This window comes from Schistocerca nitens, chromosome 4 (assembly GCF_023898315.1).
Source record: "Schistocerca nitens isolate TAMUIC-IGC-003100 chromosome 4, iqSchNite1.1, whole genome shotgun sequence".
In the NCBI taxonomy this organism is placed as follows: Eukaryota; Metazoa; Arthropoda; class Insecta; order Orthoptera; family Acrididae; genus Schistocerca; species Schistocerca nitens.
Genome location: NC_064617.1, coordinates 551,696,030 through 551,840,208, shown reverse-complemented (window position 1 = coordinate 551,840,208; position 144,179 = coordinate 551,696,030). Strand labels below are relative to the sequence as shown.

The 144,179-nt window shown below is 41.1% G+C and overlaps 1 protein-coding gene across 1 annotated transcript; it reads left to right on the top strand.

The window, feature by feature from the left end:
• The first annotated feature begins 33,741 nt into the window (after positions 1–33,741).
• LOC126252074 (cholinesterase-like) lies at positions 33,742–126,619 on the top strand. The gene is made up of 11 exons (XM_049952926.1): positions 33,742–33,879; positions 37,870–38,004; positions 43,394–43,670; positions 49,512–49,697; positions 76,497–76,699; positions 90,026–90,176; positions 91,699–91,880; positions 99,977–100,106; positions 119,755–119,887; positions 124,738–124,916; positions 126,306–126,619. The coding sequence occupies exons 1-10, from the start codon at positions 33,817–33,819 to the stop codon at positions 124,901–124,903; spliced, it is 1,626 nt and encodes a 541-aa protein (XP_049808883.1). The 5' UTR covers positions 33,742–33,816; the 3' UTR covers positions 124,904–124,916; positions 126,306–126,619.
• The last annotated feature ends 17,560 nt before the right edge of the window (positions 126,620–144,179 follow it).

Genomic DNA, 144,179 nt, shown 5'->3' with positions numbered 1-144,179 from the left:
TCGCCTTGCGGAAGTCAAGAAACACGGCATCTACCTGTGAACCCGTGTCTATGGCCCTCTGAGTCTCGTGGACGAATAGCGCGAGCTGGGTTTCGCACGACCGTCTTTTTCGAAACCCATTCTGATTCCTACAGAGTAGATTTCTAGTCTCCAGAAAAGTCATTATACTCGAACATAATACGTGTTCCAAAATTCTACAACTGATCGACGTTAGAGATATAGGTCTGTAGTTCTGCACATCTGTTCGACGTCCCGTCTTGAAAACGGGGGTGACCTGTGCCCTTTTCCAATCCTTTGGAACGCTACGCTCTTCTAGAGACCTACGGTACACCGCTGCAAGAAGGGGGGCAAGTTCCTTCGCGTACTCTGTGTAAAATCGAACTGGTATCCCATCAGGTCCAGCGGTCTTTCCTCTTTTGAGCGATTTTAATTGTTTCTCTATCCCTCTGTCGTCTATTTCGATATCTACCATTTTGTCATCTGTGCGACAATCTAGAGAAGGAACTACAGTGCAGTCTTCCTCTGTGAAACAGCTTTGGAAAAAGACATTTAGTATTTCGGCCTTTAGTCTGTCATCCTCTGTTTGAGTACCATTTTGGTCACAGAGTGTCTGGACATTTTGTTTTGATCCGCCTACCGCTTTGACATAATACCAAAATGTCTTAGGATTTTCTGCCAAGTCAGTACATAGAACTTTACTTTCGAATTCATTGAACGCCTCTCGCATAGCTCTCCTCACACTACATTTATGAAGGAACAGCACAGGAACTCTATCTTGTGACTGATAAGATGTGGGATGTGGTCCTCCCATGGTACGGGTGACAAAACTTCGTGCAGGTTGGTGCAAGTAACCTCGATCACAGATCACCTGCTCCAGTGGACCAATATTTGCGTGTTTAATACTATCATCACACATGGTCGATCTCAACATGCAGACGATATTTGTTTTCCACGTATCAGAAGAGAGGGATGTGGTAATATCGAATTCTCTTCCATTTGACTTTAGTCAATTGTTGATAGTTCAAAGTTTTACTCCATTGGATGCTATAAAAATAAAGAGGAGAGGCAGGCAGACAGAGAGAGAGAGAGAGAGAGAGAGAGAGAACTGTGCAGTCATATGAGTCTCAGATACCATTACACTATCGTATTTCTAATGTGTTAATCATAGGAATGTGATAAAGGAGAGCCGGACATGTACAGTGTGATATTTATAGACCGTCATTCAATATCATTCAGTTGTAGGTCTTATGCTTCTGAATATCTTTGTGCAACCTGCTTGAACTCTGCATCATTGTGAATATCCTTATGTACGTCAGAGTGCTATTTTGTCGTTGCGATAGCTCTCTAACTAGTCAGTGACGGGTGGAAGTCTGTACAGCCTTCTGACTACTTGGTCAGTGCTGTCAGAAAATGATGGGATTTCGAGAGAATTAGCTGGTGTCTGTGACTTTGCATGGGATATGTCTTACTGATGGAAAACATGTGGATTCAAATGCTATATATCGAAGAATGAGAGATTTGTGAGAATACAGCAGGTAAGTGATGCTGTGACGACAGGTGAGTGGATAGGTGAGCACTCTACCGGTTCTTCTATGTATTGTGGGCAGACATATTACAACCTCTCACATACATCTCGTGAAGTCAATGCATTAGGAAAATTAGGGCCCAGTACGAATATTTTGACCGCAAGACAATCTGCAGTAGAAGTTCTGTCTAGTCGATAAATAAGAGACAACCTTCTTCCATGAGGTTTGTGTGCCTATAAATTGATGAAGTGACATCTTAATAGGTAGACTAAATTCACATTTATATCTAATGCTCACTCCGCAATCCATCATATGGCGTATAGCGTAGGGTCCGCTGTACCACTACTAGTCATTCCTTTTCCTATTCCAGTTGGAAATAGAGCGAGGGAAAATGAGTTCATATAAGCCCCCTTATTATCACTAGTAGAATCCTTCTGTGGTGAGCTTCAAATGTTGGTTATAAACAGTATTCCTCGTAAACAACATCGTCTTCCCTCCATTTGAACTACTTGGCAAATGTAACCTGACAGATGGAAGAAAATTACTCACCATACAATGTGACTCTCATGAACAGTTTAATTAATTAGCCTATCAGTTTGATATCAGTGACGTGTCACTGGGTGAGTGGTAGCAAAGGCTACATTACCATGGATATGATTTGATTTTGAGTTTGAGTAGTAATCAATGTTGTTTTCGTTGTGGGCAGTTCTTTTACCGAAATTTCAAACTTCCCAACTACACAGGGAGAGATGAACATCATAATAAAATCAGCTATACTACCGAATTTATAATGTGATGTGTAGTATGGACCTAATCTTTACAACTTCTCTGTTTTTCTGTTGTAAGAGACTTCATATGTGATAAAGCATTGGGTTACTTTAAGTGAGTTTGATAGTGAGGAATCATCCTGTGACAGACGTAGAGCATGATCTTAACTTTTCGTCATGAACCAAAAATGAGTTTAATATTCTAGTCCTGTGATGCAGGATGTAGCAGATATTAAGCTGAAAGGGAAAACATATTTTTCTACCTGATGAGAAAGTACTTGGTGGAAATATACACTATGGCATAGTGTTGCAATGTTGCAAAGGATTTTCAGAATTTTCAAACACTTTAATGTATTTTAACGATGTGAAAACGTGTGTATAATCCAATTTCCGCCGTCTTAGAAAATAGCTCGTGTAAAAAAGAGGAATCTACATTTTGAATGAGAAATTCGTGGTGTATTGGAAAGAAAACTTTCTTGTTTCGCATTGGGTAAAGTGGATCTTTTAACTGAGGAGTCTATGTCAGGGGTTGAACTGCATTTAGTCCAAATCATGCCTGCCTGTCTTACATTTTGCCAAGGCCAGCGGGAGGGGTGATCACGAATGGTCGGTCACTGGATGTCATTGTTTAAGGCTCTCGTGAGTGGGGGGTACAAAGAAAAGATTACAGCTAATGGCTAGTCAGCTCTTGACCACATCCACAGAGACCAGTCCAGTGGCAGCCTCCTGGCGCCCTCGATATAGCCGAATAGTGAACTAGCTAGTATGCAGGTAGAGCAGCGACAGAAGCAGATGTGTGTGTTGCATTATGAGAAGGTTCAATATAGTGAGTGTTTGTGATGGACAATTATTACCCCTCACATCAATTGATTGGTTAAGACTGGGCACCTATGGTGTGTTCTCTGCAGCCCCTGAGCTTCTGGTATTTCAGGCGTGCGAATACTGGGAGATTGGTTCGTAACTGTCATTGCAGTGAATGTCTGTGGCAGAACTATTTCTCCGTGGTGAGGTGAGGTTGTGAGCCGGGCGGGGACAGCGTGTGGTGCAGTCCATGTGACACTCGATGGCAGATGCACATGCTTTACGATGTTGATCACAACATTTTTTCCTCCCGGTATGTTTAGTGAAACTGTTGCAGTGGAGGAGAGTGGTTGTGTTCTAAAATTTCAGTTCATGCAAGACTGCAGATATATTGTACGCTGCAATCTATTGGTTGTGGGTATTTTACTATTTGATTTGCAGAAAGTTTGCTGGGCGCTGACGACTGCGCAGTTGAGCGCCCAGCAAAACCAAACACCATCATCATAAAGTGTGTGTCTGATATTCAAACAATTAAAACACATTTTATTCCAAAGAACGATCATAGTAAGGTGGTGATGAGTATGTTAAACGATTCTGTTTGACCATTGTAAATGGTTAAACAATTAATTGTATGGGGTAGTGCAAATGGACTATAGCTCTCTATTTTTTGTATCGAAATTGCTTCAGTCCTCCCTTTGTCCCCACATTAGCCAATAAAAATACAATATTCTGAGGGGAGATGAAAACCTCTGTCTGTGCGTTTTGAGATGTTACTTCACACACAAAGGGGAAGTAACCACTTCATACAGAGAGAGCCTGATCAAGAGAATGCCGCAAGCTAATGCTTTGTTTGGGGCTGCGAGATCAAAGGAGGCTGTCATCTGTTGCAGTGGTATTTAGTATTGTGATTCGTAATTAGGGCAGTGGCTGGCTTTTGACCTCCGATGTGACGCCCAGACCACTGACACATGCGTGGGGCAAACGCAACTGTTGCTACTATAGCGCACTTAATTTCATTTCTCAATGTTTACACATATTACATCAAAGGAAGCGTGAGTGGGGATGCAGTGATGCAGTCGTGAGTCATTGTTTAAGGCTCTCGTGAGTGGCGGAGGTGGGGGGGGGGGGGGGGGTTGTGCATACAGCAAATGGCTAGTCAGGTCTTGAACACAGCCACAGAAGAGACCAGTCCCAGTGGCAGCCTCCTGGCGCCCTCTACATAGCCGAATAGTGAACTAGCCAGTATGCAGGGAGCCCTGTCTCCAGCAAACTGATTAAATAAATAATATCCAGCAACGTATTATTGACAATAAATTGAATTTCATGTCGTGAGATCCTTCCTCTCCAGCACAGATTGAGTCTTTTTCCTGCCAATTTTTCTGGGAGGAGTAGGGTGGGAGGAGGCGATGGGTGTGGGATATCTTGTGATGGTTGCACTGTGCGCTTGGTCAGGTGATACCTGCACATCATGGTGACCAGACACACAAAAGCTTTCCCACAAGACAAGAACCCCAATTTGCTCAGTGTAATTGTATAATTAGGACATGTAGTTACTGGATAAATTAATACATGCATCTTCCATACCAATAGCTCTGAACAGACTGAGTGATTTTTCCACCAGTTTTTCTGGCTTGGGAGGGGGGGAAGCTTGGGAGGGAATGGCAGGTATAAGGGATTTCACAAGAGGGGGAGGGGGTAATTCATTTATCCACTGAATTAATTATTCAAATAATTTGATATCAAAAGTGGGCCTGGATTAGCAAGGGGGAGAGATTGGAGATTTCCCATGCAGTTAGAAGGGGAGGAGGGGAAGGGGGAGGGGTATCGGGTTTCTCATAAAGACTGATTGTTCCCAGGGGGTCATAAATCAACCCTCACGGTGCCATAAGTCAATTAGCGTAACAACAGGTTTAGAGGAGGATGAGGGTATCATATAAATCAAGTTTGCCCCTGACGGTATGCTTGTCCCTCAGTGCATGCAACCCACAAAAACAAAATGCACTGACACTCCTTCATACTGTTTAAATAAAGAATATTCTTGCAAATTGTTTAAATAAATATCGGTATTATAAGTGCACAAAAACATTCTAGCAATACTCAGTAGTGAATGCGAAATCCATTTCTCAAATTGTTTAAATACATAGTGTGAAGTTGTTCCCAGTGTTCAAATAAATTAATAAACAGGATGAAGTTGTTTAAATAAGTACTGAATTTCTCTACTCAGTCTGGCAGCTCAGCACATACTACGTATCCTGCCATTTTTAACTGGAGGGGTGGTGAGAGAGAGGAGGCAGAGGAGTAATGTAAGGGTGAGGGTTTGGGATTTCCCAGAGAGGTGAGGAATGTGGCCCATATGCCAGCTGGGGAAAACCCATGACATCATCTGGGAGTAGAGGTAATTAATTGAACAATTTAATTAATTTACATAATTAAGTTGATATCAGTTTGACATAAATCTTATAATTAAATTTTCCATGAGTCATTTGAGTCTCATCTTTAGTTTCAATAATGACGGAAGCTGAAGAAATGAATTAAACTTTGCACCACGTCAGGGACTTGAACTCTGGTCTCCTTGTTTACTAGGAATGAATGCTGACCATTACACCACCACAGCACTATAACCAACACAGGCGCCGACTCCATAGGGCCTGACTGGTCCCGAGCCTCCTCAAAAATTCGTTTGAGGGGCGGAAAAATTATTAGTTATATTATGTTTTGTAAAATCAAAAAATTATGTTGCAATTTTTTTATTTTCCTTGTTTGATGCTAGAAACCTTTTAAAATAAATTCAGTAATTAGCTAAAACCAATAATTATTACGATACTAAGCATATCAACTGAAAACGAGTGGTGTGAGTCATGATAGTGTTACGGTACAGCGGGCACACTTAGAATTTGTCCCAGTACGCGAACCTTCGGGTAAAGTCTGGCGCCGACGGGCGAGCGCTGCGGCCGCGGCGACATCCAAAGGAGTGGAGCAGAAGCGCCTGGCACCATATGCCTCGTGTTACCTTGATGCTTCGAGACGTTACGACGCCGCGGCTATATGAAGCCCACCCAGATGTCGCAGTCATTCTGTGTGCATAGTTTCGTTCAGTGCATGCTGCAGACGTGTTCAGTGTTCCGACTTTTATGTGTAGAGGACTATTTTATATGGCTATATTTTGTTCGTTTACTTTAGTGTCTTACTGTATTGTGAATTAAGTTTGCAATGGATGAATTTGTTACCAAAAAGGGGTGCTTGAAAGTTAATGACACTGCAAGTCAACCTCCAACCATTATTGTGTTGTCAATTGCTTCGTCGTCTTCTGACAAGAAGCGTTCACAGCCGAAACATGGACAATCCGATAAGGGAAGATCCTTTCGGAAGTCTTGGTTGATCAGATATACATGGTTAGAATATGAAGCATCTACCGAAAACGTTTTTTATAAAACCTGCAAAGAAGCAGTTGCTAGAAGTCTATTACAATTTTCTTCAAAACAAGAAGATGCTTTTACCTCCGTGTAGTTTTATAACTGGAAAAAGGCTTTGGAAAAATTCCGTATTCGTTAAAATACGTTTACGCAAAAAGAAGGTGTTCGGAAACTAAATTCTATCACTAACCGAAGTGTGGCCTCCAAATTGAATGAACAGTTACATAGTGATACGAAGAAAGGCCTTTTAGCTCTTGAGACAATTTCTACTACCTTAAAATTTCAATGCCGACAAGGACCAGCAATTAGGGGGCTCGAAGATATAAACTCTAATTTCTTTCAATTGTTGAAACTCCGAAAGAATGATATATCTGAGTTTAAAGATTTGTTAGGGCGTTCGGGGTATAAGTGGACGTCCCACTATATCCCAAACGAGATAATTCATTTAATAGGAAAGTCTGTGTCGAGAAAGGTATTGGCTTCAATAAAGAAGACCGAACATTTTTCTATTATAGTTGACGAAACAAGTGATTCTTCTATTCACGAACAAGTGTCATTTTGTATTCGTACTGTAGATGATTCCTTAATCATCAACGAAGACTTTCTTGGATTATACGAGACCCCCAACACTGAATCACAATTTATTGTTAGTATTTTAAAATACGTTTTTGCTCGTCTTCATTTGTCAATGGATAACTTAAGAGGACAGTGCTATGATAGCACCTCGAATATGAGGGTTAAGTTCAAAGGGCTAAGAAAGTTAGTTTTGGATATGCAACCAAAAGCACGATGTGCACTGCACTGCTCACAGTTTAGACTTGGCAGGTGTAGACAGTCTCCGCCATCTTACGCCTGTGAGGGATATTATGTCTTTAGCCAAGGACTTAATAAACACCGTAAGGGAAGTCAACAAAAGCATGGGGCATTCCAGAAGCATACGCTGTGAGACCTCCAACGACCGATGCGATGGACTATACGAGCTTCCAGTATCTTGAGAATATTGAAAAACATTGAAGAACTTCTTGAGTGTTTTTAAACATTTTCTGCAGAGAACAAAACAGGGGTAGGATACAAATGTGCAGGCTACCTTGAGTCTATGTTACAATTCAAGACATTTCTTTTTACGTCCATATTGCTATGCAATGAACCCAGTAGAGGATGTCAATGAAAAAATTCTGTGTGCTCATCTAAGTGTTGCTGATCTGGAAAAAAATAAATGAGGGTTTGATTTATATATTGAATGGAAGGCGTGATAGTTTTGAACACTTTTGGGAGTTGTCTTTAAAAGACAAACCTTCACAAGTTGATGATTCTTCACTTCCTCGGAATCTAAACATACCAAAGAAGAATGAAAACAACGAAGTCATACCTCGAATCAAAAATGGGACAGAAGCGATTGGACAAATTGGGTGTTCTTCATGGCCACCGAGATGTTTTGGATCAATTGGATATCCGACCAGTTATCAACGACTTCATATTCCGTAATTAAGTCAGATGGTCTACATTTGTGCCTTTCTAAAGACACTCTAGACCTAATAATGGCATATATAACAATACTAAATATCTTCATAAAATAGAGAATTAAATACATACATAGTATTAAATTTTTTAAAAAAATGGCTCTGAGCGCTATGGGACTTAACTTCTAAGGTCATCAGTCCCTTAGAACTTAGAACTACTTAAACCTAACTAACCTAAGGGCAGCACACACATCCATGCCCCAGACAGGATTCGAGCCTGCGACCGTAGCATTAAATTTTCCGTTTCCAAATATTAATACTAGTTTAGTACTCTATTACTATATTACTGTAGTAATGTATTAGTTATTTTCAAATACTTAAATATTTTTAAGGTGTAAGACCCAATTAAAACCCGCTATTTACATACATTTTGACTGAAAGTATTAGGCATACTGTATTAACATTATTAACTGTATTAAAGCATTAACTTTGAGATATTGTTTTTATTTAATAAACCCTGAGCCATATTCAAGGTAAGCTTAAATTAGCTATTTCACTTATTGATCAAAGTGCTATTACTATTGTATGTTTCATTCTTTTAATGATAGTTTAGGATTTATTTAATCATAATTTCAGTGTTTTCAGAGATATATATTCACTGCTGCATAACGGATTATAAGCATGATTATTACTCTAAATTAAATTAGCTTTTTACGAAAATACCGTGCGAGTTTATGTTTTGTTTCTTCCTTCAAAGCCAAAAAATATGTCAGGCTTGCCTAGCTTCCCGGTGTGTCAAGTTATCGAGAGTCGGGTTTTCGGGGCTTTAATGTTAATCATATGACTCTAAAATGCTTAAAAAAACTTTGAAACTCACTATTTTTCAACTAAAATTTAGAAAATTTCCCGGGGAAAGACCTCCAGTGCGGGACCCCCAGTATTTTTTATAAGTCTACGCCCCTGATAGCCAACATTGCTGCACGGACAACCCAACTCCAGTACCCTGGCCAACACAAATTTCAATTCATATCTTCAGCTTATTTTCCCCCTAAATCGCCACTACTTAAGTATACGATCTATAACATTATATTAGGTACAGGGCTTCCCAATTACGTCCAATGCTTAGGTGCTCTTCCAATGCCGGAGATCTCCGGCAAGAGTGGCGATTTAGGGGGAAAATAAGCTGCAGATATCAACCGAAGTTTGTGTTGGGGAGAGCACTGGACTTGGCTAGTTCGTGCAGCAATGTTGGTTGTAGTGCTGTGGCGTTGAAATGGTCAGTATTCCTGCCTATTAAGCAAGGAGACCCAGATTCGAGTCCCAGCCCTGGCGCAAATAGTAAGACATTTCTTCATCTCCCATCATAATTTCACATTAGTTGTCGTCGCTCCCGCTTTGCCCTACTTGTGAATGGTGCAGCCTACATTGAAAGACTGGTTAAGCTGCGTCCTGCCTTTCATGACAAATGCCATAACATTTGTGCTGACAGTACCGATCTCTTTAATGACGATGCTCACTCCCATTTTCCTGCCTCTGTTCCTGAAAAGTCACCATATGTGGGTAGGAGTTACTCCATCATACAGTCCGGACGTTGCACCGTCGGATTTTCAACTGTTTGGTCCAATGAAGAAATTCCTGACTGGCCAACGCTTTGCGACAGATGCGGAAATGCAATCAGCAGTCCACAGATGGCTACACTACAACCACTTCTGCGAACAGGACATATTGAAAAAGGTACCACAGTAACACAGTAGGAGAAAGGTATTGAGAACGTTAGTGACTATGTGGAAAAGAGGTAAAAGATTTTTTTGTTGCCTATTGAACATTTTGATAATAATAGTGTTGTCCATTACTTTGCGATTTTCCCTCGTATTTATTACATATCCTGACTGGCGGAAAACGACGATAGCTAAATTGTATCTTCCTGTTACGGACATCGCACAATGTGTGAGCATTATGGGACGGGGACACAGTGTCATATGCAGGTCTGGATCGCTCCAGGGAGGGTGCACAGATACCCGAAGCTTTTAAGGCGACGGCTCGCGATGAGAGGGAAAACCGGGTTCCAGTCCGAGATTGGCACAAATTTTTATGCCACTAATAAGTAGTATAGCTGACATCAAATTCATTTCGCCATTTTCGAATGAATATCGGAATACTTAATACAGTTGTGGATCGCTGACAGGGTACAATAACATGCAGACACTGTAAAACACGGACATTACGTCTGATGGCGCCCAGAACATCTTTTTTCCGCATACAGAATCGACCACACGACCCTTGGAATACCGTCCGCTGTGCCAACCGCTGCTTGGAAAGTACGCTAGCAAAAATGACTCATGTCTCGCAAGATCAGCGCCAAAAATGCATTTTGTTTCTAAAAACTTGGCCAGTTACCTCTCGTTTCTGTCACTTTCAGTTCTTGTGAAGCCCTGTATATACCATTAATCTGGACCAAATTGATGAAGACGAGTAGGCGTGGTCCCATTGTTAAACTGATCTTCGCTTGCTTGAGTAAGCTATGACAGATCCTTCACAGGTTGCCAGCTGATGACTGTTACGCCTTCACAGCTATCCGTTTCAGGGGGCCGGAGTACACCTTGAGACTAACTGTTTTTAAGCTTTGTACCATCCACGCGATCAAGCCGGTTAATCCAAGATTCTCATTCCCTGTGACACACAACGTTCAACCAACGCACTTCACGATGGTTGCCAAAACATACTAAAACTTACCGTTGTAAAGACTGGCGGTGCTCACCAGATCTCAGCTCAAGAGAGAACGGTTCTCCAAACTCGAACACAGGCAGTGAATGCGGAAGTACCTGAGGAGCTAGTCATTTAACAGGAAGCGAGAGGCGCACCTGGGGCTTATCGCATACAGAGAACGCGGTGAACATTTCAACCATCACCGCTTGAGCGTTATATAGGACAAAACAGATGTGAATTTAGGGGAAATAAGCAAGTTTCAAAACGTTTATCTTAATGAACGTGTTATTTTCTTTCAAAAATTCCGTTTAGTTGACTCTCGCTGTTTTCAAGTATTTTGTGATTTGGTTGGTGATTACGAGTTTGAAGTATCCAGGTTTATCACAAGCAGACAAGTAAATGTGCGATTTGATCCTGAAATTTACACTTAAGTAGTATATAATTACGACAACCTACTTCTTTCAATTTGTATACTGCATATTGCCTTTTATATAAAGATAACCTGAAAGACACTTAGGAAACGCTAAGGTGTTGTTTTATTTTAAGCATCTTGCACAGATATTACTACAAAAGTAGATATAATTTTTTCACTCAATACCAGCTGCATACAGACTTCTTTGATCTTACTTAATCTGAAGAGAGTAAATACAATACCTTCGTATTCAAGGTACACTACTCACTTGTATTTACAAACACTTCTTAACAAATGGACGGGGAGCTGCGGATGGATGAGCGTTTCCTCATATTGGCCACTGAAGATATTTTTGTGATAATAATAGATTTAATTAACTAACTTAGGGCAAAGCATAATATGAAAAAAGCGATATATTAGAAAAGAGGTAAATATATAATCTGCATCTAAAGAGCCATCCAGAATTATTATAATCATTATTAAATTATTTTCATATTTCATCTGTACTTAGTAATTTGTCTCTTGAGACTATAAACGAATGAAAATGTTGAATACTTACAAAAAGTACGCAGTCAGTATACAACATGATGGGCTTTTTACACACATTTTATTGTTGGCCATGGTACTAAAACGCACGCCCCGAAACTGATAGGGCACGATATCCATTCCTGGTCGGATCACGGAAACTTTGGTCTGTTTTGTATGTAGCCTTCACCTCTCGCCGATGTGAAGAGTCGCCAGGAATGACAAGTGATTCGAATTCCACGTCAAACTGTAGGTCCCCTGTCACGGTTGCACGACTAGAGACACTAATGTGTCGTTGAATTGAAAGACGCACTCCGTCATTGATTCATACGGAACTATCATTACCCACACGCTTGTTGTGTTAGGAACTTTTGATGGTTGACTAAGGATACGTGTTTTACTTAAATTTTTATTTGGTGCAGTTTAACTAGAGCTGATATGGAACCTTTCACGTTTGCCTTTGTGATTAAATTACTGACCAAGAACCAACAGAGCACAGTTGTGTTTTCCTCCTAAAATGGACGTGACTGCATAAAGGTTGACTTCTACAGTCCAAGTAAATTGTCTAGCCGGCTGCCAAGATAAAGTATAATAAATTGCACACCTAAATTGAACAGAAACGTTCTAGGAGAATTTAGTAATTCTTCTTTTCGAGTTGGAAAAATAAGGAGAAATACTGTAAACATGTGTGCAGCTGCGATATAGCAGCTGTAGAAAAGAGCCAATGACAGTCATCTTGTTCCCTTTTCTGTAAAGTATCGCCTGTCACTCGGTTTGCTGTGTCAGCTCTACCACACGGCGAACTGTAATACAGACTAATTTCAGTTTAAATCTTTTCATAATTGTTGACAACACTCTCTGAAGCTGCATACAAAACACCAAACGGCATCTTCTTGATTTCTTTCTCAAAATAGTCAATTTAAGAATAACGCAGAGTCTCTGGATAGGAGTCAAAGAAGAAAGAATGCAGATTTCTTCCACCTATTGTTTACTGCTCATCCGTAATGTTGTCTGTTTGGTCTGAAAGTTCCAACCAGTGCTAGGTGGAAGTCCATCTTCTGGCGTGTGGTACTGGTCACGTCTCATCACAAATTCTTTTTCATCAGTCCCTTCATTAATTTCGCCTGCCCGCATTCGTCTCTGGGTCGTTTGACACATCCAGCTTATAACGTGTGGCTCAGAATCTGTTAACATTCTTATCAGAATCACATCTATCCTAGGTTATTATTTGATAAATAAAATAACTGTTTCACTGACACGCAAAAAAAAAAAATTCCAAAGCGGTAGTTTGAGGATCAGCAATAAAATACAGCACCTGTGATACCACACATCGGCATTCTATAGGCTCCACGAACCTTGAACTGGTGCTTTGATTCCATGAGCAGCATTAAGCCAACATTAACAAACCACTCATTTTCATCCGTTCCTTCCTTGTCTGTAAATGAGAGGCTTCCTCAATGAACTGAACTCTTAGGAGATTCATTTTCTGTAGAGTAACGACTAACTCTTCCGTTTCTCTGATAGCTTATATTTTTCACTTTTCGCGAAGCTTCATCTTCTGTGTTAGAAAGGGTGTAGGTAATTATGCAACATGTACACGACGACGTTTGTTGTACGTTTGCCACTATTTTCAGTATTTGATGTAGAAATGGCTGTCATTTCCGACTCTGTTTCAAAGTCAAAACACACTTCCTCTGTGTTATCTTCCATTTCACTGGTATCGAATTCTAATGCTTCAGGTTAATCTAAAACTTCATTAATTCTTCTTTCAAGGGAAATTTCACGAAGGTATGGTCTTCCTGTCATGGTTCATACCTTTTTGTGACAAAGTGTAGCACTCTCAACAACAGATTTCAATAATAAAATATAACTACCGTTTCTCAGCTTCCATGTCAATCTCATTTATGCACATGATTAGAAACAAAAGTAGTCATCCGGAAAATGACAGTTGACACAACCAATGTACTACCAAAGCGGTGACCTTAAAAGCTCTTGGCCATTTTGTGGGTGTATTTTGCTCTGCAGGATGAAATACTCTTCTTATTACTTACCATAGCCAAAGGGTAAGGCGACCGCTTGCCATAAGCGGGAAATCCTGGACAAATTTGCTTGCAGTCATTCCATTATAAAGCTGATGGTTGTCTATATTCGCAACTTCGAATACATTTCGTGTATTTCATGACGGCTGCAGTCGTCGCATGCGTGTGCGTAGCAACATAGCGTCTTAACTCCGCGTAACTCAGGCACTACAAAATCGTGCAGTGATTGAGGAGAATGGACCTTCAAATTAAATATTTCACGTGCTGCTCTACAATTTCTACTGGGACCTGTTTGATTGTCTATTTGATTCTCTGCTGCCTTCATTAGTTCATCTTTCAAAGTTACTAATTCTTCTTGTACTGTATTTTTCTACTGTATTTCTACTGTATTGTAGAAAAAGGAGACAGGATAGTAGTCACTCCCGGATAGTATTCAGTCTGTACATTGAGCATGCAGTAAAAGAAACGAAGAAAAAACTAGGAAATAGAATTGGAGATCAAGAAGTAGACATAAAAAGTCTGCGTTTTGTCGATGACGCTACAGTTCTCTCTGAGGCGGTAAAGAATTTAGAAGATCAGCTGAACGGAATGTATAATGTTTTGAAAAGATATTATAAGCTGAAAATCAACGATAGTGTAGCACGGCTAATGTTTGGTGATTGAATAATCAGATGATGCTGATAGAATTAGATTACCAAATGAGACACTGAAAGCGGCTGATGGGATTCATTTGGGCTGCAAAATAAACTGACAGTGACAGAAATAGAGAGAATGTAAAATGCAGACTGGCAATGGAAGAAGGACTCTTTTTAATATAGATTGTAAATTTAGGTGCTCGGAAGTCTTTTCCGAATGTCTTTGTGTGGAGCAAAGAGCTGTAACGAAGTGAAATACGGAAGATCAGATGTTCAGGAAGAAGAGCGTAGAAACTTTTGAAATGTGGTGTTACAAAAGAATATTAAAAATTCCATTACTAATAAAACAGCTATTGACGAGGCACTAAATCGAACTGTGGAAAACAGGAATTTGTGGAGCAAATTGACTAAAGGAAGCTATAGATTGATAGGAAATATCCTGAGGCATCAAGGAGTGGCTCTGAGCACTATGGGACTCAACTGCTGTGGTCATAAGTCCCCTAGAACTTAGAACTACTTACACCTAACTAACCTAAGGACTGCACACAACACCCAGCCATCACGAGGCAGAGAAAATCCCTGACCCCGCCGGGAATCGAACCCGGGAACCCGGGCGTGGGAAGCGAGAACGCTACCGCACGACCACGAAATGCGGGCAGGCATCAAGGAGTCTTTTAGTTAGCACTGTAAAGAAATATTAAGGGATGAATAGTGGAGGAACATCAAGATTCGAATAAACAAGTCGGTTCAAAGAGATGTAAGTTGGTGAATGGCAGTAGCTATGCAGAGATGAAGTGGCTTGCTCAGGACAGATTAGCAGGGAGAGCAGCATCAATTCAGCCTTTCACTGAAACCAACACCACAACAACACACCGAGCGAGGTGGCGCAGTGGTTAGACACTGGACTCGCATTCGGGAGGACGACGGTTCAATCCCGCGTCCGGCCATCCTGATTTAGGTTTTCCGTGATTTCCCTAAATCGCTCCAGGCAAATGCCGGGATGGTTCCTTTCAAAGGGCACGGCCGACTTCCTTCCCCATCCTTCCCTAATCCGATGAGACCGATGACCTCGCTGTCTGGTCTCCTTCCCCAAACCAACCAACCAACCACAGCAACACACAGCCTACCCGCCTGGTAAAGGGATGCAACATTTCATTTCCGATTCAAAGAAAATCAGTTTTGTTTTTCCACATGATGATACTCTTGAGTCATCCCTGCACGGATGTTGGAAAGGATGATTATTTTATCTCCAGGATATTTTATCCAAGAAAATGCCACCATCATTAAGTCATACAGTACGCAACATTACGTCGGAAAAACAATGGCTGTAATTTCGTCCTGGTTTCAAGCAGTCGCAGTTCCAACATTGTAAGGCTTTGTTGATTAAATGTTGTAAGGTCTGGTAAGTCGATCATCCAAATTGTTGCCCTGCAACCACCGAAAGGGCTGTTTCCGCTCTTCAGGAACCACACGTCTTTCTAGGCTCTCCACTGATATTCCACGGGTGCTATGGTTGCACCTACGGCTTGTCTGTATCGTTGAGGCAGGCAAGCCGCTCCATTTTGGCAAGATCTATGGTTCGAAAGTGGGTGGATACATAATAAAAACATATTAAAATTGCCGCTCGTAGTCCGCCATCCGTTTTGATGTAGTATTAACTGGCTACAGATTTACTGCTCATTTGTTTTTAGTCCCGTCTTCTACACTTGGTTTAGTTTTAATACACTGCAGGAGAAAAACGCAATACCTAAAAATTTTAATGTACACTAATGAAATTTCGGGATTACATTCGTCTAGGCAACACATTAAAATGATTAAGAATACAGGTTAATGTAAGAGCGAGACAAGCTATTGCAAATGTGAAATGCAGGTACATTAATAACCGGTGTAGCCGCCAAAGTGTTGAATGCAAGAAACCTAACCTCCGCACACTGTGTTGTACATATGGCGAATGTCAGTTTGCGGGATGGAGTTCCATCACTGCGACACTTGTTCGCTCAATATAAGACACTTCGAAATGCTAGCTGTTCTGTTTGCCATATCAATTTTCAGATAGTTTTGCCAGAAATTTGAATGAAGTTACGAATTTGATAAAAGTACTCATCCTCTGTAATATATTCTTTGGTCAGAGAGGTTAATTCGTTTGAAGAGAGTAATAGTGTGTGTTCGACAGTCTGGCTGTGTACCAGGTTTGAAAAGGATGAAAAGTGGCCCACCGTGTAATGGAGGCAGTATTATTTAAAAAGGATTATATCCTACTATGTTATGAGGACGGAAAATGAGATTATGTTCATGGAGTATGTTAAAAGACCAATTTTAAGATAATTCAGTTTTTTTGTATTTTGGTAACTGTATTACTTCTTATTGTTAGAACATTAACTATGGTTGAAGTTAACTATAGAAATCTCATAATGCAACACATTTTTTTGTCATATAGTTGACACAAATGTAAACGAAAGTAATTGTACATAGGAAAATTATTAAGAAATATTTTTCCTTACTTATTTAGTATTTTACTTATTTACTTATTTAGAATTTTGGTAATTTCCAAGAATGATTGCCTATCGAAGTCGCGGTGTTCATACGATACATATCGAACGTGCCATCGTCAATCGATCATGGAAACCCGGTGGCGGGCGTTATGAGTAAGTTTACATTGGTCGCTACAGCAACGACAAAAGAAGACCGTTACAAAAATATTTGTAATTGCAAAGGAGACGACTTACCTTACTCGTCGTCGGTGTTGTCATCATGTGAAAGTCTTTTACGGTGGTCTGGATGGATAATTTGGAAGCGTCGAACCATATATTTTTCCCGATACTCATTCGTTTTCCACACTGTCCGCAATGAAATTGTAAACGGTATTTCAGTATAGAAACTGTCCTCACGAAGTTTTACACACTTCGCACCACAACAGTGCACATAGTTGCTTCTTTCCTCATCCGGTGATAATCCATATTAGAGACAAAAAATCGGTTAATTTTCTACGCTGGATAAACATGGAATTAGATTTTTCCATGTGAGAGAATCCGCCCAAGAAACGTCAAGAACACCAGAAATCCCACTCACTAACGACATAAATCGTCTGGGATTCCGGAGCAACTCGCAAATAATTCGCAGAGGTATTTAATAGAGCAACTAAAGGAATGACGGAAAAAACATAAAAATGACGATCACAAATATTGGTCACAATGCCTGCCACCAGAGTCGCATGATCGATTTATGACCGCACGTTCGATATGTATCGTACGGACCCCGCAACTTCGATAGGCAATTATTCATGAAAAGGGGTATTATTGTCGTGGTTTAATTAAGCATATTTCAACGTGGAGTCTTATCCTCGTTTCATCAGTCGTTAAGATTAGTTCCCCGTTTTCATTTACTTTCGTGACTGTATTTGCATACTCGCATTGAACGTCGCAAGTACTTTAAAGCAAAGCTTTCTGTGGAAATTGGTAAGATACCGTCTTGCACTGCAAATCAGGAATACGGCAAAGGAAATTCCATTTTTGACACGTGCATCATTGTTCCTAACAGCAACAGATTTGCAGAACAGACGAGCGTTCCGTGCACACAAGTATGCCAATATGTTTAATTTAAATCAAAGCTCATATCCATTGTAAAACACAGGTATTGTCAAAGTGCATTTGTAATAGAAATATCTGTATCCGTGCTCAGAATTAATACCAGTAAAAGGTTCCAGTAAATTGCTATCTTCTGAATTCCCAAACAGCTTTAACATAATGTCAGATGCGTTAGTTATTATATTCATTTGCTCTGTAACTACAATGTAATTGGTTTACTGTTATTATTTACAAGACTAAGATAAAGATCAGCTATATCCAAGGCCGACAAATTTATCTCAATCATTTAATTTTGTAGTCAGTTTGTATATGTAAATTTCATTGAAACAGATTGCTTTCTCGTAGACGAATTTTTTGATGTACCAGCTAGTTTAGATTTCGCATCGTGTACATATTTTCGTTCAAAATTAAATCATCACATAATTCTGTTGCTCTGCACCGAAGTTTACACAGTTCGATATCAAAATAAGTTTTATACATTTCGCAAATACAAACCTGACACAAACAGAGGTCAGGACTATAACAATAAACTTTTACTCATCGACCTTTTCTGCCACGATACATATTGATATGCTAGTCTGCTGATTTTTGCTGTCAGATAAAAATTTGTTCTGCAACTGCAAATTAAAATTTCAATTATGGGCTCTGACTTAGCAGTTACTTTCAAGATTTGTGAAGCAACGATTGAAGTAATTGTATATTGTATTCCTTTACAGCATTACAGTTTGTCTTACTTATTTATTGCCAGTGAATAAGATAGACCAATTTTCTGGAGAACTGTTATTGTTTACTTGTGCAGGAATAGAACTTTTTTGTACTATTTGCAATTTTGAACACTTATTTGTCACAAGTACTTCGCAAACTAGTGCAAGTGAGATTCCTTCTTATGCGTCTGTAGTGTCACATTGTGCTTAGAACAAGTGATTTTTACTGTTGTTCTTTTGTATTGCTAATGATACACTCCCAGTGTTTTTAATAAATGTTGACGTGTTGTGTGGTTAGTCAGACAGTGAATTTTTATGGTTGGTACTATTTTGTGCCTTTTATTGAAGATTAGGTATTTCATTGTACAGTGATTTGCATTTGTTCAGTGAATTTTGTTAGCGGTACCATAAATATTTTTCTGATTACATTAAGATTTCTAAGAAGTGGTTTTAGTAGTTGTCTATGTACTAATCATCCCATGTAGGCTTTCACGGCCGGCGTCTTCATCAGTAAAAACTTCCGGGCTAAGTTGCCGTGGTCGATCTGTAGAACTTATTCTCCCTGACGTTTCGTTCTCAACTACGGAGAACATCTTCCGAGGTGAGTCGACTCACCCCAGAAGATATTCTCCGTAGTTGAGAACGAAACGTCAGGGAGAAGAAGTTCTACAGATCGACCATGACTCACCTCGGAAGATGTTCTCCGTACTTGCGAACGAAACGTCAGGGAGAAGAAGTTCTACAGATCGACCACGGCAACTTAGCCCGGAAGATTTTTATTGATGTCTATGTACAGTTGATGTTCCGTGTGTGAGCGCCTTGTATTTTTGTTTGCTGCTTTACTATAATTGCATTAAACTGACAAAATCTACTAGAGCTAGGTGAAATGCCAGAGCTGCAGCTGATGTAACTTTTGGTAATTCTGTAGACAGAGAAGAGAGAACTGAACAGGGAACCGCTCAAAACACTGATTTAACTGAGACACGTAGGACAGCGCCTGACAGGATTGATCAGAGTACTTTTTCACTATCAGACATTCAACAAAAAAGTACTATTGGGGATTCTGCTTTGTAAACTGAGAGTCTAGGATGTAATTTATCACAACAGTCATGTTCTGTAGTTAAAGATTCAGGCTTTGCATCCACAGCTATTGATCGAACTAAGCCAGTCTCTACTTCTTCCGTTGGTAGCGCTAAAGATAAACACAACTATCTTTTGCAAACATTATTATCGGTGTTCAAAAGCGTTAAGAAAGACAATAAAAGCCTTACAGAAGAGATTAAAGATTGTATTAGGAGCGATTCAAGGATGAGATGAAACTGATTAGACAAGGTGTATGTGAAGAGTTCAACCCTGTAATAAATAATCGAAAGTCAAGTCTGAACACAGTGAAACGGCCGATTTTTCACAGTTCAAACAGCAGGATAGTCAGATTGAAACCCAGATACCAAGTCTTTAGGAACAGTGTGCATCGCTTAAGGCTAAAGAGGCAGCGTTTGCTAATCAAGGATAGTTAAATACATTTACCAACCAAGTAGTCAAACTTTCTCTAACCATACCCCAACTGCCCAGCAATACTGATATCAATTAAGATGTTACACAGCCTGTTCTGCTTGGTAATTCGGAAGAATAGCTTTCTCTTCATCGTCTTAAACAGAGATAGATGAACATTAATTAACATCAGATGTCTGATCTGGAGAAAACGATCGATTATCTCCCATTGAACGAAAAATCTGTCCCGGGGATGATGATGCCAGTATTCATACTTTGTGTTTTAACACTTCTGACGAAATTTCTGATTCGTGGCATGTAGTTGAACTGATACACGAACGCAGCAATCGGAGTGGGTACCTAACATACCGCGAAAAATAATTTGTCCTTTCATCAGAATGGTTCGTTTTGTTATAAATATTTCCTCACTGTTCGAAAGTTTAAAGTTTTCTGAAATTCTCTCAGTGACATGCATGCCAGAGAGTGGCTCCAACAATTCCAGTGTTGTCTTCCACCTTCATGAACAATTGGTCATAAACTTGAATGTATGTCAGGTTACTTTCCATTAGGAAAGTGGGTGCACCAAGCGACTGTTATGTAATTTATAAATGATAGAGAGCAGCAACCAGTCGTGCTTTTTTATATTTTTTTCAGGTTTTATTACGCAAATCCAAATTTCGGCTAGTGCCTAGCCATTACCAATGCACTGTTTTTTTTTAAACTCCATGCATGTTAGTTCCCTGTTGTTCGGGCGTCAGGCACAGTTCTTTGAATACTACTTGAATGAATGTGTTTATATTCAGAATCTGAACCAGCCATATGAATGAGAGCTATCGCACAAGAACGCCAAATGGAAGACGAATTTCATCACTCATTCTTGTGGGCATATTGGTCTGAAGCAACACAATACAGACACAAGAACTGTATTATTACGCTAAAGAATGTTGAACAATTAGACTTTTACAGCTCTGCAGACTATTTTCTGCAGATGATACGCAAGAGTCGCTTGTTATCGAATCCATTCAGTCCCTATGAATTAATAACAACTTCTTTGACTAAAACCACTGACAAGCTTGCGACACATTATTCTGACAAGATACTGTAAAGATGACAATGAGGTATTTCGAAATTTACTTCAAGAACTTGAAATTGACAGTGAGGAATATTATTCGCGAAATAGCTACAGAGACAGTAACAGACAACATCTCCAATGTCAACGTAACAGATCAGATAAAGGATATTCTGCAAATCGCAACAACGGTTACGAACAGAATAAACAAATTTTTAATTGCCGTGATCACAAACGTTCAAACAACTCGCATTCGAGAGATCAGTCGAACAGTCGTGGTGATTTGAGAGGCAGGAACAGAGGTCGTGTCTTTAGGAAGCAAAGAAGGTACTGGAATAGTAGTGATTCCAACAGACTTTAGTATAATGAAGGAAATAACAGTAACTGCCGTGAAAGATGAAACTTTAATGAACTCGAGAAATTATGAACACTAATTTCACATCACGTGACTATCATTACAGCCAAACGCAAGATGGTTCGCGTGACCTTAACAGTTATTAAGAAAGAACTAATCAGGAGAGGCACGATCGTGGAAATTTTAGTCTTGAACGACGTGCTGAAGTAGTTTGCTACGAAAGTTTGAACGTTTGGTAATTTGTGAATAATATTCCAGAAATCTGCTGTATCGACCCCATTGATGCCGTTTTTCGATATCTGAAAATAGTTACATGAAGCTAACAATCCTCTTCTATTGACTACTTGTTGCACAGAGACATTAATTACCACTTTCAGCTGAATATGTGTATTATGAGAGACTGGACAGAGTGCAAAGAGTGACAGAGAAAGGATAAAAAATAGAGTCCAAAAGTACGAAATGAAGTGCTGATGAAATAAGACGTGGTTATCATGCATCAATATAAATGGTACTTATGCTGAACAGTAATGAAGGAATAATATTTACTGAATTGTAACGTGTATTTAGGTGAAGAGACGTTTTTAAGAATAAGTATTTCAGAAAGCCAATGAAAAGTAGAAGATATTGTTACGTCAAAAGCGATGATGTATGTGAATGTTTTTGTGAATTACAATTTCAAGCAGCTAACGAGGAGTAAAGGAAGTATTATGATTCACTAATGATTTGTATATGGTTTAATATTAACGTTACATGTACACTGTATGGCAGTGGAATCAAGAACTAAAATGCATTTAATATATTTGACATGAACATTTTCTTTCAGAACTGTTCTCTGTATGCATGTCTTTATGAAAATTAACTAACAGGATAATGGAGCTACTTTGTGGTTGACACATGATCTCTGAATTTTCAGGAATTTGACGCTTGTTAATGAAAATATAATTAACATGTTACCCTTTTGTCATCTAAAACGAAAAAAAAACTTTTGTAATCGGAATGATACCAGTGAATTTGACAAATGCTAAGATGATGTTACACCTAAGACTTTTGCTGCAAGAGTATAAGATGTTAACTGATATATGCCTGGCATTGGTTATGCTCTAATGAGGTTTCCTGTTCTAAGAGTGTGTATACAATAATTAGCAATTTTAGAGGTCACCATACTTGTTCCGGATGTTACAGTACATATGGTATGTGGTAGTTACCATTCTGGCCAGATAGATAAATGTTTTAAATTAAGAAGCTGGATCCAAGTCTTTTCACTTTGTGAAGTACTTTAAAAATGGAGGTATGTATTCAAAATTGACATTTAATGCCAGATTGATGATCATCTGTAGAGTTGTTTAAGTAATGAGGTTGAAATGACATCAGAATTTTACTGAGTGATCTTATATACGATTCATATGATACCCAGGTTATAAGATAATCAATTCTATTATATACTTTAGATAAGGATTTTCAGTAAGGCACATGAGCATGGAATTACATGTTTTTCTGACTAATTCATTTTGGCACTAAAATATATATAACTAATTACATAATTTCCTTTTAAATTTGTTTCATGTATTCTGGACACGCATAGGAGGTGATCTTGGCTAACACGCACACACAAAGCTTCATAAAGGATTATGCTGGATGGACTCATGCAATTTATTTTGGCACTAAGTTGAGTATCGAACCATATCTCACATTGTGAAAGATGGACCAATGGAAAAAATGTTGATTATGGCAATCCTACAACAATGATTATAGCTCTTCATATTCGGGGTTGTGTGTGGTGATTGTGAGATGACACTTCATCCTCTCTGAGTCTGTCTGGATAACATACTTGATTAGATTTCTATTGGTTGTCGGTTGAGAAACTAAAATCAAAATACTGTGCTCTATGAGTCTGTCACAGGAATATACTCATGCTACCCCAATTGTGCAGCTTTGATAAGTGTATGTGCAACAAAACAGTGATGCGCTTTACATTTTCTGTGACTTTTTTTCTCTCCCATTCCATGACATTGTCCTTATAGGTTTTATCAATAACTTTCAAAAAACAACTGTAAGCATTTTTGTATTATAAAATAAATGTGTGTATCTTGCTTAAGTTGAACTGACAAGAATTTTTAGTTGTTTCATAATATTTTCTTCAACATTTCATCACACATTAATAACTGCGTTGCATAGCTACGTACCCGGTCGCATGAAATGTGTAGTTTCATTTGAATTGACAGAAATTCTTACTTGCCCTTATTGGTTTCTTCTCAACATTTGCACAGCTAATTGAAATGACTTTGTAATTCTTCTTACGTTATTGTAAAACTGCACGTACTTATACCAATGTATTTCAGTTAACTGGATCACTAATTTACAATAGCGAGCATCTTATTATCCAATGTCTTCTGTATAATGACGAATATGTAAAATTACATTATGCTGACAGCTTTTTGCACTTGTGTGCATGTATGTACAGTTACTTGTATTTCAACTTACATACCGCATACACTATGTCATCAAAAGTATCCGGACACTTCCAAAAACATACATTTTTCATATTAGGTGCATTGTGCTGCCACCTATTTCCAAGTACTCCATATCAGCGATCTCAGTAGTATTTGACATCGTGAGAGAGCAGAATGGGGCGCTCCGCGGAACTCACGGACTTCGAACGTGGTCTGGTGACTGGGTGTCACTTGTGTCACACGTCTGAACCCGAGATTTCCACTGCTTCCGATGTAATAGTGAAGTGGAAGCGTGAAGGGACACGTACAGCACGAAAGTGTCCAAACCGACCTCGTCTGTTGACTGACAAAGGCTGCCGACAGTTGAAGAGGGTCGTTGTGTGTAATAGGCAGACGTCTATCCAGACGATCACACAGGATTTCCAAACTGCATCAGGATCCACTGCAAATACGATGACAATTAGGCGAGAGGTAAGAAAACTTGGATTTCATGCCCGAGCGGCTGCTCATAAGCCACGCATCACGCCGGTAAATGCCTTACGACGAATCGTTTGCTGTAAGGAAGGTAAACATTGGACGACTGAACAGTGGTTCAAATGGTTCAAATGGCTCTGAGCACTATGGGACTTAACAGCTATGGTCATCAGTCCCCTAGAACTTAGAACTACTTAAACCTAACTAACCTAAGGACATCACACAACACCCAGTCATCACGAGGCAGAGAAAATCCCTGACCCCGCCGGGAATTGAACCCGGGAACCCGGGCGCGGGAAGCGAGAACGCTACCAGACGACCACGAGGTGCGGACAAACTGAACAGTGAAAAAATGGTTTGTGGAGTGACAAATCACGCCACACAATGTGGCGATCCGATGGCAGGGTGTGTGTAAGGCGAATACCGATTGAACCTCATCTGCCAGCGTGTCTAGTGCCAACAGTAAAGCCGACCGGAGTGGCCGAGCGGTTCTAGGCGCTACAGTCTGAAACCGCGCGACCGCTACGGTCGCAGGTTCGAATCCTGCCTCGGGCATGGATGTGTGTGATGTCCTTCGGTTAGTTAGGTTTAAGTCCCACAGTGCTCAGAGCCTTTTGAACCATTTGAACCAACAGTAAAACTCGGAGGCGGTGGTGTTATGGTGCGTTCGTGTTTTTAGTGGAGGGGCTTGCACCCCTTGTTGTTTTGCGTGTTTCTTATCACAGATCAGGCCTTCTTGCTTCCCACTGTTGAAGAGCAATTCGGGGATGGCTATTGCATCATTCAACACGATCGAGCACCTGTTCATAATGCACGGCCTGTGGCAGAATAGTTACATACCAATAACATTCCTGTACTGGACTCGCCTGAATCCTGTAGAACACCTTTGGGATGTTTTGGAATGCCGACTTTGTGCCAGGCCTCATCGACCGACATCGACACGTCTCATCAGTGCAGCACTGCGTGAAGAATGGGCTACCATTTCCCAAGAAACCTTCCAGTACCTGATTGAGCGCTTATGAGGGTGGGCCCACACCGAATACCAGCATTACCGATGGAGGGCGCCACGAACTTGTAAGTCATTTCCGGCCAGGTGTCCAGATATTTCTGATCACATAGTGTAGGTATCACATTGTCACTGTTCACTAATATCTTGTATATATCGTCACCAACCCCAAGTGTTTATAACAACATATTTTGTACCATGCTCTTGTGATTGTTGTTGTGGGGACTCTTTTGAGGGACTCATACTATTGTATCAGCAGAAACCACTTTGCAAAATTCTTGTTTAATAGAAGAGAAGTAATGAAAGATAGCTATAATATTTGCCCTGTAGATCTGTAGGTAGTCGTAGCCAGAAATGTGACAAAATTGTGGATTTGATACATACACTCAACCTCTAAAATCTTATATTCTTTGGTCAGAGAGGATACGTCTTTCAAAGATAATACACTCCTGGAAATTGAAATAAGAACACCGTGAATTCATTGTCCCAGCAAGGGGAAACTTTATTGACACATTCCTGGGGCCAAATACATCACATGATCACACTGACAGAACCACAGGCACATAGACACAGGCAACAGAGCATGCACAATGTCGGCACTAGTACAGTGTATATCCACCTTTCGCAGCAATGCAGGCTGCTATTCTCCCATGGAGACGATCGTAGAGATGCTGGATGTAGTCCTGTGGAACGGCTTGCCATGCCATTTCCACCTGGCGCCTCAGTTGGACCAGCGTTCGTGCTGGACGTGCAGACCGCGTGAGACGACGCTTCATCCAGTCCCAAACATGCTCAATGGGGGACAGATCCGGAGATCTTGCTGGCCAGGGTAGTTGACTTACACCTTCTAGAGCACGTTGGGTGGCACGGGATACATGCGGACGTGCATTGTCCTGTTGGAACAGCAAGTTCCCTTGCCGGTCTAGGAATGGTAGAACGATGGGTTCGATGACGGTTTGGATGTACCGTGCACTATTCAGTGTCCCCTCGACGATCACCAGTGGTGTACGGCCAGTGTAGGAGATCGCTCCCCACACCATGATGCCGGGTGTTGGCCCTGTGTGCCTCGGTCGTATGCAGTCCTGATTGTGGCGCTCACCTGCACGGCGCCAAACACGCATACGACCATCATTGGCACCAAGGCAGAAGCGACTCTCATCGCTGAAGACGACACGTCTCCATTCGTCCCTCCATTCACGCCTGTCGCGACACCACTGGAGGCGGGCTGCACGATGTTGGGGCGTGAGCGGAAGACGGCCTAACTGTGTGCGGGACCGTAGCCCAGCTTCATGGAGACGGTTGCGAATGGTCCTCGCCGATACCCCAGGAGCAACAGTGTCCCTAATTTGCTGGGAAGTGGCGGTGCGGTCCCCTACGGCACTGCGTAGGATCCTACGGTCTTGGCGTGCATCCGTGCGTCGCTGCGGTCCGGTCCCAGGTCGACGGGCACGTGCACCTTCCGCCGACCACTGGCGACAACATCGATGTACTGTGGAGACCTCACGCCCCACGTGTTGAGCAATTCGGCGGTACGTCCACCCGGCCTCCCGCATGCCCACTATACGCCCTCGCTCAAAGTCCGTCAACTGCACATACGGTTCACGTCCACGCTGTCGCGGCATGCTACCAGTGTTAAAGACTGCGATGGAGCTCCGTATGCCACGGCAAACTGGCTGACACTGACGGCGGCGGTGCACAAATGCTGCGCAGCTAGCGCCATTCGACGGCCAACGCCGCGGTTCCTGGTGTGTCCGCTGTGCCGTGCGTGTGATTATTGCTTGTACAGCCCTCTCGCAGTGTCCGGAGCAAGTATGGTGGGTCTGACACACCGTGTCAATGTGTTCTTTTTTCCATTTCCAGGAGTGTAGTAGTGCATGCTAGTCAGTCAGGATCCGTACTTGGTATGAAAGGGATGGAAGTTGGCCTACCGTGTAGTAGAAGCAGCATTCTTTAAAAAGGATCTTATGCTACTATGTTTTGAGGAAACAAATCGAGATTAGTTAGACGGCCAATTTTAAGGTATTCCAGTATTTTTAAATTTTTATAACTATATAACTTCTTATTATTAGAACACTGCGTATGGCTGAAGTGTATTGCAAAAATCTTATAATTCAGCATACGGTTTTGTCTTACAGTTGAAACAAGCCTCAAGGAGAGTAATTGTACACAGGAAATTATTAAAGCATATTTTTGCTAACTTGTTTAAATCTTTTTGGAAAGGTGTAGTGTTGTCACGGCTTCATTAACAATATTTCAACTTGGATAATGTTCTCATTTTATCAGTCGTTAAGATTAGTTCTTCACTTTTATTTGGTTTCATGACCGTATATCCGTACTCGCATTACACTTCGCGAGTTCTTCACTGAAAAGAATTTTGGTGAAAATTGGTAAGATACCGTCTTGCATTGCACATCGGAAGTACGGCAAAGGAAACCTAATATTTAACAGTTACATCATTATTCCTAATAGCAACCGGTTGCAGAAGAGACGAGTGTTCCGTGCGGACAGGTATGATAATAAATTTAACAAAAAAAGATCATGTCCATTGTAAGGCACGGGGATTATCAGAGTGTATTTGTAAGAATAATTTCAGTCAGTTCAGATAATACCAGTACAAAGTTTCAGTAAAATGCTTTATTGTGAATGCTTTATTGTGAATTTTCAAACAGTTTTATCAGAAAGTCAGATGCGTTAGTTTTTATATTTACTTGCTCTGTAATTACAATAACAATTCTTTTACAGTAATTGTTTACAAGACTAAGATAAAGATTGGCTATATTCAGTGACGAAATTTTTACCTGAATCATGTTCCCCCTGGAATGCTCTTCATGAATGATAGCACAAGAGGTCGAATCATCAGACTGAGGTAAGAATCTGGAGTCTGGATGGATGGGATAACTACGAAAGTGCTTTTGCTGTATATGAAATTGCACCCCATGTATAGCTGCAGTGTGTCTAGCACGCAGATAGGTTGTGTGCAGGCCGTCAACTGGCCGCTTCCTTCTAACCAACACACGGCAATCACTGGCACCAAAGTAGACCTCCCCCTGGTCACCAGTTAGCTCTCGCTTGGCACCGCTGAAGTCGCAAACGGCGGTGGTTTGCGGTCAGTGGAATGCACGCTACAGGGTGTTTGACTCGGAGCTGTCCTTCAAATAAGCGATTTGTGAGAGGTTTTTGGATCAATGTGGTGACGACTGGTCCTCAAAATGCTGCTGCACATGCAGTATGATGCGTCAGAGTGATATGTCGAACATAATAGTCTGCGCTCTCAGTTGTGCGAAGTGGCCATATGGAGTCCGGTCTTCTAGCGACCGTACATTCTCGTGACCACAACTGCCAGCAGTAACGTACAGTGGCTTTATTCTGCCAAGTCTTTCTACAATACCGCAGAAAGAAAATACAGCTTCTCCGAACCCACTTACACGACCTCGTTCAGTCCCGGCGTGTTGTTGATGATGGCGTCTTTGTCGCCTTAAAGGCATTCTTGACTAACAACAGCTCACACGTCCTGACTCAAAGATAACTAACGCTCATGACCATTGGAACGTGTATTTAAGGGAAACCTGATTTCCATCCACACTGTGGTGTTACTAACGCCACTCTTGCACGACTGGCGAGAAATTTGAATAGACATTTTCTTTCAGATGTAGAAACACGACTACCAGCTTTCGTTAATGTTGCACAACTCCTTGGTGTTGCGATTTTTCTCCGTCAGTGAGTTTTGATACTTATCTATGAAATGTTATAATTTGATGGAGTTACAAAGTGCGCATAAAAAGAAGCGTTCTCCACTGAGGTAATCAGCCTCTACTCTCATGTGTGCTCCATAGATGCGCTTTCAGTGTCAAATCTTAGTTCGTGTTATCGAACCTGCTTGTGTACTGGTACTCTACTCAGGAATCTACGCAAAGAAAGCAGTTATCTCAGATATTGACACTGTCGTGGCTTCAATATAACTTAGCAAACCCGTGGCCTTCTATGGCAGTTACGTGAACGCAAGAAGGTCTTCCTCTCTCTGCCCGCACTCTCCCAGTGCCAATGAATAAGTTAGCGGCTGACAACCCCGCCATTGAGTGCCCCTAAACGACAAGCACCCCATATTAAAGCATTGTTGAGTCGGATGGACATCATGCACGCACTAGTTTTTATGAATGACGCTGTCCGTTATTAAGTGAAGTGACTGAAAATATTCGAATTGTAACAGGTCAATAACATGATGTGCCTTCTTTTCCTTAGACGTTACTGATGAGCAGCGGTTTGAGAATGACGAAACGTTCATGATCCGGGGCAAAATTGTGGATGCCGTTACTAAAAAGCATCATTTCCCAATCTGGTATTCGCCACCCCACGCAGCTGATGTTAGATGGGGTCGCAAAATAGCCTAAACAATAATGAAATCATTTTGTAAGAAACTTAATTTATTATAAACATTGTAATTAAAAGAAGGACACATATTATGAACCTAACTTAATGTGATGCTTGCAGTTGTTTCTCATTTAAAAGCTTTGCTGTAAGTGGATCTACGTTGAAAACATACAAAAGCAAATTGTTTTCGAATGGTAAAAGACGATTCCTGTAATTAGTTCATAGAGCACCCGTAGACAAAAAACCTTTTTTCACGGAGATAATACGTGGGGAAGGGTATTCATATTTTCAATAATCCTGTGACTAAATTTCCATGTTCTTTTCGACGAGCAGCATGTCGTATAGTGAAGGGCAGTTGAAAGAGCCCAACGCCAGTGGGAGACGACACAGTCGCATGCGTAGAATGGGTTTCCACCGCGTTACCCAGTGAAACCATTATCACAGAAGCCTACAAAGTTTCACATCTCTTGAAGTACATAGTGGAGGACATTTATCAAACGCTCAGTTTGAAGGATGTCATCCCAAACGAGGCTTTATCAAGTGTTAACAACGCATAGAGGCATTGCTCCAGACAAGAATCTGCCGAAAGACGTTCGACAAATTTACGAATGCCCTACCGTTGCGAGTTGTGGAAGATTTCACGAAATCATAGCACTAATACGGCAATAGTAAAAGGCCGTGGCTTCGTGATGTCTGTTAATTTGGAAACGAGACGGCTGTAAGTAGCGCCATTGAATAACGAATAAAGGTAGAAAGAAGTGGCACCCCTATTTGGATGAGTGGTTCACTGATCATCGGCACCAGTTTCTACAACGCAGATCGTATTCAAGAATGGAGCCCCGGACATGACGCTCAACACCCAGGCAACTTCGAAGAACCTGACATGAACGGAGGAGAACAGTGCATGGCATCCACTAGTCTTGGAAGACGAATTTCGCGGACAAAGAAGAGAGCTGCAGCAAACCTTATGGCCCAGGCAGAAGCATGAAGAACGCAAGGCCCGTTTGGAAAGAGTCGCTTGAGACAGTTCCTATACAAATACATTGATTTCAGTGCAGTATCAGTTTTCACGTGCTGTAATACCGCTACAGAATATCCAGGTACTTCATTTTACGCGTCCTTAGAATGAAACTTCAGTGAATTTTTGTGACAGTGTGTGCAAGAGTTATTAACAGAGTAACATCACAGCAAGATTTACCGTTTCCACAGGTCATAAAAACCTCAATTACAAACACATCTAGCTAAAGAGCCTTACAATGTCACATATTAAATATGATGACTATTAGTGACTAAACTTCCACGTCAGTAAAGCTTGTGTTTCTAAGACTTCAGTAAAAACAAGTGCTACCAATCGCAATATCTCATTACAGTACGTTTATACTTGATACGAGAAGTGCTCGTCGTAAACACAAAAGCCTACTTACAAAGTCCAAGAACAACTATTAAGTGAAAAATCTACATAGTACTCTAGCAGAAACCGCAAAAGTAAGATTAGATTAGTCAGGGAGGATTAAGCCAACTGTTTTTCACGCTATGCATACGCGGTAGGAACGGGGAGATATCTTAACATGTAGTTGTTACAAAGTACCATGCGCTTCACAGTGGTTTTCAGTATATTAATATAGATATAACTATTATTATTTTGTATGGCATAATTGATAGTGCTAACATACAGTTTGTGAACAGAAGTGAGTTGATTCAGATAGCAGTACTAACAATTATACGGCAGGTTATGAAATTGGTGGACGTCATAAAGAGCGATAGGAAACGTCAGAGTTACACATACTGTTTATATTAACATGGAAAAGTTTTGTGTATGTTTCGTGGGTCTTAATTATCTCCGAATAACTTGCCACCTACATTTTGGGTTAGTGATGAGCGTTGAAAGATGCGCATATTTATATCTGACGTCCCATCCTTTCACTTGGATATTTTATATTAACTTAATGATAAATTTGAATCTAAATTTGAATCATTGTTTATTTTTATAATTTAAGAAGTAGTCTAAAAATAGGCTTCAGTGCTCCGCTTCTACGCAGTGAACTATCGCTGGACAAGGAAAATTATCATTATTAAAACTGGTGTCAGCTCCTGGAGGAGGGGCGCAACTTATTGGGACAAGGGCGACAATGCGATTGTCATGCTGAGTTGGCGAAGCATTTCATTTATTTTTTAATCAGCTTTCACTTCTGCTTCTGCACAAGGATGGCGACACTGTGGAAATTACAATAATTTTAAATGTATAGTCCAACTTATCGAATGACTTCACTCCTGGAAATCAAGTCTCTGAGCAAGTGCCGAAATTAACTTTCTAGTAAAAGGAATCACGTCTTTAACAGACTTACAGGATTAATTGTACAGTTTTGTTTCCTGGTCATGTTCAACACAGTTTGTGAAACAGAAAACGTGATGTAATCCAACCAACCATCTAAATTCAAATTTTATAAGTGACACACGTTTATATCTCGATGGAAGACTGTTCTTGTTCTTGTCGTAACATTGAGCTTTGTGCTTACAGAAAATAGATCGCTGCTTGAACGGTGGGTAGGCCATCTCTCTGCAACATCAGTCCCTCAGAACTGATACAGCCCTGCAGCCTAGGGTTTGGACCGTTTTCTCTGTACAGAACAATGGGCACTGAATTTAGTGTATGGAAATGCCTAAGTTCTTGAGTAGTCACTGAAAATGGACGACTGAAATTGTTCCTGTCTAAATACAGCACAGCGTCCCTACGCAAAAGCGAAATCACTAGTAGACACTTTCTTCGTCTGTAGAGCAAAACGGAAATTTCCTCAAGGTATAGTTGACAGTGGTGTACAGTTTCGGTGAATACGCAAGTGTTTCCGAATATTTGTCAGTAGCACATTGTGGCTAAAGCTGTAGTCCCACATAAACATCGAAATGCCAAAGACAATGTCTATTAATGTGACAGAGAACGCAGAAAACACCTTCCGCCAGGAGAACATATGTGTGCGTTCTTCTACGGAACCCCTATTCCGCACACGTATACAACGGCGTAGGAAACATTCAACTTATTCGTTTTTTTCGGTGTTTAAGGGTATGATCTGTGTCTTGACAAAAATTTACAGCAGGTAGCCTGCGCCACAACTAGCATGTTGATCTGTACTTTTGCAGTAAGTAAGAAATGCCATTTCCGTTTTTAAAACAGTAAATTTTACATATTTCATGCAACATCAGGAGGCTAATATACTTGTAGCTCTGCAAAATGACTAGCGTCAATAATGTAGGCATATCTAAACACCCAAAGAGAGCCTCTCACAACTCAAAAGGTGTTATACCGTTGTTTTACTTAACGCGAAAATGCAGATAGGCCTTACCGTAATTGAGTGTACAAAACAGTCTCGATTTTCTTTCCGCGTCAAAGCTCGAGCATTTGTTCCCGACGTAAACGACGGAGAGTTTCGCCGAAAGCTAGCGGTTATACTCTGATCTGAAACGGCAAGGAACCTGTGAAGGATGAAGTCGTGATAGACTTGACTGTCAAACCTAGTTCCATTTCCCTTATGTGAACAGTTCTTCAAGCAACAGAACCACCTGAACGTGGAAAAAAAGCATTGTGAAATGAATGTTCTGTAAATTTTCTTTTCGAAGATGTTTTCTAATCGACAGGTGATATAGTATCATAGAAACAGGAAAAAATCACATGACACATATTTACTAAAAGAGAAAAAAATGGAAATTTTGCGCACCGTACAAAGAATGGGATAAAAATTTCTAAGAAAAGTTAAGATTCGCGCCTGTATGTGGTATCTTTTGAGTCTTCTGTCAGCATCTGGTGTTTATTAAAAGACATTACGTTTTCCTATTCGTACTGTCCTTTCTCAGCTCAGTAGCGTTTCACGTATCAGATAAATAACACAGACCGGAAAGGCTATCTAATCACGTTATAGCCACTTGAAGCCGATGTCCACATAAGAGGTGCTGTCACTGAGCGACTTCACTGATCGCCCCCTGACAATACCCAGTTTTGCAACGGCTGCTGTCCTCGTCCGTGTGGAGCTCATGCAGCCATGGAGCCGAGCCGTCTGTCGTGCATAACGTTAATGTTCCTTACTTCAGCAGTACTCGTCAAGGTAAAACACCAGTATCGCCATTTTTCAAGTCGCAACGACTATCAGTTCAAAAAGTGAACTATGGGATGTTTTCATTTTATATTGGCTTCTAGAAGTGTTTGTTTAGATGTTCGTGCTGAAGCTGAATAAAAAAAATAGTGAGAAGACGGGTTTTGTTTTAGGAATATATTGGTATATTCTTCGTACTGTTACAAACATAGAGCATGTCAATGAAACTGAAAACAGTTTTGTTTTAGGTGGTGAATGATTCAACCAGGCACAAATATTTTTGAGTGGTTTATTTTAGTGCCATAAGCGGTTTCAGGCTGTCATACCCATCTTCATATGTCTGTTATTTTCTGTTACATACGTGTTTCTATCAACAGCATGTCGTCTGCTCCCACACTACACAAGATTATTTGAGTATTCATTGCTACTTTATAACTTGGTTCATTAATGTAAATACTTTAAAATGATTGCATTTATTTAGATGTGATGTGAAACAGTTGTGTTCAGCTACATAAGTTTCAGTAGATGGCGATTTGTTTTGTTGTGGTCTGTGTCACTTATGTACGTGTACATAACTATATTGCATTATATTTAAATAAATGCAAGCACATCAGCGTATTCTTACTAATGATACAACTTATAAAGTGGCTCTAAATGCTCAGATATTCTTTTGCAGTGTGGGAGCAGATAACATGTTACTGATCAAAACGTATACGTAACAGAAAAATATCCATCTGAAGATGGGCATGGTAGTCCGAAACCGGTTATGGAACTAAAATAAAAATTTAAAAAACGTTTGCGGCTGGTTAGGTCATTCACCAACCTTCATTAATAAGGTTATGTTGTTCACAAGATCCAACATCGATAGTATGATACCTTTGTTTCGCAAGAGATCGGTTCACTTTCATTTTCGAGAATGCTTAACGCCGTTTTTCAAATTTTGCTACTTTCGCATATCGTCTCAACGATGTTAAACTGTTTCCGCGGGTTACACGTAACAGTACAAACAAACATTGTGTGAAGTCAAGCCTTAACTGTCATTAGTTGAGATAACTTTAATTTTCTTCTGTGGTTTAAAGGGAGCATTTCTAGAAGGAAAGACTAGGCAGGCGTACAGAGAGAGATGGACAAGGTCCTTGATATATCCAATAATAATATCGACCAGACTGCATTCCAGCTGTAATTATCGAGTATGCCAGGTAAAATCTGCCCACTGTTTAACGCAGTCATCATGGTCCTGCGAAGGTAATGTACTGGATGTGTCGACCAACAGTTTTCTTTAGAACTTGAGCCTAGTGTGATTGATAATCAACATAAAGCAAAAATCATTTGACGAAGCAAATCTTTAAATTGTTCAAAAATCGATGCAACGTGATCACTGCTACTTCACTGACCACCTCATTCATTCAACAATAGTACCAGTAGAGCTTGTCTGCTGCAGTAGTCTATGATTAATGACGTACATCAACTACTTGTACCTACTGTAGTTTTGCATCCCACTGCCAGTCGCACCACTGATCTGCGACGATACTGTCAAACCAATAACAACGCCGTTCTTAAAGGAATCATAAACGTCCCGCACCGTGTCTTGTACTACAGATTTCAAAATAACCTACATATTCCATCCGATACTATTGACGACAGTATCACATAACTGACTATCGATGCAAAGCCATTCGCGACAAAAAACAACAGTCTTATTGATCCTAACCATAAATTTACATCACTCGGATTCCATTTCTCTTTACATAAAACATGCATGAGACAATAATTCAGTATTACTCATCGCTTGGTGACTCCGTTGATGCAGTACTATCCTTCCGAAATTGTGTTATAGATTCGTCTAAGGCATCCGTTTTTCTCGAATGCTGAAACCACTTTAATGCGTTACCCCACACTATACTACCACGAATTGAGTCTTCATAGCACATAAAGACCATTGTAGTGTAATGAGTTTCATCGGGGGAGGCAATTAATTTCGCTAATTCCAAAACTATATCAAATATCAACCACAGAAGTCGTTGTGTAATATTCGTATTCAATGAAATAATAGTTAGAAGAAAGAAAAATATTCAGTAAATTATGGAGGCCAAAAAATCATGACTTAAATATGTAACTGTAATCCACACGCATAAAATGAATTAGTATTACTGAAATATAAATCATAATTTTAAATCCTCTATAACTTTTAAAATATTCTTTTAGATTTCAAGAAAGTCTTACTAACTCTGTTTGATAAGAAGGCAGACAGGCTCCAGGGTGCAATAGTGGACGCAACTCTGGTTACTACCACATTAAAACACATTCAAATTTCATATGCGACACAGAAATCCTTGTACGTTAACTTTAATATATAAAAAAAGAAAGAGCTATCTTTCAAGCAGTGTAATTCTATTGTCGTAAATATTTTTATACCTCGTTTTGTGACATCACTGGAAGTGCATTTCAGTACATTTAGTGTAAACGCGAAGTGTCACTTCAGACTGCGTTAATATCTGGGTATGTTCGCTTGGACCCATAATGCTTTGATTTCTGCGAAATGTAGAGTGATAGTGTTTGAACATATCAGATGACACTCTTGTGCGAATTCGATTAGTTGTTTCGAAAATAAATGGTGAGCTACGAAGAAATGTTTTATTTCTGTAATTTCCTTGCACATGGCTATAAAACCTATCAGCACAATTTAACTTCACTATCCGGAACTTGGAATCAGTTGCAGCCATTAATGTCATCTCATTTCATTCAAGTAACGTACCAGTTCGATCTGTACAGTGGTGCAGCTATGCTGACGGGTGTTCAAACATATTAATCGACCCTGAGATTACATAACTCTCAGCCTGAACATCTGACCAACTGACCGTTTCTGTGACAGTTGTTTGCAGTCAGCTGATCATCACAATTTGCGAGCCAGCAGCATGCTGTTGGTTGAAAATAGGTCCGCAACTTCTTTTATAATTAATATGAATGGTTGTAGTTCCGTCGTGAGTTGTATTGAGAACAATCATTATTTTTTCTTGACGGTAATTGGTTTCGGATACGGGTGTCCATTTAGAAATCATCCGTATCGTAAGTAGGACAATACAAGCGATAGCCTGTATACAAAAACTGTCCGTGGAGTGATGACCAAAGTGCGACTACAGCCGACTCAACAACAGTACTCAGACGACATAGGACGGATATTAGAAAAGCAGTTCTCTAACGTCCGTTTTATGAGTGTGTTGTTGAGTCGGCCATAATGCCGCTTTGATCAGCGCTGATGGGAGAGTTTTGTGCGTGGCCTATCGCCTGTATTGTTCTACTTACGATAAGGAGACACGTGTCCGAAACTATTTAGCATTAAGAAATAAAAAAGATACTTGTCAGTGCAGCTTATGACGGAGGTGCCACCATAAAAAAACAAAAAAAAAAGATAATTCTTATGGCAACCATTTATCCCATCACAGTTTTCTTTTGATTTAAGAAGCTTCCGTGAATGTTCTTAGCAAGCATAATTTATTAGAGCTGCTGTAAGAGTTCAGCTGAACGATCTGCTGTGAACAAAGAAACGATTACATCATCGTCTCCATACTCAGATTAGACTTAAACATTTTACTCTGGAACGTAAGGTATACGAAAGCGTCGTATCATTAAGAGATATTTGAATTTTATTTCAGTCCATCATCAAACTCTGAAAGAAGCGTTGTTTAACATAAAGAACCTCAAAACAGCAATAATTTCAAATCTCAGGCAGATTACTTTTAAAAATGCACATGGGATATGAAGGGAAATTCGTTGTACTACTGATGAGAATACTGAACTTATTTGTTCGCATTCAAGGAAGTGAAGCAAAAACTGCGGAGATAAAATGCTTCGGAAAAATAGTAGTTTGGGGAATGAGATTTCCTTATTTTATCTAACTCTTTGATGACGCAAAATTTTACAAGACGACCAAGTTGTAAAGAGGAATCATCTTCCCCTTATGGTCTCTCGCGTGGCTTCTACTAAATTCCACCTTTGTTTCAGGCACAGGAAGTGTTGGTGACAGTCGAGCAGGGCAGTCTACGAGGTACCACAGCCAAGAGCGTCTACAACACCTCCTACACTGCGTTTCTGGGCATCCCGTATGCCACTCCGCCGTTAGGGAAACTGCGGTTCCAGGTAAGTGTTCAGGTCGCTGGCAGTCAGATGGATATTTATCGAAACTACATCGGTCTCAATATATCACTGAATCTTAACGTAAATAGCGATAATCGAATAACAAAGGGAGACAAGTTGTGAAACTTCACTACGTCGCAGCGAATTAGTGAAAATGAAACTTCAAAAACACAGTTTCATACAAGGAATTCATGTTATACATTAGAAAACGTTTCAAACATATCAAATCGGGTTCGAGAATTTGGCACAGTACAAGTAATATCAGTACGAAGAGCGACTATCCTACACATCTCTGCACGTTCTGTGATGTATGATACTAGTAAAAGGCGGTGTGCAAAGTACTTTTTTCAAACAAGTTGTACATTGTTCCAGTTCGATGGTGATAAAAATGAAGTTATTAATATGACAGAGATATTTGTTAAGTTTGTTACATTTTGCTAATATTTTATCATAGACAGAGAAAAAATGATTAAAATGAATTCTTTTAAGCACTAAATTTAAAAGTAGCCCAAGATACAAAACACGGGAATTTATAAAATAAAAAAAATAAAATAAAACACAGCCATCATAGCCCCACTCACATTTCAAGTTACTGAGCACAGAAGAATGCATCCTACTAAACACCGATCGCCCAGCATACTCGCCTGTACTTGATTAAATTAAGCTGCCTATGAAACAAAACATAAATAAAAATGCATGTAGATGAGGTGGTTACATTATTAACTTCACTGGTAATAAAGAAAGGTGTTACAGCTGCTTTAGAAGTTGCAGAAACAGGAACATAGCTGCTTCCACATGGTCATTTGTTACAAGTAATGGTAAACCTGTTCACATCCACAACATAAGAATTTTCCTATTAAGTAAAGGCAAGTGCACAGAAAAACAACTCATATAAGCAAATATACGTACACTGAAGTTATCGGAATAACATGTTTCAACAGGAAGCCATTCTATGAAGCGCAGACAGTGACAACTTTCAGGACATGGCGTAGTAAACATATAATTTACATCAGTCTCGGTGCCACACACACCTTGTCATCGTTACCCATTTTAACAAATCCTGACCTTGAAATACTTCATAAACTCAATGACGAATTTAGAATAAATCTTTACGAAAGTCCTTACTCCTGGAACTTTAACAAATAGTTTTCTACATAAACCTTGTCTCTTAGTTAATAACTGACATTTGAGGTGGTGCCTATACACGTGAACACATTGTTGTATATTTTCGCAAGTTTACATGTTCCACAATTTTTAGTGTACTTAGTGCTTTCAAGGCTCTAAATCCTTTTTAATAAGTAATTATGTCATGCACAACATATTTCTGTTTTTCCTGTCAGTAGTGAAAAGTTGTGACGGCAGCTGTTACTTATTTTCTGAGAAAATTCATGGTTAATACGACTGTCCCTGATATATTCAGTCTACACATTGAGCAAGCACTGAAAACACAAAGCAAGTAGGAATACGAAGCGACATTGCATTGTATTTAATCACTGACCGTCAAGTTGTGTGATATTTCCCCATAAAAATATTATATGTAGTCATAACAATGGTAGACTTCATTCTGCCTCAGAATAATATTGCTGTCATGTGGGGAAAATCACAGCGGTTGCAATGGAAGTCTGTTCAGCTTGCATATAAATGTAATCTTAACAAGTTCCCGCTGTAACTCACTCTGGACGGTTTACTATTGTTCTTCCCGTTGTCATGAAACTAAGGGTTGAGATCGCTGTACGAGAGTGACAAGTTGAGTGATGGTTGATTGTGTTAAAATGTAGCACAATGGGATGACGTATGTCGCAGTGCACAGCAAGATTAATCGGACTCCGAGTAACAAACAATTTAGACTGAAGGTTCTGAGAAAAAGGATGCAAATATGCATATAGTACCAGGCTGATGGCGCGTAATCGTCACAGCGGAATAAAGCTGTGGAAAATATAACAACTTATACAGACAGTTAGTAATATTAAATGTACTTATTCAATAGATGGTAAGTCATTTTAGTTCGAAAATAAGATTATTATTCATAAATAGCTCAAAGACACAAATATCGCGTTCTAATGTATATCGAGACGTAAGAAGGGATGAGAAGTAAGTAATATTGTAAAGAAGTTCCTTTGTTTCGTATAAAAGAAGAAAGAAGGTAATCCATGGATTTAATACCGTGCATCGAGGTCAACTAAATACATGTGTGTACAGTACTTAGATAAACGGTAAAAGTTGTTTTAACACCATTGCCTAAACCCAGGGGCAGGAGCAAACTCATAGCTCCATGCCACAGCCATCTTCTAAGCCTTGCCCTGTTCCTAAACACCGCCCTTCCGCATCCTACTCCCCTCCCCATCCACCAATCCATCCCGCCCCCTCCCACCCCACTTCCTAAGCTACATCCTCTTCTTCGTAGACCATGCAATCCCAATTTTTGGAAGTAAGCCAGTCAGTGAGTGTTACCCAACACACTGATTTAGCTAACCCAGCAGCAGCTCAGTTACCTTATAAAAGCCCTTGTTTCTCCATTTATTGCACTTATGCCAATGGGAGAGCATCTAAGCTAATTATCTTATACATTTCGAACTGTGCTAACAGTTCAGTAATTTACTATTGATTCTCATTTCTCAGATGCGTATTAAGACCTCATAACCTTTTCTTGGATACAGGACAAGCAGAGGGTTTCCGACGGCAAGAATGAGGGGAATATAACATCATTTTCGTCTAGTGGAGTCGGCAATTGCATTATGTATTCATGCCACTTGACATGTCCACTCCATCGTCAATTGTTAGTTCGTTTCTCGTAGCAGGGGGAGGGTGCCCAAACACGGTGAGCATTATACTATGAAAAGCTGTAAATGATATTAGTGGCCAAAGATTTCCAAATCAATATGGGACTCTAGCCACGCCGTTCCATTTAAGGAATGTCATTGTTTACAGACCATTGCGTTGAACAATCATGTCACGCTGACACAGTCATCGTCTCTTAATTGTTTCTGAAATGTACGCAATAAACTGCTGTAAAATGCGTTCGTATGTATCCTCATTTAACGTTTTCTGAAGCACAACATGGGGTCCATATCCTAACAACGAAAACTACCCGAACACCGTAACACCACCTCTTCTGTGCGTTACTGCTGCCAGTACACGTAATGGCAAGTAGTGTTCTCCAGAAATTCACCAAGCCCAAAATCTTCTATCAGATTTCCACAGGGTGTAGCGTAAGTCATCACTCTAAGTCACTCGCCTCTAGTCATCATTCGTCCAGCGGTGTCGCTCCTTTCAGTACCTTAAGTAGCTCTCAGAGGTGACTGTACAAATGTGTGGTTTATGAGGAGAGGCACGAGCATTGCACTCCCTTCCTTTCAACTTCCTATGCACAGCACTGTGCTAGTTGGACTGTTGGTTGCACGTTGGAAAGCACAAGTGATCCCTTTCGCCGATGTCAAAAGGTTTTTGGCAACTACCCTCCGCAATGTTCGACAGTCCCTGTCCGTCAGTAAGTGAGGTCTACCTGGCCTTGATTTATCTGTATTTAATCCTTCGCGTTTCCGCTTTGGAAGGTCCCTGATGGATTTGTTAGGTGACACACGGTGACTAGTCCACGTATGTAGTTACTGATCCCTGCTGACTAACCAATTCTGCTGTTTCTCTACTGACAACACAACACTCCTCGCTTCCTTTTATATCAGTTGGTCCCCCTCTCTTCACAACTACTGCACAATTTCGCAGTAAAAAGGATGTGCCCGCCGCGGTGGCCGAGCGGTTCAAGGGACTTCAGTCCGGAACCGCGCGACTGCTACGGTCGCAGGTTCGAATCCTGCCTCGGGTATGGATGTGTGTTATGTCCTTCGGTTAGTTAGGATTAAGTAGCCCGCCCGGTTGGCCATGCGGTCTAACGCACGGCTTTCCGGGCGGGAAGGAGCGCCTGGTCCCCGGCACGAATCCGCCCGGCGGATTTGTGTCGAGGTCCGGTGAGCCGGCCAGTCTGTGGATGGTTTTTAGGCGGTTTTCCATCTGCCTCGGCAAATGCGGGCTGGTTCCCCTTATTCCGCCTCAGCTACACTATGTCGGCGAATGCTGTGCAAACAAGTTCTCCACGTACGCCTACACCACCATTACTCTACCACGAAAACATAAGGGTTTACACCCGTCTGGTGTGAGACGTTCCCTGGGAGGTCCACCGGGGACCGAACCGCACAATAATCCTGGGTTCGGTGTGGGGCTTCTGAGGGCGAAGTGGACTGCGGTAGTCGTCGTGGGGTTGCGGACCACTGTGGTTGCGGCGGGGACGGAGTCCCTCCGTCGTTTCTAGGTCCCCGGTTAACATAACATAACATAACATAGGTTTAAGTAACTCTAAGTTCTGCGGGACCGAGGACCTCAGATGTTAAGTCCCATAGTGTTCAGACCCATTTGAACAAAGGGTGCCAGCATACCTATAACCAGATAGTGTATTTGAGTTATTTCACAAATGAAATAAATCTAACAGAGCCTCAGCATTGTCTTTTATTCTAGTAGGACATAACAGTGAAAATGACGTGACAAGCTTAAACAATGAAAGGAAATAGAGGTCTATCGTCTTTTCAATATTTTTATGCCAGCCGTTCCAGTTCCGCTTCCCTGAAACGTTTCATTACGTAAAGCGTAAGTTTGTAAGTAGGCTGTTGAGGGTTTTATGTTGGTAACGCTATGTAGTGCTCTGTATGAAAATCGCTGACTGCGCTGTGTGCAGTCTGTGGCTGGTTGGACTCGTTGTTGAATTACTCGTTTGTGTAGTGTTGGGCAGTTGGAAGTGAACAGCGCGTAGCGTTGTGCAGTTGGAGGTGAGCCGCGAGCAGTGGTGGATGTAGAGAGAGAGATGACACAGTTTTGAGAGGTTAATATAAACGGACGATCTGGACGTGTGTCCGCCAGAAAAAGGAAATTTGTGAAGATGGATGTCAAGAATGTATACACACACACACTTTTAAACATTATTAAGGTAAATATATTGTTTGCTCGCTATCAAAATCTTTCATTTACTTACTATGCCTATCAGTAGTTAGTGCCTTTAGTAGTTAGAATCTTTTACTTAGCTGGCAGTATTGGCGCTCGTTGTATTGCAGTAGTTCGAGTAACGAAGGTTTTTGTGAGGTAAGTGATTCATGAAAGTAATAGGTTATTGTTAGTTAGGGCCATTCTTTTTTAGGGATTATTGAAAGTCAGATTGCGTTGAGCCAAAAATCTTGTTTTTCAGTTTAGTGATATTCAGAATAAGTAAAGACAGAACTATCTATGTTGTGTGTTACTCAGCTGTTTCTGTATCAAATAACGTAAGACTTTTTCCAGCACTGTCACTCAGTAATTTTTGAAAGGGGACGTTTCAAATTCCATTAACGAATGAAAAATAACTGTTCTGCAGGCTCCACAGCCGGCTGGAAACTGGGAAGGAGTGCGTAATGCCACCCAATATGGCAGTGACTGTATCCAACCGGACGGAAGCGGCTCCGAAGACTGCCTCTATCTGAACGTGTACGTGCCTGGCGTTCCGGAGGAGGGCGCGCAACTGCCCGTCATGTTCTGGGTGTACGGTGGTGGGTTCAGAGGTGGCAGTGGTTCTGACGAGGAATACGGCCCAGACTTCCTCGTCTCCTACGGTGTCATACTCGTCACTATTAATTATCGCCTGGGGCAACTTGGTAAGTATTGTTTCCTGATATTCTGCATTAGTTACTGCCAATGATCCCAGCTTTGAGTGCAACCACTGCTTACATATCGTATAAAGTCGTCAACAGTTGAGGCCGAGGGTAACTCCTTATAAGAGTTACCTTACCTCTCAACGGCCTTATCAAAGAGGGAAAAGCAACGGATGGAATTATTGGGCCTCAGCTGCTCTTGGGAGGCGGGGGAGGGGAGAAAAATTAACTCTGTTCATCGATAGGGCTGTTTCCACAGGAACAGCAACGAAACAGGAACGACAATTATGTCATGCATACGCACCGACGCTACAAGCAGACATGAAAGTTTTCGTAGTTACGAATATGGGCAACCATGAGCTGTATAATGGAACGACAATAATGATAATTTGTACCAAACCACGACTCGAAACTCCCTCGGTTATCGCGAGCAGTTACCCAATCATTAGAGTACCCAAGCGCGTCTCAGTATCAGATTCAAACTTTCACCTATCGGCAACCATGCGTCTACAGCGCTTAAACCTGGAGAGGTGGCGTAGTGGTTAGCACTCTGAACTCGCATCCGGGAGGCGACTGTTCAAACCCCCGTCCGCTCCTCTAGATGAAGGTTTTTCGTGATTTCCCAAAATCACTTCAGACAAATGCTGTAATGATTCCTCTGAAAGGGCATGATGACTTCCTTCCCTGTCCTTCCCTAATCCGATGGGACCAATGGCCTCGCTGTTTGCCCCCTCTCCGAAACCAACCAGTTGTACACGTACATCCATGACGAATACTCCTCGTACATCTGTTACTTATGATCCGGTGCATGGAAGAAATTTTAACTGAAAGTCGCTTGCCAAGTGTCAAGTAGAAGATAGAAAACGTAGAGCATGTTAGGGAAGTCAATGGGAAACTCATTTTGTAAAGGGGGATGAAACCTGATATATACAGTACAGTAAATAGATTTAAATGGACGTAGCTTGCAATAAGTTAAGCATTGATGAAAATTTCGATAGTGCCAGATGTTGAGTGGCTAGCCTATCATCCAGTACACGAAGACATCACGTCTGCGTTCACTGTAATGTCATTTGAGGTAAACTCTACCGTTATTATGACCTGATAGTCAAGGGAAGGCCGAATTCGGTTACTATTGGTTGCCTTCTGCAGCTACACACATTTATTTTTAAAACAATAATTCCAGACTCAACAATAAATAAAAAATACCACACGTTATTAATGAAGGAATAAAAACTGTATAATAATAGTGTTTTCAGTGCGCTACAATTTAGCAAATCACCATATAATAGGGATACAGATAATGTTAAAAAAAAAGAAACAAGCCACTGTGATCACGGCTGAAGGCCTTACACGCCAAGAATGGCCATATATTAAGAATGTTTCAGAACTCGCTGCAATTACTACTTACAGGTATTAAAATATTAAAAAGTAAGTGGCCACAAACATAGCAAAAGGTACTAGACGCTAGGCATTGCAGTAAATAATGCTTTAAGGCTTACTGCTAAAATACAAATATCGAATTATTTTTTTCAAGGCAAATGACCACAATCATGGCTGAAGGCCTTACATGCCAGGAACGGCAATTATAAAAAAAAATTAGAAGCCTGCTGTAAAACAGCAAATACAAGCAAAGGTTAATTAAAAGAAACAAGCAACCGACCACAAAACGCTGACATAATATGATATTAACCTTGTAACACAATCCTTACACTGCTAGATTTATTCCAGAAGGCGACTGAAACTATTAACTAGACATACATAACTTTTACTGTAGGCATTACAAGGCACGGCAATAAATAATACAATAATAAAGCACAAGGACCAGTCACAGACGGTGCTCTAGCAATCGACATCTGAGAAGGTCCGGCAACAAACACTTTTGCGACCTATGAGATAGGCAGTCAAGGGTGGCATTCACGTCACAAGATGGTAACTCATGCTAGTCGCAGTCTACCGAATAACTAATGACAATGTTGCTGAAGCTACCTGACGTCCAATAAAGCAAATGAAAGAATGGAACAATACCCCAAAGCCGGAACCGGCGGACTGCACTACACCCCCACAATACTGTGCTTAGAGCGCCCGGAACGAGAAAGGAAACACTAACATCAGAGTAGAAATGGTTCAAATGACTCTGAGCACTATGGGATTTAACTTCTAAGGTCATCAGTCCACTACTTAAACCTAACTAACCTAAGGACATCACACTCATCCATGCCCGAGACAGGTTTCGAACCTGCGACCGTAGCGGTTTCGCGGTTCCAGGTAGTAGCGCCTAGAACCACTCGGCCTCCCCGGCCGGCTCCAGCGCAGAAGAATCACAAACGGGCAACAATCAGGAAATCTGTCAAAACTACACGCCTTACCGGACAGCATTGGCAAGGCGAAGAAACGTACACTACCGTTACATACACTAACCCCCAGGGCAGGTAACTAGGGCGTTAGCGCCCAGTAGGCAGGAAAAAACACCGCTGGTTGAACTTAACAAACTGTAACAAGCTGAACTCAGAAAATAGTACTAACAAGTAGAGGAAGGATAATCAGACCTTGAAGGAAAATCAGATCCGCCTTCCCCAAGCACTCTACTCGCTGCTCTTCGCCTTGACGACACTACGAGCAGCAACACGAACCCAAGTCGCTGGAGAATCCCGAGATACCACAATGGTGGAGGTTTGTCTAGCTGAAATAAAATGCACTCACCTTAAAGCCCAATTTACGACGAGGTCGTGCACCCTACTAACCACAGCCGTTCCATCTGGCAGTCCATGCGCGCCGCTAGTGGTCCCGACGTGTTTTCGCACTGCGCGGACCTGGCTCCTCCTGAGTCCCCAACCGAACTGCCACATTCACACGACACGGAAAAACAACGACGTCGCCCCAAAGATAGGGCAACATTTATTAAATATCGTAACCGCCGCTGCTGCCACTATCGGACAGGCAACGCTTGCGAAACTAGTGGCGCCTGTCAAGACAAGAAGAAGACAAACAACCGCAATCATGCCAAGTAAAAGAAACGGTCTGGCCTCCAACTGAGGACGGAAACCTACAAACAGCACCAACGCGATCCGCAGCACGGCTCACTTATCAAAGAGTGACTCGACATATGTATATGATGATTTTAAAGGTAATAGGGTAGAAAAGCATTTCTTAACGTATGCTTCGGACAGCCAATAGAACTAATGAAAACAGTTTCACTGTTAGATCATCTTCAAGTATTTTAGGTGATCTGGAGATGAGAAGCATAATGCAGTTAATTCCGCCATCAGCAAGTGTAGGATTCCTGACAAACAGCCCAGTTTCTGTACAGATTGTGAATGACGAGTCCGCACTGATTAACGTATATTTGGTCTCAACCATATCCTTAATTCGTAATTTTTATGTAATACTTTCAAGTTTCATACGCGCCTAACGCTCCCAGAAACTGGTAAACGGTATTTTCTTCCCTTAGCAAGCCACCATATCACCACACTCAATACTCGGTAGTTATTTTCTTTCCTTTTGAAAGTCGCTGGAAACTCGGCAGTGTAAATGAACTGGGAAGTACACACATGGGAGTGACCAGAAAGACCGAAGCGTAGACCGTCCTTGTTCAGTATACTGCTGTCATGGAGACTTAAAAAAAAATAGCTCTCAGCACTATGGGACTTAACATCGGAGGTTATCAGTCCCCTAGAACTTAGAACTACTTAAACCTAACCAACCTAAGGACGTCACACACATCCAGGCCCAAGGCAGGATTCGAACCTGCGACCGTAGCGGTCGCGCGGTTCCAGACTGTAGCGCCTAGAACCGCTCAGCCACCCCGGCCGGCATGGAGACTTCAATGTTTTTCTCCAACAGCCTTCACTGTGTAAAGAAAGTAGCGCTTCGCTTCAAGAAATGTCACAAGAATGAGGAATTGCGAGGAGCGTTTAACAATAAATGCAACAAAATATTTTCTCGAGCAATTACGGTTGAGTAATACGGAATTGGTTGTGGAGTGTCATGGAATATTCTCACTTCAGCCCCTATAGTTTCATGAAATTCCGATAGGTTGCGGCTCTATACGTAGCCTTCACAATGTTATCTGTAGCGGAGATGCGTTCCAAGCCGAGAGCAGTCATTGACTTTCGTTTGGTGGAAAACCAGAACGTCGTAGATATTCGTATGCTCTTGCAGAACGTCTACGGGGACCTTGCAGTGAAGAAAAGCTTAGTGAGCCGTTGGGCGAGACACCTCGTATCATCCCAACAAGGTCGCGCAAACCTGTCCGATCACCCTCGTGCTTCCTGGCCCCACAGACCTACGACTCATGCAATGAAGGAACGTGCGGACATTCTCATTCAAGGTGATCGACGGATCCTAGTCAACCACCTCGCTGCACAACTGGACTTGTTTATCGATAGACACACTCGTCCACCAGTTGGGGTACCGAAGGGTGTTTGCCCACCTTCCGACTTCCATCTGTCTGGCCTAATTAAGGATACAGTCCGTGGGAAGTAGCACGTGAATGATCGGGAGATTACTCACGAGGCAAGACGTTGCCTCCGATATCGGCAAGTGGAGTGGTACCATGCAGTATACAGGCCATCCTGCGAGGTGGCGTCAGGCTGTCGCACTGAACGAAGATTTTGTTTAGAAATAGTGTTTTGTAGCCGAAAAAATGTGGACTGATATAATGTATTTGAATCCTAAATAAAACCAACCTGCTTCCAGAAAAATATTGTTGCATCATAACTGCGATTACACGTCATTTTTCGGCACTCCGTGTTACGTAGGAATATCTTGAGCAAAAATTTTACAATATTATTTGCACGAAGTTTCAAAACAAGATATTGATACCTGCGTTATAGAAATATACTTTTACATATAAAACACACCCGCATCATGGATATCTACATTTTATTTGTTAAGGTGGTTGGGTAACGAACCGCCTTCTAGTGGTTGTTGAGTTTTTTTTAGGGATCTCACAGCACTGCCAGCCGATCAGAACTTATTTTCCATGTTTCCATACATGTTTCTCCATTCCTGTCATTCGACTATCGTGTTGGATAAATCAGGCCTTTCATTTTATATTATGAAATATTGTTTTCTAATTATTTTTTTGGAATATTGCATTCTGCTATGATATTTCTTGCTTGATTTTGCTTTATATCTCGCGCTTGAATAATTCATGTACTTTTGCATTACATCACAGATCTTAGACTGTGACTATCGTGACATATATGGGAAAGTAGATATCCTTGCCTAAATTCCATTACTCTCTTTCTGGATTATTCAGACTACTCACAGATGCTGGTATTGTATAACTGAACCCACTGCAAACGTTCATAGATACCAAATGCAATAGGCTACTGCAGTATTTACAAGTGGAAACAACAGATTTTTATACAGTCCTGTTTTAACCTTTCTTTGTTTGGAATATCGATGAAAATACTCAAACTCGTGCAATAACAACTGCTGAAACCTGCATGTAGCAGTAAGAGCGACCTCTGGCACTCAGTAGAGTTTTCCCTAGCTATGTGGCCGAACTTTCGGTACACCTGGCTCACGCCTCTCCCCCCTCTCTCTGTGAAAGCCGATCACACGATCGCTCACATCCTGAACGCAGGTACCTCAGAAAAATCCTTCCTTTCTTCTCGGAACTGCCATCTGCTGTAAGCGATAACTATATTTGAACTACTTACTGGGGACAAGTCTTAGAGACTATGCTGTTATAAGATATTCTAGAAATCCCTTATGAATAAGCAACAAAAGAACTGAGATAAGGACATTTCTATGTGCCAGTAACTGTCAGTCTGCAATGTTCGCTTGTTTCTGTTGTGAATTACTTTCTTATGTCATTAATTTCATGGCTGATTCCAGGATTCCTGAGCACGGGAGACGCTGTCGCCCCTGGGAACGCGGGCCTCAAGGACCAGCAGCTGGCCCTGTCCTGGGTACAGAGAAACATCGCGCGCTTTGGCGGTGACCCGCAGCAAATCACGATATTCGGACACAGCGCCGGTGGGATGTCAATCTCTCTGCACTTCGTCTCACCGATGTCCGCAGGTCAGGAGAACTTTTAGCACCGTCTCTTTCTACCTTTACAGATTTGCGTCTGAAGATTTCACAACATCTGTTCTTTTGATGTGGTTATATATTCGGAAGACGACCTCCAGATAAAAGAGCATTATAGCATATTACGTATCGATCATAGCGTCTTGGCGACACCGGGTCAACAAAAAATGCGGGGATAGCATGTAGATATGCTGTATCTGCAGCCATCCTGTTGAACTATTTACTGGGTCGGGTTGTCGCTACGGCAGTTTTATGTGCACATAGCGCACAGTAGTCGTTTCGTGCAATAATATTATGCGAGATTACCGACTGTCATAGAATGAGTGCATGAGAGTAGCATGCAACCTGTAGCTTCGTCTCATGATTCTGAACAATATTCCAAGAAGTCAGAAACATTTAGTGGTCGGTCATCTACGGCCGACTCCATGTGACAATCCAATGGAAAGCTATACCCCTTGCCTTAAATGCCCGAAGACGCCCAACCAGCACAGCAAGTCCTACGACAATAGACCAAGCAGCCACCTGTGAATCCCACTTGCAACCGTACCACTGTCAAAGACGTGAGAGTTCTGTCAGCTTTATTCTTATGTAACAGTTCTCATGGGATGTTGCATGATGTAGCACTGATACACGTCAAAAGTACTTTCCCACTCATGTCGAATCTTGCAAATAAGTTTGTCCCTTCAGCAGAAGCAGAGAGTGATCCTAGATCCTTTTATGTGTCAGCATTGTATCTATGGAGATAATTGGCTCCCTTTGCCCTCAAATGTGGTACTGAATCTTACAATACCACTGACTTTAAGTGTAAGTCTTAATGCGAGTTTCCTACAGGTAGGACAATGACATCATAATCCAAGTTTGTGTAGCAATGACTTCACCATCATCAAATAACGAACCAAGATCTTACCTTCCCATCCCACTCCCTTCACCTCCCCCTTTCCATCTCATCTCCATCTCCCATAGGTTTAAAACAACACAACCAAACACCCAGTGGTATTTCACTGTACATGAAAATTAAATCAAATGTAGCCCCATAGCAGCCATCAAAAGCAGCTGCCAATCTACTTCTTTTTGTGTTCCAACTTCAAAACTATGTTTTTAAACTTACGTCTTAAATAAAAGTTGCATCTTGCAGTGTTTGCCCATCTAAAATACATTAGCCACACACACACACACACACACACACACACACACACACACACACACTCATACACATACACATATACAAATATGCATACCGTGTTTATTCCATGTATGTACTGGTTAAATAGCACTAGTGGATGTGCAAAGTTTGATTTACTTAATTCCACATATAAATGGTTGGTATGATTATTTTCAAGTGACATAATCTTCTTTCCAAGTTTAAAATGTTTCAAAAAATACGTCAGATACATAACAAAGGCAATGTTTGCATTAATTGCCACAGTATTATTTTCCACACACACACACACACACACACACACACACACACACACACACACATACACACCTGTCGACCTTAGCATATAACATGACTGTAGCTCTGAAATTATTTGCCCAATGCTGTTTTCATGCCTAAATAAAACACTAAAATACAGATAAATTTAATTGTTTGCGCTAACTCAAGCAATGTAATAAAACTAACTTGACCAACTTTTTACGTACAGATATAGACATTGCCTAAAGTCTGTGCTAATCAGGAAACTACAAAAGCAAATAATCAGTCTGAATCGCAGCCAATAATTGGAAGAATTTGAGTAATTCAACTTCTTAGGCTCACACATTATGTAAGACACAGTGCACCGTCAAATTATACAGGGTAGTCCATTGATCGTGACCGGGCCGTATATCTCATGAAATAAGCGTAAAACGAAAAAGCTGCAAAGAACGAAACTTGTCTAGCTTGAAGGGGGAAACCAGATGGCGCTATGGTTCGCCCGCTAGATGGCGCTGCCATAGGTCAAACAGAAAGCAACTGCGTTTTTTTAAAAATAGGAACCTCCGTTTTTATTACATATTCGTGTAATACGTAAAGAAATAAGAATGTTTTAGTTGGACCACTTTTTTCGCTTTGTGATAGATGATGCTGTGATAATCACAAACGTATAAGTACGTGGTATCACGTAACATTCCGCCAGTGCGGACGGTATCTGCTTCGTGATACATTACCCATGTTAAAATGGACCGTTTGCCAATTGCGGAAAAGGTCGATATCGTGTTGATGTATGGCTATTGTGATCAAAATGACCAACGGGCGTGTGCTACGTATGCTGCTCGGCATCCTGGACGACATCATCCTAGTGTCCGGACCGTTCGCTGGATAGTTAGGTTATTTAAGGAAACAGGAAGTGTTCAACCACATGTGAAACGTCAGCCACGACCTGCAAAAAATGATGATGCCCAAGTAGGTGTTTTAGCTGCTGTCGCTGCTAATCTGCACATCAGAAGCAGACAAATTGCGCGAGAATCGTGAATCTCAAAAACTTCGGTGTTGATAATGGCACATCAACATCGACTGCACCCGTACCGTATTTCTATGCACCAGGAATTGCATGGTGACGACTTTGAACGTCGTGCACAATTCTGCCACTGGGCACAAGAGAAATTACGGAACGATGACAGATTTTTTCCACGCGTTCTATTTAGCGACGAAGCGTCATTCACCAACAGCGGTAACTTAAACCGGCATAATATGTACTATTGGGCAACGGAAAATCCACGATGGCTGCGACAAGTGGAACATCAGCAACCTTGGCGGGTTAATGTATTGTGTGGCATTATGGAAGGAGGCATAATTGGCCCCCATTTTATCGATGGCAATCTAAATGGTGCAATGTATGCTGATTTCCTATGTAATGTTCTACCGATGTTACTACAAGATGTTTTACTGAATGACAGAATGACGATATACTTCCAACATGATGGATGTACGGCACATAGCTCGCGTGCGGTTGATGCGTTATTGAGTAGCAGGTGACAGGTGGATTGGTCTTCGTAGCACCATACCATGGCCCGAAGTTCACCGGATATGACGTCCCCGGATTTCTTTCTGTGGGGAAAGTTGAAGGATATTTGCTATGTGATCCACCGACAACGCCTGACAACATGCGTCAGCGCATTGTCAATGCATGTGCGAACATTACGGAAGGCGAACTACTAGCTGTTGAGAGGAATGCCGTTACACGTATTGCTCAATGCATTGAGGTTGACGGACATCATTTTGAGCATTCATTGCATTAATGTGGCATTTACAGGTAATCACGTTGTAACAGCATTCGTTCTCAGAAATGATAAGTTCATAAAGGTACATGTATCACATTGAAACAACCGAAATAAAATGTTGAAACGTACCTACGTCCTGTATTTTAGTTGAAAGAAATTACTTGTTACCAACTGTTCGTCTAAAATTGTTAGCCATATGTTCGTATTACAGCGCCGTCTATCACAAAGCGAAAAAAGTGCTCCAACTAAAACATTAATATTTCTTTACGTACTACACGAATATGTAATAAAAACTGGGGGTTCCTATTTTAAAAAACGCAGTTGATATCCGTTTGACCTATGACAGCGCCATCTAGCGGGCCAACCATAGCGCCATCTGTTTTCCCCCTTCATGCTAGACAAGTTTCGTTCTTTGTGGTTGTTTAGTTGGACGTTTATTTCGTGAGATATTTGGCCCGGTCACGATCACTGGACTACCCTGTATATTTGTACATCTAAGTGCTTCTATGATACTTTTCAAGTCTGACAGTGGTATCTGCACGCGAGTACAACAATAGAAAATATAAGCGATGTCATTAACACACTAATACTGTCGTTTACTTCCATTTGAACTAAATGGACTGGAGGCTATGTACAAATCAAACAATTGAAATATTCTGCAACATTTCCCAATCAGTAGAACAGTGCAAACGTCTCTAAATCGTTTATATACAGAATTTTCTATACGCTACTGCTAAATAACACCAAAATATAATTTAAGTATGCAATGCAAGGAAACGATACAAATAAAAATAAAAACTCATTCAGCGTAGCCAAAAGGGAAACGAAATAACTAACCAGTAATTTAGGAAGGAAGAGGAAGGTGTTTTGATGTGCTTTTTACTGCAATACAACATTTAAACTGCATAGATTCGTAATACGCTAGGAGAACTCCTTTAATAAGTATGTTCATCACAACTCGACGAAAGATAGTGATGGAACAAGACAGAGGTAAACATAGCCGAAGATGATGGTGCAACAAGACATAGATTGAAAGCTGATATGCTTGCCACGGAAATACGTAAAATTGTGAGCTCAAACCAAATGTGGCACTTTTGTCGTAAACTAATGATTCCATAAGGTTTTTGAGAAATGCACACGGCTTCTGTATTGTTTTACTGGCAAAAAATTATAGTTAAGCAGCATGTGTTGATGACAAAAGTTTCATTCCTGTACCAGATGTTGCAAGCGCAAAGGCCTCCCAAATTGAATATTTCAACATCTAAAATGGTTTGTAGTAGATGTGGCTGACTTCTCGACAGTACTGAAATATACTCAGGTGAAAAAGGCTTGGAGTGCCGCCTAAAATCATGTCGGATCTCCTTCTGCCTGGCATACTGCATCAGATCCATGAGTCATGGACTAGACAAGCTGCTCTGGAAGTCCACTGCTGAAGTATTGAGCCATGCTGTCTCTACAGCCGTCCATAATTGCGGAAGTGTTTCCGATGGACTCTCGAGGAGACATCGACTTAAAGTAGCACTCTACAAGCGGGCGAGAAGGTTCACATGTTTGAACGAAGCAGATGGCTATACTGGTGGTAGCGTAGCTGATGGTAGTGTCTCCTATGCCAGGCAGGCCTCTTGCAGAGGATCCAAGCAAAGAGAGTCACACAACGCCTCATATTTCTCTTCACCAAATCTTAACTTTTCCCTTCTTGAACTGGTAACATTGAGCAGGGAGAGAGGCGACTGAATGATCAAAAGCAGGCATAGCAGTTTTTATAAGATAAAAATGGAAACAAAGAATAATTAATTGGAAATAATTGAAGATAAGACAATCAGTCTACCAACAAAAATTAGTGGAATAAAACTGGAATTAATTTGGGGTGTATAGCCCTAACTGTAATATGTCTGATGAGAAGGAGAGGTATTTCTTAGGTGGTTTACAAGAAATAATTAATGAATGTCTAGAGGGACATGAATTGTACGTAAGGGGGGACTGAAATAGACAAATTGGGAAAAGATTAAATGATGACGATCTATCACCATTGGAAGAGGTTGCAGAAAACGATAGAAGTAGAATAAAGCCGATTCTGGTGCACTCTTACTATCAAATTGATATGCTAACTAATTGATATGATTAATCAATCCGCCCCTCCACCTCTCAGCCCTAGTAACCTATCGGCCTACTAAGTGGAGTTATGTTCCGTTAGGGATAATCAGTCCTGAGGTACCCTCAAACCTCCCTCTCCCACACCTCTCCCACTGTCACTGTGGGAAAAGACGCACTTGTTCCGTTCTGAGCCACCAGTCTCCCTTTTAGGAGATCTCCCAGCCATCCCCTCCCCTCCCTCGCTTCTCCCCTTCAATCTGGAAACTGATGGGAAAAGACACAGTCTGTGCTGAAGAGGAAGGATCTCACGACAGAAAATTCAAATCAATGTCAGTAACATATTACATATTCAGTTTGTGGGAGACAAGGCTCCTCTCTGGTAGGAAATAATGCAGTTGCAGTGCCTCCCCTAATATGATGTCATCTCACATCCCACTTGTGGATAGTGGTGCAGTTATGTCAGAATCCTTACTGTACTGATGCCAATGTTCTCCAGAACTGTTGAGGTCCTTCTGATTGACCGCTTGTATATTCGGCAGGACCTATCTCATCAAAATGTTTGATTGCGCGGAATAATGCAATTTGCAGGACAAATACTCGTCTTACATCCGAGGTTTTATGTGGACTTGTTAGTGTTTCCACAACTACGCTCCTCCACCACCAGGAGCTATATCTGGCGAAAAAACCTTCCAATCACATCTTTGCACCACAGGGCAAACAAACCAGTAATCTCAACCGCGCTGGACACGTCGGTATTTCCATCCGCACAGGTTGGGAGACGGGCCCGCACACAGGGCTGGCTCATGTGGTGCACAGACCAGAAATTGTGCTAACCCAAAAACAAAGCATCGGGTGACAGCAACAATTTGTGCAGTGGTGCCGCCAGTCAGAAGGTGGTAGGAAGCATTAGCTTTCGGCTGCCATAAACTTCAGATCTGATGCCCTGCCCTGATTACAGTGCAACAGTTTGGTGGTGGGAATAAGATATCACAGACGAAAACATCACTAACGAACGCCTAAAAGTTGCAAATTCCACCCCGTCTAACATGAATACCACAAATTAAAAAAAGTGGCTCTGAGCACTATGGGACTTAACAGTGGAGGTCATCAGTCCCCTAGAACGTAGAACTACTTAAACCTAACTAACCTAAGGACATCACACACATCCATGCCCGAGGCAGGATTCGAACCTGCGACCGTAGCGGTCGCGCGGTTCCAGACTGAAGCCCTAGAACCGCTAGGCCACACCGGCCGGCGATACCACAAATAGACTCTATAAAACACACACTCACTAACAGTTCCAAGCAGATGTAAGGTGCTAGTAAAATAAGCCCCTTCCAGGTCTTCACTTGAACCGTCACGACATAATGTCTGCTTCCCACACTGTCCAAGTGTCCATAAGCCTTGTGTCCAGGCTCACGGATGAATGGCAAGTGATCTCAGCACCCAAAGTTACATCGGTGGGAACTACCGACTGGTTATCACATTACAGTGACTGACATGGTCCATCCCAACGTGTATACGAAGACAAAAGGGATCATGTAACTAAAATTTTCGTAACAAATAGATCATAGCGCTAAATTTATCCGAGGTCTTTTATGCACTGACATTTGAGAACACAAGCACCCTCCTCTACCATAACGTTTCCATCTTACATGACACATATCTGGTGAAAAATGCTTGCTGATTGCACACACCTACGATCACGAAGCTTGAGCTACTTAAGGCTTGCAGGGAACCGTGGAGGCCAAGACACTGCCTCTTCATGTGCCTGCCGGTCGGGTGAGGAAAGCACACACATTGGCCACAATGGCACTTGTGTGGTCATCTTCAGCCCTTCCAGCCCTACCAGACGCACAAAGGCCAGAGAGACTGTTACCATAACTGCCAAGCAGATCAATTTACATGGGGGGGACATAATCGTTTAGTGTAAACACTCGTCATTTTGAATTTTCTCATGAAACACATACGTCCGCTTGCGTCACCGATCAAGCAGTATACTGGACAGTTCGCTATTAAGCCAACATATCTGACATCTCCTGCAACATAGGACTAAAGTACTGAACACATTTTTGCCACGTCACAAAGTGCTAAGGGCATGCTCTACCTCTGTCACAGGATGACTCCTCACATTCGAACTCACTTAAAGTAACCAAATGCTTCGTCACATATGAAGTCTCTTAGGTAGCAGCACATAGAAGTTGCAAATATCACGTTTATAGTATTTACGACTTAATAAATTCAGTAATATAACTGATTATATTAAGATTTTCATCTCTCCCAGTGTAGCTTCGGGATTGAAATTTCGTTAAAATATCACGCCACAACGAAAAAACGCCTGATTACCGCTCAACCCGCGAATCATGTCCATGGTTCTCTAGCCCTCGCTTCCACAGTCCAGGCACGTCATTGATGTCAAATTCATTGACTGATTAACGAAATTGACCGTGGGAGCTACTTCGCATGGTGTGTTCTGTTCTGTTCTGTTAAACAATGTTTAACAGAAAGTAATCAGAAACTGCCAGTTTATCTTCGCCAAAGCAGTTATAATCCCCATAGTATGCAGTATCAGTTACCTTTATTACACCAGAACATTCCGGGGCTCAGAAATAAAGTTGATGAACTACTCATTTGTATTGATGAAATGTATTCATCTAACGAAATTGATATAATCTGCCTCTCTGAACATCAAGTGACCACTGGTATAGATATTTTAGACATTTCAGGATTTCCTACTTCTGCAGAGTAGATATGGATGGAGGAGGAGTTGCCACATTTATTAAAAACTGCCATAAATTCAAGAACAATGACATCAATAAATTCTGTTTAGAGCAGCATCTAGAAGCATGTGCAACAGAAGTAGAGTTCCATAACAGACCCTATATAATAGTAACTATTTACCGAGCACCTGCAGGAAATTATAATCTATTCATAAATCATCTATAAGCTCCTTTGGGTTATTTAACAGGAAAAAAGAAAGAAATTTTGATTGCTGGTGACTTTAATACAGATTTTCTAATGCAATATTCCAGTAAACATTTACTGCAGTTAGTAATGTTGTCTTTCAATCTAACTCCCACTGTAAACTCTCCAACAAGGATCACTAAATCCTCAAGGACAGCCATTGATAAAATTTTTATATACAAATCAAAGGAACAGAATCATAAAATAAAACCTGTAATAAATGGACTATCAGATCATGACATGCAGCTCCTTGTTTTAGATGTAAATTCCAAGCAGATTATCAAGACTGCTAAATCTGAGTACAGGAAAGTAGTCAATCAACCAAAAATTGAGTGTTTTAGAAAACTGCTCAAAGATATGAACTGGAAAGATGTTTATAGTGCTCATGGCATGAATGAAAAATATAACACACTCATGAACAATGTCAGTACCATGTTTGAAAACTGTCTTCCCCTAAAAGCTACTCAAATTAAACAGTAGTCTATAATAAAACCATGGATTATACAAGGAATAAAGATTTCTTGTAAGACAAAAAGGGAAATGTATCTGTCGAACAAGAATAGCTCCAATGCTGATGAGTTAGTTAAATACAAGGAATACTGTATAATATCAAAAAAAGTAATTGAGACATCTAAACAAATGCACTACGAGAAGAAGATATCAATGTCAGGGAACAAAATAAAAACAATATGGGATATAGTGAAAGAGGAGACTCGTACAACCAGAAAGGAACAGGAGCAAATAGCTTTAGGGTAGATGACACATTAGTAACCGATGGGTATAGTGTGGCAAATCTATTTAACAAGTACTATATATCCGTTATTGATAGAATGGAATTGTCAGGATCAGTAAATGATGCCCTTGAATATCTGAAACTAGCCTTTACAGATAGCTTCAGGTACATCAATATGTCACTCACTTCACCAAAAGAAATAACTTCCATAATAAAATCTTTAAAAACAAAGCATTCTAGTGGTTACGATGAAATATCAACAAAGTTAATTAAGGCATGTTCTTGTGAGTTTAGTACAATTCTAAGTTACTTGTGTAACCAGCCAATTGTAAGTGGGACATTTCCTGACTAGCTAAAATATGCAGATGTTAAGCCTCTCTTCAAGAAAGGTGATAAAGAGATACCATCAAACTAGAGCCCGATTTCACTTTTGGCAGTGTTTTCAAAAATTTTAGAAAAAGTAATGTACAGGCAGCTTCTCAACCATCTGACCACAAATAACATATTATCAAGAACACAGTTTGGATTTCTGAAGGGTTCTGATATCGAGAAGGCTATTTACACCTACAGTGAAAATGTACTTAATTCATTAAATAACAAATTTTAAGCAGCAGGTATTTTCTGTGATTTGTGAAAGGCATTTGATTCTGTGAACCACAACATCCTTTTAAATAAATTATACTGTCACGTGCAGTGCTGCAAAGTGGTTCAAGTCATACCTCGCTAACAGGAAACAAAGGGTGTCAGTGCTAGGGATTAGTAAATTAAGTCATCAGTCATCATCAGAATGGGAAGAAATTACATGTGGTGTCCCACAAGGATCCATCTTAGGGCCATTGCTTTTTCTTGTGTACATTAATGATCTCTCATTAGTTAAACTTCCAGAAGCAGACTTCATTTTGTTTGCAGATGACACAAGTATTGCAATAAATAGTATGTCGAGTGTAGTTCTAGAAAGATCTGCTAATGATATTTTCATGGATATTAATAAATGGTTTAAAGCAAACTCACTGACATTAAACTTCGAAAAGACCTACTATAGGCAATTCAGAACCTGTAAGAGGTTTCCACCCAGCATATGCTTAAAGTATGAAGAAGAGCAGATAGAAGAGGTTGACAGTCTTAAATTTCTGGGATTACAACTTGATAATAAATTCAGTTGGGAGGAGCAAACCACAGAACTGCAGAAATGCGTTAACAAATCTGTATTTGCAATTCGAGTGTTAGCAGACATAGGCGACATAAAAATGAAAAGGCTTGCATGCAATACGTATTATTTGTGGAGTAAATTCACGGACGTTCTGTAGAAACCCCTTCAAAGAAATGGGTATACTAACTATCGCCTCTCAGTATATTTACTCCTTAATGAAATTTGTCATCAATAATATATCTCCTTTTCCAACAAACAGCTCAGTTCATACACACAATACCAGGAACAAAAATGATCTGCACAAGGACTTAAAAGCACTTACTTTAGTTAAAAAAGGGGTCCACTACTCAGGAACACTAATCTTCAATAATTTGCCAACAAACATAAAAAATTTAGTTACAAATAAAGATCAGTTTAAAAGGAGCCTGAAAGACTTACTAGTGGTCAACTCCTTCTACTCCATTGACGAATATCTTAATATAAACAAATGATGTATTGTATATACTCATACTATTAGTATTGTTATTTCTGCTTAAAAAAAGAAAGAAAAAGAAAAAAAAATTGACATGTTCCACATCCACGAGGATCTCCTCAGCACGGATCCATGGAACGAAAAACTAATCTAATCAAATCTAACCTAATCTGTAATATTTTTCGTGCAATCAGATTACACTGGCTATGTAGCTATAAACGGTAACCACTGAAGGGAAGACGATGCTCTTTTCGAGGGACTCTATTGATAAAGTTAAGAGATCAGGTATTTGACGCTGACTGCAGAAAGTTTCTATTGCCGCCAAAATGCATTTCATATAAGAACCACGACGTTAAGATACGAGAAATTAGTGCTCATTCGGAGGCGTATAAAGAGTCTACTTCCTGGCTCTGGTATAGGAAAGAAAATGACTAGTATTAGTACAAAGTACCCTCCGCCACGCACCGTGTTGTGGCTTGCTGAGTATCTTTGTAGATGTATCACCGTGAAATTTCGGCGTTATATAGATCAAATAATCAGCAGCACTGGCAGCCGTAGACATCCGCCACAAGAAATCACCGTCTTTCAGCTAACAGCCTTGTCAAAGAAGGCGGAGGACCACATAGGCCTTCAGCCCACACTATTGCGCTTGGTGAGCGAAACTATCTTCAAAGTATCAGCAAGGACCAGTAGCTTTAGGGTGCAGAAAGCAATGGAATCACTGAATTGAAGACTCTTAATGTCTATCCACAGGGCTTCTCGCCTGAAACTGAGAAGTGTCCTGATGACGTCTCTGGCAAAATATTCCGGTTGACTCTACCACTCAGATCTCTGGAAGGATTCTGCTAGTGGGAGGCGACCATCAGAAGAAGATAAAGCTACCAAAGACGGAATAACATTCTACGAGATGGAAACATGCTATGTCAGAAGTTTCAACGCAAAAGGAAATATAAAAAACCTGCAAGGGGGAATGCAAAGGCTCTGTCTAGACACAGCGTGCATCAGTGAAGTGAAATGGAATGAGGATAAGGATTTCCGGTCAGGTGAATATAGGATAATATCAACAACAGCATAATATGGTATAACAGAAGTAGTATTCATTATGAGAATATTTCAGTGGTAGGGTTGTTCTCATCAGATTCCATAACAAAAACCAATGCCGACAACGATAGTTCAGGTATACATGCCAACGTCGCAAGCAGAGTCAAAGCGATGCCTAAGTATATTAGGATATTAAATGGGTAATTCAGTACGTAACTGGAAAAATAAATGTAATAATCGTGGGGGACTGGAACACGATTCTAGGGGAAGGAACAGAAGACTGAGTTACGAGAGACTAAGGGCATGGCAGTAGTAATGATAGCGTAGAAAGACCAGTTCTTCAATAAATTTCAGAATGTGATAGCGATTGCTCTGTTCAAGAATCACAAGGAGAGAAGGTATACTTGGAGAAGACGCGGAGGCAGGGAAATATTCGAGCTAGATTACATCGTAGTCACACAGTGATTCCGAAATCAGATATTGCATTCTATGGCGTACACGGGTGCAGATATAGATTCAGGTCACGATTTAGTAATGATGAAGAGTAGTCTAAGGCTTAAGAGAATTAATTACCCGGAAGAATCAGTGAGGAAGGAAGAGTGATACTGAGGTACTGACGCCTGATGGGACATGTTTGCCGTTCGCTAAGGATGTGAATACTGCGATAAGAAATACCAGAGTAGACAGTTCTGTTGAAGAGTAGGGGACGTCTCTGAAAAAGGCAGTCACGGGTGTTGGACAAACATGCGTGCAAAAAAGGTAAGTACGAAGAAAGCTTGGGTAACAGAAGAAATAGCCGGCCGAAGTGGCCGTGCGGTTCTAGGCGCTGCAGTCTGGAACCGCGGGACCGCTACGGTCACAGGTTCGAATCCTGCCTCGGGCATGGATATGTGTGACGTCCTTAGGTTAGTTAGGTTTAACTAGTTCTAAGTTGTAGGGGACTAATGACCTCAGAAGTTGAGTCCCATAGTGCTCAGAGCCATTTTGAACAGAAGAAATATTTCCACTGATACACGAAAGAAGGAAGTACAAAAATGTTCACGGAAAGAAGAGAATACAGCAATATACGTCATTTAGGAATGAAACAAACAGGAGGCCCAGAACAGCAAAGACGAAATGGGTATAGGAAAGATGAGAAGGAATTGAAAAATAAATCAGCCAGAATGCAGAAAAGACGAAACAGGCTTCGGTGAAATTAAAAGCAAGGGCGATAGCCTTAAGAGCGCAATGGGAATTCCACTGTTAAACGCAGAAGAGTTATGTAGGAGCAATACAGAGAAGTCCTCTACAGAAGGAGTATCTGTTTGATGACGTGAAAGAAGAAGAAATTGGTGTCAATATCGGAGACATAGGTGATCCAATGTTAGAATTAAAAAGAACTTGGGAAGAACTGATGTCAGATAAATCAGAAGAGACGGATAACACTCTATCGAAGTTTCTAAAAGCTTTGGGAGAAGTGTGAGCCACACAAGTATTCAAGACGGTGTATAGACTATGAGACTAGCGATGTACCCTCCAGCGTTTGGAAAAATGTCATTCACGAAATTCCGAAGAAATAAAGGGTGTCTATGACGAAATTTATCTTACAGTCAGCATAACTGATCATACATCGCTGCTGCTGTGGAGAACAAAATAGAGAAGAGAAATCTGTTAAATAACAATCAGTTTTGCTTTATGAAAGTTAACGGCGCTATAGAGGCAGTTCCCATTTTGCGCTTGATAGTAGAAGTAAAGCTGAGGAATAGTCGAGACACCTTCACATAATCTGTCTATCTGGAAAAAGTATTCGACAATGTAAACTGGAGCAAGATATTCGAAATATTGAGAAAAATAGGAATAAGCCATTAGGGAAAGGTAGGCAATAAACAATGTGTACTAGAGCCAAGAGGGGACAGTAAGATTGGAACACCAAAAGCGAAGAGCTCAGATTAACAGTGATGTAGACAGAGATGCAGTCTTTCGCTCTTACTACTCAACTTATTCGTCAATGAAGCAGTGATGGAAATGAAACAAAAGGTCAGGAGAGGAATAGATATTCTCGGTTAAAGGGTTTCGCTGGTGACATTACTATCTTCAACGAAAGTGAAGAAGAACTATAAGATAGGTTGGATAGAATTAGCAGTCTGACGAGTACAGAATGTGGACTGACAATAGAGCGGAAAGAGAGAAAGATGTTGAAATGTAGCAGTTATGAGAGTAGCGAGAAACTTAACATCAAAATTGATGATCACGAAATAGACGAAAGTATGGAATTCTGCTACCTTGGAAGCAAAATAACCCATGGCGGACGAAGCAAAGAGGAAATAAAAAGCAGACTAGCACAGACGAAGAGGGTTTTTTCAGTCAAGAGAAGTCTACTGGCATGAAATATAAGCCTTAATTTTAGGAAGAAATTTCTGAGGCTATGTATTTGGAGTACAGTATAAAATAGCAGTAAATCATGGACAGTGAGATACCGGAAACAGAGAATCGAAGCGTCTGAGATGTGGATTGAAAACATAATAAATGATGTTCTTCACAGAATCGTAGAACACATGGTATACGCTGACAACAGGAAGGGACAGAGAGTCTGTTTATCTTCGCTAGTGTGAAACACATTTCTGCCGAATAAGTGCTCGTAGTACTTAAAGTGTGCTTTTCAGAGCCCATGTTTGCTAACCAATTTTTCCTAGTTTTGGCCTGAGCTCCCAGTTGGTGCACATCGACAGCGCAGAAAGATACGTATATAGCTTCTTTTCTGTGTTTACTTTCTAGATTCTTACTTAAATTGCATGTGAGCTTCGTATTGGAGGTGTAATTTCGAGTTTTAGTTACTGTAATCGTAAATTCAGGCAGATTGTAGCGCAGTCGTTAGGCATTTGTACAGGTTAGTTCATACAATCTTCGCGTGTTTCCCTTGCGTTATCTAGGCATGGACTCGTGTTTCAGTAACTGTTGTTCAACATCGATTAGAATGGACAGGGACTGTGATTACTGTGTTCGGATGAGGGCTGAGTTGGCATCCCTTGCCTCACAGCTGTATGCGGCGCTCACTTCGGTCGCGCAGCTTGAGGCTGTTGCCAATGGGCTTCACTGTGGGGAGCCGGACTTGGGTATCACGGGGATGTCAACCTCGTCCCGTCTGTCCCCATATCGGTCTACCGCTGTGGTTGCCCTGGTTGCTGCCCGCAGTGGAGCTGAGCCCTCGCCTGTGGTTGATTGGGAGGTCGTTCCAAGGCGTGGCAGGCACCGAAAGACGTCCCAGGAGGCTGATCAGAAAGCCTCTCCGGTGCGTCTGACAAACTGGTTTCTGGTACTGCCTCTGGCTGAGCCAGATGCAGCTGCCTGCCCTGTTTCAGAGGATGATTCTCAGCCTTCAAGGTCCGGGCAATCGCAGAGGGTGGGCTTATTGGTAGCTGGGATCTCCAATGTTAGGCACGTAATGGAGTCCCTTAGGGAGACGGCGGCTAAGGAGGGGAAGAAATCCAGTGTGCATTCCGGGTGGAGTCATTCCTGATGTGGAAAGGGTGCCATGAAGAGCACAGGGTGCAGCCAGCTGCCGGTGGTGGCACATGTCGGCACTAATGACGTGTGTCGCTTTGGATCTGCGGAAATTCTCTCTGGATTCCAGTGGCTATCTGATTTGGGGAAGGCTGCCGGTCTTGCTTACGAGATGGAGGCAGAGCTCACCATCTGCAGCTTCGTTGACAGAACCGACTGCGGACCTTTGGTGCAGAGCCTGGTAGAGGATCTGAATAAGAGGCTCAGACGGTTTTGCGACCGTGTTGGCTGTAGATTCCTTGACTTGCGCCATAGGGTGGTGGGGTTTCGGGTTCCGCTGAATAAGTCAGTTCACTACACTCAGCTGGCGGCTACACGGGAAGCGGAGGCTGTGTGGCGTGGACTGGGCGGTTTTTTTAGGTTAGAAAGCCTCGGGAAATTACGGGGTGGGCTGCAATCGCAAAGGGTGCATGACAAATACAGGACGTGCTTGGTTCAAGGAACAGTCGGAATTGTAGTTGTAAATTATTGTAGTTGTGCTGGGAAAGGCCCTGAGCCTCAAGCGCTAACTGAAAGAGAAAATTCGAGTCTCGTAACAAATAAATACCCCACTCATATGGCTATAGTTGGTGTGGACTTCAACCTTCCCTCGATATGTTGGCAGAAATACTTGTTCAAAACCGGTGGTAGGCAGAAAACATCTTCCGAGATTGTCCTAAATGCTTTCTCCGAAAATTATTTCGAGCAGCTAGTCCACGAACCCACGCGAATTGTAAATGGTTGCGAAAACACACTTGACCTCTTAGCCACAAACAATCCAGAGCTAATAGAGAGCATCATGACTGATACAGGGATTAGTGATCACAAGGTCGTTGTAGCTAGGCTCAATACCGTTTCTTCCAAATCCACCAGAAACAAACGCAAAATAATTTTATTTAAAAAAAGCGGATAAAGTGTCACTAGAAGCGTTCCTAAGAGACAATTTCCATTCCTTCCGAACTGACTATGCAAATGTAGACGAGATGTGGCTCAAATTCAAAGATATAGTAGCAACAGCAATTGAGAGATTCATACCTCATAAACTGGTAAGAGATGGAACTGATCCCCTATGGTACACAAAACAGGTCAGAGCCCTGTTGCAGAGGCAACGATAAAAGCATGCAAAGTTCAGAAGAACGCGAAATCCCGAAGATTGGCTAAAATTTACAGACGCACGAAATTTGGCACGGACTACAATGCGAGATGCCTTTAATAGGTTCCACAACGAAACATTGTCTCGAAATTCGGTAGAAAATCCGAAGAAATTCTGGTCGTATGTAAAGTACACAAGCGGCAGGACGCAGTTAATACCTTCGTTGCGCAGTGCCGATGGTACTGTTACCGACGACTGTGCCGCTAAAGCGGAGTTATTGAACGCAGTTTTCCGATATTCTTTCACTAGGGAAGACGAATGGAATATTCCAGAATTTGAAACACGAACAGCTGCTAGCATGAGTTTCTTAGAAGTAGATATCTTAGGGGTTGCGAAGCAACTCAAATCGCTTGATACGGGCAAGTCTTCAGGTCCAGATTGTATACCGATTAGTTTCCTTTCAGATTACGCTGATACAATAGCTCCCTACTTAGCAATCATATACAACCGCTAGCTCACCGATAGATCTGTACCTGCAGATTGTAAAATACGCTGGTCGCACCAGTGTTCAAGAAGGGTAGTAGGAGTAATCCATCGAACTACAGACCTATATCATTGACGTCGGTTTGCAGTAGGGTTTTGGAGCATATACTGTATTCAAACATTATGAATCACCTCGAAGGGAACGATCTGTTGATACGCAATCAGCATGGTTTCAGAAAACATCGTTCTTGTGCAACGCAGCTAGCTCTTTATTCGCACGAAGTAATGGCCGCTATCGACAGGGGATCTCAGGTTGATTCCGTGTATCTGGATTTCCGGAAAGCTTTTGACACCGTTCCTCACAAGCGACTTCTAATCAAGCTGCGGGCCTATGTGGTATATTCTCAGTTGTGCGACTGGATTCGTGATTTCCTGTCAGGTAGGTTGCAGTTCGAAGTAATAAACAGCACATCATCGAGTAAAACTGAAGTGATATCAGGTGTTCCCCAGGCAAGCGTCCTGGGACCTCTGCTGTTCCTGGTCTATATAAATGACCTGGGTGACAGTCTGAGCAGTTCTCTTAGGTTATTCGCAGATGATGCTGTAATTTTCCGTCTAGTAAGGTAATCCGAAGACCAGTATCAGTTGCAAAGCGATTTAGAAAAGATTGCTGTATGGTGTGGCACGTGGCAGTTGACGCTAAATAACGAAAAGTGTGAGGTGACCCACATGAGTTCCAAAAGAAATCCGTTGGAATTCGATTACTCGATTAATAGTACAATTCTCAAGGCTGTCAGTTCAACTAAGTACCTGGGTGTTAAAATTACGAACAACTTAAAAAAAAAAAAAATGGCTCAGAGCACTATGGGACTCAACTGCTGACGTCATTAGTCCCCTAGAACTTAGAACTAGTTAAACCTAACTAACCTAAGGACATCACACACATCCATGCCCGAGGCAGGATTCGAACCTGCGACCGTAGCGGTCTCGCGGTTCCAGACTGCAGCGCCAGAACCGCGCGGCCACTTCGGCCGGCACGAACAACTTCAGTTGGAAAGACCAGATAGATAATATTGTGGGCAAGGCGAGCCAAAGGTTGCGTTTCATTGGCAGGACACTTAGAAGATGCAACAAGTCCACTAAAGAGACAGCTTACACTACACTCGTTCGTCCTCTGTTAGAATATTGCTGCGCGGTGTGGGATCCTTACCAGGTGGGGTTGACGGAAGACATCGAAAGGGTGCAAAAAAGGGCAGCTCGTTTTGTATTAACACGTAATAGGGGAGAGAGTGTGGCAGATATGATACGCGAGTTGGGATGGAAGTCATTAAAGCAAAGAGGTTTTTCGTCCCGGCGAGATCTATTTACGAAATTTTAGTCACCAACTTTCTCTTCCGAATGTGAAAATATTTTGTTGAGCCCAACCTACATAGGTAGGAATGATCGTCAAAATAAAATAAGAGAAATCAGAGCTCGAACAGAAAGGTTTAGGTGTTCGTTTTTCCCGCGCGCTGTTCGGGAGTGGAATGGTAGAGAGATAGTATGATTGTGGTTCGTTGAACCCTCTGCCAAGCACTTAAATGTGAATTGCAGAGTAATCATGTAGATGTAGATGTAGATGGTGCATACTGTCTCCTCCAAAAATATGGAAGCAAAGACCTTACGGTAGAAGAGGTCTACCGTTAGAGGTATCAGAACGCTTTTAGCTTATAACTTTATACTGGATCTTTCCGGACGAGGGCCCCCTATTGCAGGTGGATACAGTTACCCTTCTCACCATCACTAAAAGTTCGTAACATAGTCACGGAGTCACAGAATGTGCTAAATAAGCTCCATTCTACGCATGCAAATATAACAGAATCGAGAGCGCCATGGTACAGCCTACATTGTCTGGCCATGATAATCTGCTGGATGTTCCCTGTTTGACAAAGTACCGGTCTGTTTCCAGAATGAGATTTTCACTCTGCAGCGGAATTTGCGCTGATATGAAACTTTCTGGCAGATTAAAACTGTGTTCCGGACCGAGACTCGAACTGGGGACCTTTGCCTTTCGCGGGCAAGTGCTCTACCATCTGAGCTACTCAAGCACGACTGACGCCCCGTCCTCACAGCTTTACTTCTGCCAGTACCTCGTCTCGTACCTTCCAAACTTTACAGAAGATCTTCTGCGAACATTGCAGGACTGGTTGTTTACCTTATACTCGTTAATGTTCTTCTTAACAACATTTGAAAATAAATTGTAAGTAACCTTTAACTTCTATTTTCTTTCAACTTTAACTTAACATCTCTCGTTAATGTTCTTTGAAAATAATACTTTTGTTCCTCCTAATAGCATTATGTAGAAGTCAGCTTCCGTTTCCCCGAAATAATGTACTCAACAATGATTTTAAGCTTGTAGCAATGTAGTTTTTTTTTTATGCGTAATCCCCATGACCTTGTGTTGGGTTAATCTTTGGAATTGCCAGCCTCTGTGGCCGAGCGGGTCTAGGCGCTTCAGTCCGGAACCGCGCTACTGCTACGGTTGCAGATTCAAATCCTGCCTCGCGAATGGATGTTTGTGATGTCCTTAGGTTAGTTAGGTTTAAGTAGTTCTAAGTCTAAGGTACTGATGACTTCAGATGTTAAGTCCCATAGTGCTTAGAGCCATTTGAACCATCTTCGGAATAACGTATAACTACTGCCACGCTTTTGTTTAAATTATTTGGCACTACTCTAGCATCGTCTTTGAAGTAATGTGGAGTTATATCTGATTCTTTTTACTGTGCTCCGTAGCGTCTTTCACTACATAACTGGGTTTTGTACGTTGAAATCCTCCCATAGTTAAAGGGTTTCTTGACTGATTTCTAGAAAGTAGAGGAGTAGGCTCTACTGCAGAAACATAAAACTGGAAAAACACTAATGCAGTTCGGGCCCTGTAACTGTCAATTATATACTCACAAACAAGCTGTGACTACCATGGGGCGACGTCTTTAAGTCTTATCCCTCATCACTACCACCATGAACCTGACATTTCCTCTATTTATTATGACCTCTCCATTTTCGTGTTGGAGGACTAGCAACAGTTACGCTACCGCTTGGTTGTTATGATGCCCCAAGAATGACGACGGATACAATGTAGCATCGGTGGCGCGTCATTTCCCTCTGGTGATGGCGTGTTACTCAAATTCTGCGCTCCGCTATCGTTTGAATCATTTCGTCAAAAATTATGCCAAGTTTCTAAGTTCTGGTTGTAGCCAGCAAGTGCATCTAACTGATCCAGTGTCTACGTTAACATTAGTTTGACACGTTTCACTCATTTTTTAAAAATATTGTTACCCGTAATGTCATCATAATGATGTAGATCAAATTACTTTCCTGAAGAAGATCTTGCAAGTACAGCTTGTTTTACAAATAAGTTAGGTAAAACTCTCCATGGCTGCTGCTGTTTTGCACGATGCTGTATCGGTATTCCTTTTTGGTTTCATAAGTTGTACATTGTGATCCTATTTTCATCACCCTCGATCGAGCTTCTTCTGGTAATCTGCTAATGACATAGCAAGTACGCTTTATGTCATCACAAACTTCATGCAGTAGTTTGCCATCAGATTATTTAGTACATGCAACAGTGTCTGTTCCCCTGATCGAGAAGCTATGGCATTTGCAAATTCTGAGATAACTGCGGAAATTTTCTAAGTTGTCGTATCGTCCCCTCAGTGCATACCAAACTCCGAGCCGATGCTTGATTTCTGCCTTCGTCTGCTCTTCATAATTCGTCACTGTTTCTGTGGAATGAGACCAGTTTGCTGTTAATTGATTTTAATTCCCAAACTACTCTGCTTTCAGTTTTGCCACAAATTGCGTTCAGTTCGAGATGAATCTCACCCACATTCTCGTTGCATTTAGTTTCCAGTTGCTCTACTTTAGAGCTTTATGTGACTTTTGACTATACTCTGTTTCAGAATCCAGTCTCTTGTGACTAGAATCACATTCTAATAATTAATTTAATAATTTGTTTATATTTAACTGAACTCCATTGGATGCCATACACTTTATCTTGATTTCACAAGCTTCTAATGTCTGCTCAGCATTAGACGAATCTTTAAGCGCTGCACCATTCACCGACTTTTGCTCTGTTGACATTCATTAATTAACTTTTAGGTTTCTATACGTATTTCCGATTTGAATGTAACTAATTTTTTATTTGTTTTCTTAGTAAACTTACTGATATTTTGATTGATGTATTCTATTTTAGTTGGGTCTGACTGATAACTCATTTGTAACTTTTTGTTATCTTTTCACGTTGCATATTGGAATCTTAAATGAGTTTTTGTATAATTCAACGTATTTTGACTCGTTTCACAGAAATCCCTCTGGAACATCGTCAAATGTTCTTGACTTTTAGTAGTATTTACATCTGATATTTTACTGTCGCTGTCCATATGGACTGTATCTGCTGACACAGCTGCATGAGTTAAAAAAGTGATATTTGGGGAAACGTCAATAACTTCTTGTGAAATACCATGTGAAATGACATCAAACAGTTGTTCCTCTGGTTCACTGGCACCAACTTCACAGTTCCGGAAGTATATTTTTGTGGCGACCCTTCGTCACGTAAGTCGGCGCGTGGTCATCACCATCTCTTCCTAGCAAGTACTGTACAAATCGGTTCCTCACAACCACTAATGTCATCATTCAAGGTGATAATTGTTTGTAAAATTTAACAAAAATGCAAAGTAAAACAAAAACCTAACTGCCTACAACTTGCAACTCAAAAACACATTGCGCTATAAACAGACATTGCGCTATAATACGAGTGCTGAATATTGCTGTTGACACTAAATAAAAGCTACGTTTACTGTACTTGCTCTCTGTTTATGGCCTCGGTAAGCTGTGGCAGCGTGTAGTGGAGGGAGCCAGAAGCCAGTTTAATGTGACAGTCAGGAAACATCAGGTGGCGACGCTGATGGACTGTCTGCAGCTTGTGCTTTGGGAAGCAGCGGAACTCTTGTTCCATAAACAAAATGAGCGACTTGTAAAAATATTGCTGTGAAGCGAGTTTCTCTTCTCTTGCAGTCAGTTTAGTTCACATGAGTATTTCACGTAAATTTCCGTTTCGAAACGTTCGACACACGGGACTTCCGTTGTCATATCAGTGTCAGTTAAGTTTATCAGCGTGTTACAACACATTCTCTTTCAAATTACTGGTTTTAGGATCGCTGTTTCTCGCTAGTAACCTCATAGCTTGGTACTGTACCTTGGCGTTAGAATTTTATCAATCACACAAACAAATAAGTTTAAAATGGTTCAAATGGCTTTGCGCACTATGGGACTTAACATCTGAGGTCATCAGTCCCCTAGAACTTAGAACTACTTAAACTTAGCTAACCTAAGGACATCACACAAATCCACGCTCGAGGCAGGATTCGGACTTGTGACCGTAGCAGTGACGCGGTTCCGGACTGAAGCTCCTAGAACCGCTCTGCCACCGCGGCCGGCAACAAATAAGGAAGGCGCACATAAAAAATGCATTACTATCGATCTTTGGATAGACTGAAAACATCAGCTACAATAGATGCAAATAAAGGTTAAATCGAACCTTTTACATAGGTTTCAACAATTTCAAAATATTCGTCTTCAGAAGGTGTAATGAACCCTAAAAATTAAATTAATGATTACCAAACTATTTTAAACACAACAAAATAATAACTGTAGCCAAATGATCATACAGTATGGGTGTTCACTTGTTACGCTCATTGTGTACATTGAATAAAGCCAAACGGCTCTTGCCATATTCGATTTCCATCTTAATAGTACAAAGACCGATGTTGAATATAACAAGAGCCGTTTAGCTTTATTCAATGTACATAATCAGCATATGATGTAAAAAGTGAGTACTTCAAATATGTGACAGCAGAATAACAGCGAAATACTAATAACCAAGGGAAAAAAATACAGAAAACGAGTATGTAATGATCTGATGTGTACATTTCTCAAAAATCTTGAACTAAATCTTTTAATATGACTGAGGTGACTAAAGTTATGAACTAGCAGTAAGCACATATGCAGATGGCTGGTTGTACCGCTTGCACAAGGCATGAAAGGGCGGTGCATTGGTGGAGCTCTCATTTATGCCCACGAGACGTTGTTATGGTCACACGACGGGAATTAACAGACACTGAACATGGAATGGCAGTTGGAGATAGACGAATGGGAGATCAAATTTCGCAACATGGTTAAGGAACTCAATATTCCGAGATCCACAGTGTCAAGACTATGCCTACAACACCAAATTTCAGGCATTATCTCTCCCCACGGACAACGCAGTGGCCGGTGGCCTTAACTTAACGACCGAGAGAAGCGGCGTTCGCATAGAGTTTTCAGTGCTAACAGACAAATAACACTGCGTGAACTAACCACAGAAATGAATGTGGGACTTACGACGAACTTACCTGAGGACAGTGTGGCAAAATTTTGCCTTAATGCACCGTGGCAGCAGACGACCGACGCGACTTCCTTTGCTAAAAGCACGACATGGGCTGTGGTGCCTTTTCTGATCTCGTGACCATATTGTATGGACCCTAGGCTACTGGAAAACCGTGGTCTCAGTTGAGTCCCGATTTCAATTGGTAAGAGCTGATGGTAGCATTCGAGAGAGGCTCTGACCCACGAAACCGTGGCTTAAGTAGTCAATAAGTCACAGTGAAGCTGGTGGTATAGGCTGCATTTACATGGAATCACTGGATCCGCTGGTCCAACTAAACCGATCAGTGACTGGAAATCGCTATGTCCGACTACTTGGAGACCATCCCCATTGTTAGAATTGTTTAATCGGATACCAGCAAGCAATCGATTTGTGCCGAATACAATAGACCATTTCTCTCCTTACATGGAGATGATGGCGAGTTTGGACCAGAAAGCAGTCACAGTCATGCAAGCATTCGTGAATAGATTGTTATTGAAGTTTGGGATACGACAGACAATAATAATGGATCAAGAGAGGTTTGTGATGCAAGAGACAATAATAACGGATCAAGACATAAACTTCATGTCAGACCTAATGAAGGACTTGTGTACTTCATGTTCAAGCAAAGAGAAGGATGGAGCGGATTCATCGATCAGGAGGACGCTTAGTTATTATGTCAACTCCCCCCCCCCCCCTTTGGACTGGGATATGTGTTTATCTTTCGTACTGAGTGCTTATAATTCGAAAGTGCAGCCGATCACAGTGTTGTACCAGCTCAGGGTTGACACCATTCGAGGCCGTGTATAGTAAAACGATGCCATCGGCATTCGATCTGATTAAGCAGAAACGGTGCAGGAGTGGAGAGTGGGTCTGAGAGTTTGCGAGAACTGTGAGAGGAGTTTGGAAGAGAGTCCAAAATGCAAACTCCAAGGCAATGGAGATACAGGAAAGGGAAGCAAAGCGCACATGAACTTTACCTTAATACCATGTGGGTCAGTGGTGGCTGCTGTAGTGAGTCCATATACTCCGAAAGAGAAAAAAAAGAGCTTTTGACACAATACCAGGGTTTGAGCCAAGAGACTGAAACCACGTCACCTGTGAATGTGAGGCTACAGTTATCAATAACGTCAACAATCGTATATGTCTGACCCTTACGGCCATTCAAGGGTGCACCAGAATAGATCCGACGGGGAACGTCGGTAAGACGAAAGAAGAGAACAAAAGACAAAGAGCAAAGTGCGCAACAGGAAAAGGAAGACCATACACTTAGTATAATCTGTTCTGTAAGGCCTACAAGGCAGTCAGTGATTGTATATTTATTATTCTTGCGACCGTATTGTGTAAATCGTTTTGGCTAGGATCATATGTGCATGTTACGGCAAGGTTTATTTTTAATTATTGTCTGAGAGATGCTGATCAGAGACAACATGTTTCTAGGAGGAGGGGAGATGGTAATGGTTTCAGTCCTCAGAGCGCCATTCGGCGAGGGTGACGAAGTAAGGATGCCAGTTTTGGCAGTGCTGTACCTCTTCGCCTGGGGCCATCACCTGGATGGAGGAGTTTCATTATCAGGCAGCATGTTGTGGTATCATCTAGCGACAAGCGGACGTTAAGTTTGCTACTTAGTCTGTGGGAACTACAAAACGAAATGAAGGGTTTGGAAGAGGTACTCTCGGGTTTGAAACAGTTAACGAGCAGTAATGGAGCACTTACGGATATGTCAAATCGTTACAAGAAGTTACTCGTGGCATCTTCGTGAATCAAATGGATGCAGCAGTAAGGGGTAGCGCCACATGAATTGATGAGGGAGAAAAAGGGATGCACAGATGCGAGAGCAGCGGATGCAGATGTCGTGAGTGAGCTAAATAGCACAGCGGAAGGCGCGAGAGACATGGTAGAAGGGAACAGGAGAGCTGTAGAGTGGTATTCCACACAGATTTTGAGTTTGGAGAGCGACGTGCTGAATAATACATGTATGCGTCAACAACTAATTTGATTGGTAATGGACTATGGCAGAACATCAGCAGGATTCTAAAACAGTATTTGGAGATCGTCCAAACACTAATGAATGTGGTGGATTGGAGAACAAAGTTAACAATACTTTTGCAGTGAGTAGGGAATGACATAGTATTTGAGATGTAAGAGTGGCGTTGAAGGGCTTGCTAGAAGCTAATCATGACACAATTCATGGATAATTGGGTCTAATCCTACTGTCACCTGAGCAACATCTGGAGGGACTGAGGAAAGTACAGCAAGAACTACCGCCACAACTGCAGTTCATAGCCGAGCCTAACAGTCAAATACTGTCATGGAGCAACTGTGGATGTTAGCATTCGTGTGTATGTTATGAAAGTTTCCAGTGGTGGAAAAACATGCATTGAGTTTCTATAATAATGCGTGACGTCACCAACATCTTTAATCTTTGCACAATTCAATGCACCTTTAACTCATACGGACACAGACTCTGATTCATTTACTTCACGACGATTCCTCGTCCTAAGAAGCAACGGCATTGTAGACACATAGCAAGATGTACCACGATCTCTGTTAGGTTAAAATATAGTGGGAAAGTTTGTGCATATAAACGAAGTTTATTACTGATAGCAGAAAATAGGAATCAGTATGCACCAATGACCGAGGGAGAGGTACTACAATGTCAAAGTGGGATGGTCACCATAAGTTCTACACGTGAGATCCAGACGGAAGGAAATGCATTTTCCATGCATTTGTTCAGGGGCAAGACAGAAGGTCAACCATGCCAAAAGGAGGTGATGAAACCGAACCTGTACTTCCAGCGAGCAGTTCTACGTTGGGTGTACACACTGTATGACAATGTAACTGTGGTGGAGTACTGGTACGAACGAGGGAAGCTCACACGAGCAAGATACTTACGGCTAAGGGATTGTGGGTTATTAATTAATGGAACCCTGTGTTATTATGGGGCCCATATTTCATTTACCAGCGACAGTGACGGGATATTTTTCTTTTAAATATAACACAACTGCATCTATATTGACCAGAGAAACCCTTGGAGTGGTTTCCTAAACAAAACCTCACATTTCGAAATGTTACCTGGGAACCAAGTCTACTTCATTCAGTGAATCAGAGGCATATCACGGCAGAGGAATTACTGTAGCATGTATAACAGGAATGGAATGATAGATGATGGGTGACCCTGGCCTTCTGTGTCACTATTCATACCACCGTTGTGACTCTGATTTTGCTTTGCATAGCCTTTATTTATTTGAAATAGCGACCTGTTCAGCAGCCCGATCCATTAGTGCTACAGGTTCGAGTGAACTGGACCCTTGCATGGGATAGAAAGTATTTTTGTAAAACATGGATTCCTTACACTTGAGGAAGATTAGAAGCATGTGGAAAGCAGTGTATGGACAAAGATGTGGTAGTGTGGTGAGATACAATAGTCGGATTGAATAACTATCTACTTTCCTATTGTCTTAAGGGTAGCGTCACTTCGTGTCTACTTTGCGTAAGCCGAAAGGAAGATGAATAAGTCACATTCTTCTGACTGCAGAGCTTACGGACCTTTTTCTCAGCGTAGACCCTAAATTACAGAGTGCAATTCTTCATTTTGTAGGTCTGTTCTCACGAGCCATCATTCAGAGTGGGAACTTCATCACCGTACGTCCGCGCACAATTCAAGAAGCTCGGAATCATACTCTTAGACTAGGGGCCGCACTCGGCTACACAACGAATGATTCGCAACAGCTGCTCGACTTCCTACAATCTGTGAACTCTACTGATCTTCTGGTAGAAGATTCACTCATCGAGACAGATGAGGTATGTAGAAACGCCGCTTCCTCTATTTAATTGTATTGACTTTGGAATAGAATTACCGGTTTTGGCTGTGCAATAGCCACCTTCAGGATCTGGAACGGAACTAAAATAAAATGGATTACTAGTTATTACACTAAGAGATTATATCAAAATCACGATACAACTTTCATTCTGCTGCACTGCAACAAGTCGTAACATGTAAAAATGGCAGGATTCAAATCGGCCACGCGTAATTCAGCCAGTTATATACACTCCTGGAAATTGAAATAAGAACACCGTGAATTCATTGTCCCAGGAAGGGGAAACTTTATTGACACATTCCTGGGGTCAGATACATCACATGATCACACTGACAGAACCACAGGCACATAGACACAGGCAACAGAGCATGCACAATGTCGGCACTAGTACAGTGTATATCCACCTTTCGCAGCAATGCAGGCTGCTATTCTCCCATGGAGACGATCGTAGAGATGCTGGATGTAGTCCTGTGGAACGGCTTGCCATGCCATTTCCACCTGGCGCCTCAGTTGGACCAGCGTTCGTGCTGGACGTGCAGACCCCGTGAGACGACGCTTCATCCAGTCCCAAACATGCTCAATGGGGGACAGATCCGGAGATCTTGCTGGCCAGGGTAGTTGACTTACACCTTCTAGAGCACGTTGGGTGGCACGGGATACATGCGGACGTGCATTGTCCTGTTGGAACAGCAAGTTCCCTTGCCGGTCTAGGAATGGTAGAACGATGGGTTCGATGACGGTTTGGATGTACCGTGCACTATTCAGTGTCCCCTCGACGATCACCAGTGGTGTACGGCCAGTGTAGGAGATCGCTCCCCACACCATGATGCCGGGTGTTGGCCCTGTGTGCCTCGGTCGTATGCAGTCCTGATTGTGGCGCTCACCTGCACGGCGCCAAACACGCATACGACCATCATTGGCACCAAGGCAGAAGCGACTCTCATCGTTGAAGACGACACGTCTCCATTTGTCCCTCCATTCACGGCTGTCGCGACACCACTGGAGGCGGGCTGCACGATGTTGGGGCGTGAGCGGAAGACGGCCTAACGGTGTGCGGGACCGTAGCCCAGCTTCATGGAGACGGTTGCGAATGGTCCTCGCCGATACCCCAGGAGCAACAGTGTCCCTAATTTGCTGGGAAGTGGCGGTGCAGTCCCCTACGGCACTGCGTAGGATCCTACGGCCTTGGCGTGCATCCGTGCGTCGCTGCGGTCCGGTCCCAGGTCGACGGGCACGTGCACCTTCCGCCGACCACTGGCGACAACATCGATGTACTGTGGAGACCTCACGCCCCACGTGTTGAGCAATTCGGCGGTACGTCCACCCGGCCTCCCGCATGCCCACTATACGCCCTCGCTCAAAGTCCGTCAACTGCACATACGGTTCACGTCCACGCTGTCGCGGCATGCTACCAGTGTTAAAGACTGCGATGGAGCTCCGTATGCCACGGCAAACTGGCTGACACTGACGGCGGCGGTGCACAAATGCTGCGCAGCTAGCGCCATTCGACGGCCAACACCGCGGTTCCTGGTGTGTCCGCTGTGCCGTGCGTGTGATCATTGCTTGTACAGCCCTCTCGCAGTGTCCGGAGCAAGTATGGTGGGTCTGACACACCGGTGTCAATGTGTTCTTTTTTCCATTTCCAGGAGTGTATGTAATGCAAAGCTATCCAAGAGTTTCTTGATGCATGCATAATGAACAAATAATTGTGCAAAGTAATTAAAATGAATTCCATTTAAAAGCAACGTTTTTTTAAAATATTCTAACGGTGTGAAAAGAAAAATTGTTAAAATGTTTAACCGAATGAAAAATGAATTCGTCTTCTGACAGACTGAAGCTGATCAGAATTTAACGAAGTGTTCAACGAACATATATTGAGTACAGAAATCATTCTAAAATTGAATAAATTGTGGTGACTATAAAATCAGTCTTATAAAGACGGAAGACGAATATACTTCGGTAATACGTATAGCGTACAGTTTCTCATATGATATTTTATGCTTTGGTTAGAACAGCAAGTAATTAAAATGAAAGCTAAATTGGATCTCACGTACATTAAATGAATGAAGTTTTATATAAGAGTACTTCAATAAAATAAATAACAAATAGCATAATTTTGTAGTGAAAAGTTAGTGAAGGGCAGCGGTCGTTGCTAGATGGCGTAGGGCGGTTAACGGTAACATTTATCACTAGGAACTGAAATCTGACGAAAATGATTTCTGCAAAGACTTCTGATTAAAAGTTATGCTTGAAGGTAGTGAGCTCGTGAGGAACACGACCAGGATTATCTCCCTTAATACTGAATTTCAAATTCCTCCAAAATGTTAAGTTATCTTATTATGGGAACGTTGTGTAAAAACTTCAGATTACGTGCTACGTCTTTTATTTTGTGTTTTTGATTTTTTAAATAGTCACCAAAAGCTGTATTGGTTCTGAGCACTATGGGACTCAACTTCTGAGGTCATTAGTTCCCTAGAACCTAGAACTAGCTAAACCTCGCTAACCTAAGAACATCACGCACATCCATGCCCGAGGCAAGATTCGAACCTGCGACCGTAGCGGTCTTGCGGTTCCAGACTGCAGCGCCTAGAACCACACGGCCAATTCGGCCGGCCAAAAGCTATATTATTGCAGGTATGTGTGTGTTCTTTAAATCTTGTTTGAAAGGCCTGTCCAATATAAAAGCAATTGCAATCGTCACATGCAATATTGTAAACACCTGCTTTTGATATTTACAGTGATGATGGTCAATTCTATAGTGGAGACGCATATGCAGAGTATTATTAGTTAGTAAGTCTAATTGGACGTTCGATTTGCGAAAATTATTTTCTGTTGTTTAAGATGCTTTGGCCAGATATTTCACAATGACGTATTTTGTTTTCTTGCTTTCGGTGTTCAGAGGTTTGTGTCAATGTGCTGTCGTTCGCTTTTTGGTCTTGTCATAAATTTTCATTGCGTCTATATTTTAATAGTAATTAGCATACTTTATTTGCTTAGGGATGTTGAATTCTTCACTTGTTTCTTCTTGTGAGATAGGGAGCCATCTCAGTGATGGCTCATCGAATAATTGTTTCGTTGGGAATGGCACGATTTGCCATGAATGTGGCTGTGGGATCCACTTCTTTTCGTTACTTTACGTCCATTCCGGTCTCATTTTCTTGTTACTTACTGCTCTAATGGAACTATAAACCGGAATATTAGAAATAGGACAATATATATGTTCTCGAAGTTTATACAATCTTCTTCCTTCCTGAGAATAATTTTAGAGCCATCGCAATATAGCTCATTTCAGAATGATTCCTGTAATCAATTTTTATTGATCGAATGCTTTGATAAATTCTGACCAGCTCTAAATTGTCAGTAGACCAATATATTTTTCATGTAATTACCATTTTCAAAAAACTCTTGTTTTTTATACAGTGCGATTGTTTTCTGGAAATTTGTTTTCGAATGAACTTTCTTTAAATTACTCTGTATAATTATCGGGATGTTATGCGTGCATCAAAGAGATCTAGGACAGCTTTGCATGCTGTATGTAACTGGTTAAAGCAGATGTGGCAGTTTTCACTCTTCTCATTTTCTGCTGCAATGCAGCATGAGGTATATAGTATTTTTATTATAACTCTTGTGGTTCGTTTTAATCTCTTACTAATAATAATAACGAGCGTATGGCAGTGGTGGCCGGGTGACCCCGCGCGGGGCGGTTCGGCCACCGCTCCACCTTTCACGCCACTACGGCGACTTGCGACTAAATGAGGATGAAATGATGATGAGAGACACACAACACCCAGTCATCTCGAGGCAGAGAAAATCCCTGACCCCGCCGGGAATCGAACCCGGGACCCGGTGCGTGGGAAGCGAGAACGCTACCGCAAGACCACCAGCCGCGGACGTTATTAATAATACGTTTCCTTTTACGCTGTTGAGCCAAAACATTATGACCACTTGTCAAATAGCGTGTTGTTCCACTTTTCAAACACAGTACAACAGAGATTCTGTTTGGCATGGGTTCTACAAGTCCTTGACAAGTTCTCCAAAATTACAGGATGGTAGTTTATGGGCATGCAACTGGAGCCAGATATGTGTTCCAGTGGGTAAAGATCTAGCGTATTTGCTGGCCAAGACATCTATGTGAGTTCAGTATTGTGCCCTCTGACCTTGCAATACAGGCAGTTATCCTGCTGGAAGATGTTACCGCTGAAGTGGGAGACTTCCAGCTTGAAGCGTTGCAGGTGGTCCACAGTAATGTTCAAGTAGCTCACTGCCGTCATGCTGCCCTAGATTACCGCCATAGGTCCCACGGAAGCCCAACTAAGTATACCCCTTAGCATAATTCTGCCCTCACGGGAATGCACGTTTGGGATAGTGCATGTAAAGCGCAGCCATTCGCGTAGATGACGGTGTATAAGGACCTATCCATCGACCTCGGGTAACAATAAATATGATTCATTCGACAGGCGAAATGTTTCCATGTATCTATGGGGGAATCTCAGTGATGCTGTTCTCACTGCAATCATAACTCACGACTTCGTTGGGTCAAACACAGGATAACGTGGAGGCCATGTGGTGTGGAACTGCATGTGGTCCGAAACACTTGTGCATGCACTAGTATTATTCTTCGTGGTCAGATCTGCCAAAAGTCACTGCCGATCCTGGATTACACAGTGGGGGGATCTCAACATTTTATGATGAGACGTGGTCGTCCAATGCTATATGGCCTACTCGTTATTTTACCATCCTTCAACCACTTTCTGTACGTGCTCACGACAGAAGTATGCCAACAGGCGCCTAGGTACACAGTTCCAGAGATTCTCGTTTCCAGCCGCGGCATCACAACAACGTTCCCCTAGCCAAAACGCTTATATCCGTGGATATCCGCATCAGGGCTGCTCATCTGTCTCTCTTCCGCTCAAATTCTTTGCTTACTGCGTCACGTGTCAGCAATACCACCAGGAGGCATTCAAACTCAAGGTGGGCAGTCGTGATAATGTTTTGGCTCATCAGATTCTGAAGATGGCTACTGCAAGCGGAAACAGGTAATTCCATTCAAAAAAATTCGCGATCAAGATAGTGAAATACAAATTATTCGTTACAATTTGTCTATCTGTTCAGAGTGGGCCCAGAATCTTTAGTAGCGGGGTGAGAATGGTGGGATGGGCATATAATGTGGAGGAAAGGGGAAGTGTCTAGTTAGTTGTAGTAGTAGTAGTGGTGGTTTTATTCATCTATAGACAAATCTTAATAGAATGCTAGACATGTCGTACTATTACAAGTAGAGAAGAATAAAAATAACGTAATTCATATTTACTGTCATTTATATACTTACTGGTCTAGTTTGACAAGGAAGGGACAGATAGTCGGCCATCTCCTTGTAGAGGGAACTATCCCAGCATTTGAGCCACATAATATAGGGGTCACGAGAAAAATTTAGGAAGAATGAAATTAATGGAATGTTCCTTTCCGAGAAATGCCACCCAAACTGGAAGTGCTGCGTCAGTGGTGCAACGATACTGGTGACAGGGGTCGCGTAAGCATTCACAAACCCATAGACGAGGTTCTGGACGTCCACACAACACAGACGCCTGTCAGAATCGTCATATTGTAAGATCGCCAGTGGCAGATCATACAGCTACCACAGCACAGATAAGGGACTTGTGAATCCAGACATGTCAACAGGAATTGCTGCAAACCGGTTATTAGCATTGGGACTATAGCCACGCACATCTCTACCCCGTCTTCCATTGATGCCACAGCATCGGCGTGCACGGCTTGATTGCTGCCCTCAGAGCATCACTTGGAAGATGAAATAGCGCGTCGAAGTCCTCAGCGATTAAAGAAGATTCAACCTGTACCAATGTGATGTTCGTTTGCGCACACGGCATAGACCTGGCAAGCGCTGTCTTGTAGTCACACTGGCCCCATCACAGGCTTTGTGGTCTGGGGTGCGACAAGCTACATCTCTCGTTCCCGTTTGGTGTTTCAGGAAGGGACGCTAGTCAGCTCTCGATACGTGCATAATGTTGTTAGACCCGTGGTTTTGCCGTTCTTGCAACAGGAAGGTGATGTATTGTTCCAAAAGGATAATCCTCACCCACACATTACCCGTGAAGTTCGTCGTGATCTGCACAGACATGCAGCAACTTCCTTGACCAGTACCATCTGAGGACTTGTCTGCAATGGAGCACGTTTGGGATGTGATCAGATGAGATACGACTCCTGTGACTCGTCAACCGACAACTCTCACAGAACTACGTGAACAGGTTTAGAAAGTGTGGCATAACGTATCCCAGGACAGCATTCACCATATGTACAATCCACTAGATGTCGGAGTCAGCGCCGGCATTGCCAGCTGAGGAGCCTACAGCTCGTACTGATATGGTTGGATATATGGTACCTCAGAATCGCTCGTGCTATTGATCTGTAAATGTAATCATTTCGTGTACATATGCACTGTTGCAAGATGACATACTTTGAGATGAGTTTAACTCTGCTCTTTATATCCCATCTACTAGGTTTGATCGGAACCAGCTATTAGCTATAACGCTTGTTCCTAATGTTTCCAGATTATTTAGTATCATTATATAGTCAACATTGTCAAAGCTTTTTACAGGTCTAAAAATATGCATATCAGATACTCATATTTGACAACAACATCAAGTACCACTTTTGTGAAATCTGCTATGACTGATTAAGCACTTCCACCAATGTGGAAATAAGACTGTGATTCTCTCATAAGGTTGTATTTGTCTCTCTTTCATAATTTATTCTGTAACTTTTGAGAATGGAGACAACAAGGAAATGTGCAGGTAGTTTTCCGTATATACCCAGCAGCACCTTTGTTTGGCTGAGGTACAACTCCTGCCGGTTTTATATATTCTGAAAGTTTCCCTCATCTGAATGATTTACTTACCGTACTATATATGTTAATATTTCGGCAGGCACACCTAATGTCACATGAGCAGGAGCGCATTGTAAAATTTACAGCATGGTGATTTCAGAGTAATAGGAAGTCTGGATCAATAGCTCACGGTTAAGACATGGATAAGGCATAAAAATCGCTGCTGTTTTACTACTTGCAAACACTGCTCCCTCCGGAGAGTTAACTTTTAGGCAGGTAAACCTAATGTTGTTGCTTAAGCAGGTGCGCTTTGTAAAATTTAAAATATGGATATTTTTAAGTAGAAGCAGGCCTTCGCTGAATAAACTATTAAATATATTCTATAAAAAAGTTATTTATAAAATGAATAAGCATACTTAGCTTTTTATTACACTTATCTCTGACCCTGTGAACAAAGTTAGCAACTGTCGCATACTCAGGCGCTTGTTGCACCATTCACATCATTGAACACCTCGTTGCTTACCATTCAGAAAACTGGCTGAGAAAGCTAGAGAAAGAAAGTGGAGCCGTTTCAACAAATATCGTCGAATAAGCGTCAACCATGGAGTACGTTTCAACGGTGGTGCAATAGCTGAAAGTTAAGGCATTGATAAGGCATAAAACCGCTGGTGTTATACGTTTTACAACAGCTCACCCTCTGGAGGGTTACGCTATCTTATGTGGTCTGTAGGCATTGTTTCAGGACACATTTGGTACGTCATCTCAGGTTATTGGCCTCATATTTATTGGGTTTTCTAAAGTCTTACATATTATGTGCAATGTGTTTGGTTGTTGTTGTTGTGGTCTTCAGTCCTGAGACTGGTTTGATGCAGCTCTCCATGCTACTCTATCCTGTGCAAGCTTCTTCGTCTCCCACTACCTACTGCAGCCTACATCCTTCTGCATCTGCTTAGTGTATTCATCTCTTGGTCTCCCTCTTCGATTTTTACCCTCCACACTGCCCTCCAATACTAAATTGGTGATTCCTCAATGTCTCAGAACATGTCCTACCAACCGATCCCATCTTCTAGTCAAGTTGTGCACCAAGCTCCTCTTCTCCCCAATTCTATTCAATACCTCCTCATGTGTTTGGTAGTAACATTGAAAGGGGTCTGTATCAGTCACCTTGCATGAATGTATTATTTGTAGTGATTAACTTGGTCGAACGTTGTCCAGCATCTACCGTTTGCTTCTGGTTTGACCAAGCCTGGGTTGAAGAATAGAGCGGGGAACCAACTTTACAAACAATTTTCTTTTACCTGCTATGAATATCCCATGCTACCCATTGACCGTAACCTAATCAGTTACCTCCGTGATATATAAATGTGTAGTTAATTCAGGGTCCATGTGCGGTCACATAATCTGTATAGCTTTCTCCGCTCTCAGTGCAGTAGTGTGGGAATATCCTTTGAATTTTTAGCTTTGTCCCACTCTTTTTAGAAGTTCGCCTTGCAATTAGTCAGCCAGACCAGTGATCGAACTGCAAAATTTTCCACCGAACTCCTGCTCGAATTTTTGTTCGGTAATCTGGTGGAAGGCTGAGTAATAGGCTCTGGCATTTTTAGGATCCACTCTATGGTACGTAGTGTTTGTCAGCGTGGGGTCATTTTCCATTGTAATTGTAAGGGGGCCACCCCCACCCAGAAAAGTTGCCCCAGATCACAGCTCTGGAAAGTTTTAGAAAATTTTGGTTATGGCTAAGTTGCTGTTGGGGGATGTGATGAGGAAAATGTGCTGGTCCTCAGCACCCTTAGGATAAGGCGTATTTGCTGGGAATTTTCTCTTGTAATGTACGTAATCCATGCAGTAATTAAATTCAATTTTACGCGTTACTAAATTTTTAGATTTTGAGCTTAGGTTTGACAGCACACTCTCGCAGTTCATTGGAATTATTAGCGAATTTATCTTCTAGTGTCTTCCTTCCAGAACTGTTTGCATTGGTTGGGTTTTGAATGCGTTCACAAGAGATATCATGTTCCATCTTTTTGACCGCACAGCCGTTTGCTGACTTTGAATTTGTTAAGAGATGAACCTTTTTCGTTAATTAACTATAATATTAAGCTGCTTTTTCATTGTTAAATGACTGATAAACCTTAAGAGAAAATACGTCGAAATATCCTATTTCATGGAGTACGGTACGCTACTTTTCTCGCCTACGACTTCTCTGGCCGGGTGTCGGGCGCTTGTGTTGTCATCATCATTTCATCATGATCATCATCATTCGTGACAATGGCTAAATTGGATTATGTACAAATTGTACATTTAAAAATGGGGACTTTGTATGGGAGCTGATGACGGCGCAGTTGAGCGCTCTACATACCAAATATCATCGCCTACGTCCTATTCACTGGTCCTCTCCACCTCCTCTGTTTAATGAGAACAACATACCTGCATGGAAAATGTCTTTTTAATTTAACAGTGAATCTGATTCACTGATCAGTCATAATGAAGTCATTTAGTCGGATACCGTTGAGGGTTTAGGGAAATCATTGCGTCAAAGCGTCGAATGTCATTATATTCTCTTACCAACTTCAGGTAACATTGAAATTACAAGCAGAGAGGCAATACCAGTTCTTGATAATAGATTAGATATAATCTCGATTCTGAACTTCAGCGCTATTTCTAATACTACATGCCTAATGGATTTGATTGAGCTATGTGGCCTCCTATCAAGAACTGGTATTGCCTTTCTGCTGGTGCACACTCCGCTGCAGAGTAAAACTTTCATTCTAGATGAATGGAACTTTTACTCTGCAGCTTAGAGTGCACAGATATGAAACTTCCATGAAGATTAAAACTGTGTGCCAGACCCAGACTCGAACTCGTAGCCATTGCTTTCCACAGGCATGTGCTTTACCAACGAGGCTACCCAAGCACGACTTTATGAATCTGCCAGGACGTTTCATATCGGCGTACATTCCGCCGTAGAGTGAAAATTTAATTCTGGAAACATCCCCCTAGTCTGTGGTTAAGCCATGTCTTCGCAATATCATTTTGTCCAGGAGCGCTAGTATTGCATGTTTCACAGGAGAATATCTGTGGAGATCAGAAGGTAGGAACGAAATACTGGCAGAAGTAAAGCAATGAGGACGGATCGTGAGTCATTTTCGGGTAGCTCAGTTGGTAGAACACTTGTCTGCGAAAGGCAAAGGTCTCGAGTTCGAGACTTGTATGGGAACACGATTTTAATCTGCCAGGATATCAGTGCACACTTCGCTGCAGAGTGATGGTTTCATTCTGGAAACACCCAGTGGGCTGTGGCTAAGCCATGTCTCTGTAATATCCTTTCTTGCAGGAGTGTTAGTGTTGCAGGACAACTGTGGAGTTTGGAAGGTAGGAGACGAGGTACTCGCGGAATTAGAGCTGTGAGGACGGAAAGTGAGTCGTCCTTCGGTAGCTCAGTCGATAGAGCCATTGGTCACGAAAGGCAAAGATCCCGAGTTACATTCTCAATACGGCACACAGTTTTAACCTGTCAGGAATTTTGAAGGCGCAGTCTTAGAACGACGGGCACCTCATGACTTCACTTTACTTAACGCTTAGTAACAGAACGCTGGGCATCTCATAACTTCACTTTATTTAGCGCACAACAGTTTACTAGTAAAATATTGTTTCTGGCAGAATGTTTGTTACAATTTCTCTGCAATACTTGAAAAATGTTCGTTCACATAATTTGTTAGATGGTGTGGATCATTTATTGCTGGATGCCCCTCCACTATCAGTATGTTATTAAGTCTTCCTTTGTTTCTCTCTGTTTCTTTTTTAATGGATTCCCATATTTATTTTGTCATGAAATGATGTTTCTTCAGCAATCAGCACCTTCCTATAAAACGTTTTGTATATATGACAAATATCTGAGAACTGTGGCTCATGATGACACTTTTTCAAGCGATATATTCAAGGGTTTGGGATGCTTTCTTAAAACCTGATCTATTATTCATTTATTCTTGTGAGACATTGATACTGATGTGGGTATTTATGTCTTATTATTTCAGTTTAAATAATACTAAGAATTTAGATAACTTCCTATTTACAATGGTTTCTCTGTATAATTTATTCAAACTCTTGTTTGTCAGTTCCCCTAAAAAATTTTCTATTTTGTTTAGTGACTTTCTTCATACCGAATTTGAATGTTACAATTTGGTAGAAAAGTTCTGATATGTCAACATCTTTTACAGGTACGCTACACTTTTTCTTATCCATATATGTGGTGAGTATGATGATGTTTGTTTTGTGGGGCGCTCAACTGCCCGGCTATCAGCGCCTGTACAAAGTCCCAATCTTTAAGCAGTCCAATCTCGCCACATTCACGAATGAGGATGAAATGGCGAGTACAACACAAACAGCCAGTTCCCGGGCACAGAAACTCTCCAGTCCTGCAGGCAATCGAACAAGGTACCCCGTGATCCACAGGTAGCAACACTATCCACTAGAGCACGTGCTGCAGACTTCATGTTTGTGACTGCATGGTCGATTACTGATGCAGCCATTGTAGTAACTCTCGCTGCGCTATTGACAAACAACTACGATTTTCGAGTTTATGTCTCTGGACAAAATTATATTAACTTCTTCAATTGAGGCTTTTTCTAGATCATTTGTTGATTTATTGCAAAAAGTATCCACGTTACCACTGGGTATCGATACACATGACGAATAATTAATATCTTGGTGGTATCAAGTAATATGAATTCCATAACCGATATTTCTAAGTGTATGTCTTAACTTTCTAGACCAGGGCTCACTGACAAACTACTGTGCAGTTAAAACACTAAAGCTCAGTTTCATATTGCTGTATTTAACTTTCGATGGTTTGCATGTTTTTATGAAGGATTATTAAGTCAGTAAACTATCCCATGTTACTTTTTCCAATCCTTTCTTTTTCTTTACGACATCTGATACGTGTGACAATTGATTTTTTAGAATCTATCCAAAGTGGGTATTTCAGGATTTTTTAGATTTCTGGAGATTTAGGGGGGCAGGGACCTGTTGCTAGAATTAATCCTAATGAAGACCTGCTTCTCCTACCCATAACAGTAGGTACTTTGCAATGTGTAGCCTGAGGCTCACACCCCTCTACAGTACTTTCTACAGTCAGTTCTAGAAATCTTCCCTAGCCAGTCCCGTTCAGGTGTAGTCCATGCTTAGTAAAAATCCTTCTACAGATAATAGTACTGCTAGTACAAAAAGATGAGCAAAGCCGTATCGGAAAACGAACTTTAGAAATTTCGTGTAGTGACTAATATCCTGGGTACACTAAATGCGAGTCATTATGCATTAGATGTTCTGGCTGTCTTATACGATACTAATTTGATATGTTGTGTGGTGGGGCAGAATTCGAGTTAAGCTCATGTTTTTTTCTTTTTTTATTTTTTATAAAGAACAGCGTTTTAAGATACGTGAAGCTCCTTGGTTGACCCGAAAATAGCTTATAACGACAAATGTACATTAGTTAGACATTCGCTGTTTAGTTTATGACTTGATGGACGGATCAGAAATTCATATGAGGTAAGAAGATTACAAGATTCTAGATTCATACTGGACGGTACACTTCACAGTCCAAATCTGCACTTCATAATTCAGTTTCAAGTTTTTGTGCCTTTCATACCCGTAGACGTCTTCGAAAAAATTCTGCAATATAAAAATTTTCAGTAAAAACAACAACTCCTCAGCTATACAGGTATCTAATGTATGCAACTTAGTCCGTTATTAAGAAACTCTTAAACGTCACCAAAAAATAAATTGTGGTTCGTTACTTTAAACAACACATAAAGTCACAGAGAAAGGAACACATTTGTGTTTCTGATTGTTTGTGCTGTACATTGTAGGGCATGGTTATAATATACGTTGAAGCTTTAAGTTACATTCTCAAACAACAATAACCCAGTGTGATGTAATTTCTTGAGTCAGAACACTTATTAACAAATAGAGCTAACCTACGACAAGTCCGTTTCCTTGGCTTCTTAAACATAATTGGATATCTATGCCTGACAGCTCACAGTGTGTCCTGACATCTGCTACCGTGTAGTACTTATTTTCCTTGACCTACTTATACTCAGTGGAACAATGACATGAAGTTGTTCCAAGACAGCAGGGAAAACCAAATGCAACCGTATACGCATATGTTATCTAGTAACCTGATGGAGAAAAACTTTACCCAGCGTCCAGATTCCTTGAATTTCCGATATAATTAAATGTCATAAACACTCTCTCCCATCCAACAAGCGCATTCGCACTAGTGATTGTTTGTGCATGACAAAACTGTCTTAGTAACACGTAAGTAATGATAAGTAACATTTGCTGCTAAGCAGAGCATTGACACTTTTATCTCTTAAATTTATTCAATGCCAATAGGTAACTGGCACTTGTCATGGTGTCCAACAAAAGTTTCTCTAAGATGTTACATGAGAACTACAATTTGGTTTGCGGTTTTAGGAGAAGAAGCACATTATAAGCGTTCTCTGGGCGCCAAACATCGAGCCTGACATGGAAGGTGCTTTCCTCTCTGACTCCCCTATCCAGATGCTCATCGACGGCCGTTTCAGCAAGGTGCCCGTCATGACAGGCACTACTTCTGCGGAGTCCGGTACGTATTCTGTGCATGATTTATCTTAACAGCTTTAGCTGACAAAGCATCTGTTGCCCTACCGGTGCTTTATTGATCAGTGTTGGAGGAGTAGTAACTCACGTAGGAAATGTAGTCTGGAAATGCAATACGTAATTTTTATACTATCAGACAAGAAAAATCTACCGGGTCTTAAATAACTTTTGAGGTGCCTCAGCATCATTCCAGGTATTATGGGACTTATAGCAAAAGTTATCGGCCTAGTACATTAATGCTTACAAACATACTACTTCTAAATAAACAGCGGATTATAATACAGTTGTCACCAACGAAATCTTCCCTTCAGTAATCCAGGATGATCGATGTAATCTATTTAATAATCTTCGCTAAGTAATTAGCGTCCCCTAAAAGTTTCCCTCTGAAATTGGGCGATTATTCCTAAAAGCTACTTAAATAGACAATGCACCTGACAGCAAGGGGCTCAAAATACAGGGTGAGTCACCTAACGTTACCGCTGGATATATTTCGTAAACCACATCAAATACTGACGAATCGATTCCACAGACCGGACGTGAGGAGAGGGGCTAGTGTAATTGGTTAATACAAACCATAAAGAAATGCGTGGAAGTATGTTTTTTAACAAAAACCTACGTTTTTTTAAATGGAACCTCGATAGTTTTGTTAGCACATCTGAACATATAAACAAATACATAATCAGTGCCGTTTGTTGCATTGTAAAATGTTAATTACATCCGGAGATATTGTAACCTAAAGTTGACGCTTGAGTACCACTCCTCCGATGTTAGATCGTGTGTATCGGAGAGCACCGAATTACGTAGGGATCCTAAGGGAACGGTGATGGACCTTAGGTACAGAAGAGACTGGAACAGCACATTACGTCCACATGCTAACACCTTTTTATTGGTCTTTTTCACTGACGCACATGTACATTACCATGAGGGGTGAGGTACACATACACACGTGGTTTCCGTTTTCAATTACGGAGTGGAATAGAGTGTGTCCCGACATGTCAGGCCAATAAATGTTCAATGTGGTGGCCATCATTTGCTGCACACAATTGCAATCTCTGGCGTAATGAATGTCGTACACGCCGCAGTACATCTGGTGTAATGTCGCCGCAGGCTGCCACAATACGTTGTTTCATATCCTCTGGGGCCAGCCCGTTCTCCTGATCTTACACCTCTGGACTTGTTTCTGTGGGGTAAGTTAAAGGAGAATGTGTACCGTGATGTGCGTACAACCCAAAACGATTAAAAAGTTTCAAAAGGTAATTTAAAGAACATAATTTCTTGCATATTTTTAGTACCATATCCCAGTGTCAAACTTAGTAAATAGCAAATATTGAAGTTTTTAATTTGATTCTCATAAATAATTACTTTATAAAAATATAGCTTCAAGATTCTGTGATAGAGAATGCGATTCATTTGCTTTAACTTTGGAATATATCTAATAGGCTGTGCTATCCTACACACCACCCATTGCAGTTTTTCGTTCTAGCTCATTGTTGATTGTTCTGTCACAGGATCTGGCGTACTTGAAAACTCGGAGCTCATCACCAATCTGAACGAAGACTTTGCAGGTGTGGTGGGTCCCAGTCTGCACCTGCCTACTGTGGAACAGCAGACGGAAGCCGCCTACGAGTTGAAGGACTTCTACTTCGGAAACGACAACATTTCAGCCGATAATCCTGACCCTCTGGTTTATGTGAGTCGGTTATTGCTAACACAGCTTTCTAGTTATTGTAGTTATCTATTAAATGTCAGTTACCGCTCATTGTGATGTAAGACTAGACTTCTGGGAATACAGCTGCTGCAGCATGATAGATGTGTTTTCAGTCAGATTGTCAAGGGAAGGCCACGTAATCAAGGAGAGTTTCATCATACACTTACAGAAAGCCAAAACGTTGTCGACAAGCAAAACCTCAATGAAACCAAACTGAACTGAAGCACTCCAATACGAAAATCACCCAGTGAAATGAAACGCAATATTCCTACTACGATGAGTCGAACAACCATATGACGTTTTCATCTCAACCATATGATGTTTTCGTCTCACGTAAGGGCAGCAAACGTATCAGAATCATCTATACAGTCACTCACTGAGATGGATAATGACGCAGCTAAGGTCATAGAACACGTCCAAGAAGCTACGTAGGTTAACAAAGGAAGTTGTTTCCTCTATAGCAGACGGTGGGAAACCTCGCTGGAACATTGATCGTACCGAGATATTACAATGAGGTATGTTCTCTAAGAACGCTTACTGACATGATGTGTACGTGTGTGTAAACCAGAGTCGCTAACGACAGTCTACTGTAGAATTATGGAACGAATTTTATGTTGCTGCGTTACGATCTTCTAGAAAATCGATTGTTTTTCTGTACGGATATATCTGGATTCCAGAAACAACCATCTTGCGAAACTGTGCTCGCTGTTTTTGTCGGTGACATCTAAAAGGCAATCAACAACGATAGTCAGGTAGACACCTTTACGTTTGGAAGATATTGCATGCGATTACGCTCTGCCTTAGTGAATAAAATACTATCTGACGGAACACCTGAGTAGCTTAGTAACCGCTTACAGAAATTTCTGCCATACGGTAGTAAACACGTTGTTCTTAAAGGGGCAAAATCGTCAGGTCCAAAAGTAACATCAGTCGTAGCATAAGGGAGTGTTATGTGGACCTTAATTTTCACTTCATATATATTTATATACACATATATTTCATTTGAGAGACATTGTATTTTCGTGAGAGTGTGCAGGGAGGATATTGTTGTATAGAGGAGGGTTGCAAAGCTAGTGCTTATAGGACTGCAGAAGGTAACAGTTAATGCTAAATAAATGAAATTTATTACACGTAGTTTTTCGATTATGCACTGAGAGGCCAAAAGTGAAAGAGCGAAATGTGACAGACCTTTTTCGCGGCGTAGTGCTTCATCTCGACGTGCCATGCGCTCAAGAAGTATTTGTAAGTCACATGCAGATACTTTGAGCCATGCTGCTTCTTTAGCCCTCCATAGTTGCGGATGTGTTTCCGGTGCAAGATTTTGTACATCAACTGACCACTCGAATCTGTCGCATAAAAGTTCGATGAGATTCATGTTGGCCCATCTGGGTAGCCAAATCATTCGTTCGAATTTTCCAGAATATTCTTCAAGCCAATATCGTACAACTGCAGCCTGGTGACATTTCCTTCGTTGTTTGGGAAGATGAAGTCCATGAATACATGCAGGTGGTCTTCAAGTAGAGCCAAACATAACGATTTCCAGTCAATGAAGGGTTCAACTGGACCAGAGTGCAATTAGCAATTTTCGAAAGGGAGGTAAGAAGGAAATGACAAGTATTTTGGACAGGTCAGGAAAACTGCTGGTGAATCCTGTGGATGCCTTGGGCAGATGGAATACTTTGAAGAGTTGCTCAATGTAGGTGAAAATACGATCAGTAATGTGTCAGATTTCGAGGTAGAATGGGATAGGAATGATGATGGAAATATGATCACATTTGAGGAAGTGGAGAAAATGGTCAATAGATTGCAGTGCAATAAAGCAGCTGGGGTGGATGAAATTAAGTCGGAACTCATCAAAGTCAGTGGAATGTCAGGTCTTAAATGGCTACACAGGTTAATTGAAATGGCCTGGGAGTCGGGACAGGTTCCATCAGACTGGACAAAAGCAGTAATCACACCAATCTTTAAACATGGAAACAGAAAAGATTGTAACAACTACAGAGGTATCTCTTTAATCAGTGTTGTGGGTAAAATCTTCTCAGGTATTGTTGAAAGGAAAGTGCGAGTATTAGTTGAAGACCAATTGGATGAAAATCAGTGTGGGTTTAGGTCTCTTAGAGGTTGTCTGGACCAGATCTTTAGCTTACGGCAAATAATGGAGAAGTGTTACGAGTGAAACAGGGAATTGTATCTATGTTTTATAGATCTAGAAAAGGCATATGACCGGGTTCCTAGAGGGAAGTTATTGTCCGTTCTACGAGATTATGGAATAGGAGGCAAACTTTGCAAGCAATTAAAGGTCTTTACATGGATAGTCAGGCAGCAGTTACAGTTGACGGTAAATTGAGTTAATGGTTCAGAGTAGTTTCAGGCGTAAGACAAGGCTGCAACCTGTCTCCACTGCTGTTCATATTATTTATGGATCATATGTTTAAAACAATAAACTGGCTGGCTGAGATAAAGATATATGAACACAAAATAAGCAGTCTCGCATATGCAGATGACTTAGTTGTGATGGCAGATTCGATTGAATGTTTGCAAAGTAATATTTAAGAGCTAGATCAGAAATGTAAGGACTATGGTATGAAGATTAACATCTCCAAAACGAAAGTAATGGCAGTGGGAAAGAGATATAAACGGATTGAGTGCCAAATAGGAGGAACAAAGTTGGAACAGGTGGACGGTTTCAAGTACTTAGGATGCATATTCTCACAGGAGGCAACATAGTGAAAGAACTGGAAGCGATGTGTAGCAAAGCTAATGCAGTGAGCGCCCAGCTGCGATCCACTCTCTTCTGCAAGAAGGAAGTCAGTACCAAGACTAAGTTATCTGCGCACCGTTCAATCTTTCGACCAACTTTGTTGTATGGGAGCGAAAGCTGGGTGGATTCAGGTTACCTTATCAACAAGGTTGAGGTTACGGATATGAAAGTAGCTAGGATGGTTGCAGGTACTAGTAGATGGGAACAATGGCAGGAGGGCGTCCACAATGAGGAAATCAAAGAAAAACTGGGAATGAACTCTGTAGATGTAGCAGTCAGGGCGAACAGGCTTAGATGGTGGGGTCATGTTACACGCATGGGAGAAGCAAGGTTACCCAACAGACTCATGGGTTCAGCAATAAAGGGTAGGAGGAGTCGGGGCAGACCAAGGAGAAGGTACCTGGATTCGGTTAAGAATGATTTTGAAGTAATAGGTTTAACATCAGAAGAGGCACCAATGTTAGCACTGAATAGGGGATCATGGAGGAATTTCGTAAGGGGGCTAAGCTCCTGACTGAACGCTGAAAGGCATAATCAGTCTTAAATGATGATGATGATTATGATGACGTATGTCTACACGCTGCCCATTTGTAATTAATCTTAACCGGTAATTCAGCTTTATCAATATAACCAAACACCATACACATACTATATATTCACACATCATTCATTTAAGAGACAGAGTTGTCAAACAAGGGTTATCTGAGTTGGGGTTTGGAAATTGATTATATGGGGACGTCAAGGGAATGCTTACTACCAGAATTCGCTGTCGGACGCTACCAGACAGGCCTCGAGGGTAGCGACGGGCTCATCATTAAAATTCCGAATGTGCGGTACGCAAGAAGAGTAAAGTGACGTATTACTTCCTTGCCAAACGGAAAAAAAAGTGGGAAAGTCTGTCTAATGCGGACGCTTACTTCACTCGATTTACAAACGGAACTCATAAGCAAGGATAGTGACACTTTAAGTACTCTCTCCTTCACATCTAACGACACATTAAGATGTGTGGATATAGATGCAGAGAGGAGTGAATGCAGCCGTAAGACTTCGCGAGCTTGCAACTTCGTGAACCAGCAGGAATTACCTGATTGAAAATCCTGTGTTGACAGGAATAGCGTACACCACGATAGCAATACAATAAGTAAACTGACTTACATAGCCGAACTCTAAAGCATGTTACGTGAACTAGCCGGCAGACATTCGTGGTAGCTCTTATACAGTACTCGTCGTAGTACAGCATTTCAAGTGCAGAGACCAGTGGCAGAACAGTACGTCAACGGATGATAGCATACAGTTTTGCTCATCTGTAGCACGTTGATTCGCCTTTGATCACAATAGTGAATGAGCCACGTTGTAATCTTATAGCTATTAGGCCATAATCGAAATGGGTTCATAAACACGATGTTTTATAATTGCACGTTTATTTAATTGCGTCACGACATGAGTACGCTATTTACCACAAGGAAGTCAACGTGAGGGTCCTCGCACAACGGGAAAGAAAACTTCGCATCATGACGGAATTCTTATCGCCCACTTCCTCAGCAAGTAATTACTCCGGATATTATTCCTTACTTCGATTGCTTGATCATGGCCATGGACTACTCATAGTACTTTCGAACCTTGATACTATTCGAGGAACACATAGCACGGTGTATCATTGTCAGCTTCACTATAAACAGTGTGTACGAAAGGTTATTCGTTTCTCCAAGTAACAATGTCGACCATAGGCCGCAGATATATTACAAGTTCTTACTTGAGCCACAACATTGAATTGAAGCATTGTCCTGAATTCACTACAAGGGATGGGAGTTCCCCGTAGACGATGGTGATCATTGAATTGCGCATTTTATAACAGAAACATTAAAAAACAGATGTAATACTTTACTACGACACAGTTCTTCATATTTTTATATACTAAATATTGAGAGCGAATGTGTTCACTTCTTCACATCAATTAATGTACTCTCGTGTTGTTTTTACATATGCTTGCGATTTAATGTTTAATGTGCAGTGAGTACACCAATATAAATTTGATAGTAGCGCCGCCTAAAAGCTTGTAGATGGCACCGCGGCCAGTTGTTATCACGCTCAATCGGGCGTTTGACACTTTAATAATCATTACGTTTATTGACGGGATAAATTGCATATTTTCTTGCGTTTTCTTACTAGTGCCAACGTGTAACGTGCTAAATCGTTCGATCATAACCACACAATAGAAATACTAAAAATTCTAGACAGTATAGTTAAAGCAGCAAGCGAAAATATATTTATTGAGACTAGGTCCAGTAGAAGGACTTTGATATACTCGTGTTGATAATAATTGGTGAAATGAGAAAATATAAAAACACAGCACATCCGCGAATAACATGTATGAGTAAGGCAGATATAGATGTCACTAATAAGGTATAAAAGAGATCCTTTGAGAAAAGAGAAGGATACGATTTTCAAGAGGTAGAAACCAAGTACCAGGCAAAGAAGGGAAGACCCAACATGTGGCAGGGTATATAGAATGGTTATACAAAAGAAATCAAGGCAATTTTTAGGTAATGACAGAAGCACTACACGTTGAGGGCGTAGGAAATATAGTATTGCGAAAAGAGTTTGAAATGTCATTGAACGACTTAAGTCTAAACACTGTAGCTGGAGTTATAGACGTTCTCCTAGAATTACTGGTATTTTGCGAGAACATCTCAAGACAAGTTTTCCACCTATATTCAACATACATGAACCTGGAGAAAGATCTTCACAATTCAAAAAGAGTGGAATAAATTCGATTCCAAAGAAGGTAGGAGCTAAAAGAGATAAATATTACCGAACTATTAGTTTAACAACGCATGTTAGCATAGTACAACAATTATTTACAAAATAACCTCGAGGAAGGTTAATATGGTTTCCAGAACAATACAGGAAAGCGTTAGGTAATATAGACTCTACGCCATGTCTTAGAAGACAGACTTGGACGCTAAACGTTAATCTTCCGTTCTTCCTTTCTTAGAAGATAGATTAAAGGAAGGTGAATCTGCATTTACATCATTTTCCTACTTCGAGCGTGTTTCTGAGAGTGTTGACTGGAGCACACCCTTTGAAATTCTGAAAGTAGCAGACATAAATTACTGAGAGAGAACGTTTGTCTATAACTTTTACAGAAACCAGTCTACAGTTTTAAAAAGTTGAAGGTCATCAGAACCAAGCTGTAAATGAAGAGGAAGTGACACATGGTTGTAACATGGTTGTAACATGTTATTCAGTTTACACTTTGAGCAAACAGTAAAGGGAACCAAGAAGATATTTGGAAAAGTAATTAACGTTCTTAAACAAAAATTAAAACATTTAGGATTTATCGACGTTTTATTTCTATTCCATTTTTGTGAATGTGTTTTTATCTTCGAGGCCATATTATCTACCAGAGCCGGAAAACGATGAGCCTAGGTGGGTTCCGCGGAGTAATAATGCAGGCCCTTAAAAACAAATCCGCATTTAAGAGCTTGGCGGGTAACTGGAGCCGAATTCGGCTATAAATAGTGCCGCTCACTGACCATACTTCACAGTCTGATATGGATTCAGAAAGCGAGTAGGTGTGTCACCATAGTTCGCACCATCTGAAGAATATTACTAGGTCTGTCGACGAAAAATAGTGCGTAAAAATGCATCAGTATCTCGGCTGAGCATTAACACCACTAATCCATCACGTGTAGAAAAAACTGTAGCTCTCACAGAGAGGACAAAGGATAGAAGTAGAACGGTACCGATGATGCCTTGAAAGGAGAAACATATATAAAATAAGTGGTAATGTGATCTAGTCGAATGAAATCGGAAGATGCAGAGCGAATTAGATTAGGAACTGGGGCACTTAGATAGCATATGAGTACTGCTGGTTGGGCAGCAAAATAACAGTGACTGAAGTAGAGAGGATACAAAATGCATACCGGCAGTGGCTGGAAAATATTTCTGTAAAACAGAAGTTCGTCAAAATTCAGTATAAATTTAAGTGTTAGGACGTCTTTTCTGAAGAGTTTTCCTTGAGTGCAGTTATGTACAGAAGTGAAACGTACACGATTTCGAGTAAAGTTTAGACAAGAAGAGAGTGAGCTGTACAGAAATTATGCGCTACAGGAGACTTCTAAAGACCAGATGAGTGGATAGAACAATTTCTGATGAGATAGTGAATCGAATTGCTGTGGAAAAGAGACATGTAGCACAATGTGAATAAAAGAAGGGACCGCTCGATAGGACACATCATTAGACATAAAGCAATAGTCTATTTCGTACTGGAAGGAATTATGGTTAGTGACAGCAATAGAGGGTGACCAGGGCTTAACTACAATAGGCCTTTCAGAAAAGTTTGTAGATTCCTGAATTTATTCTAAGATGAAGAGTCTTGCACAGGATAGACGAGCGTGGTGAATTGCATAAAACCGGTCTTCAAAGAAAAAGTACAATTTTCTTTTGGCACTTTTATAGGACCCTATAAAACCAAATCTTGGCAATTTATCTCGACTGGGGTGATCCTTATCAATTTATTAGTATTAGGTTCATTTCTAGATGACGTATCATTTTTATATCCATTGGACAGGTATTCATCAGGATGAAAACATTGTAATGTTTAACTTTTGCTGATGGTGAATTTTCTGAGTTGCATCGTCATGGTCCAAGAAATATTTATGTTGCTAAAGTATCCTCCATAGCTGCGTTGGACATTTTATGAGGTGCTCCTGCTTCCAATAACTCTTGCCGACTAACTGTTCGGACGTCCGAGAGCAACAAGAATAATGTAAAAAGGGGGCATGGTGGATGTTTGCGCTTTCTAGCAAATTCTTGTCAGAAGTAAAATTAACCTTTCTAACTGTCATCTGGAAATGATTAATCTTACCTGTCGATTCTGTAGAGCTACTCTCTACGTATCAGTAAGTTTCCAGGAGCAGATCTGAAGATGTCCAAAGCAACACTGGACGAAACATCAGCAACAAATACGTTTTGTGGACCATAACAGTACAACTAGGAACATTTACCACTAGCTAGGAAAACCACTAGTGGAAGACTGCAGTGTATGATTTTTGACTTTACATGACAGTTTATGAGACAAACAGGGTCAGGTCAATATTTTAGACTACTACTGGGAATAACTCCGTTGATTAATAAAAGCAAAGTGACGCTAGATCCGTAATGATCCTTTGGTTTCAATCAGCAAATTCTATAAATATTTTTTCTCAAATTTATTTATTATCCTTTCTGTCCTTCTGCTATGAAAAATATTCGCAGCTCATTCATCGTGATTATTTGTGTTTTTCGATAAGAATATAATGTTTCATTGTCACAGTTCAACGAAGACCTCTCCTTTTGCGACCCCAATGATGCCTTCATTAGAAAAGTCGTCGAGGTCTCCAACCTGACAGTCTATTATTATGTAGTGGACTACAGAGGAGACATCATGCTCACTAACCCATATGGTAAGTAAACGGTTATATTACCTGTAACTGCCTATTGTATTGATAATGTCGCTTTTTACTCCTAATACTGTTTAACACCGAAGACAGTTTTGCCAATCCTCTGTACACGTTTGACTCACAGAAGACTACTATTCGTTCAAGTTTCCGTCTATATATTGATTACAACAATCAACCCAAGGATGGTTTAAGAGATCAACTATGTATAAGTGGACTAATAGTGTCGGCTGTTGACGGCGTTGCTCATAACTTCTGCTTCTCCTGCCCCTCTCAATTCCTTCAAAAATCTCATGGTTACTATTATCTCTGTTTAACTGCACACCAAAATGTAAACAATATTTCGCTGTCCTCCACATATATAGTTCTGCGTTAGTTACGTTATTAGGTCTTAGGTACGTTATTAGGTTCCACAAGCTGGCAAGAAACCTTAAACTTCCATCCTTTCACGGCTCTTTTCTCACACTGAAATCTTAATTGGCTATCCTGGCTTGGATTTATGAACGCAAATATTGGGGTAGTTCTATTGAAGTGGACACAACTGCTATAATTTCTGACCAGTCTCCACTCAAATGAAGACTGGTGTGGCTACGATGGGACATTAAACCCAATCTGCCATCTCTATATTGTTGCCGGTGTTATCTATGTAAATAATAACACTGATAGGAAGTGCAATGGCGACTCAGGATACAATTCAGCCTTGAATACGATCACTGACATTGGATATATACGTCACAATGCACCCACCCCTCCCGCTAGCCCCTTTAATCCCTCCTCTTCGCTCATCTCCTCCCAACCCCCCCCCCCAAATAGAGCCCAATATTTGACCAAGCATTAAAACGAAAAAACCAGTCAAAGCCTAGTATTACAAGGGCCAATAGTATGTTGCCACCATCTTGACCAAGTTCAGAAGTATGCGAATGATGTGAATTTTTCGCAAAGTTCTAAATTATTCGATTCATTATAAAAATACGTAATAAAATGGACAACGATGATGTAAATTAGAGCATTTTAACATCTCTCTCCGTTTTGTACTTCCCTAAAAATACTTATGTCCAACAATGTTTATATAATTAAGCCTGGTCTGTAAATTTTATCTCACATGTGTGCACACAGCGTGAGAATATATAGTCGGTGGAACTCACAGTATTTCCAGAGCAAAAACGCAAATAAGAATCTACAGTTCTGTCTTGTCAGTAAATTTCATCTCACATGTGTGCATACACCACAAAAAACGCGTAATTGGAGTAACTTATACTACACACACACACACACACACACACACAAGCTTGCATACATCTGTCTCTGACTGAATTACAATGTCATCGGAGAACCTTAAAGTTTTTATTTCTTCTCCACGGATTTTAATACCTACTCCGAATTTTTCTTTTGTTTCCTATATTGCTTGGTCAATACACATATTGAATAATATCGGGGAGAGGCTACAACCCTGTCTGACTACCTTACCAACTGATAGTTCGGTAGTTATTCACATCTGTCAACACCTGCTTTCTCTGGGATTGGAATTATTATATTCTTCTTGAAGTCTGAGGTTATTTCGCCGGGCTCATACATTTTGCTCACCAGATGGTAGAGTTTTGTCAGGACTGGCTCTCCCACGGCTATCAGTAGCTCTAATGGAATGTTGTCTACTCCCGGGGCCTTGTTTCGACTCAGGTCTTTCAGTGCTCTGTCAAACTCTTCACACAGTATCGTATCTCCCATTTCATCTTCATCTACATGCTCTTCCATTTCAATAATATTGTCCTCAAGTACATCGCCCTTGTATAGACCCTCTATACACTCCTTCCACATTTCTGCTTTCCACCGCGCGACTGCTATGGTCGCAGGTTCGAATCCTGCCTCGGGCATAGATGTGTGTGATGTCCTTAGGTTAGTTAGGTTTAAGTAGTTCTAATTTCTAGGGGACTGATGACCACAGCTGTTAAGTCCCATAGTGCTCAGAGCCATTTGAACCATTTCTGCTTTCCCTTCTTTACTTAGAACTGGGTTTCCCTCGGATCTCTTGATATTCATACAAGTAGTTCCCTTTTCTCCAAAGGTCTCTTTCATTTTCCTGTAGGCAGTATCTATCTTACCCCAAGTGAGATAAGCCTCTACATCCCTACATGTGTCCTCTAGCCATGAATGCATAGCCATTTTACACTTTCTGTTCATCTCATTTTTGAGACGTTTGTATTCTTTTTGCCTGCTTCATTTTTAAATTTTCTCCTTTCATCAATTAAATTCAATATTTCTTCTGTTACTCAAGGATTTCTATTAGCCCTCTTATTTTTACCTACTTGATCCTCTGCTACCTTCACTTCTCCATCCCTCAAAGCTACCCATTCTTCTTCTACTGTATTTCTTTCCCCCACTCTTGTCAATTGTTCCATTATGCTCTCCCTGAAACTCTGTACAACCTCTGGTTTAGTCAGTTTATCCAGGTCCCATCTCCTTAAATTCCCACCTTTTTGCAGTTTCTTCAGTTTCAATCTGCAGTTCATAACCAATAGATTGTGGTCAGAATCCACATCTGCCCCTGGAAAAGTTTTACAATTTAAAACCTGGTTCCTAAATCTCTGTCTTACCATTATATAATCTATCTGATACCTATTCGTATCTCCAGGCTTCTTCCATGTATACAACCTTCTTTTATGATTCTTGAACCAAGTGTTAGCTATGATTAAGTTATGCTCTGTGCAAAATTCTACCAGACTGCTTCCGCTTTCATTTCTTACCCCCAATCCATATTCACCTACTACGTTTGTTTCTCTTCCTCTTCCTACTATCGCTTCCAGTCACCCATGAGTATTAAGTTTTCGTCTCCCTTCACTATCTGAATAATTTCTTTTATCTCGCCATACATTTCTTCCATTTCTTCGTCATCTGCAGAGCTAGTTGGCATATAAACTTTTACTACTGTAGTAGGCATGGGCTTCGTGCCTATCTTGGCCACAATAATGCGTTCACTATGATGTTTGTACACTCCTGGAAATGGAAAAAAGAACACATTGACACCGGTGTGTCAGACCCACCATACTTGCTCCGGACACTGCGAGAGGGCTGTACAAGCAATGATCACACGCACGGCACAGCGGACACACCAGGAACCGCGGTGTTGGCCGTCGAATGGCGCTAGCTGCGCAGCATTTGTGCACCGCCGCCGTCAGTGTCAGCCAGTTTGCCGTGGCATACGGAGCTCCATCGCAGTCTTTAACACTGGTAACATGCCGCGACAGCGTGGACGTGAACCGTATGTGCAGTTGACGGACTTTGAGCGAGGGCGTATAGTGGGCATGCGGGAGGCCGGGTGGACGTACCGCCGAATTGCTCAACACGTGGGGCGTGAGGTCTCCACAGTACATCGATGTTGTCGCCAGTGGTTGGCGGAAGGTGCACGTGCCCGTCGACCTGGGACCGGACCGCAGCGACGCACGGATGCACGCCAAGACCGTTGGATCCTACGCAGTGCCGTAGGGGACCGCACCGCCACTTCCCAGCAAATTAGGGACACTGTTGCTCCTGGGGTATCGGCGAGGACCATTCGCAACCGTCTCCATGAAGCTGGGCTATGGTCCCGCACACCGTTAGGCCGTCTTCCGCTCACGCCCCAACATCGTGCAGCCCGCCTCCAGTGGTGTCGCGACAGGCGTGAATGGAGGGACGAATGGAGACGTGTCGTCTTCAGCGATGAGAGTCGCTTCTGCCTTGGTGCCAATGATGGTCGTATGCGTGTTTGGCGCCGTGCAGGTGAGCGCCACAATCAGGACTGCATACGACCGAGGCACACAGGGCCAACACCCGGCATCATGGTGTGGGGAGCGATCTCCTACACTGGCCGTACACCACTGGTGATCGTCGAGGGGACACTGAATAGTGCACGGTACATCCAAACCGCCATCGAACCCATCGTTCTACCATTCCTAGACCGGCAAGGGAACTTGCTGTTCCAACAGGACAATGCACGTCCGCATGTATCCCGTGCCACCCAACGTGCTCTAGAAGGTGTAAGTCAACTACCCTGGCCAGCAAGATCTCCGGATCCGTCCCCCATTGAGCATGTTTGGGACTGGATGAAGCGTCGTCTCACGGGGTCTGCACGTCCAGCACGAACGCTGGTCCAACTGAGGCGCCAGGTGGAAATGGCATGGCAAGCCGTTCCACAGGACTACATCCAGCATCTCTACGATGGTCTCCATGGGAGAATAGCAACCTGCATTGCTGCGAAAGGTGGATATACACTGTACTAGTGCCGACATTGTGCATGCTCTGTTGCCTGTGTCTATGTGCCTGTGGTTCTGTCAGTGTGATCATGTGATGTATCTGACCCCCGGAATGTGTCAATAAAGTTTCCCCTTCCTGGGACAATGAATTCACGGTGTTCTTATTTCAATTTCCAGGAGTGTAGTAGCGTACCTACACTCCTATGTTTTTATTCATTATTAAGCCTACTCCTGCATTACCCCTATTTGATTTTGTACTTATAATCCTGTATTCACCTGACGAGAAGTCTTGTTCCTCCTGCCACCGAACTTCGCTAATTCCCACTATATCTAACTTTAACCTATCCATTTCCATTTTTAAATTTTGTAACCTACCTGCCCGATTAAGGGATCTGACATTCCACGCTCCGATCCGTAGAACGCCAGTTTTCTTTCACCTGATAACGACGTCCTGTTGAGTAGTCCCCGCCCGGAGATCCGAATGGTGGACTATTTTACCTCCGTAATATTTTAGCCAAGAGGACGCTATCATCATTTAACAATACAGTAAAGCTGCATGCCCTCGGGAAAAATTACGGCTGTAGTTTCCCCTTCCTACCAGCCGTTCGCAGTACTAGCACAGCAAGGCCGTTTTGTTTAGTGTTAGAAGGCTAGATCCGTCAATGATACAGACAGTTGTCCCTGTAACTACTGAAAAGGCTGCTGCCCCTCTTCAGGAACCACACGTTTGTCTGGCCTCTCAACAGATACCCCTCCGTTGTGGTTGCACCTACAGTACGGCTATCTGTATCGCTGAAGCACGCAAGCCCCCCCCCCCCCCCCAATCAACGGCAAGGACTATGGTTCATGGGTTGGAGTGCAGTAATAAACATTCATATTGGTAAACACGAGGGTTGCTTTGCATTCAGAGTCAGTAAATGACAACAGTGACTCAATGCTACGTTACTAACTTTATCTTGCGTTACAAAAATGATTATCGTCATCTACTGATAACGCTGACCTGTGCAATCACACAGCGCAGACTACATGATGCTCTGACACACATCACCATGTTACACAAAAACTGTTGCAAATTGCTCGTGATACGACAAAATTGTAGCAAAGTGTGCTATGGTTAGCAAATTTTATCAAATTTGTCACATATTATAGCAAAATGTTAACAAACTGCCCCACTTTACGGCAAAATTGTAACCAACTGTCCAATTTTGAAGAAACATTTAATGAAATTGCCCCAGATTACAGCAAAATGATAATAAAATGCCTAATGGTAGATCAAAATGGTAAGAATATATCCACATTTACAGCAAAATTCTATCATATTGCCCCATTTTATAACAAAATTTTAGCAAATTGCCACATGAATCAACATCTTACAGTAAACTGTTACAAAGTGCCCCATGTTACAACAAAATTGTCACAAATTACGCTATACACTAATATTTTTACACAAAGTTGTGCCACATCGCGTCCCATACATTGCTGTTATTTATTTGGTTACATATAAATACTGTCAAATGGGTTGAGGATGACCAATATTGGAGTTTAAACTTAAACATTTCTGAAATCAATGGAATTAACGTACTGGTTTTTCTTTCCCACCATGGGTACTTAGCTGTGGAAATAAAATTTTTGGTCTTTGTTACAAATTGCTCTAACATGTTGCTTCAGTCCGCTTCACATCGCTTGGGGGTTGAATTTTACCGATTGTACACTCCTGGAAATTGAAATAAGAACACCGTGAGTTCATTGTCCCAGGAAGGGGAAACTTTATTGACACATTCCTGGGGTCAGATACATCACATGATCACACTGACAGAACCACAGGCACATAGACACAGGCAACAGAGCATGCACAATGTCGGCACTAGTACAGTGTATATCCACCTTTCGCAGCAATGCAGGTTGCTATTCTCCCATGGAGACCATCGTAGAGATGCTGGATGTAGTCCTGTGGAACGGCTTGCCATGCCATTTCCACCTGGCGCCTCAGTTGGACCAGCGTTCGTGCTGGACGTGCAGACCGCGTGAGACGACGCTTCATCCAGTCCCAAACATGCTCAATGGGGGACAGATCCGGAGATCTTGCTGGCCAGGGTAGTTGACTTACACCTTCTAGAGCACGTTGGGTGGCACGGGAATCATGCGGACGTGCATTGTCCTGTTGGAACAGCAAGTTCCCTTGCCGGTCTAGGAATGGTAGAACGATGGGTTCGATGACGGTTTGGATGTACCGTGCACTATTCAGTGTCCCCTCGACGATCACCAGTGGTGTACGGCCAGTGTAGGAGATCGCTCCCCACACCATGATGCCGGGTGTTGGCCCTGTGTGCCTCGGTCGTATGCAGTCCTGATTGTGGCGCTCACCTGCACGGCGCCAAACACGCATACGACCATCATTGGCACCAAGGCAGAAGCGACTCTCATCGCTGAAGACGACACGTCTCCATTCGTCCCTCCATTCACGCCTGTCGCGACACCACTGGAGGCGGGCTGCACGATGTTGGGGCGTGAGCGGAAGACGGCCTAACGGTGTGCGGGACCGTAGCCCAGCTTCATGGAGACGGTTGCGAATGGTCCTCGCCGATACCCCAGGAGCAACAGTGTCCCTAATTTGCTGGGAAGTGGCGGTGCGGTCCCCTACGGCACTGTGTAGGATCCTACGGTCTTGGCGTGCATCCGAGCGTCGCTGCGGTCCGGTCCCAGGTCGACGGGCACGTGCACCTTCCGCCGACCACTGGCGACAACATCGATGTACTGAGGAGACCTCACGCCCCACGTGTTGAGCAATTCGGCGGTACGTCCACCCGGCCTCCCGCATGCCCACTATACGCCCTCGCTCAAAGTCCGTCAACTGCACATACGGTTCACGTCCACACTGTTGCGGCATGCTACCAGTGTTAAAGACTGCGATGGAGCTCCGTATGCCACGGCAAACTGGCTGACACTGACGGCGGCGGTGCACAAATGCTGCGCAGCTAGCGCCATTCGACGGCCAACACCGCGGTTCCTGGTGTGTCCGCTGTGCCGTGCGTGTGATCATTGCTTGTACAGCCCTCTCGCAGTGTCCGGAGCAAGTATGGTGGGTCTGACACACCGGTGTCAATGTGTTCTTTTTTCCATTTCCAGGAGTGTATTTTATATGATAATTATGGATTCTTTACGACTACAGGGGGGCTTTAATTGATCTGAAACTTTATCAGTAATTGAAAAATAAATATAGAATAATAATTATATTTGAAAACTGGTTGGTTATAATTAATGTTCTGCTACTCGCGGAGGTGCAGTGTGTGCCGTATTTATCGTATGACAGCCAAACTTTGTAGATATGCTAATGTACTAATGTTGAACTGATAAACACTGGAAAACAAATTAGTTCCCATTTTGGCCACCAGGTGTAAATCTGGCGTTGTCTACTATTTCTACGACGGTGTGACATCCATGCTATCATTTGACAAGCCATAACGTGAGTGAAGAGTATGGCCATCGAGAAGATATACTTTGCTCTATTAGTGACTCTGTTTTATTTAAATGACAGCAATTAGAGTGCTGCATTGAGAGAGCAACGCCAACTGAAAGTTCTGAACAAAGCCCCAATGCCATTAAATGGTTTAAAGGAGACGATAATTGTGGTGTCACCGCTAGACACCACACTTGCAAGGTGGTAACTTAAATCGGCCGCGGTCCTGTAGTACATGTCGGACCCGCGTGTCGCCACTGTGTAATCGCAATCCTAGCGCCACCACATGGCAGGTCACAAGACACGGACATGACCTCGCCCCAGTTGTACGGACGACATAGCTTGCGACCAGACCTACCAAGTCTTCCTCTCATTTGCCGAGAGACTGATAGAATAGCCTTCAGCTTATTCCATAGCTACTACCTAGCAAGGCGCCATGTGTATCAGTGATTATAGCTTACTACTATTCAAGAGATGTATTCCAACAAGAGAATAAAGTTAAGTATCTTATTCCAGCTACGTACTTTTCTTCTTATTCATTAATAAGTCTCATGTTCCAGTACTTCGCGCCCGTCTGCGTTAGTTTAGCGTGCACTTTCAGCCACTTCATTCTACAAGGTGTTGGCCCAGCTGCCGACACATCAATAATAAATTCGAAAACGTGGTTGAGGTTGGTGCGGTACCTGGGAGAGGAACGCATCCGGTCCTGCTCTAAGTTATTGAAGAGGTGCTGATGAGACTAGCCCTGCAGCACAAGCAGTGTTACGAGCCTTGTCCACCCCATGGTCAACAGCACAGAAAGTTTTGCTGTCTATTTTACACTCTTACCCATACAAGATCAAGAAGATGCGGCAACGGAAACGTCACAGTTTGCAAAAATGTTCTGAATTTTCTCTTCAGGTTCTGCCATGAATCGAAGTTCATGACATGTGGCTGAGCAATATCCTATGCAGTACCAAGGCGCATTTTATACTATTCGAAGTAGTGAACACACAGAATTGCCAATTCTGGGTACTGTTGCGCATGAAGCACCGTGGTCATATGGTACTGTGTGGCATGGATTCACAACCATCTTTATTCTCACTCTGTTCTTCGAATACGTCAGACGGTCTGACAGGAGAGCTATGATGTGAGTATGTTACCGAGACCTCCTCGTCCAGCTTGAGATTCCTGATTTCGAAGAGAGCAACTGTATGGAAGCCACTGTTATTACTGAGACGTGGAATACCTCATGTAACTCCCCCCTCTGCTTAATGTAACCTTCTATGAACATTTTATCTCCAGATGTTTTCCAGATACATGGCACAATCTCAATCCATGCAGTTTTTGGCTTTTCACATATCTAGAAGAATGCATCAACATGTTGCTCAGATTTGACAGGAACTGCTGGACCAACTGTTAATAATGTAGTTTTACACAAGAAGCTTCTCGTCAACATCTCTGGTGCTCATACTGAACAAATTGTGTAAATGTCAATTAATAGTAAAGTCAACATTATGCCTTTTCTCTTGTTTTTATTTTTCTGCCCATGTTCCATTCCTAGTCCATCATAATATGCAAATATTGCTCTACGTATTTCTTGCATTCACTGCAATAGATCTGCACCTGGTGGCCACAACTGGAACTGTTTTTTCAGTGCAAGTCGTTTTTGTAATAACACATTAGAACATCTACCAAACTTCACTGTCAAATGATATTTAAAGCCAAAAGAGGACATCTGGTACTAGCAGCACTCTAATTATAATCATCTGGTACTAATTTTAGAGTATCACACACATAAAGTTTAAGCACTAATTTGCTGTATGAAATTCCAAAGAATCAAACACAAAACATATCTTCCCTGCACTTTGAACGCCGACGTGTCACCTTAGAAATAAAGAAATCCCTCTTCTTCTAGTTGGCAGTATGTTTGCTACATATGGAACCTTTTTCTAACTTTTCAATCAGCTTAATACCAGCGATCAACCTCAGTTTGACAGGAACTTGTAATAAACATCCAGGCTATATATCTTCAACTCACCTGATTCATATTTGCACGCATTTACAGCATTTGCACTCTGACAACTCTTATGTTCTGAATTGTTTCGTGGAACAAACTGCAGCATGTATGACAAATTCGTAAGTTAATATACAGACATCTCAACGATGACTCCCTCACTCTGTCACTAGGCTGTTATAAAAAGTGCTGCTGCATATACTGCGAGGGGTCAATGCACGACTCACATAAGACTTAGTTACAATAGCTGTTTTACGTCAGTCAGGCGAATAAAAGTTTTAGCTAATAAAAAAGTTAAAAAATAAGTCCTCTGAACATGAAGTTTTTTAAACTTTTCCGTCAACTTCTGCCCAGTTGTCAACTTCATCCTATGTGACCATACCTAACAAAACCGTAACAAATTGCCACATACGTCACCACTGTTATACAAAATTGTAACAAATTGCTACCATAGATTGCTATCTCATATTCAGTTACACATCAGCATCAACAAAATTGTAACAAATTGCCGACACAAAAAAAATTTCCTGTTCCAGACATTAGGTAGGGTGAGGGTTTGTGCATCCTGTAACAATATACAATATTTTCAGATGGTAACAGGCAAATGAATAGAGAAAAAATCGTACTTCAATATACCTCAGAATACAAGGGGCGCACCTGACGTAGGCGAACAGGGGATCAGCTACTAATAGGAACAACCACAGCTGGTTTACGATTCACGGAAGTCCAAAGAATGGGACAGGAGAGGAAGAGAAGTGCATTTTGTCGGGTTGGCAGTCAAATCAATAATCCCCAAAGGCACTTTGACGTCTCTCCCACATTTCTATTGGGTTCTGGAGGCGACATTGGTAAAGGGTCCCTAATTAGCAGTATTTGGCCAGCATGGACTACTTTGCTTCTGCGACATCGGCTGACCCCAGTTCGAAAGTCTTGCGGCTGGTCTTGCAAGTATAAGTCAACTCTGGCGCTGAGAGAAGGGAAATCTGGTAATCCAAATATGAATAAAACACTCTCAGACTCCTCTAAACAGTAGATAATATGCACAACCCTCCCCTTCAAGGGGAATGGTGACTGAGGAAGTATTGAAAAGGTAGACAAATGCTCCCTTTGAAAGATGGGTTGCACGGATAGGGGACTTAGCGGCTAAAGGAGGGTCAGTGTTAAACAATATGAGAAAATTTTTTGTTTTGAAACAGGGACGTAAATTCACAACGCACACAAGTGGAAAATTTAGGGGGTGTAACTGTTGACAGGGTGCTTCTGTCTCTTCAGCGCATACATATGTGGAGAAATTAGTCTTTTTCAGAAATGCTTTTCTTGTTATTACCAGTCTGCATTTCATTACTTCCGTGCTTCTGTCACAATCAGTTATGTTGCTGCCCAAATAACGAAACTTATATACTGCATTTACTGTCCTATTTCCTAATACCCTCGGTATCGTCTAAATTACTTTGACTAAAGTCCATTACCTTTTTCATATTTTTGTCGATGTCCTTATTATAAACACTTTTTAACGCACTATTCATTCCGTTTAACTGTTCTTCCAAGTTCTTCGCTGTCTCTAACAGAATTACTATGTTACTCGCAAACATCAAAGCGTTTGTTTCTTCTCTTTGAACTTTAATTGCTTCCGTAAAGATGTCTTTGGTTCTCCTTGCTGCTTGCTCAATGTACAGTCTGGATAACATCGAGGATAGGCTAAACCCTAGTCTCACTCCTTTCTCAAATACTGCTTCCCTTTCATCTCTTTCGATTCTTACACTTGCAGTATGGTTTCTATGCCGCACGGTTGGGTGCGCCATGTCACGGATTTCGCGACCACTCCCGCCGGACGTTCGAGTCCTCCCTCGGGCATGGTTGTGTGTGTTGTCCTCAGCATAGGTTAGTTTAAGTAGTCTGTAAGTCTAGGGATCAATACTCTCAGCAGTTTAGTCCCCTAGGAATTCACACACATGGTTTCTGTATAAGGTGCAAATAACCTTTCTGTCCCTATATTTTATCTCTGCTTCCTTTAAAATTTCAAAGACTGTAGTCCAGTCCACATAGTCAAAACTGTTCGCTAAATCCACAAATGCTATAAACTTAGGTTTGACTTTCGTTAACCTATCTTCAACGACAAATGAATATCGGCCGTTTCTACATTTCTCCGGATCCCAAACTCATCTTCTCCAAGGTCAGCCTCTACCAATTTTTCCATTTTGCAATAAATAACTGTATCAACATTTTGCAACCGTGAATTACAGATAGCTAGTATTCACACCTGTCAGCACATGTCTTCTTGGAATTATATTATTCATCCAAAGGTCCGAGGACATTTCCCCTGTCTCACATAGTTTGCACATAAGGTAAAATAATTCTGTCATGGACGGCTCTCCCAAGAATTTTATTAATTCTAAGGAAATGTTTCAGTTGCCATGTTTCCACTTTGCTATTTCAGTGTTGTAGTAATACCACAACTCGTAGGAGATCTGTTCAGACATCAGGTACTAGAGAGAGCTGTAGAGAGCAAAAACTGTAGAGGAAGACAGAGACTGGAATACATCCAGCAAAACCTTCAGGACGTAGGTTGTAAGTGCTACTCTGAGATGAAAGGAATTGGTATGGGAGAGGAATTCGTGGTGGGTCGCATCAAACCAGTCAGAAGACTGATGATGACTCGAAGAAAAAATCGTAACACCCGCATCAACTTTATGTACTTCTCTTCCGTTTTCATAATACTGATTACACGTTATTTCCCTTGCAGGGCCTCTCTATACAAGGTGAGTCACATCAGATGTAAACACCCATTATATTTCGTGAACGGTTGCACATACCGAAATTCAGTTTTTGGCTAATGTTAGAGCTTCGACGGACACTTATGTTTTTGCTCGAACGGTCCACGGGTATACTGCCGGTTCATAGTGTCCAACGGGCTGGTGTCGACAGGTGTGAAAATCACCGAACTGACAGATTAATGAGTCATGGGTGCAAACTACTAACACGAATTCTTTACAGACGAATGGAAAACCTGGCAGAAGCCGACCTCGGGGAAGATCAGTTTGGATTCCGTAGAAATGTTGGAACACGTGAGCCAATACTGGCCCTACGACGTATCTTAGGAGATTGATTAAGGAAAGGCAAACCTACGCTACTAGCATATGTGGACTTGGAGAAAGCTTTTGACAATGTTGACTGGAATACTCTCTTTCCAGTTCTGAAGGTAGAAGGGGTAAAATACAGGGAGCGAAAGGCTATTTACAATTTATACAGAAACTATATGGCAGTTATAAGAGTCGAGGGGCATGAAAGGGAAGTAGTGGTTGAGGAGTGAGTGCGACAGGGTTGTAGCCTATCCCGATGTTATTCAGTCTGTATATTGAGCAAGCAGTAAAGGAAACAAGGGAAAAATTCGGAGTAGGTATTAAAATCCATGGAGAAGAAATAAAAACTTTGAGGTTCGCAGATGACGTTGTAACTGTGTCAGAGACAGCAAAGGAGCGGGAAGAGCAGTTGAACGGAATGGACAGTGTCTTGACAGGAGGATATAAGATGAACATCAACAAAAGCAAAACGAGTATAATGAAAGAATTAAGTCGGATGATGCTGACGGAATTAGATTTGGAAATGAGACACTTAAAGTAGTACATGAGTTTTGCTATTTTGGAAGCAAATTAACTGATGATAGTCGAAGTAGAGAGGATAAAATGTAGACTGGCTATGGCAAGTAAAGCGTTTCTGAAGAAGAGAAATTTGCTAACATCGAGTATAAAGTGAAGCGTGGACGGTAAATAGTTTAGACAAGAAGAGAATTGAAGCCTTCGAAATGTTGTGCTACAGAAGAATGATGAAGATTAGATGGGTAGATCACGTAAGTAATGAGGAGGTACTGAATAGAATTGAGGAGAAGAGGAAATTGCGGTACAACCTGACTAAAAGAAGGGACCAACTCGACAACGCCAAGATCTAAACCATAATAAAACTCAGAATCCATTAAAATTCGACATAAAAACAGAACAAGATGTATTCATTAACAATTAATCCATGTTCACTGACACTGCCACGCTGTGAACAAGCGATCTGTAGTAATTTTTAAGAACTGAAAATCGTACAAGTCTTTATCGCAAAAAAATTTTACTGTGTTTACTAGTTTCAGTTAAACATCTTCAGATGTAGGATATATAATTACACTTTAGAATATGACGACGTACAACAGCTTACAGGAATTAAAATTACAGATGCAAAATACAAATCTGTACATAAAATCGTAGAAAAGTTCTAAAGTATACAAAAGAGTAATTACAGGTTACATACGATAAAACATCCTGTATTAGTGCAACTGCCCCAACGGCTTAACACACCGTTGAAATATTTTTTTTAGAAATGACGATATCCATACAGAACATATAGGTAAAATAGCTTTACCTCGTTTGTAGCCAGTCAAGTAGAACGAAGGTGTTAAAACTGCAAAACGAACATTGCCATGAGGAAATGACAGTGGAACAGAGAAACCATATTTACATAAATGAAGACGATCCACTAGAATGAATATGTATATAAAAGGTCTTACGAAAGGCGTTGACTGACACAGCTTACCTGTATTTGCATTGTCTCACAACAGTGATCATCACAGGTATGTTTTTACAGTGTGGTGTATGAGAATAGCATTGTAGTCTATGACCATTACAACGACCAAGAAACACAATATTTTAAATACACATAGCGTAAACATGTGTGGCCGGTACTGCAGTGAAGGGCTGACGGCCACTAAGATTGATAAGGTGCTTTAGGCCATGATCGATAGATGGCGTTAGCAGTCGACTGTGTAACGTACGTAAAATCGTAACTTTCTAATAAAATTTAAAGCAAATACAGAATGTAAACGTATTTATAAGTTAGTAATTAACATCAGTAAAGTTCATCTTATAACTCAACGAAGAGGGCTTTAACGGGTAAAAACATGACATGACAATAAGAGCCTACTGAAATATAAGCGAAGGGATCCAATTTTCAAGTAAAATTCTATCAAACTGGCAATTTACAAAGGTTTATCGGCCTTAGCCGATGCCTCACTATTTTTAAGAAAGTAAACTACAAATCTTCATAACAGACTGAAGCACAAGAAACCTCGTTTACGTACAACATTATATACCATAACTGAGGTCTAAATAACGGTAAACGATTTTCATCATATTGGTGGTAGTAAGAAATAAGAGATTAGTCAATTATTAAAAAGCATATATATACGGAATTTGCGATAGTTCAATATTTATTGTTGCAACAGTGCGTATGGAGTATAAGAAATTACTACATCAATAGCATCAATAACATCAATAGTATCAATAGCACAAGCGGTTATGAGGTACTGGGTATCGATTCACGCAGAAACACGGATGGAAATGCAGGCGCTGACTCCAGATAATAGCACAGATAACGAACACTGTCCTGCGATACGTTATGCCACACCTACGTGACCTGTGCACGTAGTTCTGCAAGAGTTATTCGAAGGACAGACTCATGAGTCTCACCTTATTCCACACGTGCTCGACTGGCGACAGGTCCGGTGAATCTTGCTGTCCAAGAAAGCTTCAGCACGTTGGGAAGCGTCAGCACGTCTTTGAGAGCACATTGTGTTTCGAGAACAGTCAACGGGAGAGCATTATTCTGTGAAAAGAACACCTGTTGCAAGAACAATAGAAAAACCTCTGAGGTGTGGGATTATTCTGTTATTCTGTTATTCTGCGCAACGGATTAATCTGAGATGGACCCTTTACCCTGTGGCTCCTCCAAGATGCAATTTCCACCTCCGCACTACTACGGAAGTCAGACAGACGCTCCTAACATTCTAAACAGAAATGCCTGAAAAACTGTCAGCAATAAATATCTTCTGGAGTCGTCCGCTGTAAGGAAATGACACAAAAAATCACAAAATTTCTTACATAACTAGTGGGATACTTGGGTACTGGAGTAGTGCTAGTTAGTGTAAGAAAAACATTAAACTAACGAAAGTTATTATTTATTTTGCAAAAATTCTGAGAAATCACAATGACACTTTTAGTTATGAATTGAACAAGTTATATCCTGGTTCTTTTCTGAATGTGAAGTTACCTCTCTAGGATAGGATTCTCTAATGAAATTTCTATACAAAGTTTAAGATGGTTGTTGACTTGGCAGAATGGCTGAGAGGCGCGCCTACTCAACTTGAATAATTATCCTTTAGAATGTTGCTATGTACGGTCGACGCTGTCGCGTATGAAATGCAGTGAAGTGTACTGTTGTGGAGGAAATATGGGGCTCGCAATAGCTGTAGCGCACAATACCGTAAGCTGCGATGACTGCTGTCTGCGCCGCTCGCTGCTGACAAATAAGATAACTCTCGTTCTATCTGGATTGACCTTCGCGAATCAAACTCTCCCTATGCCTTGATGAAGTCAAGGATTCCTATTCGCCCCTAGCCTAAGTATTGGTGTGGTACACCGGTCAGATAACCAGCCCACCGCGATGCCACTCAAAAATTCGCTCGCAGACATTTAACTATAATTCTGTCCATTCACACTGCACAATAAGTGTGTTGGCCAACACAGTGAACAAAGTTTAATCGCAAGGACTCAATATAGAGCAGCACTTCGATTCGCTCTCGAAAGAGGTGCTCTCCCAGTAAAGTACTGAAGAGGATTCGCTCTCGAAAGAGGTGCTCTCCCAGTAAAGTACTGAAGAGAGACTTGTTCCTCACTCCAAGAGCGACAATGGAACGGCGCCTCTCCACGCCAGACGTGAAGGGGTACATCTTTCAGTCTCTTCCATTCTTCCTTCAGCTCAAGGCGTCAGAAATATCGTCTGCCAATCGGCATTGCTCTTCTAAAACGGGAGAATGACGTTTCATTTAAGGCGACCAACCCAGAACCCTGTAGCATTGGCGTCTGGCGTTTGCTGTCTCCCTACGTGCTATGTGTAAAGAATACGTGGGCTGGCCACTCCCACACAATGTAGCGGAATTTGCTTTTAAGCTGAACACAGGGTTGTTCCCCCCTTTCACTCGGGCCCACACTGTCCGCTACATGGGCGGTCACCGGCCGACATAGGCTGGGTCGTCCTCTCAAGGGACCGGCGTCCCATTGTGGGGTTTCTCTCCACAACTATAAGCTACTGTGTCTGTCGTCTCTGGAATGTATGTGTGTACGCCAGCCTCGAGTCTTTCAACCACGGTGCACTTATTTGTTAATTGCATATCGTTTACATGAATTCATACAACATTGACTTTATCTTATCGAGTTTGGGTTCCAATGAAGCGTCTTGACGTGCGGAATATGATTGTGAGGGCGGAATATGTAAGCAATGAAGGTCAGGAGACCACTACGTCTTACAAACCATCTAACAACTTCTGCACATACCGAACGCTGGTTAGCATCCCCTCTAGAAACTCTAAAGCAGGCGAGGGTTGTAACTTATGGTACCGCAGACCATAAGACCTGAGATGGGGACTGTGTGTCTTTGACGGCGTCAGGAGGTCTGTGGTATACGCGTGCAGGCTGAATCTACTTTCACTTATGAAGACCACGGCGCGCCATTCCATCTTACAAGTTGTCCTCTGACGGCACCAGTCGAGCCGTGCACGTCGATGCTGCGGCGTGAATGTAAGACAGGCTAGAGGTGTGCGTTCCTGTAGTCCCACTGCTAATGTCCAGTTTGCAACGGTAAGTATTGACACGTGTGGACTCAAAAGCCGTCTTATGTGTGTTGCAACAGCCATCTGTGCTGCGTCGACGTCCAGAACTTCGCCTGTGGGTGCGAGAATGTTCACGTGACCACTGGTAGTAGCATAGTTGCACCACTGGCGCAGCTCTTCCAACTTGCGTGACAGTTCTCCAAAAGGACCACCCCTCCATTCTGAACGCCACAGTCTGACTTCTTTCAAACTTGCTCAGGTGGCATGGTTACTTGTCTGCTTCACAAGTTTGCACCACACTGAGCCCAGGGCTAGTAGATTTCGTATTACTCGACGTCCAGCCACTGCAATGTACTTTTCTGCAATCAGCATCACAGCACTCTCGACCAGAAGGTTAACACTATCGGCCTTAAAAGCAAAAACAAGTAGAGTACGTAATTATGTGTTATGTATGTTATGCAGAATGTATTTCTCAATAATTTACATTTCTGAACATCCACAAGCATATAAAGAGTACAAAAAAAAGTGTATGCTGAAAGCATCTAGCATTCGTAAAGATCGAATTAAGATGTCACTCACTCAGTTCTAAATAAGTTTATGTGTCAGTTACTAAGTTTTAACGACTTGACGCCTTTGGTAAGACGATACCTTTTACATGCATATTCATTCTAATGGGTTGTTTTGATTTATGTCAATAAGTTTTCCTCCTTATCTTAAAGTACATTTTTCAGTTTTAAGACCTCTGTTCTACTTGAATGGTTACAAACGATATAAAGCTATTTTACGTATACATTCTATATGGATGGTATCACTTATAAAAATATTCCAAGAATATGTTATGCCGTTACGGCAATTGCACTACTCAAGAAATGTTTATAGTATGTATCCGGTAATTACAATTTGGTATTTATTTTTGAACTCTGCTAAAATTTTATGTACAATTTTTTATTTAGGATCTGTAATTTTGTTTCCTGTAAGCAGTTGTACATTGCTACATTCTAATGTGCAGTTATATACCCGAGGCCTGAAGACGGCTCAGTGTGAAGCTAAGTAACCGAAGTAAAAATTTATTTGCGATCTTGGCTTCGAGGATTTTTAATCCTTAATACAAATATTAATACATAGGGATCGACGATCGTTCTTTCAGCGGTCGACTGCTGGTTCGTTCTGTATTCTTTGTCGGCGCGGAGTTTCAGCATATCTGGATGCCACTAACTTCGGGCTGTTGTACAAAACTGTAGCAGATGGAAGGATGGAATTTCCGTCCCTCCATCTACAACAATAATTGGTGAACAGTGTTGGGTGACATCTGTTTCCCTTTATCGTGAGAAACGCCGTGTACATTTTGGCATATTACATTTCATGTTACTTATGGTAATGAACTGACCCTTCTCGAAGTCCGAAACATGACGACAAAATTCGTATACCGTCCTCTGTACACGCACTGTTGCTATTTTCACATATAAATGGAAGCACGTTAGACACAGAATAGCCATAACGTACCCACATTCTTCCCCATCGTTAGAAATTGCTTTGTTCTGTGCCAAAAATAGAAAAAAAGCAAATAAGCGTCTGCAAAGATCAAATTTTAATCAACATGTCCCACAGGCTTCGAAATGCGTGAATTTCAGTAAGATACTGTTCGACACAGATAAAATTTTCATGGTGCTACACTGTCCATTCTCGTCAGAGTATTTTCGTATATGACGTAATTAATGGACTCTTTTTAGCTTCCCCAAGCTAAATCTAGCCTCTCCATAGGATGGTAAAACACCTGTTTATACCACGTGGAATAGTGACCACCGTATTTTCTTCTATTTTAGCTTAAAAATAGTTCGGTTAAAGCAAGTACATTAAATTCTGTCTCAAAGTATCTCATTACTCTACACGTTAAGTAAAATTATCTGAAATCTCACTATTAGAACTCTTCTGTAAGAAAAATATTTTTAAAAAGACAAAAGATGGGGGTTACGCTTTTCAGTACCGAAGGTTTGGATGGTCTGTTTGTGATCCATCCCAAGGTAGAGACTGGTTCTTTATAAGCAAATTCCAGCGAGGTAGGAATGACGCCGAAGGGTCTTCAATTGGTAATATTGGGAGATGATTAACACTTCCGGATTTTCCTTGTAACAATGGTAACCCCCTATACACTTTTGTAAGATCGTGGGGGACAAATTTTTAATTTGTTTCTGTGGAAAGGGAGAGAAAAATTTGAAAATCTATTGTTTGTTTTTGTCATTCTTTGTCAGAATACTGCCATATCCACTACACTAGTTTCAACGTGAACATAACGGTACCTTTTCTGTGTGTCATTTTTCTTTTCTTCTTTTCAGGAGTTTCACACGGAGCAGAGTTAGCTCTTCTTTTCATGAGAAAAGATAAAGACTATAACTTAGATCCTGAATCAGAAGAAGACAAAGTGCGCAGGAATACACTGCGTGTTTGGACGAACTTTGCAAAATATGGGTAAGTGTTGTTGTTAATTAAAACTGGGAATCTGAAAACTAAAATCGCGTAATTAGAGTGCACTTTTTCAGCAAGTAAGTCACTAGCAATAGCATACTGGCAGAATTGGAGGATGCAGCCGAATATGAAATTAATAACATCACCAGTCTGAACCCAGCAAGTCTATGGTTCAGAGCTGTGAATTTGTCCCCCATATCGACTCATTTCACCGATGGAATACGATGATTGTATTTTAGACAAGAAATTAACATCATCCCAGCTTGCGCTGACTTGATACCTGGAACTTTGTACCCGAAAATCACGTTGGGAGTAATAAAATAAAGATGGAGGACAGAAAAGTTGGGAACATTGCTTGGAAAGCAAAAGCTTCAAAAGTGGCACAAAAAAGAAGTCCTTTACTGTAACGGTATTCCGTCAGGTGCTTGGCAGGATACTTCTTACTGTACCAATTAGTTTGGAACAAAGGATATTTACAAACGCCATTCACGTTGAAACGTATGTGCTAAGGTCTGGTCAGGGTAGATCCAGAAAATAAAGTCGACAGTTGCCAATCGAAAGGTGGAATGAGTATAATATCTTTGTGTAGGAGTATCTTTGATGGTTAAGAGAGTCGAGCGCGTGCAGTAGAAAACAGAGGAGTTGCAGCTAGATGCCCGGAGGAAGTCGACGTGTGGTCACAGCTTTAAGGTATGATTCGCAATGCGCAGCTTACACTGAGCAAACTTCAGCAGGTTAATGGGAGACGCTATATAATAATTTCAAAATATTTTTTTGTTAGATAACGCAGAGTTGGATTTGTATGTCCTAGGTTTGACGTAGTAAGCATTTTGTAAAATTTATTGAAAGAGTGATTCGTGCTTCAAAATTGTTGAAATGGTACGTTTGTGTACGACTTAAAATTTTAACAATATATATATTGAGATCAACATTGTGTTTAAATCTAACAGGCCCAATCATAATCCACATCCTTTGCTTGTATCGAATATGAAAATGAGTAGTAAAGTTAAGTTACCCACCAAAGAAAGAACGTAAATAAAATGAGGCCTCTAAGCAATATATGTGTGCAGTTCATGGTTTGAAATCGATTTTGGTATAACTGAAGTTAGCAGAGCAAAGTTATTTCAAATAAATATTTTGTACCATTCCACAACAGGCATTATTCAAGTCAAGATATAATATCATTAAGTAAACTTCAGGGCCAAAAGTAAATTTTTCAGTACCACCTTAATTCCATTGCACAAAAGGCATTATTCTCTTTTTGGGCTGTTTGTTCTAGTGTTTCTTCATGTGCACTCTTTTATAGTTGGTCAATATTAGACTTTTCTCTGCTGCTCCAGTATCTGGTTTCATTTGACTCGTTTACTGGTCTCAATTTCTTCTTTAAATGTTTACCTAATTTCTGTAGTAATATTGATCCTGTCTGATTGTACCTGATTACATTCTGAGTTTTCTTTTTGTTTCGAATGGCAGAAATCGTATTTTTACCTTACAGAGACAATAGAAATTCTTCCAATCCATCGGTGGCATGAATTGGTAAACCAGTGTTTAATAGTATTAGTTGAAAACAGTCTTCGTTGCAGTTTTAGTTTTCTGTATTTATCAGCTACGCGTTTCCCCTTATTTAGGCATCTTCAGGCTTATATACATAGAAAACAGAGAACAAATACATCTATTTAAGGATCGCGATCTCGCTGTGCAGACTTGGATAACCTAAAAGCATGTATAAACAAATCAAATACGGAAAGAGCAAATACCTTAATTTGGTATTTCTTAGGACGATCTTTTAGACAGATCTTACAAACGGATAAGAGAATTGATCAGTGATAGAACACTCAGAATGTAATCATATTGCTGAAGCCTTCTGATAAGGCCTTACCTTTCTAGATGGACGCGAGTGACTCCAAGACTCGCATACCGTGTACACCTTCACAGGAGCAAATAATAGAATAAGGTGGGGCTTAAGTAGTTAGCATAATGCACCACAGCGTCATGTACTAGTACTGACGCCTAATACAGAATCATCTCATTAGATGGCACTGCCACGCAGCTGCTGGTAAGAATGAGAGATCATAAACAGGATACACGCTGCCACTAAAGACTTTATAAATATAATGCACATAAAACATTTATAAGATATAAATACTAGAAGCAACACCTCTGCATAAATTTATACAAACATTATGTTGTTGTTGTTGTTGTGGTCTTCAGTCCTGAGACTGGTTTGATGCAGCTCTCCATGCTACTCTATCCTGTGCAAGCTTCTTCATCTCCCAGTACCTACTGCAACCTACATCCTTCTGAATCTGCTTAGTGTATGCATCTCTTGGTCTCCCCCTACGATTTTTACCCTCCACGCTGCCCTCCAATACTAAATTGGTGATCCCTTGATGCCTCAGAACATGTCCTACCAACCGATCCCTTCTTCTGGTCAAGTTGTGCCACAAACTCCTCTTCTCCCCAATCCTGTTCAGTACCTCCTCATTAGTTATGTGATCTACCCATCTAATCTTCAGCATTCTTCTGTAGCACCACATTTCGAAAGCTTCTATTCTCTTCTTGTCCAAACTATTTATCGTCCATGTTTCACTTCCATACATGGCTAGACTCCATACAAATACTTTCAGAAAAGACTTCCTGACACTTAAATCTATACTCGATGTTAACAAATTTCTCTTCTTCAGAAACGCTTTCCTTGCCATTGCCAGTCTACATTTTATATCCTCTCCACTTCGACCATCATCAGTTATTTTCTCCCCAAATAGCAAAACTCCTTTACTACTTTAAGTGTCTCATTTCCTAATCTAATACCCTCAACATCACCCGACTTAATTCGACTACATTTCATTATCCTCGTTTTGCTTTTGTTGATGTTCATCTTATATCCTCCCTTCAAGACACCATCCACTCCATTCAACTGCTCTTCCAAGTCCTTTGCTGTCTCTGACAGAATTACAATGTCATCGGTGAACCTCAAAGTTTTTATTTCTTCTCCATGGATTTTGATACCTACTCCGAATTTTTCTTTTGTTTCCTTTACTGCTTGCTCAATATACAGATTGAATAACATCGGGGAGAGGCTACAACCCTGTCTTACTCCCTTCCCAACCACTGCTTCCCTTTCATGTCCTTCGACTCTTATAACTGCCATCTGGTTTCTGTACAAATTGTAAATAGCCTTTCGCTCCTTGTATTTTACCCCTGCCACCTTTAGAATCTGAAAGAGAGTATTCCAGTTAACATTGTCAAAAGCTTTCTCTAAGTCTACAAATGCTAGAAACGTAGGTTTGCCTTTCCTTAATCTTTCTTCTAAGATAAGTCGTAAGGTCAGTATTGCCTCACGTGTTCCAGTATTTCTACGGAATCCAAACTGATCTTCCCCGAGGTCGGCTTCTACTAGTTTTTCCACTCGTCTGTAAAGACAGAGTAAAAATACAAAAGAAGGCGGTACCGCATCTGTGTGTTGTATTACACATCCTGGTATTGTATTTTAAATGTAAGATATTTGGTTTGATATACCTCATTATGTCTGAGCTCTGAATGTGTTCCAGGATTATGTAAGAGGTAGATCTAAATGAGAATGGACATAAGCTTTCCGGATCACCTCTGCTACCAATTTTGCATACTGTATAAGAGTATATACCCGTACGATCTGTCGAATTTTATCTTACCATCTTTACTGGCTCAAGATCATAGGCGGCACGGAGATGCCCTTTCGGCTAGGCAGTGAGGTGCAGTTTTGTTGTCTACAACAAGAGCAAGTAGACAATTCGCGGAGTCAGTTCACGGAATGAACAAGTATGAGTAGAAGCTCAGAAACTTTGTCGCGAATACTGCGAGAATTATTTGCTACTTGATTAATGTTGTGCAACACGGAACAGCATAAATGGCTCTGAGCACTATGGGACTTAACATCTGTGGTCATCAGTCCCCTAGAACTTAGAACTACTTAAACCGAACTAACCTAAGGACATCACACAAATCCATGCCCGAGGCAGGATTCGAACCTGCGACCGCAGCAGTCGCGCGGTTCCGGACTGAGCGCCTAAAACCGCTCGGCCACCATGGCCGGCACGGAACAGCATACTTTTATTTATGACGTACATGGGAAATCTCAAGCGGCAGTGGCTAACCCAACTTAAATGGTGAATACTTGTGTGCTCATGTATTCTGTACGGACTAGAGATGGACATTGAGACATTTTATCAACACAAGGCAGAAAACTTAGTGTTCATCATGAATTGTTTAATATTAATTTTACGATCGATTCTCATCAAAGTATGTTTAGAAAGTCATGCTAAAGAGTCACAGTAGCAGACTGAGAAGACACGTGTCACATAGGTGTACAGGTATGGAAGTTACTGCAGTGATATGTATATCTCGGGAGTAAGTTTTCCACTAACGCTGTCTACAAATAATCCTATGCAAGATCAGTGCGATAGCTAACAATTGGTCAAAAGTCTTAATGAGCCAATAAACAGTCAAACGAATATGCAGCTCGGAATGGTTACGACCTGAGATTTCTTCCAGTTACTGGACACTGCTCTACGGTGTACTACAGAGCTTAGATCTCTTTTCTTACGTTAACATATGAATTGCAACACCCACATCTCTTGACGCGAACTCAGTTTGTGTTTCCTGTTTAAAAACATGAATATACAAAGTCATATCTCATAATTTGATTATGCATGGGATAATATATAATTATACTGCTCAATATCTTTGTATTAAACATATTATAGATATAGCTTAATGTAATCACTCTTGAATATGTTATGAGTAAATTATTTTTTGTCTTATTTGCGTTTACTTCTGAGGATGTGCTATCGTGCATCTATTGTGTGTCTGAATAGGAACCCCACTCCAGAGGCGGACCCTGTGGTGTGGGAGCCGTACGACCTGAGCAGCCGCAGCTACCTGCTGATGCAGGCCAACTTCTCGCTCGCACACGACAGGCTTGGCGAGCGCATGGACTTTTGGCGTGAGAACGTGCCACTGCTGCCGTTTCCCACCTTGTGATACACCACAAGAGGTAAAAACCGACATGGATAAAAAATCTTTCTGGCGAACTGTTAACGATGGGTGAAACCGTTTGGTCGTGTGTCGGAACAATTATAGTCGAAGATCCTAGCGGGAACAATTAGGAAGAAGTCTTGACAAAACCGCTAAATCAAAGAATCAGCGGAAGTACTCGTACAATTGGCGGTGTATTATTACGTATGCTTGGGATGAACTCATCATTAAAATTTTCATTATGTGTTAGAATTTGACTTTGATGCGAACTTACAGGAACTACAGTAAATCATTCCGTCTAATTTTGGGTCTAGCTGTGTTTCTTCGTCCTATAGGTTTATATTTTTGTAGTATTTTTGGTACTTTTTCGTCCTCCATACTAGTGATGTGTTTTAGCTATTTCCTTCTTTGTAGTTATACTTATTCTCATTCAGAGACATTTATCAATATTCTCATCGTATTTCCCGATTCCCATAACGATCTTGACTTGTGTATCTGGCAACGTCTCAGGAATCTTATCACCATACTCCACATTCTTAATGCATCCTGCTCCATTACTTGCCCATTTGTAGACCTAATTTTACTTTTCCGATAAAATTCCACCGCCTTTTTTTTTGTTGGCAGACAGCGAAAATTTGTTTAAAGCACAGATTCTTTGATACTGATGCAATGTTCGCTGAAAATCATTTTCTGTTAAAAATAATTACGTCATCTGCAATACCACTGCGAGTATATAGTCTGGATTTTCTGGAATAGTATATAGTCTGGATTTTCAATAGGATTTCGGCTATGTATATATCCACAGTTAGTTATGAAAAACACTGCCCTTGCCTTAAACCTAGATAGATTGATGCTCTCTCCATTACTTTTGCCGCCGGTAGACGTATGTGACTTTTCGTATTTTCTCTTCATGACGTCTGTTAAATGTTTAGGAAAAATTCATGCTTTCAAGTGTTTGGAAGAAACTGCGTCTTTTAACACGATTAGAGTCTTCAATGAAATCGACGAAGATTATATGTGTTTGCTTACAGTACTACATACGTTTTTCATAAATTTAATCACGCTAGTTGTATCATGAACAGCTCTTCCCTCTCAAGAATCCGGATTGCTCCTTGAAAGTGAATTAAGAATTTTTCTTCATTCCTGTTTTAAAAATTTTGCAGTTTTCTTTGTCTGTTCTATTCAGTATATTCAGATGAAGATCGCTCTCACAAATCATTTCGATCCGCCTTCTGTCTTGACTACAAAGAGTCTCATTCTATGCTTCCACTACAGTGGAATGTGCTCTCCAACACTTATTTATAAGTATTGTGAATCCGCCGATAATTTTATTTGATAGGCCGACGTTGCCGTAAAGCCAATTAATTTTCACCAAATATTTATATACTATTTCTGTTTCCTTTTGCAGACATTCGCTAACACAGAAGAAGAGGAAAAAACAGCACATTATGGGTGATAATGACTGTTAAAATGGATTTCTCAAAGAATTTGATTCAAAATTTGTGATGCATATCTACTGAATCGGGAATATCATACTTTTAAGTTTGTCAGAAATGTGGATGAAGACATTTCTACGTATAATTCACACCTTCGTCTCAGAAATGCAAAGAAATTTCGGAGGACACCAACAAGTGAAGCTGAATACTTACACCTGCCAAAAACCTATTGGCCTCAGATTTGTTTTCAGTTCCTCAATGTCTGAACTTGAATAAATTATTAATAAAAACACTATGCATTAATTTAGTGTCAGTTCTTATTTACTGTTACACGATACAGCTGAAACGAGTTGTCTGTGAACAACCTTCGCAGACGACAGACCAAGATGATAGATAGTTAATTTACAGCGCTGTCAACACAGAAACAATAAATAAGTCTACACGGCCAATGATTGCGCAGATCGTTTCTTCTTTTGTTGGAGATACGACATACCTCAGCACTCGTCGCTGGCGGTCTTATGCAGTGTTTTAATGCTGCTCGTCAGAGTAACTTCTTAAATTAAAGTTAGCAATTTATTGAAAATGTAGTCACATTTCTTGTTTTAATTAAATAGTTACTTAGTTATCAGTGGAGGACAAGATTATAGAATGGAAGGCACAAAAGGTTGATTACATTGACCACCAAGTATTCTCGAATGGTGAAGAACAATTGCATTATTAAAGTTAATGTATGAATTTAAAAAAGAAATGTGGTGCCGAAATACCTGAGAGAAGTGAAGTATAAAAACGTTTTGACATACTTTCCAGCATATACAGACATAACAAACAAGGTAAATGAAAATTTGCTAATATGTTTTAAAGTGACCTAATTCTTTCTGTATGTTCAACGTACGCTCAGTGTCCTTTTCAAATTAGGCTAGAGATTTGTCTAAACCATTTAGTACGAATGAAGTTACAGTTGATGGGAGCCAGGTTTATTGACGGATGCTCTCCATTTTGAAACCTGCTACTATTGTCGGTTCAGACAATACAAACAACGGTAGGCATTTGGAACATTCGCGAGTAGCTCATGAACATGTCAAATTCCGTCAACACTATAAATACTTAGGCATGCAGTTCTCTGATACAGGTTGCCAGTCCATACAGAAATGTGGATAGTGGCAAGGAGAAAATGTTTTCACTGATTCGTTCTTCACAAAAATGCTAATTTAGATTGCATGTCTTTGTAAAAGTATCAGGAGCTACTTTTATTAATATCGTTGTTCTCAGCGATAAAAAGCATGTCGATTCTCTGTGTATCAACAAAATTGACTCCTCAGGACCATGTCCAACTCTTCTATGAAATAAAGAAGCATATCATAGTTTCATTTGAAAGTGACGCCTAACACCATTTGAAGTTATTATCATACTCTTAATCACAATGCCTCTGTCCAAGTAACAGGTAAGCTACTGTGGATTTTCCTTCCCATTGGCTTCATGCGGACGATCTCAATTCACTCTATTCTCTGTTGTGATACCGTGTACACAGGCTTGGGTAAAGCAAAACATTCTTCTTAGAACCTCAGCTACTCATTACACGCTTGGAATTTCTTATCTTCGTATTCATTCTAGTTTACTTTATTACTAGCAACAGTGGACCATTACAGAGCAATTTACATTCATGTGAATCGTAATCATAATCTTACTATAGCTACTACTGCATAAATATATTATACTAGTTCTAATACTAAACTTCTAACATGACAGCTTGTCTTCATATATACTCAGAGAAAAGACAAGTAGGAAATTCTTTTGGATCATTATACACATTCTCTCCTCACTATAGACTGAGACTGAAATTTACTGTCATTGTTGTGGTGTCTGTTGACTATAGCTACTGCTGCTTTTTCTGAGACGTCTTCGACAAGTCGATTTATAATAACGGCAGTTACTTGAAAATTTGTAACAAAGAATACTGTGCCATTATCAAACCTCAATTACATTTAACATATTTTTAAAATCACTTCTCTCACAAACTATTAACGGTGGTTGGTGGATACGAAATTTTTTCCCATCACTGCAGTAGAGCAGCATTTCTAAACCTTCCACCATTTGTTACTCTATTTTCCGTCATAATCTTAATCCCTCCCATTTTCCTACTACAATATAATTCGACAATAAAGCTAGAAAGTTGCTAATTTTGAAACTTACCAAAATAAGCAAATCTGTTGCCATTTCACAATATCTATCCGCTACAATGTCAAAAACAGAATCGATGGCACTATATTGCTCTCTCTCTCTCGCAGAGGCAGCGCGCGAACATACTCCCGAAGGTCTCTCACCTGCTGAAGACTGAATTTTGGGGAGGGTGGATTGATGAGCTTTGGGCTCTGAAAACATGAGCATTTCATATGCTATCACGATGCGTTGGCTGCTTTTAAGAAAAAATAAAAATCTCAGCTAATTATCAAAAGACAAGTTACAATGTTTATTTCCTATATTCAGTCCTTCCTTCGAAAAGCTTTGCCTGGCAACCCAGACCCAAAGGAGCCGCTAATAATTATAAAAGATGTTTTTAAATAGTGGTGTAAAGCTATTTATTAGATATGATAAGCAGTACTGATACAGTAACATTTATAAGCGCATTATATCCGTGTAAATGCGAATTTTAACGTTTAATTTTGTCCGAACGTACACTCCTGGAAATTGAAATAAGAACACCGTGAATTCATTGTCCCAAGAAGGGGAAACTTTATTGACACATTCCTGGGGTCAGATACATCACATGATCACACTGACAGAACCACAGGCACATAGACACAGGCAACAGAGCATGCACAATGTCGGCACTAGTACAGTGTATATCCACCTTTCGCAGCAATGCAGGCTGCTATTCTCCCATGGAGACGATCGTAGAGATGCTGGATGTAGTCCTGTGGAACGGCTTGCCATGCCATTTCCACCTGGCGCCTCAGTTGGACCAGCGTTCGTGCTGGACGTGCAGACCGCGTGAGACGACGCTTCATCCAGTCCCAAACATGCTCAATGGGGGACAGATCCGGAGATCTTGCTGGCCAGGGTAGTTGACTTACACCTTCTAGAGCACGTTGGGTGGCACGGGATACATGCGGACGTGCATTGTCCTGTTGGAACAGCAAGTTCCCTTGCCGGTCTAGGAATGGTAGAACGATGGGTTCGATGACGGTTTGGATGTACCGTGCACTATTCAGTGTCCCCTCGACGATCACCAGTGGTGTACGGCCAGTGTAGGAGATCGCTCCCCACACCATGATGCCGGGTGTTGGCCCTGTGTGCCTCGGTCGTATGCAGTCCTGATTGTGGCGCTCACCTGCACGGCGCCAAACACGCATACGACCATCATTGGCACCAAGGCAGAAGCGACTCTCATCGCTGAAGACGACACGTCTCCATTCGTCCCTCCATTCACGCCTGTCGCGACACCACTGGAGGCGGGCTGCACGATGTTGGGGCGTGAGCGGAAGACGGCCTAACGGTGTGCGGGACCGTAGCCCAGCTTCATGGAGACGGTTGCGAATGGTCCTCGCCGATACCCCAGGAGCAACAGTGTCCCTAATTTGCTGGGAAGTGGCGGTGCGGTCCCCTACGGCACTGCGTAGGATCCTACGGTCTTGGCGTGCATCCGTGCGTCGCTGCGGTCCGGTCCCAGGTCGACGGGCACGTGCACCTTCCGCCGACCACTGGCGACAACATCGATGTACTGTGGAGACCTCACGCCCCACGTGTTGAGCAATTCGGCGGTACGTCCACCCGGCCTCCCGCATGCCCACTATACGCCCTCGCTCAAAGTCCGTCAACTGCACATACGGTTCACGTTCACGCTGTCGCGGCATGCTACCAGTGTTAAAGACTGCGATGGAGCTCCGTATGCCACGGCAAACTGGCTGACACTGACGGCGGCGGTGCACAAATGCTGCGCAGCTAGCGCCATTCGACGGCCAACACCGCGGTTCCTGGTGTGTCCGCTGTGCCGTGCGTGTGATCATTGCTTGTACAGCCCTCTCGCAGTGTCCGGAGCAAGTATGGTGGGTCTGACACACCGGTGTCAATGTGTTCTTTTTTCCATTTCCAGGAGTGTATTTTGCCTTACTTATCTTTCAGTAAATTGATCAATTTCTTTATTAATTTTTGTTTTGTGTCAGCGTCTCTATTTTTATTCGGGACACTCTTTCCTCACAGTATACTATTTTTAGTGTTGAAACACTGCTAACAATTGGCTTCCTTTTTGCTTCTCTCCAGCAGTTTCTGTTGCTGGCTTATGCAGGATTTCGATTGTTAATGACTTTCTATCCAAGGCTTTCCTCACTTCGCGCTTAAGCCTCCCATGAAAGCGCCTTCTACAAATGGTTCAAATGCCTCTGAGCACTATGGGACTTAACATCTGAGGTCATCAGTCCCCTAGAACTTAGAACTATTTAAACCCAACTAACCTAAGGACTTCCCACACATCCATGCCTGAGACAGGATTCGAACCTGCGACCGTAGCAGCAGCGCGGTTCTGGACTGAAGGGCCTCAGCCGCTCGGCCACAGCTGCCGGCAAAGCGCCTCCTCTTTCTGTTGAATTTTGTTGTGCGGAGCTCACTCTGCGGGTCCGTCTTCGCGTCTTGAAGCACTTTTCACTCCGCGTGTGAGGTTTTGCTGAAAGAACTTTCTCTTTCCCCTACTGTTGAAATCGTACTAGAGAGTCCCCACCTTCTAATGCCTAACTGCCATCCTTGATCCGTCTTCATTTGAATACGCTTGCCAAGAACCCACAGGCTTCCGAGGTATAACTAATTACGGCTCTATTTTCCTTGAAAAAGTCTCGAGCCACCAACGCGTCAAACGGAAGATCATCTTACCACTTAAGAGGAAGCACTGCTTCACTTGCATTCCACTCCCCATTCATAATCAGAGGGTTACGGTGTCCTCTGTCCTCGCAACCATATTAGCGATTCCGCGAATCCTAGTACATTCAGCTGGATTACGCTTTCCAACGCTTCATAGACAAGTTCTACGAAGTAGGATTATTTGCATTCTCCTATTCAAGTTGGTGTGTAGACTATATGAGTCTGGCGACATACCATCCGACTTTCGGAAAAGCATCATCCACACAATTCCGAAGACGGCAAGAGGTGACAAATGCGAGAATTATCGCACAATCAGGTTGGGCAGCTCATGCATTGAAGCTGCTTACAAGAATAATATACAGAAGAATGGAAAAGAAAATTGAGAATGCGCTAGGTGACGATCAGTTTGGCTTTAGGAAAAGTAAAGGGACGAGAGAGGCAATTCTGACATTACGGCTAATAATGGAAGCAAGGCTAAAGAAAAATCAAGACACTTTCATAGGATTTGTCGACCTGGAAAAAGCGTTCGACAATATAAAATGGTGCAAGCTGTTCGAGATTCTGAAAAAAGTAAGGGTAAGCTATAGGGAGAGACGGGTCATATACAATATGTACAACAACCAAGAGGGAATAATAAGAATGGACGATCAAGAACGAAGTGCTCGTATTAAGAAGTGTGTAAGACAAGGCTGTAGCCTTTCGCCCCTACTCTTCAATCTGTACATCGAGGAAGCAATGATGGAAATAAAAGAAAGGTTCAGGAGTGGAATTAAAATACAAGGCGAAAGGATATCAATGATACGATTCGCTGATGACATTGCTATCCTGAGTGAAAGTGAAGAAGAATTAAATGATCTGCTGAACGGAATGAACAGTCTAATGAGTACACAGTATGGTTTGAGAGTAAACGGGAGAAAGACGAAGGTAATGAGAAGTAGTAGAAATGAGAACAGCGAGAAACTTAACATCAGGATTGATGGTCACGAAGTCAATGAAGTTAAGGAATTCTGCTACCTAGGCAGTAAAATAACCAATGACGGACGGAGCAAGGAGGACATCAAAAGCAGACTCGCTATGGCAGAAAAGGCATTTCTGGCCAAGAGAAGTCTACTAATATCAAATACCGGCCTTCATTTGAGGAAGAAATTTCTGAGGATGTCCGTCTGGAGTACAGCATTGTATGGCAGTGAAACATGGACTGTGGGAAAACCGGAACAGAAGAGAATCGAAGCATTTGAGATGTGGTGCTATAGACGAATGTTGAAAATTACGTGGACTGATAAGGTAAGGAATGAGGAGGTTCTACGGAGAATCGGAGAGGAAAGGAATATGTGGAAAACACTGACAAGGAGAAGGGACAGGATGATAGGACATCTGCTAAGACATGAGGGAATGACTTCCATGGTACTAGAGGGAGCTGTAGAGGGCAAAAACTGTAGAGGAAGACAGAGATTGGAATACGTCAAGCAATTAATTGAGGACGTAGGTTGCAAGTGCTACTCTGAGATGAAGAGGTTAGCACAGGCCGCATCAAACCAGTCAGTAGACTTCCTGACAATCTGGTTTTGTACTCATTTTTGTTTCCACAATCGACTGTTAATTTCTTTCCAGGTAAGGCTGTTTTCTTTTGCCCTTACTTAGTTTTCCTGTCTTTTACTTTCATATGCATGGAATGCGCTCTCTGGGCTCTCTTTTGCTTTATAAAGGCTTCGTTTGCATTTAAAGCGCGTTATCGAGTTATGCTCCACACATGGGCCTCTGTGACTTGCTAAATTTTATTGTGAGCACGTCACTAATCGCTGTCGATCAGTTTCCTTGTAGTTTATATCTGCAACAAGAACTACTTTCTTCGTTCCTTTATTCGTGCGACCGACAGTCTCACATCATATAACCTGGCTCTCCTCATGTGAAGCACTTCGTGGCCCTGCAGCACACCACCACTGCCTCTACCATCTTTTCTCTGGCTGAGGCTATGGCGCTTTCCTCTGCCAGCGTTAACTGCTCACCGCGCACTCACACTGTGGACTTTACCCTGCTGTCGCAAAAGCCTTGGATAAACTTCAAATGAGCGCAAGGCTGCCTTCCAAGTCGAAGTTCTCATATGGTGCCTTTGATAGCCTCTGTCGTGATGTTTCACTGCATTCAACCTTGAACCCTACTGTTCTGTACATTGCCCTCATTACTGCTGACTTCCAAACATCTGACAAGCATAGAAGTCAAATGGTCTTTTGGCGGCATAGTTATCTACTAATATTGCACGCACGTCTCACCAAACGGCACATAGATCTCTGACCGACAACATGCTGCTTGCTGAGCCCACTGTCTTAGTTTTAACAAATTTCAAAAGGGTATCATGCCCTGAGTCAAGAAGTTCGAATCAAGATCGCAAATGTCGAGGAACTCAGTTGAAGTGTTCTTCAGGCCATGGAATGATTTGGGTATTAAATTTCCACTTCTGACAAAGTAACGAATTGCGTAGTGGGTTGCTCATATCCGTCAGTGTTGGTCTTCAAACATTATCGCCATCATATTGTAAGAGGTCCATGACTAAGGAATTTATTGCTAGCGCACTTGAGTAGATGTTATTTCGACGGATTGCTCACGCGCTGCCTGCGATATGTAAGCCATAATAGAATCTGTGTGGCAGTAGGAGTAAGTAGTAGCGAGCAATTCTGGTGTATCGAGTTGGCTGGGCCGGTCGTAGGGATCGACGGCGGTGCCTGAGCGATGTAGTATAAGGTAAAGGCAGCTTCGCGCATATGTACTATTATTATATCAAGTCCCATGTAAATGTTTTTAAAAAAATCTCTTAATAATAATCTTTCTTATAAAAAGTAACTTTCGACAATCATTCATCTCAATGTAAAGAATTTACTAATTTCTCCAATCCATGGTCGTCCCGATTATTGTAAAGAAAAATAAGTTGTTTCTTTTTATACTTGACAAATCTATCGGCCAGCATTGCACAGATAAATTTCTTATAGGAGCAGATATGTATGCGTTATCCGGCGACTCCATGGAGGTAAGAATTTTCAAGTTATTCAGTACGATCTTTCTGGGCCATGACGCAGCATTGCTGACGTCTAAAATTTACCAGTTTAAATTCACAGTCAGTTAATTATTGAAAGGTTATATATGAGTCACATTTTTTATTGGAAGGTTAGATTTTATCGGCAGGCTACATGAGTAAACTGTTGGGAGGTTACACTGAATGTAAATGTTATACATATTTTAAACTGTTGGGAGGTTACACTTGTCGACAACCGGCCTGGATCGTATTTTTGTGAATTTCTGAGAAGTAGTTAGTTATATATCTGCTCTTATTTACTTAATGTTAAATGTAGATTTCATTTGGCGCAACGCATTTACTAATCTGTCACTCTTTCTTTCACAAATCATCGGCAATTTATTGCTCTTTGTTGTTATTGTATTTGTTCCATTTTTGCTTTGTCTTTGATTTTGTGCCTATTTTTGACTTGTGAAAATGCCGCTAAAAACTGCCAACAGTACATCGCGATGCAGCAATGAGTGAAAATGCCGACTCGAATAATTTCACCGATAATACTAGCGACACTCAGAGTCATACTGCTAATCCTCTAATTACAGATAATCAATACGTACCGACCACTAGTAATGATTCTAACCTAAATGATGAGCAAATAAATCCAATTATGTCCACACTAAATTTAACGACAATTGATGACGCGGCACGTTCCGTTACAATGAACGCTGCCCAGTTTGACACACCCGACTTGCAAAATTTACGCAGTGAACAGATAAATGTTTCTCACGAAGATGAACAATGTAGTCAAAATATGTCAGATTTATTTAATTCCGATGTAGTGACCAACAGTGCACATCCAATTGGCAAACACAAAACAGAGAATAACCAAATGGTTACACAAAACGTGACAAATGCAGATACACCATCACACAGCACAGAGAATAGAGTAGCTAATTTTGGCATGGATCAAGTTATGGCAGTAATGCTGCAACTTAATGAATCGGGCGAACAACTTAATGAAAATCTCAAACAGTCGAATGAAAAACACGACAACAGTTTCAAACAACTTAATGAAAGACAAGACAACAATTATAAACAACTTAATGTAAGTTTCAATCAGTCGAATGAAAACCACGACAGGTCGTTCAAACAAATTAATGAAAAACTTGACACCTCTATTGAACAGCTTACTGAATAGATTGCGGCCGTTGACGAGCAATGTAATGAAACTAAAAAACAATTGCGTGAGGAAATTAAGGCCTATGCCAGGAATAATAGTGAAGAGATACGCAATACACATGCTGCCACAACTAAATTACTTAGAGATGAAATTAGTGCAGTTGTTAAACAATATTCAGAAAACGCAACACAGTTACGCGAAGAGTTTAAATTAATGTCAGCAAAACTTTCACGCACACTGGATGCGAAAGTAGGCACGAAATTTGACCAACAGAACAGCCAAATTGACGAACGTTTTAATCACCAGCTAGAAAACAGTGAAACACGTTACCGTAAATTCATACAGGAACAGAACAAAGTAAAGAAACAAGTCATGCAAATAATTACTCAACTACTACACAGAGACAGGAAGATAAGCGTAAGTTATTTACGAAAGCAAAACCATACGTAGACAACAACATTGCTACAGTTCAGACGAAATCAAACAGTTCAACACCGAATTGCATGATGAAATCTCCGATCTTAAAACAAAAACAGACACACACACAGTAGACTTTCAGACAATGACCAGCAGACTAGAACAATTGGAATTAATACAGGATCCCGATGTCATTAAAGCAGACGTTAAGGAATTGAACAAAACCACACGTAAAATCCAAAAACAAATTAATGCTCGTGACACTAAAATGACGATCAGGTAAAAGCACTGACTGAAAAAATTGATGAACTGGCCAGTCGTATTGATGTTATCGAAAATAACAATGGCACCAAAACAGACGTTACGCCACCAGTTTCGTTTAATCAAACACCCGAATCCCATAACGTCAGTGAAATAGGTTCCTCCAATAATATATTGGGTAGAAAAGTGTCATCTTTACAGCAAGAAGTGACAGAAATGAAAAATGTTTCAGCCTTTAACACGTCACCGCATACGCCACTTTCCGAACTTTTCTCACACTCACACAACCAGTATAATATAGGTAATTTACCGAGGGTACGTGACTTAGATTCCGAACAGTCACAGACAAACAGATTATCATACAATCCCGAACCTGTTCAGACATTCAGAGACGATAATTTTGATTATAGGCACTTTCTGTCCGTGAGAAAATTTAAGGTGTTTAAGAATGACAGAACACAGATTCACCCTTTGGATTGGATACAACATATGCTTTGCTTTTCCACCAACTTGGCCCGTAACACATAAACTTGAATTTATTTGCAATTTTTTCGAAGGCGAACCGGCAACTGGTATGAGACCGATCGCGGGACAATGTTATTCTGTAGAAGAATTTCAGAATGCTTTTCTGTCAGTATATTGGTCGAAGACGACACAGCGCGGAATTAAGGATCAGTTAATTAGCTTACCGAATTATGAGAACTCAAATTTACCCACTGCGACGCAATTTTTTGAACATATGGTACAACAAAACCAATATTTATGTGAGCCAGCACTTATTCAATTATGTATTTCAAAATTACCACGATCGTTAAGAGTGTCACTTTTAACAGGATAGCAAAAAGAAAATATTTCGGCATTTAGAGGTCTGCTACAGCTTTTGGAAGTTCAGCAATCAGACTATTCCTTCATAAACAAAAAATTTTCACAACATAACCAAGGCCAACAAGAATACAGTAATTACGACCAGCCACGCTATTTTAATAGCAAAAGCGATAGACGCTCCAGAAATGACAACTATCAGAATTTTAATGACAGACAAAATATTAATTATCAGTATGATCAAAATTATCAGCAACAGGAAACACATTTTGGTAACAATAGTCGTTTTTCCCCACAACAACAACAAAACAAGCCAACAGTCGATCTTATCAGCAGCAGATTCATCCGCAACAACAGATTATCATGAATGAACCAGACAGTCGGTATCATCCCGAACCTAATACGTCAGGAAGAAATAACAGAACAGTACAAATAGTCGAAATGCCACAGCATCCTCCCGCAAATAACAGCACGTCAGAAAGAATTTGAGTAGATACAGTATAGGTTGCATCATCCAGCAACGTAAGTACTACTTTTGACACACAGAATCTTGTTCACGAAAATGTTATTACTATTGACTACACCCGAGACACTCCTTTACATGAAAAACCAGTTATACAAAAAACCATTTCCCACCCTGTCACTGAAGAAAAGATTGGATCATCCACATTTTCAGCATTCTGGATCACCTATGTCAGTTATAATTGAAGAAACTTTCAGCATTAGGCAAAACTAAAGTAAAAGGAGCAGTATCTGCTAAAGGAGTAGATGCAAAACTACAGACACACATATCATTTTGTATTGCAGGTCACACGTTCCACTCAAATTTTTGGATTGTTCCCTTACTGACAACACGTTATTTTACGTGCGAATTTTTTGGTACAACACGACGCCGTTATTGACTTTCAAAATTCCTATCTAATGTTAAAGGATGAAAAGGTACAACTGGAATTAGAATTTCAGCACGCTTTATCTGTAGAAAAAAAAAGAAATTAATCGGACAGAGGGCATTTCTACACCGCGTAACACGGACTGTCATTCCACATTGTTTACAGATACGTACGTACACAATTATAATACACCAGACGTGGCGACTATGACGTTATGCAAATGATTTCTGAGAAGGTAAAACAGAGCAGTGTAAATACAGATGATGAACGTACAGAGCTACGCAAAGTTCTTTTACAGCAAGCTCCAGTTTTTGACAACATCCCTGGTACTGTGTCCGGTTTTATGTATGAATTTAAAGTTAAACAGCATGGCATATTTAAAGCCAAACATTATCCTATTCCTTATATCCAAAGAGAACAAGTTAAGAAAGAATTGCAAGCTATGCTTGACCAAGGAATTATTGAACCGGCAGTTAGTCCATACATAGATCCGCTCCATATTGTAAAGAAAAAAGGATGGATCACTTCGCCTCGTACTTGATTTGCGTCATGTCAACGGGATTATTACTAATGAAACAGATCACCCACAGACGCTAGAAGAACTTATACAGAAATTTCATGGTACTGTTGTTTATTGCACATTAGATTTGAAATCGGGATTTTGGCAAATTCAGCTCCATCCGAACTGCAGAAAGTACACAGCATTTCTCTGTTTTGGTGATTGTTATCAATTTTGCAAATTACCGTTCGGTTTAACAATTTCTTCAGCATCATTTATTCGCGGTTTGAATAATATACTTCCGACAGAACTTAAAGACAGAATCACAACATATGTAGACGACATGTCTGAACACAATTTCATTCTTCAACAACTGTTACAAACTTTTCGTGCACAAGGACTCACAGACAATCTTAGCAAATCACACTTTGGCAAAACTTCTATAAAATTTCTTGGACATTTAATTTCAGCTGAAGGCATTGCGCCTGACCCGGAAAAACTTCAAGCTTTACGTGACATTACTGTTCCAACTACGAAGAAACAACTACGCAGCTTTTTGGGATTAATTTACTTTTTCCGTAAATTTATTAATTACTCTGCATTAGACACCCCTAGATTATGCCACTTGACGTGTAAAAATGCTATTTGGTCCTGAGACAGCGAAGCCGAGTCTGAAACATGCCTTGTTGAATGCACCACTTTTATCACACCCAGATCCTACCAGTAATTTTTCCATTGCCACCGACAGCTCTAACACTGCTGTAGGCGTACACATTTCTCAGGAAACTGAAGAAGACGGTACTACAGTAATTAAAAACATCGCCTTTGCATTCCGTCACCTGCTGAACGCAATTATTCTGTTACAGAACTTGAAACATTATGTGTTGTATGGGCACTTACCATATTTAGGCATTTTCTTTATGGAAGACATACTACCGTCTACACAGACCATAGAGCTATACAGTTTTTACTTTCCGCTAAATTTACACATGACAGGTTAAGCATATGGAAACTTTATTTCCAGGAATTTAATTTTTCAATTGTTCACATTCCCGGTACACAAAATATTGTAGCAGAGGCACTATCCCGTTTTCTCAGCAACAATCCGCAAGACATCGCAACCAACTTCTGCTAAGCAAATTCAACAAGTTGCATTTGAAAATTTCATTTCGTCGTCATTACGAGACATGGCACAGGAGCAGAGCAAAGACAACGTATGGAAAGAAATTAAACACCTTTGGCAAGATAGGAATAACGTTACCATTAGAAACCATTATACTGTACGCAAAAACATTCTGTTTCGCCGCTCTCACCCTGACGGCAACAAATGGTTATTATGTATTCCTGACGAGCTGGTTAACAAATTAATTTGGTATACTCATTTAAGTTACGCACATTACGGACGCAGAAAATGTTCTCTTACACTGAGACAGAGCTGTTATTTTGCCAACATGGAGAAACGTATTCCACGAGTTTTAGCGTCATGTAAAATCTGCCAGAAAGCTAAATCAGACACGACTTCACATATTCCTCCGTTACATCCCACTGTACCCGTTAAACTGAGACATATGGCCGCTGTAGACATTTTTGGTCCGATTCCCAGATCTAATAGAGGTTTTTGTTACATCTTTGTCGCTGTTGGACTCACTTCGAAATTTGTTACCTTCACTCCTTTACGTAAAGCTTCTGCTAAATCTATTTCGAATGCATTTGTAAAACATTTTCTATTTCATGTAGGGCATGTATTGAAAGTAATTTCCGACAATGGACCACAATTTCGATCTGTAAAATGGACACGTATGTTACGAGCTAGAAACATTTCTCCAACGTATTACGCTTCTTCGAACCCATCTGAACGACTAATGAAAGAAACTGGTAAACTATGTAGAATATACTGCCATAAAAACATATTGATTGGGATACACACATACTCTCATTCCGGGATGTAATTAACTCCATACCAAATGAAATTACTATGCTATCTCAGACTGTTATATTGAAAAATGTTGAACCACCCAACAAAATTAAAGAATTAGTATCATTTCCTACATCTTGTCGACTACGCCACCATGATATAATTGACATTGCGCTCAACAACATCAAACGTGCCGCAGAACGCCGGAGAAGACAGCACACGCCTTGAATTCCACATAGGACAGAAGATATTAGTACACACACATTATTTGTCCAACAGAGGAAAAAGTAGATGCAGTAAATTTGAGCTTCTAAACGCTGGTCTATATAGAGTACGAAGCATTCCTCACCCCAGTGTAGTACACGTCGAAACTTTGAGAACCAGAAAAAACAAGGGCAATCATCATATTTCCAATATTAAACCCATTTTTGAATGAACATACTTTATGATTTATCACACTGTAGTGCCATTTCCAGATATTAATATGACCACTTACTGATGATGATCATATTTTTTCTTGGCAAGTGCCCGGCAAGGTAATGTCAGCAGGTCGCTTTTCTTGTCGCTATATGACCATGCACATTTTCTGTTCTTTTTATGTATATATGATGATTTTCCTATTGAAAGTAGAATTTTCTCTGTATGCACTATGAGATCTTTATGATGTAACAAACACCAGTTGACTTTAACATTTTTGCCTTATGATATCTCAATATCTTGACTACTCTAGATTTTTTTTGCTACTAGATTATGGTATTGTGTGCACATTTTCGCACTTGAAAACTGTCTATGTTTTGACCTAATACGTTTTGTGTCATACTATGCTGTATGCTTAGTTATATCACTAGAAACAAGTTTTTATTTAATGGGTATATGATTTAAATGCAAGATATTAATCCTTATTCATCATTTTCAGAAAGCAATACCATGTAAAAGAAATAAATCATACAACCACAGTGGTTTACTATGAAATAGACATTTCACCATCGGAATGATCAAAAGAAAATGCAATTCTTGTCATGAAGAGTTACTGGATTAGAATTAACAGGCATTAACAAGAATATACTATACACACTGTATAACAGCAGTCTTAAATAATTATTTTTCTTTCAGAATACGAGACGATTATTGCAGGCTGTCAGACAGAACTACGCACGTTAATTTTAGTGACGAAATATGCTTGAAGTAAGAAACTCTATAATACAAGAAGTAATAAATGATAATGAGTAGTTGTATGAGGAGAATGGTAATATATGATTAATGAATAATGATGTGTCTGTTTTTTGCAGATGATAATCAATGATGATGCATAGTTATATGAAGAATATGGCAATATGAATAATGACGTTTTTCTTTGCAGATGATAATGATGAAGTTATGGTAATATGAATAATGAAGTTTTTCTTTTCATATGATGATAATGATGAAGTTCATATATTTTCTATAAGTTAAGAAATGCTATGTAGTTATTTAAGTATTTGTTGCAGTTCCTGTTGACAGTATGTCTTATGTCGCATAGTATAATGACTGAATGTTTTGGAAAGACAGCTAGAGTACATATATTAAGTCCACGTTTTATTACCTGTTAATTCGAAGTTTACTACTTTTCAACATAATATGCATTTTTTCTTTGAGGTCAATAATCCATTTTGTATTTTTTCCCGGAGAAGCTTTTCATGATATTAATATGCTAAGAGCAGTTAGTTATGAAACTTGTTCTAATACTTGCATTTTTTACCCAGTTGTGTGTATCATTCATGAATGTGATCACGTATACTCTACTTGTTTCATAAACCTTGCTACAGCTGACTCATGACGAATGACGTTAATAATCCTTATTTCCAGCAATAAGTCAAAAGCAAATATTTTCATGCCCCAGCAACTAATTATCGATCCCAACACAATGCTTTGCTAGCACAACAAAAAAAATATTATCAGTCCCAACTATTACCAGTATACAACTAAATAATGCTACCAGTTTAAGATATATTTCTAGTCCTAAATATAATGCGTATTTCTCTGATGTATTGATTCCATTATGTGTATGTATTATTGGACTAAACACCTTGAATACTATTTCCAATGTATTACATTTTAAATATGTCTAATGTCACTTGCATGATATCATATATAATCACTAGCAGCTTGATGCTACACGCAATAACTCCTGTTCTGAATGATGACTTCTGAGTAATACTGAAATATGCTTTGTAATACTGCATAGATGCTATGTCAATAATTAATGTAATGAGATGACTTATGAATAATGATCTGTAATACTCCATACATTCTACACAAATATTTAGTAACTGGCCACTGAATGCCAATGATTACTGTAATGAGATGACTTATGCATAAATGCTATGCCAATACTTACTGTAATGAGATGACTTATGCATAAGTGCTATGTCAATAATTACTGTAATGAGATGACTTATGAATAATGTTCTGTAATACTCCACACATACTACATAAATATTTAGTAACTGGCCAATGAATGCCAATGATTATTGTAATGAGATGACTTATGCATAAATGCTATGCCAATAATTACTGTTATGAGATGACTTATGCATAAATGCTATGCCAATAATTACTGTAATGAGATGACTTATGCATAAGTGCTATGCCAATAATTACTGTAATGAGATGACTTATGAATAATGTTCTGTAATACTCCACACATACTACATAAATATTTAGTAACTGGCCAATGAATGCCAATGATTACTGTAATGAGATGACTTATGCATAAATGCTATGCCAATAATTACTGTAATGAGATGACTTATGAATAATGTTCTATAATACTCCATACATACTACATATATATTTAGTAACTGGCCAATGAATGCCAATGATTACTGTAATGAGATGACTTATGCATAAATGGTATGCCAATAATTACTGTTATGAGATGACTTACACATAAATGCTATGCCAATAATTACTGTAATGAGATGACTTATGCATTAATGCTATGCCAATAATTACAGTTATGAGATGACTTATGCATAAATGCTATGCCAATAATTACTGTAATGAGATGACTTATGAATAATGTTCTGTAATACTCCGTACATACTACATAAATATTTAATAACTAGCCACTGAGTGCTAATAATTATTCAAATCGGTTGATACACTAGTGTAATTCTGAATGATGACTAGCATAAGATTTATTTAATGTCCTTCCCCTTCTGACCTAATTGCCAGCAATTACTGCAATATCCGTATGTCCTGCCCATCTGCATGATCATGGAGCACTATATTTGGTTTTTGCACTAATTCTACGTTGATGTAACAGTATGGATTCTACTAGAATGTGGTGTTGACATACTAATCTGTTCACCACTCTGACTGAAGGAGATGTTATTATAGTCCTACTGTTTGGTGTACCTAATGTACTACCAAAATGATAACATACAATATTAATACAACATTTAAGTGTCTTGGTTACACTAATAAATACTTCAGGGAAGAGAACTTCCGATTGTCTCACTTGGTGTTGTGCTTCTGTAGAAAGATATGGAGTTTTGGTGCAGCTATGTGCAATCCACTGTGCTACAACCATGATACTATCCTTCCCATTCCTTTCCTAGTCCTTATAAAATGCTAAAGACTTTTACAGTGTGTATGCACTTTATTTCATCTCTTAATGTAATCAGTTCATGTAAAAATGCTACAGACTTTTACAGTGCATGTGCACTTTATTTCATTTCTTAATGTATTCAGTTCATGTAAAAATGATAAAGACTTATACAGTGCGTGTGTGTCCTATTTCATTTCTCAATACGTTCTGTACTTATATTATTTATCAATAACGTTATATTCATGTATATACTCTGTGACTGTAGACTTAGTAAACTAAATAGATTATAGAAAAATTTGTTCCTCATGTCAAGTCCAATTGACTCATCATCGCTGCCAAATTTTTGCCCCCCCCCCCCCTACCCCAGTGGAGGGTTAAGTAACATGACCATGACTAAGGAATTTAATGTTAGCACACT

What these genes read in the sequence shown, in the direction of transcription:
- LOC126252074 (XM_049952926.1), top strand. Translation starts at nt 33,817, where the DNA reads ATGGAGCCGAGCCGTCTGTCGTGCATAACGTTAATGTTCCTTACTTCA. An exon ending in CGTCTCACCGATGTCCGCAG is followed by an intron (nt 49,698 to 76,496) that starts GTCAGGAGAACT and finishes TTCATTTTGTAG; the next exon opens with GTCTGTTCTCACGAGCCATC. An exon ending in ATCCTGACCCTCTGGTTTAT is followed by an intron (nt 91,881 to 99,976) that starts GTGAGTCGGTTA and finishes TCATTGTCACAG; the next exon opens with TTCAACGAAGACCTCTCCTT.